The 121,896-nt window shown below is 46.3% G+C and overlaps 5 protein-coding genes and 1 long non-coding RNA gene across 7 annotated transcripts; 3 read left to right on the top strand and 3 right to left on the bottom strand.

Annotated features, from left to right (window-relative positions):
- Positions 1-264: 264 nt before the first annotated feature.
- Positions 265-22,928, bottom strand: LOC142594084 (C-type lectin domain family 6 member A-like). Its single transcript, XM_075714788.1, has 7 exons — positions 22,890-22,928; positions 7,285-7,419; positions 5,371-5,487; positions 2,353-2,445; positions 1,582-1,733; positions 1,236-1,357; positions 265-525 (listed from the first exon to the last, which is right to left on the bottom strand). Exons 2-7 carry the CDS (start codon positions 7,349-7,351, stop codon positions 378-380), a joined length of 699 nt encoding a protein of 232 aa, XP_075570903.1. The 5' UTR covers positions 7,352-7,419; positions 22,890-22,928; the 3' UTR covers positions 265-377.
- On the bottom strand, positions 20,857-28,928 carry NECAP1 (NECAP endocytosis associated 1). Its single transcript, XM_075714774.1, has 8 exons — positions 28,756-28,928; positions 26,888-26,988; positions 26,632-26,736; positions 26,140-26,221; positions 25,626-25,734; positions 25,357-25,543; positions 23,392-23,485; positions 20,857-23,271 (listed from the first exon to the last, which is right to left on the bottom strand). Exons 1-8 carry the CDS (start codon positions 28,851-28,853, stop codon positions 23,223-23,225), a joined length of 825 nt encoding a protein of 274 aa, XP_075570889.1. The 5' UTR covers positions 28,854-28,928; the 3' UTR covers positions 20,857-23,222.
- A 547-nt stretch (positions 28,929-29,475) lies between these two features.
- LOC142597171 (uncharacterized) lies at positions 29,476-31,199 on the top strand. Its single transcript, XR_012831993.1, has 3 exons — positions 29,476-29,732; positions 30,152-30,243; positions 31,028-31,199. It is a non-coding gene; the product is annotated as an uncharacterized LOC142597171 (long non-coding RNA).
- Positions 31,200-36,793: 5,594 nt separating this feature from the next.
- C3AR1 (complement C3a receptor 1) lies at positions 36,794-40,102 on the top strand. The gene is made up of 2 exons (XM_009490104.2): positions 36,794-36,816; positions 38,648-40,102. Exon 2 carries the CDS (start codon positions 38,655-38,657, stop codon positions 39,771-39,773), a length of 1,119 nt encoding a protein of 372 aa, XP_009488379.1. The 5' UTR covers positions 36,794-36,816; positions 38,648-38,654; the 3' UTR covers positions 39,774-40,102.
- Positions 40,103-42,641: 2,539 nt separating this feature from the next.
- Positions 42,642-68,786, bottom strand: FOXJ2 (forkhead box J2). Of its 2 annotated transcripts, none has more exons than XM_075710214.1 (11): positions 68,692-68,786; positions 53,572-53,924; positions 52,972-53,046; positions 50,911-50,979; positions 50,401-50,541; positions 49,771-49,969; positions 47,564-47,893; positions 47,063-47,164; positions 46,391-46,591; positions 45,533-45,631; positions 42,642-44,955 (listed from the first exon to the last, which is right to left on the bottom strand). In XM_075710214.1, the coding sequence occupies exons 2-11, from the start codon at positions 53,902-53,904 to the stop codon at positions 44,867-44,869; spliced, it is 1,638 nt and encodes a 545-aa protein (XP_075566329.1). In that variant the 5' UTR covers positions 53,905-53,924; positions 68,692-68,786; the 3' UTR covers positions 42,642-44,866. The 2 variants fall into 2 exon arrangements, with proteins under 2 accessions (XP_075566329.1, XP_009488367.2); XM_009490092.2 differs by having other exon boundaries at positions 49,771-49,966; positions 68,692-68,723.
- A 36,065-nt stretch (positions 68,787-104,851) lies between these two features.
- Positions 104,852-116,063, top strand: LOC104035422 (solute carrier family 2, facilitated glucose transporter member 3). Its single transcript, XM_075714135.1, has 10 exons — positions 104,852-104,885; positions 107,952-108,047; positions 109,442-109,602; positions 109,888-110,128; positions 110,300-110,462; positions 111,127-111,314; positions 111,660-111,764; positions 112,199-112,300; positions 112,555-112,758; positions 113,288-116,063. The coding sequence occupies exons 1-10, from the start codon at positions 104,871-104,873 to the stop codon at positions 113,501-113,503; spliced, it is 1,491 nt and encodes a 496-aa protein (XP_075570250.1). The 5' UTR covers positions 104,852-104,870; the 3' UTR covers positions 113,504-116,063.
- Positions 116,064-121,896: the final 5,833 nt, after the last annotated feature.

Below are 121,896 nucleotides of genomic sequence, written 5' to 3'. Positions count from 1 at the left end.
GTAAGGCTCTATCCTGGCACAGCAACAGGTTTGGATCCTGCTTATACAAACCACCTGCAGCTTAGAGGGGGAAAGAGAAAGAGAGACAGACACACACCCACACAGCACAGAACCTTTTTCATTGGTCTAATACTGTATTTTCCCTTCTATAGGAAATCAGTATTTATTAAGCAAAACCAATGCAAGAAGAGGACATTCTCTGTGTGCCCCAAGAAAAAGCAGAAAGCTCTGCTCAAGGAGACAAAGGAAATCACAGCTCTTCACAGTCTTCCATTCCTGTGTCTTCTTCTTGGAGAACTCAACCTCTTTTCAGCCAGTGCCTGCTGGACACATGCAGGGAGAAGAGAACACAAGAGCCCAGAATGAGGGTCGCTCCGTCACACACTTACTGCTGCAGCTTCACAAATTCGATAATGGTCCTCGCATCGGATATCATTCCAGTTGTGTATTTCTGAATTGATACTGGTATGGATTCCACTGCACATCTCAGCAGACACATTACTTGGTTCCCCTTTCCGCCAGAACCTGAGATAGAGACAGAGTGTTACTCCCCAGCGTACCCCGTAGAGCACTGCTGGAAAAGGTCCCAGCAGGATGCAAGGCTTGGAGGGGAGAGAGAAAAATTCCAGATGCCGATTCACGGACAGAAGCACTACCCTTCCTCCTGCTCCGCTATCCCACTGGCACCAGTCTCATGGGGAAACCTGCCTTCTTCCTACAGCCAACACAACAGGGACCTGCTCAGTCCTGGTCGGGGGAGCTGCTCACCACCGCTCACCCCATGCGCTTCACACCCAGCAGAGGCATGTGTCTGCCTCCAGGGCAAGCTTGTCCTCCAGACTGCGGCGCAACAAGGACAGCCCTGGTGATCTCCCCCTGTGCCCCACCTCTTCCATAGCATCACAGCACTGGCCTGTGCATACACGTGCACATGTGCATGGTGGAGGCAGTATGGAGGTCAGGCAAGGCTGGTCATCCTGCTGGCAAGATACAGCTGCTTCTGTGCCTGCAGCATTGATGGCCGTGTCACAGGTAGTCAACTAACAACCACTAGCCAGCATGGATGGGGCCGTGCAAACCTGGTGTCATACACAGCCCTCTCCTGCTCCATCATTGTCCTCTCACAGGGATTTGTCTCGCCTCCCTCTCATGCACCAACAGACACCCCCACATCTCTCCTACTCTCTTGCACTACCAGGAGCCGCACTAAACACTCTCCATCTGGGGATACTCACGCTGCCATCTCATTATACGGAGTCTTGTCCACCCACTGCCACTGGCCCAGAAGCTGTGCCCTCAGACCGATGTAGTAATTCACTGCTCTTGCGATTTTTTGTAGCTCCTTAGTGAGGAAATCCTGGAAATCAGGGAGAGTGCAATGTCCATGAGGTGCAGGACTGAGCAGAGGGAGGCGGCAGGGGTCCCTGTGGGGTGGGGCTGGTGGCAGAGGGGAGCTGGTGCTGAAGGCATGCAGAAAGGACATCCCCCTCCCCCGCAGGAGCAAGGGGGGACTCTGAGTCCCCTCCAGGGCCTGGCACCGTGTCTCTGGCTGCTGTGCCCCTCTCTCAGCCCTGCACGTACCTGCTCTGCTCTGGTGTTGATCACCACCAGGTGGGAGCCCATCCCAGTGCAGTTCTGCTCACTCTCAGGCCACCCCATCAGATCATCTGACAGGTAATAGCAGCTGTTTTGAAAGTGTTTCCAGCCCCTCGGGCAGCACACCCAGCCTCGCCCTGTGTGGGGAGAGACCACAGAGACGAATGCTAATAACAAGAGAGATGGTGAGTGCAAGGCTCCCAGTTCTCCAGGGACAATGCTCATGTTCTCCTCAGGTCAATTTCCTGACAGAAAGGGCTTGAAAAAACAAGGATAGTACAGATATTTCTTCCAATTGCTTTGGGGTATGACCAGTGACATCTTGTGTACAAAAATCCACGGTAATCCTTGAAAGATGATCTCAAGGTCTTGACACAGACAAAGTTATTTTGGTGGTCTGGTTTGGCTTCTCCTTGTACAGTCGCCTTGAGGCCTTTAGCCCCAGGGAACAGGGAATATTGCTTCTTTCCCTGACTAGAGCTGCACTTTTACTGTTGCTCCATTGTTAACCTCCCCTGTGTGGCTGTATGCTGTCCCTTTTGTTTTGCCAGTGTTCACAGCCACCCTGCCCTCCAGGACATCAGTAACATGGCCCTCTCCTCCCCCTAAGCTGTTAGCAGGAAAGCCTTGTTCTCCCCACCTCTCTCCTCTGGAGTCTCCAGAGTCTGCTCCCACTGCTGCCTGCTGTCATAGCAGACCCCCGCATTCATTGGCCCCATCCCAAAGACCCCCTGCACCCCTGCCAGCACTACTGACCTTTGCCTTGCGGCACCGCCAAGACGCACTGCCACTCCATGAATTTCTGCTGCAGGGCTGTGGGCTGGTCACCGCTACGGGAGCAGGGAACGACTGGACAGGGAGAGGAAAGGCGGCAGCGTTACCCTTCCCTCACGGCTCCTCACACACCATCTCTGGCCTTCACTCTTCTTTCCCCATTTCCCCACCAAGCACTGTCTCAGCATCGCCTCTCCTCGGGCTGTCTCTTTCCATTGCACAAGAGGTAACTGCCACCCTCTCAGCAAAGGCAGCAGGCATTTCTGCTCCCAGCATCCCACAGTTGCCCGCAAGGTCTCCTCCGCCCACTGACTGACAACATCTAGCCAGGATGACCTGGCCAACCAAGCCAGAGAAGCCAAGCAGTGCCTGGTGGCCATAGCCAGCCTGCGGTTTGTCAGCAGTCTGTCCCAGCACCCAGCAGCTACCATCAGGCCCCCTCGGGAGCTGTGGAGCTGAAGGTGTGGGGTTAGTGGATCCCTGGTCCAAGGCTCTGAGAAAACTGGCCCGAACAAGTGGTATGGCTGCCTTCCCAGGCAGAAAGAGACAATCTTCTGTGCCAGAGAGCAGAAGGACCACTGGAAGGACATCACACTGAGGACATGCCAGACGGGGTGGGATTGATTCCACCCAACCACAGGCATTTACCATGTAGATACCTACAGCCAAGCTGCCTGTCTAACTCTCTTTACCATCAGTGAATTAAAAGCAGCACTTCAGTGGCACAGTTTGTCTCTTCCTAAGACAGACATCAACAGTACTTTGGATGAGTAACACAGTACATGGGTCTACTTCAGCAGCAGCAAAAGTCAGTCCAGGCGAAGGCAATCACATACAGCTAGAGCTGCTGAAACCAGCGTGGAAGGCACACTCCTAGGACTTACTAGCCAGTTTATGGGGAATAATACAGTGGTGGTGACAGCTGTCAGCAGGCCACATCCACAACCGGAAGGACTTATCACTAACTCAAACACTCAGGGATATTGACTGGAAGCTGATCAGGGTCTGCTCAGTAATACAGATGCCTATGTTTATCAACCGTTTCATTTGGAAATATCGTTACTAGTGAGGAGGGCAGAGTAATCATAGTGGCCTCCGTGACTGATGAGTGAATTCCTATAATGGAAGAAGGCTCAGAGGTGATGGGCAAGGGCGATGCGTGGCTGAGCACACCTGTTGCAAAGAAAAGTGACCTTATCTCAACACAAAGGGGACCAGGGGGTGGCCTTTGTTCTAGTTCAGGTGAGTGAATTGACCAGCTGTGTAATTCTCCATCCCTCTAAAGATCAAAAAGAGGGCAATGTCTTCCTAAGATAGCCAGACGGGCATGGGGCGAGCGTGTACGTGGCTCAGCCCAAAATAGCATAAAAACCTGAATGTTTAAAAAAAACATGTCTGAAGAAAGCAATGGGCCTGAGCTGGCTTTAGCCCACGTATTCGTTCTGGGTCACTGGGGACTTGACATTGAGCGTATTGCAGAGACTGGTAATGAGAATCACATTTGGATTGTGATTCAAGCGTGCATTGCAATTGCTACCCTCTGCTATGTGCAGTTTGTACCTGTGTTTTTATTTAAATGCATTGGTGTATCACTCTGCTAAGTCAAAATCCTATGTAACATCAACTAACTCGGATAAGTAAATTTGCCATTAAAGATTAAACCTGCCATGTGTGGAATATCTAAAAGAACCTGGCCAGACAGTATTAGACTCTAACAGCCTAGCCTAAACCTCACCAACCATTTAACAGAGTATTGTGAAAAATTACACATTTGGGAACAAAGCAATACAAGCTTCTGGGACTTGGGAACTAATGACAGCAAAAGGAAGGGCAGCTATTTTGCCTGACAACATGCCTTCTTCCAGAATCCATCATCTTTATTGAAAATTTGTGCAAACATGCCATGAATGATCCTTAGCAGAAAATGAGAATGAAACAGTGATCACAATCTCCACAAACTGCATGTGCAAGAATCACTTTTAATGAATTAGTCTAGTAGAATGAGTTAACACTAAAAAGGTGTGAGAGTTTGCACTGCACAGTTAATCCTGGAGATGCCAGGACTAACTGTGAAAATCTGTTTTCTCCATTAGGACATGGAGTGCGTCAAAGCACCTTAGAGAGCTCAAGTGTAGGTCCAGTTGCCTGTATAGACACTTGTGCTGTCATCTCCAGGCTTCTTCCCTTCTGCTGAATGTAATTAAGTTCTTTTTGTGTTGTATGCAGGTAGAGAACTTTTCCGTGGTTCCAAAGAGGCTCTGCAAGATGGAGATGTACAATCTGGGAACACTGAAAAGGCCTCAGGGTAAACAGTGGAAGATTTGGGGGACGTATGCAGACATGTACAAAGTCAGGGCAGAAAAGCCTGAGACCTTACAGAAAGCCCAAGCAACCCTGAAATTCTGAAGATGGCCATGCTTCAAGTAGGGCGTTAGACTAGAGACCTCCAGAAGTCCCTTCCCACCTAACTCTTTCTGACACTCTAAGAAAAAGGATGTGTACAACAGAAACATCTGGCATAATGCTGTAGTAGTCCTAGCTTCTGCATACCAGCTGGCCAAAGCATCTGGTACGGCTGGCTTGCAAGAGACAAGTTTGTCTCATGTCACAACTGTACCCCTAAATCCCCAATGTTTAAGTAATCAGGAAAGACTTGGCTCCTAAACATACCTTTCAGATATTCAACATTCAGGTTTTCGGAGCCCAAATGTTGGCACTTGCATCCTTTCTCAAGACAAAACAGTTCCTGAGTAAAAGCCCCCTCCTGGTTGGAAGATCATAGAATGCTTTGGGTTGGAAGGGACCTTGAGAGATCATCGAGCCCAACCCCCCTGCAGTGAGCAGGGATTGAACCTGTGAACTTGGTGTTATTAGCACCATGTTCTAACCAACTGAGCTAACCTGGCTGGTCTGATGTTTCCCTCTGGGCTCTGATTTCTCTGCTTTTCTCCCAGCACTTCCCCCAGACCTCACTCCTGCAAGCAGCCTGCAGATACTCACCAAGGAGAGCAGGAATGAGGGCAATGCACACCAAGAGGAGCAGCAGTGAGATCAGCCACGGGAGCCAAGGCGGGTATTTCTGGGGATGGTGCTCATGCCTCTTCGTCTCAGGAGGTACTAAGAGGAACACACCAAAGACAACACCACAGTTAACTATGCTTCAGTCAGGCCGCATACCAAGGATGTACAACTCAAGGGAGAGATGCTCAAAAAAAATGCAGTTTAATTTCTGATGTGGAAGTTATACAGTTTGGGAGAGGGGCAGACTGGGACAGAGCAGAGGACCTCTGTGGTTTCTGGGGAAGGTCAGGTTCAGTGACACTGTTCACAGCCCCAGCCCCACTGGTGAGCTAGCAATGCTAATTGCTGGCATTTGCGGGTGAGGCCTTCACATGGCCTCAAAATCTGGAGTGAAACCATGTCTTTCTAAATTGAGCCCAGAGCTGCCAAATACAACATTGTTCTATCTGATACTTGAGCCATTCACACGAAGATTTAATGTTGACTTCTCCCTAGAAAACTTTTTATGCCTGTTTCAGTTCCTCCTTAGCTTTTTGGACTTTCTGTGTAGAAGAAGGTTGGTGTAAGCCGAATGAAGGCAGGAGACAAAAAATGTGCAAAGCAATGATGGCACAGAATCACTGGAAGAGAAAAAAAAATTTTTTTTTTTCCTTCCATCTCTGCTTTCCAAGCCAGGGTTCAGAGATTTGCTGTAGTAAAACTAGGCTGTGCTAGGCTGGGTGCCTGGGGAGAACAGAGGGCTGTGTCCAGCAGCCTGAGTAAAGTATACCAATCAGATTCAGACTTGCCAAGGCCTGATTTTTGTCTAGAGGGATACTGCCAGTCCTGAGGAGGTTTGGAAGCAGGCAGGAGAATGGGTCTCACAAAGCAGAAGCAAACATTTGTTAGGAGACTGTTCTAGGTTGTGGCAGGTACACAAGCCAGGGCAAACAGGAGGGTAAGGAGACAGCAGCAGTCACTACAGGACAGGAGTAAAGAAGTTTTGAGAGAGACTGACAATAGTAACAAGCTTTAGAGAGACCTCATTCATTGTTCAGCACAAAACTCCCAAGTCTGCCAGCAGTCATGTGTGCCTCCCAGTCATGCCTAGTGAGCAAGACTTCCACAAACCTGCTGTTTGGGGAAGCCCTCTGACTACTTCCCAAAAGTTTGGGGGAGGCTATTACAGCGGGGCAAAAAGCATCATCTTTCATTATCAGAAGAGAAAACATTCATAGACAGAAAAGATCCATATTTCCCTGGGCAAATCATGTTTTTCTAGACAGAGCTTCTGTCTGTAGTGAAAACAAGGACCTGGATCCTGATCTGGAGTCTGGCCACCTATTTCAGACAATAGATCTGACCAGTCCACATGATTTTTTGATGTGCTGCATGTCCACAGATTGACTGTTCAACCTGTTCCCAGCTAGATCTGTGTATCCCACACTCACACACAGGTGACACAGAGACCACTGCCGGTATGCATGCACCTCACCAACACAACTGAAGTGCAGTAGGTTTTGTGTGTACTCAGTGGGTTAATCTCCTTGCAAAATGCTTCCTACAGTTAGTCTGCATGCTTGCAATGTGTCATCATGTTTTGAAGTAAGAGTGTCAAGGAATGTCTACAAGAGGAGAGGTGGGAATCTTTAGGTGGCTGGAGTTGCAACATGAACAGAGATGACTACTGGGAGCACAAACAGTAGGTTTCAAGTGAGCGTTCAGTAAGGAACATATTTGAGCTCCCTTGGTCCCCTGGTTGCTCATGCAGTGGTAGACAACTCTTTTTTCTCACCAGTTTGTCAAGACCAGGTAGGAACCAGAGTCACAGAAAGAAAAGTCTCCATTCCCTGTTCTTCAGCCCCACCCGTGCTTCAAGGTCCCCTTCTCTTGAATAACCCACCCATTCCTTACCTTCGACCACTGCAGCCGGTGATGCATTCTTGAACTTCACCTCAGCATACGTGATTTCTGATGCCATTTAATCACAGTGTGATCACTGATTCCTGTCCTTTGTTTTGCTACATAAAAGGTGGTCCTTTTTGGTCCCTGGTTTCAGAGGGAGACACCAATAAGTTACTGAGCCTTTCCCATCTGCTCATTCACCCTCTGTCTGTCAGAGAAGGCTGTGCTGAACACTGGAAGCACTGACGATAACCTGAGAATTCCTAGGAGCTCTGAAATGCTCTGAACCAATCTTCAGTTTCTTAGCCCAGGAAATCAGCCCCAGCACTATGGAAACTTCTGAGAGAGAAAAGAAAAATGAGAACCTAACAACTGAAAAGGAAGTTGCACTCCTTCCCCATACCACATTCTTGGCTGATAGGTTTCCTTTTTAAGATCTCTTGTTTTTTTCTTTTTTCACCCTTTTTTTTTCTCTCTCTCTCCTTCCCTTATCTTCATGCCTTTCTTTGTCTATTAGTAATTCTGCCATTGCTCTTAGGTTTGCAGCTATCATGGGTCTTAGCCCGGTTTAACCTGCAGCACAGACCAACACAAAATGCATTCTGCCCTCACTTGTCTCTTGTGGTTAAGCTGCGTTTGCTACATCAAATATCCCATGCTGTGTCTCATCCTGGGAAGTCAGCCCCAGTTGGCAGCTAGCACTGGAAAAAATCTCAAATGAGGAACTGTTCCTGTAGAAGTGAGACTGGGGAGTTGCAGCCTTCCATAGGCAGAGGAATAGAAATAATCATAAGTTTGATATATCCAAGGAGAAACAGAGAAGGATGAGGCCAGGATCAGGAAGGAGAACAAGCAAACTGGAATAAAAAAAAATGGTGTTGATGGTTTGAGAGGTTATTGGGAAGAGCACACGCAGAGACATCTCTATCACAACCTGATTTACAGCCTGTGGAAGTTCAGAGCAGTGCTTGCTTCAGGGAGTCAGGCTCCATTTCTGAGGCTGAAAAGGGATGGTTTATATTTTTTGCTCCAAAACTGTCATTTATCTCCCTTTTCTGCTTTCTGGTAAAGGCCTCTGATATTACCTTGGGGAAAATGTCAGACTACTGTTCAGTCCGATTTCAAGCTGGGGCAGACGTTGAAAGGAGACAATTAAGGGAAATGACTGCTGAGATACATGCTGGATCAGAAAGACTTTTGAGAAGAAATGCCAATGAGCCAGGATACCCTGGAGAAAAAGGATGAGAAGGATTCAGTCAGCAGATAGAACTCAGGAATCACAGAATGGTTTGGGTTGGAAGGGACCTTCAAAGATAATCTAGTCCAACCCCCCTGCCATGGGCAGAGACATCTTCCACTAGATCAGGTTGCTCAAAGCCCTGTCCAACCTGACTTTGAACACTTCCAATGATGGTGCATTGACAACTTCTCTGGACAACCTGTTCCAGTGTCTCACCACCCCCATCGTAAAGAATTTCTTCCTTACATCTAATCTAGATTTAGCTTCTTTCAATTTAAAATCTTTGCCCCTTGTCCAGTCACTACAGGTACTGGTAAGAAGTCTCTCTCCATCTTTCTTATAAGCAACCCTCTAAGTATTGAAAAGCCACAATAAGGTCTCCAAAAGAACGAGAAGGAGGAAGCTTTGCTTGGTTAGTTTGGCTAGCTGGAATTTCCTCAAGGCAGACCAGAATGGCACACTAGCAGCATATCCAGGGAGCTAGCACAGAGCATACACAGGGCAGAGTTGGAGTCGAGATAGGACAGTGCAAGGAAGAACACACATTAGACAACAGAGGAGAACAATGTGGCAGAAGATAAAGGGCAGGGAGGGATGTGGTGGACATCTGAACGCAGATTATGGAGAACTGCCCCTAAACAGAATGGGGCATATGTAGCTGGATTTCTTTACCAAGGAGCCTCCTCATGTCTCGTGTGCACTGAGCTGGCTTCACTTCTCCTTTGTAAGTTGTGGGCAGAGGGTGACTTTTATACAAGAAGAGCAGCTGCAGGACAGAAGCCTGGTCCCTTGAGAAGATGCATGCTGCCTTTCTTTCCAACATCCTTCCAGCACTTCTCCTTTGTCTTCAGGCTTGGCCCTCTCACTGGAATTAAGGCTCCCTAAGTGTTTGCTGAAACCTAGTTATGCCATCAAATTTCATGCTGAGATTTCAGTCAGAGTAATCCTCTGCATGCTTCCCCCCTGTCCCCAGCCAATCAAGCCACAAGAGACTCACAGTCCCATGGGGAAAAAGCTTACTTCCTGGTAGGGTTTCAAACTTTCCACTGTGAGGAAATGGGAAATACAATCAGCAGAGAGAGAAGGAAGTCACAGTGTAGCTTCATGAGCTTTTTGCCATTGAAGGCCATCTCCAAACACAGCTAGGGATTTCAAATGCAAATTCAGGATCTAGCTGCTGATTTTTTTAGAATACACTAGATTGCGCTCAAACATCAGGAGACAGCTCAATTCTTCCTTCTCAGCCATCAGAGCTTGCAGTCAAAATTCAACCCTGAACCATACTTCCATACAATACTATGCTGCGCTCTTGTTCAACAACAGTGAGGTGATCCTCCTGAGGGTAAAATTTGTGCTTTGAATTTCATATGCACTGATGACATGTAAATGGGTGGGAGATAGGGAGAATTGAGCCCAGCAGTTAGCTGTTGGGCTGAAAATAGGAAAAAAGAAAACCTTGCTTAAAACAAAAAACCCCAAAAAACCAAACCCCAAACTTGCACTGTGTTTCCTTGCATTCCTGCTGCTGTTCCTCAGCCACTCCCTCCCTCCTCCACCTGTGTTCTGCCCACCCTATGCAGTACACACTCATCCTCCCACAATACCTGTGTTTCCCCACAGACATCTTTCATCTCAACCCCACTCAGCACTGCCAGGTACCTCCCATGCTCCTAACTCACACGTACCTCACAAGCCCTAGCTCCTTCCTAGGACTCGTATATTTGCTCACCACAACAGTCTTGCTTTCCCTCCTTACTCATGCTCCAGCTGCTGCCTTTAGGTGGTTGCTCTGCAAGCTGTGCAGGCACCATTTGGCTAGCTGACCCAAACAGAAGGCAGCAGAGGCACTAACGCTCTTTCTCCCCTACCTGTCAATGAAGTTTGAGTAAGGTAGTATCTGCAAGACTTTCATCTCACAGCCAGTTTCGCCCAATTTAGCAAGCAGGTCCATGTAACAGCAGAGGAGACAGCACGATTGCATGTGCTTTACTTCTTTTGAAAATCAAGCTGAACCAGTTGACTTAAAATTGAATCCACAAGCAAAGAGAAGGACTTGAATCCTAAAGTTGTGACCCCACACATTCCAAAAAATATCCCCTTTTGAAGTTGAGCACAGCTGTGGTGGAAGCTGCAGGGAAGTGAGACACTTGTAACAAGCCAGTCATAATGGAGAGGAGCAGCTGAGGGAATTCAGTCATCACAGGTGGCACGGAGGTTACACAGGGACATCACATTGTCAGCCCAAAGCCAATACCTAGCACCTCTTTAGAAGATTTGACAAAAGGCAAAAAGAAGCTGACATGGCTAAAATATCAAGCCAAAGAGATTATCAGTATGCATTCTTCAACAAGCTGACCTTGCATTCAAATGAGGAAAATTGAAATGATCATGACCTCAATTAAGTGTAAAACCACAATAAAGCAAAGGTAAGAAAGAGTCTAAAAAACAACTAGCAGAAGCCATCAGAACTAGTAATAAATCCTTTCCTACAGATACCAAAAGCAGGAACCTTTTCACAAGCTTTGAGGACAACTGAAGAGCAGAGTATAAAAGAAGCAGTCAGAGAGAACAAGGACATTGAAACAAAACTAAATTAACTATTTGTGAGCATGGAAGAAACTGGAGAAATTATCACAAAAGAACCCTGTTTTGTGGGGGACTAAACCAAAGGACCTGTCCAAAATAAAAGTGATTGTGTAAAAGGTATGGAATTAGCAAGTCTGGGCAAGATAGTCCCAGGGGTTCCCAAGAAACTCGGGGCTGAAACAGTTGCTAATAGCTGTGGGTGGCCTCTTGCCTTAAATTGCCTTTTAATCACCAAATCACAGGATGGCAAGGAATATAGCAAAGAAGGAGGAGGGGAGAAGTCCAGGGAGATTTAGGAACCTAAGGGTTTGACATCTGTAGTGACCAAGTTAATAGAAATTATAACAAAAGAATAAAATTAATGGACATGTGTATAAGTATGATGTACTTTGGGAGGAGTCACTATACCTCTTGTAGTTCTTAGGAGTCAATAATCATATGCATGAGAATAATCCAGCTACCTGTGAAGTTCCTCAGCAAACACTTCTAAGGTAAGTGGGCAGCCATAGGATAAGGCAGCAGATCTTTTCATGGTAAGCGGACAGGAAAGGTGGGTAGGAATTAATGGTCAGTTCCCTCAGCGGATGGAAAGCACCCACAGAACTCTACCATATCTGTAACAGGACCCTCACTGCCCGCTGATAGGACAGTCCTGCCATCACCTGCTCTTATGGCACCTCTAGCTAGCACAGTCCTCCAGGTCACTCAGATAAAGACAGCCTAAACCCATTCCTGGCTTTTTGTCCCTGCACCTGGGTGATGGGAGCATCAGAAGTGAATGCACTCCACCCTCTTGGTCTTCCTTCTCCACATCACCTTGCTCCTCTCCTAGGGATTAAGGCAGAATTGGCCATGGAGGTAATAAAGGGAGAGCAGAGTCCTCGCAGCCAACAGAAGAGCGTAACAAGGCACTGAAGCATGGGGAATGAGGCCCCAAGGCCTGGCACTGAGTGGTTAGTAAGGGATGGCAGATGTCTGATTGAAGGGATTCATGGAGCAAGAACTCCTTGGGAGCTCATGAGGGATTTGGCTGGTTAGAGGGAATCTAGCAATAAGTGATCCCACTGCATACCCTGCTGCAAGGAACTGGCTAGGGAAGCGGGGGCAGGATGCTGTAGTTTTCACTGCAGGAGCTGAGTTCCCTCAGCTCTAGGGAACAGTGTGAGAGCACTGCAGCCTTCTGGGACCTGAGAGAAAAGCATCCTGTGCCCTTCTCATGCATGGCTGACAACACTGGCCAGAGCTGCAGGAAGAAGAGACCTCTTTTGGAAGGCAGTCACCCCTGCTGATGACAGAAGTTGAACCAGAGTACCATACAGACTCACTAGGAGACCTAGGAAGAAATGGGTTATAGAGAGCTGTGAAAGCTCAGAGAAAAGGACATTTGAGTATCCAGGGGTGAAAGGGAAACAGAGAAAAACTGAACGGAGAGCGAGAAAGGGAGGTGAGAGCCAAGAGTAGGAGGGATAAAACAGGCTCTGGCACTACAAAGCCACACTAACTTCTGGCAGGTGGCAGCACATCACCAGAGGCAGGCCTGGGTCAGCAGCAACACTCTGTGTCCTGAACAAAACCACCTAGAGTGGCACTCTAGCACTTTGACAGAGCCCAGATGCCCAGAGCCCAAATGCTATGGTTACAGTACCATGCCAAACATGGTGGAAGGAAAGAAAAGTAGGAGAGATGAGAAAAAGATGTTCCTCCCCAAAAGGGTTTGTGCATTCCTCCCCCCTCATGTCTCTGCCAAGTTTTAGGAAGAGCTGAGGGTTTCAAGCAGAACGCACTATGTCCCAAAGCTATCTGAGCTGAGGGAGCTCAAACTCAGTTAGCTTCAGAAAGGGAAAGTCGTGTGCTCATCTGTGATTACAGGCTCCCAAAGTCCCTCAGGTATAAGAGAAGGAATAAGAGAAGTAAGAACAGTATGCAGGGAACCTTCAAAAAGACAAGAAACCCCAACCCGCCTCTTTACATATACCATTAACCTGGGATTGTTTCTTCAGAAGAGAATTAACAAATTATCCAACCAAAGCCAACAGAGGACACGTTCAGATGCATTATCTCACAGCTTTATTTTATGCCATTATTAGGAACACCACACCTTCACCCCCTTCCTCTTTTGGGTCTGAGCCACAAGTCTCAAGGCCAGAAATTGTTGGAGATCAGATCCAGATAATGCAGTTGATTGCCACAGCTGCACATCTGACTCCAAACCTGGGCCAGATCCAAGTCCTGGTCAGACCCAGTGGCCTGATTCAGAGGCAGGGCTGTGACGTTCAGCTTCTTGGAGTGGACACATGGGATTTGCATGAACAAGCTGTTCATAACACCTCCCCACAGAAGCAATCCTTCATGCTTCATTTTCAGTTCTGTCCAAGGATCGCACAGATCTCAACGGCCTTGAATTCAGTTTGGCTACACCTCTGCCCAGTGAGTGGTGAATGCACCTCATCTCCCTCTTTTGAAGGGTGAGTGGGCGGAGTGGAAAAAGCACAAAAATGGCAAAACAACCATAGTCACCAAGCAAGCATGGTGGCTATCAGGTAAGGTCACCCAAACCCATGCTATAACCTTAGGGCCACTCTTAGTTGATCTCAGGCTGTTTCCCTCCACATCCTCTCCACGCACACGTAGTAAAGCCTTCTTGGAGGTTTTGCGGAGAGCTGCACTGGTGAGGCGGTCCCGCCAGACGGCACTGGAACAGCAGCGCAAACCACCCAGGCCCCACGGCACTCCCCTCAGCGCAGGCATTGCCTGGCTCCCCCAGGCTGCTCCCAGCCTCAAGGGTGAATTTATCAGGAAGACTGCAAATCACCCTGTGCCCCACAGGCAAGGCGGCCCTGCATGCCATTCGGAGCCTCTGCGCCCATCACGTGCTACGCTCTCGTCGGCCGGCAGCGGGGAGAGGGATGCTGCCTGCCTCCAGAGCAGCGGAGCCGTCCTACACAAAAAGCCATTTGGAAACAGCCGTAGAAAGCTGAATTAAACCCAGGGAGTACAGCCACCTCAGCTGGACGCTCCCTGGCACCTCGTCACTGAAATACAGTGGGGAATTTGTAATGCCAGGCAGTGAGGGCTCTAGCACGCAGGAGCCTCCCCGTGACATAGATGTCAACATGGTCAGATGGGGAAAGACACTTGTGGTTCCTCTCCAGGTGCCTGCGTCAGCCACTTTTACCACACTAGGGCAGCAAAGTCAGCGTTGGCACCGTAAAGCGAAGGGCGGGCAAACGGCGCTCCCGGGTGCCAGCCTCCAGCACGGCGCCGGCACTGACTCAGAGGGCAAAGGGCCCCTGCTGCTGACTCCCTGCGGGCCCCGGAGCTGCCGTCAGGGACTGACGCAGAGGGCAAAGTGCTCCCTGCTGACACGCCAGCCTGCAGCACCATGGCCTGCATCTCTTAGACTCTGCTTCCAGTTCACATTTATTTGCGTATTTAGCATTTTAAGACCGAGCAGGCACAGCACAGCACACTGGTCCTTGCACAGCCTCTGCCCTTCCTGAGCCGAAGGATCACCATCAAACCTCAGCATTCCCCACCACCTACCAAACCCCCATGTCAGACATCTCACCAGATACTGCTGGCCCACTGCAGGACCCACCTCACCACAGCCGAGCACAGAAGTCATGCTAGGAAATTGTTCAGGCTGGAGGTATCCCGTTCAACCCTTGCTCAAAGCAGAGCTGCTTCTGAAGCTAGACCAGACTACTCGGGGCAGTTTCTCTGCTTAGAGAAATCCTGTTTCTGTATGGAATATATTGCTTAAGGACTTTTCCTGTTCTTCTACCAAAAAAAGTATCCAGTGGTCATTTCCAAGCATGCTTTGTACATGTACCCATGGTATTGACTTCAGCTTTAGGTACTAGTGACAGCAGCCCCTAACTCTGGGCCAGTCATGCAGTCTATGCTGCTGTATCTATAGCCCCTTAGCACATACTCTCCAGAGAAAATGCTCTTCTGACCCTCTCCTCTTGGCACTGCTGCTCACTGGAATCCAGTTCCTTGTCCCTACCAGGTAACCAAAGCAATGGTTTGTGTAGCACTAATGATGTAGCATCTCCATACATCTTTGAATGGTTTGCTTAACACCCTAAGCTCATGGACAAGTGCTTAGACTTCACTTCAAAAAAGACCAGGAGGAGTTCAGTTCCGACGGGCCAAACCTCAGACAACATGCATACACACACATATACGCACTGGTAGACCACAAGACTGGGACGTCTCGATTCCAAACCCTACACTACACTCTGCATGAGGGCACTGAAGTGCAGAGGGCATTAGGATAGCAGAACATGCCTGCATGTGGAAGCACCAGTTCCATTAGTGCCAAACTGTCAAAAAGAAGCAGCGGGGGGGGGGGGGGGCAGGGAAGGGGAAGGGGAAAAAAAAAACAAGACACCCCATCTTTAAACCATACATCTGTAAACTTGACCGGGGTCAGTTTTAAATCATACAGGAAAGCATTTGAATGACAAGTCATGATACCAGTGGACATGAAGGGAGAGCTGCTACTGGACTGAGGGAAGCATTCAGTAAAAGACAATAGAAACTCTGCTGTCACCCAAAGCTGTTCTGGTTTGTTTTAAACCAGACCCCCCAAAGCCCTTGTTCTGTTATCTTATAGTTGCCTAACTCTTTCTCCTTCGTGCCTCCTGTGTGCCAAAGTCAAGACACCCTTTCCTTTCCCCTCCAACTCAGATGCTCCTGAAGACATCTCCGGATGCTGCAGTTCTGCTTTATGGTTTGTTCCATACCCAGGTCCAGCCCTTGCCCGCATCCCACCCCCAGGCACAGGTCTCCCCTGCCCAGGGGAGGTCACTGCAGACAGCCAACCCAGGAGTCAGCATGCTCTCGCTGACATATGCAAACTGCGATTTCTTTTCGTATCATAGAATCATAGAATGCTTTGGGTTGGAAGGGACCTTTAGAGGCCATCTAGCCCAACCCCCCTGCAGTGAGCAGGGACAGCTTTAACCAGATCAGGTTGCTCAGAGCCCCATCCAACCTGACCTTGAATGTTTCTAGGGATGGGGCCTCCACTACCTCTCTGGGCAACCTGTTCCAGTGCTTGACCACCCTCATTGTAAAAAATTTCTTTCTAATGTCTAGTCTAAATCTATTCTTCTTTAGTTTAACTTCACCAGTGCTAGCCAGGTCCCAGGGGATGTTTGCCTGCATCCCCCGCTTCCCGACTGCTGGCGGCCCAGCCAGTCCCTGGAGATGGCGGCTGAGCCCAGGGATTGCCAGAAGCCCCGCAACAAGGGGATTCAGCAGCAGGTGGCAGCACATGGTCACGGGTGAGACTGAACGTGCAAGCCCTGGTTGCAGGTGTCACCAACCCAGCCAGGCTTGCAGACCAGGTGAGCACCACACCTCTTTACAGCCCTAAAGCACAGGACTCCACACAAAGGCTGCAAGTTACAGGCAGCTCCCTCCTTCAGGGAATGTCTCTTCAGACTGCTTCAAGGATTAAAAATCTGGTGTCCTTAGCAAGCCAGCTGCCTCTGCCCCAACATGCAGGAGTTGCCATCCTACAATGCCTGGGAAAGAAAAGGGAAAGCAGGCCATTGCAAGTTACCTGGCTGGCCTGTCTCAAACACAGGTGATGCAAGAAGTTCACCACAGGCTCCCAGCTGGCAAAACATGGCTCTGGTCAGGAGCCACTACAGGCACCAGCTGCTGCTGACTGATCTTCCTATGCTCAGAGGCAGCTTCAAGGAATGGCTATCAGAGCCCCAACTCTGGATGAGGACACACAGCTAATGGCAGCTGGCAAAATTAAGCTATCAGACTAGAAGGGCACTACATCCTGCAATGCGCTTTTTGTGACTATTAGCATGGACAAAGCTATTAACTTGGAAGAAAGAGACCTAAAATGGTCTCTAGACTGAGAATCTATTGCTCACAAAATGTAATGAGCACTCAATGGATTGCCTAGACCTTGAGGCATTACAACGTGTATTAACTACACAGACCCCAGTGCTCTGTTTTTATGCATTGGTTTAGTGTGGACTTGGTAATGTTAGGTTAATGGTTGGACTGGATGATCTTAAAGGTCTTTTCCAACCTAAATGATTCTATGATTCTATGATTAACAGCCCAGTTGTGCTCCCTCCTAGCACTTTGTAGGTTTATGCTGATTTAACAGGATGAGTTCAGGTTCAGATCCTTTTCCCTCATCACCAAAGCTCAGGAAGACTTGGGGGTTTTTCATTTCTTGTTTGGTTTATTATTTTGTTTGATTTCCTCCAATGGACATCTCTTCCTCTCCATTTCTTCAAGAGTCCACACAAAGCACCAAAGCTTTGTTAAAGCTAGCAAGTTTGTGTCTGCAATCCATATTGTGTGGCTGTAGTAGGACCAGTTACTGCATGGCTGCAAGACAGGAGTTTTAAGTCACAGAACGTAGAAGGGAATTATTGGAGGAGGCGGGGGGAAATGACCACATTCCACCTCAGCTACAGCTCTCCCAAAAGAAACAACCAACAACCAGACACTGGGTTCTTCCTTTTGACACTTGTTTCTTGACTCTTTCTACGTGCTACAGTCTCTTCCCATTTGGCACGAACTTTTCTCCCCCTTTGACCATTGTCCCTCTCAGACTGAGGGCAGCTCTTCCCAGCTGCCTAAGGAAACCAGTTGATCTACTATGCGGAACAATAAATTTTCAGGAGATACTGCTCAGTTTGATCTGCTGATCCACATTAAAGGCCTGGCCTTAATCCTTTACCTAGAGAATGCTATTGTCTGCAACATCTGAGACTGTAGGTCTCAAGCAGCCTGCATACTGGCTTCTGCTACATTAGAAGAAACCACTGCCAACAGAAAGCACAGAACAAGATGGAAGGATTCAGCCAGTCCAGTCAAAGGCTAAGTCATTTCACCAGTAACTTACTGTCACAGCCAACTTCTCCCACTGGGGTGGAAAGATTGTTCCCAATGGTCACCAAGGTGAAGGGGGAGGAGATTTACAGAAGACACATCAAGCTGTTGTGTTCTAGCAGGCCTCACTCTGAGGAAAGACATGGGGATCGGGAAGATCTCCAGAGAGGACTAAGCTCTCCCTCATGAACTGTTTCCCAATCCTCTATGGTTCTCTCTGCACAAGCAGGAGTATATCCCAGCACCTCCTTTAAATACACCCTCACCTGAAAATCCTCCTACTCTGGAGAAATAGCCTCTTAGGCTATTCAACCCTTTTTGCTGCAAGCACCTACTGAGAAGTCAGAGAAGCTTCACCATAGCTCACGGACAAGACCCTTCACCTTCTGCCTGGCCAGGACCTACACACATATCCACCCTATTCACCAGAACAGCGTAACAGCTTTGCTCCTAGACCTGAAGAAATGTAGAGTTTTGGTGGGGTTTTTTGGCCATCACATATGCTAGAATATTTGACAATGACACCAGCGTTTACTGGTGTCATTCAAACAGCTGACTTAAAAGGTTAAGACTTCTCATCTTTACCCAGGCCACAAGACTTCTGTTGTGCTTTCAACACAACCACATGCAGAGCTTTGCTGTCTGGCAGAGGAACACTGAGCAAACATGGCTGTGCAAGAACAGATGGCTGTAAGCAGGCTTGATAGAAGAATGTCAGGGCCCTGAGCATATTCTCCATCTTCTGGGGGGTTGGCTGCCCAGACTCATAGAATGCTTTGGGTTGGAAGGGTCCTTTAGAGATCATCTAGCCCAAAGCCCCTCCAGTGAGCAGGGACAGCTTTAAATAGAACAGGTTGCTCAGAGCCCCGTCCAACCTGACCTTGAATGTTTCCAGGGATGGGGCCTCCACTGCCTCCGTGGGCAACCTGTTCCAGTGCCTCACCACCCTCATTGTAAAAAATCTCTTCCTTATATCCAATCTAAATCTATCCTCCTTTAGTTTAAAACCATTATTCCTTGTCCTGTCACAACAGGCCTTGCTAAAAAGATTATCCCCATCTTTCCTACAGGCCCCCTTTAAGTACTGAAAGGCCACAACAAGGTCTCCCCATAGCCTTCTCTTCTCCAGGCTGAACAACCCCAACTCTCTCAGCCTGGCCTCGTAGGAGAGGTGCTCCAGCCCTTGGATCATTTTTGTGGCCCTCCTCTGGACACGCTCCAACAGGTCCATGTCCTTCTTGTGCTGAGGGCCCCAGAGCTGAACACAGTACTCCAGGTGAGGTCTCACCAGAGCAGAGTAGAGGGGCAGAATCACCTCCCTCAACCTGCTGGCCATGCTTCCTTTTGATGCAGCCCAGGATTTGGTTGGCTTTGTGGGCTGCAAGTGCACATTGTTGGCTCATGTCCAGCTTTTCATCCACCAGTACCCCCAAGTCCTTCTCTGCAGGGCTGCTCTCAATCCCTTCATCCCACAGCCTGTATTGATACTGGGGGTTGCTCCGTCCCAGGTGGAGGACCTTGCATTTGGCCTTGTTGAACCTCATGAGGTTCACACAGGCCCACCTCTCCAGCTTGTCTAGGTCCCTCTGGATGACATCTCATCCTCCTGGCGTGTCAACTGTACCACTCAGCTTGGTGTCATCTGCAAACTTGCTGAGGGTGCACTTGATCCCACTGTCTATGTCATTGATGAAGATGTTAAATAGCACTGGTCCCAGTATGGACCCCTGAGGGACCCCACTTGTCACCGGTCTCCATGTGGACATCGAGCCATTGACCACTACCCTCTGGATGCGACCATCCAACCAATTCCTTACCCATCAAACAGTCCACCCATCAAGCCCATATCTCTCCAATTTAGAGAGAAGGATGTTGTGGGGGACTGTGTCAAAGGCTTTACATAAGTCCAGATAGATGACATCTGTTGCTTTTCCCTTGTCTACTGATGCAGTCACTCCTTCATAGAAAGCCACTAGGTTGGTCAGGCAGGAGGACTTGCCCTTGGTGAATCCATGCTGGCTGTCTCAAATGACCTCCCTGTCTTCCATGTGCTTGAGCATAGCTTCTAGGAGGATCTGTTCCATGATCTTCCCATGCACAGAGGTGAGGCTGACAGGTTGGTAGTCCTGAGCTGGACTCTGGTCCAGCTTAAATAATATAGGTGTCTGGCTTTGAGAAACCTCAGCAAGGTTTGCCTGCAAGCTTATCTCAGCTAAGGTTCTCACCCTTGATCGCCTGGCCATGTAGCCTGCTCATCTAAATCCTCATCCTGACCTGCTCTGATCATCCCGCTTAGGTACCATGGGACTGTTCCTGTGTCAGCAAGGCCACTGCCCCTGTCTGCCTTGCTGTGACTCAGCTTCCAGCTTGCTCTCCCTTTCAGAGCAGCCTGCCCTTGCTGCTCCCTGACAAAGGGACCACTCAGCTCACCTTGCTCATCTCTGCCGCCAGGAGAGAGACTGCTTCCTATTTACAAGCAAGGCAAGAATCAATTCTTAAAACATCTACAGGGTGTAGAAGCCTCTAATGTCTGAAATGCTAAATGGCAGGGCAACAAGTTTTCCCACTTGCTAGTTTTATCCACATTCTTACCAAGCATCACACACACCCCTACAGTCAGGCCTGCTTCCATGTTGTTGTTTGGTTTCGGGACTTTCTTTTTTTTTGCTTTTGCTTTTTTTTCTAAACCCCATTTGGAACAGCCATAGATCATTTTTGTGGCCTTCTTCCATGCCTTCTTCCATGCTCCTACTTCTTTGCCCGGACAGACCCTGAACCCATTCACTCCTAAAGTTGCTCTTGTCCAGTCTGCAGGCCATAACACACTTGCAGAAGGATAAGTAGGCTACTAGGATCTTGCTGGAGACATAAAGACCTTCAATCTGCAGGGCTTCCAAAGCAACAACACTTCGACAACTTAGAAGACTCATGACATTCTTTTCCCCAATATTACTTGTTTAATTACCATTTGCACCAGTACATCTTATGCTTTATATACATATATCTTTAATTTTTGCTTCTTCAGCTTTTCAAATACATAATATATTATTTCCAGAATACTAACTAAGACAATACAGAAGAGGCTCCTAGTTAGTTGTTAATTGGTGCCATGAACTTCCTTGGTTTGGGGAACTGATACATAGTTGAAATGACAGGACTTTACAATGACTTGAGCAAAAAAAGAAAAAGAAAACAAAAAGCCAACCAGCAGAGTCCATGACTTTGCTAGCAGATTATAGCCACCCACAAACTCAGAGGAGGCAGGGAGTTTAAGTACAATGAGACTGCAGGAGTGACTACGAAGGCAGGGGAGGGGTGGCAGAGGGAACACCAAGAGAGCCAGGGTTTCAGGATTAAATGACTACTTAAAATACATCCAACAGCAGTCTGGTCCCCACTTCCACAAGTGGAACTGCAGCAGCTTTAGAGCCATTTTCAAGAATTTTGCTTCCCAGAGGGATGGTCTAAGTGAAACTTTGTCTCCAAATGCCCTCAGTGTAGTAAGAAGACAAAAAGGACAAGAGACCTTTGCAAGTACAAGGTGCATGCAGCTAACTACGCTCTTTTAAAAACCTCACCAGGAAATCTTTGCCCAAAGGGAAAAAATTTACTTGCACAGGTGTGCTAGCAGAGTGTACCCCAGTCACAAAAGTGTTGCTGCTGGCTGAGTGTTCAAAAAAGGAAGAAACCTTCCAGTGAAGTACCAAAACCCTAGTGTTCTAGTAACTGGTACAGCTGTAGAAGAGTCACCGAGACCACCTTCCCAGCAAGTGTTTTGGCTTATCAGCTAGCATGGAGGGTAGCTAGCATTGTGAGGTTTCCAGCCTGCCCACGGGCTTTGCCCAGAGTAATCAGCAGACTTACACCTCAGATCACATCCATAGCTGCTGAAGATAGTGTCCAGATCAAAGGGCCTTAGGAAGCTCTCACAAAGAGAACAGCGGAGAGTAAGGGCCTTCCACCTCTTTCTAACCCCCTAAACCACACAGGAAATAGAGGGGGTTTGGGGCACATTAAAAATAAAAATATATCCAAGTTACAAAATCCAGCTCACATCCCTAGAAAGTTAGCCTCAGAAGAAAAGCCACAAGAAGGAACACAGGTAGGAGAATTTCAGTTCTCAAGATTGGGCCTACTCTACATTTCTTGCCCAAATGATAAATATGAGCTGAAAAGGGGAAGGAGATTGTCCCTTCAGCAGAGAATAATCCACTGTCCCACCATAGTTCTTACTGCGGCATGGATATGTAATACTTTTAACACAGTGCCAAGTCACAACACAAGGCCAGGGCTCAGGATAGTGATGCAGGAACATGAAATGCTGAGTGATGGGATTACCTGGTTGTCATCTAGTGCAAATACCTACCAAATTATAAAAACAAGTTGTTTTTTTTTTTTTTTTTAAAGCTATTTCCAGTTAAAACAGCTCAATGACAATGAGGCCTTTGCATGGGGCAGGAGGAACAAAGGAGCAAAAATGAGAGAAGTTCCTCCAGTGAACCTGCAAGCCAAACAAGGAGCCTCAAGATGGGGTTCCCACCTGGAGCTACAGCACAATGGCAGCACATCTAACTCAAGGACTTGCATGACTCCTCCCACAAGAGCACAGGAACATCCAGGACGATCAAGAATTGCACCAATGAGAGGAAGAGTAGTGCGTGCATGGGGAGTTTCACTCCTCACCACAGACGTAATTAATCAAAGAGGGTTTTGTGTTGAGACAAGACCTATCTCCTTACAGCTTCCATTTACAAGGTGCAGCCAAATGCAGCTGCCCTTAGTACTGCAGGCCAAGCTGCAGAGACTTGAGCCACTATTGAAAGCAGCCACAAAAAGCAACAGTCTAACCAGAGAAAATTTAAAGGACAAGGAACCCAGAGGCACCTACCCAGCCTCTTCCTGTACCCACCTTCTTCAGGATTCTTGCTTTCCCTGTATGGAAAGACGGGGAAAGAGCTAGGATGTACCATGTAACGGCCAAGTGGGTGGAAGAGATGAGGCTACCTCTCTCCTTCTTGCCCACCTTGTGAGTAGTCAGTTATGTTCTCTTTAGGTTCAATGGTTTCACTGTGGGATCAAAAATAGTAAGTTTTGACTGAAGTGAAGATCTGGTTTAAAAAGGAAGGATTGTCCCGATTTGTTTTTGATTGAAGACTAGAGAGGTTCGTGCCCCCTCTGATCCCATTTGGTGCCTCTAGAGCCTCTTGGTCATCAGTTTGTCTCATTCCACTGCTTTGACCATTCAGAACTGGACCCAGTTGGACTGCTGAGGAGCCTGATTGGGAACAGCACTGAAATAAAGAAAGGACAATCAAAGGAGCAGATCTAATAAGACTTCTTAACTTATGGCTCTTCCAGTGCCCATCAGGAAACTACGCTTCTTGTGTGCAGCTCCCTTCACCACAGTTTACCTGGATGCAGTGCTGAAGTCTCCCCAGAGGTCTGTGGCAGCTGATGTTGGTGCGTTGGATGCAGATGCAGGAGCATCTAAGTCTAATAGAATATCTAAGCCAGGGGAAAAAAAAAAAAAAAGAAAGAAAAAAAATCAAGCTAATCAAGAAGAAAACCCAGAAAACCCCACAGGCACTTACACTGTCACCTTACACAAACTGCTGGATGCAGGGGCAGAGAATCTTTGAAGCGACTCCAGCTCTACCTCCAGAAGAAGAAAGTTAGACTTTTTAAGGATTTTGTTATAACAGCAGTTCCTCTTGCTGAATGTGCACTGAGCTTTCAGCTCCTACTACAGGGGTACATCATCTTCAAGAACTATTCAGTCTCTATCTAGCAGACCAACTGACAGATTTGTGACATATTACCTCTCCCCATAGAAATAAGGTTCAGACTCAGACCAAGCTCAGCAATCGTAACAATTGCCAAGCACGCATCACCTTAACAGTACAAATCATGCACTGGAGCCCAGCCTTATTCAGAAGCTCGTGGTTTCTTCTCACTCTGATCTTTGAACAGCACTGCTAACATCTCTGCCTTCACAAGAGTACCATCAGCCCTCCAGACACCTCTGTATGGTCACATACATATATGGGCAGTGACATCTTTCACTAGATCAGGTTGCTCAAAGCCCTGACCAATCTGGCCTTGAACACTTCCAGTGATGGGGTATCCACAACTTCTCTGGGCAACCTGTTCCAGTGTTTAATCACCCTCATTGTAAAGAACTTCTTCCTTACATCCAATGTAGATCTACCCTCTTTCAGTTTAAAACCATTGTCCCTTGTCTGTTCAATACAGGCCCTGGTAAAAAGTCTTCCTCCATCTTGCTTACAAGCCCCCTTTATATATTGAAAGGCTGCAGTAAGATCTCCCCGCAGCCTTCTCTTCTCCAAACTGAACAACCCCAACTCTCTCAGCCTTTCTTCATAGGAGAGGTGTTCCAGCCTTCTGATCATTTTTGTGGCCCTCCTCTGGACCCACTATAACAGGTCCATGTCTTTCTTATACTGGGGACCCCAGAGCTCGATGCAGTACTCCAGGTGGGGTCTCAGGAGAGCAGAGCAGATGGAGAGAACCACCTCCCTCGACCTGCTGGCCATGCTTCTTTTGGTTGCAGCCCCGGATATGACTGGCTTTCTGGACTGCAAGCACATGTTGCTGGCTCATACTCAATTTTCATCCACCAGTACCCCTAAGCCCTTGTCTGCAGGGCTGCTCTCAACCCATCTGTACTGATACTGGTGACTGCCCCACTGCAGGTGCAGGACCTTGAACTTGACCTTGTTGAATTTCATACATACATATAAACACACACACATATATATGAAGTTCAACATAAATATTTTTAATTTTTTATATATATAGTATATAATTATATACATATATTTTAAAAAACCCACTATACCCACAATCCCACTATACTTTGCACCTCTTTCTGCTGCTCATACTAAAGCTTCCTCTCTCCCTATTCAAAGCCACTCAAGAAGTGTTTTTCCTGCATCTTTCAACAACAACCACAAGTCTATCTATACTTTTCTGCAGAAAGCAAGTGACTGCAGTACTTTTCTGGACACCCTACAGAGGTCTGCCAGTGCCCCTAAAGCACCTACAAGTTCAGAAAAATCCAACTATTTAAATTTCATCCACCTCCCCCCACCCCCCCAGATCATTTTCATCAAGTCACTTGGTTTCTCCTTTTGCAAGGACAGGAGCTACAACGCTGTCCTCCTTGCAAGGACAACAAGCAGATACTATTAAACAAGCATGGAGATCCTCAGGTCAAAGAGAGCAAAGCCCTCAGGACACATCATGTCTCACAGGGCACTGTTGGCACTAGATTGAACACCAGTTGCCTGAAGCAGGCCTCAGTCCTCTCTATGCACCTACTAGTGTCTGACAGTTTGCTCTATGGTAATGTTTACCTGCACTGCTCACGTTACTGGATTTCAGCACGGGTGGTGGTGTGACATGGTTGGCAATGGCTGTGGAAGAAGGGGGAGGTATAGGAGGGACTGCAATTTTGCCTCCTGGTGGGGGTGGTAGCAGGCTTAGGCCCCCTGATCCAGACACACGGGGCTTGGCTACTCCTCCTTTCTTTGTCGTCATGTTCTGTATAAAAAGAAAGGACAAGTGAAGAATAGTCTCCAGTGGCATATCCAGAGAAAGAAGCAGGGTAAACTGGGCTGCTTACCCCAATGTTCAGTTTGATGGTCTGCCCCTCCTTAAACCCTAAGTCTAATTTGGGACGTGTGTCAGCTTCCTGGGACTCCTTGGAGATCTCAGTCTCCTGCTTCACCCACCTAAAAAGAAGAGAGGAAGACATAAGACGCTGTGGCAAAGGCAAACAGGGTTTCAGAGAAACACATGGTTCCTCTCCCCACCCTGCCAAAGAACTACCTTGTCTTAACAAACCAGCTACCTCCCTACTCCCAGTGTAGTACAGCAAAAAGCTGGGACCACCACAAACCCAGGAGACTAACTCTGCACCTGTAGCATCACAGAACCTAAGCTTAAGACTTACAGATCTGACCCTACAGGACTCTCAGCTTGCATGGCAGTTGGCAGCACACTCAAGTGTCCCTGATGAAGCCAGAGTAGGGCTTCATGACCATCCCAAGGAAGCCTGCACTAAATGAACATGCACCACCACCCGCCAAGTTCTACAGGCCAGAGGAAAAACAGCATTCCAGAAAAGCACAACTCACTTGAAGTGATCCTGCAAAGAGACGTTGAAGTCAAAGGCATCACCACGATCCGTGAAGCCAATGCCTATAAAAGCACTTCGTCCTAGCAAGGAGACAGGAGGAGTCATTGCAGGTGCCCTGCAAATGGGCCCTTGTGCTCATTCACTCCAAAATCCTTCTGTTTCTCCTAAACCACTCTGTGCTACCTCCCTCTGACACATCTGCAGCTGGACACTAGCAGCTCACAGAAGTTCATTGGTCCTAGTCTTCAGGATGCACCCTTTTTCCCATGCAGCACTCTCAGAAACTGAATGTTCCTTCCCAGCCCCCTGGACTCTGTGCAACATAGAGAACCCTCCTTTGTTAACCTTCCCTTCCTACCCCTCCAGGCACATCACCCAGACTTTTCAGCACTCCCAACACCATTTCAGTCCACCTGGCATACACCCAGCTCCAACAGGCTAAGTCTCCTCCACCCCTAACACTTGGCACATACATGACCCCTCAACTCACCAGTCCCATCCTGAATTCGAATGACAAAATAGCGGCTGGAATCTGTCACAGTCTCTACTGCAATGCCAGGGTATTGATCTATAGGAGCCTGGGCGAAGAGTTCTCCTGCAGACAGAGAACTGGGTGTTAAGGAGAGCAACCGCTTGCTAAAGCATGGCCAGGGCTGCCATGCACAGCTCTGAGCAGGCTTAGAAGCACAGGCTCATAAGCAGCAATCACAGGCGCAGTCTTTGCCAAGCCACAGCCTTTCCCTTACCTGAAACCTTATCCTCCAGTTTTATGTATGCAGTTTTGCCTTTGGAGGTGACACGAAGCCGCCCTGTCCAGTCAGGATGGTCCAGTTTCCAGTCAGATGCCCTGAAAAGAAAAGCAACAGTTCACTGACCAGACATCAACCCTTCCACTCCTGCCCAACCATCTCAGCAAAAGTCTATGCTCCCAAACTTTCAACACCTGCAGCTGCCTTATTCCACTTCTCTCCCCAAACAACGTATGACATCTCAGCTTCCCTCCATTGCTGCCAGTCGACACACATGGCTCTGACTGGCCTCTCTTTCCTCTGTGTAAAGGGAAATAGATACAGTCCACAGAACATCAACTCTGTCTTTCCCTTTATCAGCTTGCAGAAGAAGGGAGACTGAAGCCCAGAAACTCACTTTGAACAGTAAACCTAAAAACAACTAATAAGTGACTTATGAGCATCAGGAAAAATTAATTAATAGCATGCTGAAAAGCCACTCCATTATTCTACCCTGATGATCACAGAATCATAGAATCGTTTAGGTTGGAAAAGACCTTTAAGATCATCCAGTACAACCATTAACCTAACACTACCAAGTCCACCACTAAACAAATTAAGGGTAGAGTAATAATTTCATGTTTCCTGGCTTGGTGGCTGCATTATTTTTTAATGAAACTAAAAACTAGGAATCATTAAGATTGGAAAGGACCTCTAAGATCATCAGTCCAACCATCAACCCAACACCACCATGCCCACTAAACCATGTCCCAAACTGCCACGTCTACCTGTTTTTTGAACACTTCCAGGGATGGTGACTGCACCACCTCTCTGGGCAGCCTGTTCCAATGCTTGACCACTCTTTCTGTGAAAAAATTTTTCCTAATGTCCAGTCTAAACCTCTCCTGATGCAGAAGATGTAAAATATGATGTAAAATAATATCAAGTACCGCTGAACCTAGAGCCAGCTAGCTTATGCTAGGTAAAACATCATACACACAGCCATCTTGACTCTTTGCTAGAGACTGTTGTGAAGGTAAAAAAAGGGGAAGAAGAAAAAAAAAAAAAAAAAAAGAGAAAACAAACCCCAACCTACAGGATTCTACAGCCAGAAACAAACACCTGCGGCCAGGCACTGCATCCACAGCGGCAACAGTTTGCCAAGTTCAGTGAGTACCACGGACACTCATCAGTGCTTCAGAGCACAAAACCATTTCTCCTGGAAGCCTGCGGGCACAGCTTACAAAGTCAAACCCCACTGGTTTCAGGTAAAGAGAGAGAAGGCATTTCTACCTCCTTGTCCTGCAATCTCTTCTTAAGAATCTTGCTGAACTCCTCCTGGCTTCCTCGCTGCTACTGTGAGAGCCAACAGGCCAAATTCAAGATAGAATCATAGACTCATTTAGGTTGGAAAAGACCTTTAAGATCATCCAGTCCAGCCATTAACCTAACATTACCAAGTCCACCACTAAACCAATCGGCTATACCGCACCAGACTCACGTCCCAGGCAAATGAGGAGCAGAGGTCAGCTCTGCCTGGAAGAGCAAGTAGCTCAGGTGCCCTCACCTCCCGCACACGATTGACAGAGCAGCCCCTGCTCCTCCACAGCACGGAGCCAAGGCTCCCGCTTTTAGGCGCAGACCACCTACAAGAAGTGACTCAAGCCGGCATGTCCCCCAGAGCTGCAGCCGGCGCAGGGGGGGGACTAAGGCCTCAGAGCAGGCCACGGCGTCCCACGGCCACGCTCGGGGCAAGAACGCCCCTTCCCAGGCCCAGCCCATGGCTGCCCTGCCCGCGGGGCTGCGGCCGCAGCCCCGCGGGCAGGGCAGCCATGGGCTGTGCCGCGCCAAGCCAGGGCGATCCCGGGCGCCGCACGCTCCCTCACCTGTACCCGCGGTTGGAGGTGCGCGGCGGGATGCGGTAGACGTTGACATCGGGCTTCACGCAGAGGACGGACTCGTACTCCATCTCAGCCGCCGCCATCTCAGCCGCGAACCCCAACGAGCCGGCGAGGAGCGAAGGGTGGGAGCCTAATAAGCGGGGGCACTTCCGACCGCCATCTTTGATGAGGGCAGACACCGCCTAGGGGCGCTGGGAGCCGCCAGGCGGGAAGCAAAGCTACGTTGAAGGCGTGGAGGAAGGCATCTTGGATCCTGGCAGCGAAGCGCGGGGGCGGGGAAGCGGCCGTCTTGGAGCCGCTTGTGACACGGCAGCGGGAGCCGGCGCCATCTTGAACCCTGGCAGTTCCCCCACGGCGGGGGGAAGCACCTGGCGCGGCCATGTTTGGTTCGGGCTGATGAAGCGGTGCCGGGCGCCATCCTGGACCCGGGCGCAGCCGTGCCGGGAGCGGGCTGAGCAGGGCGGGCCAAGGTGGCGCTGGGGAGGCCGAGTCCCCGATCTGGGTGCTGGGGAGGCCCTGAGCTGCCGGTCTGCCTCCAGCCCGGGCTCCAGACCGCGGTGGCAACCGAGCAAAAGGCGCCGGTGTCACGCCGAGAGCTGGGAAGCCAGGGCTGGGCTGTGCCAAAACGTGGGGCTGGGTTTTATGCCGCCACACGAAAATATCGGGGTGGGCTGGGGTGGATCCCTTCGTGCCCTCGCCAGCGGACAGGGGCGCTTGGCTTCTTACCTGCGTGTTTTTCTTTCCTGCAGCCTTGGGTCAAAGCTTGGGTTTTAAGCGAAAATGGATTTTCGTTGTGGCTTGTGGTGCTGGGATCTGGACGCCTTTGGTAAAACAGCAAACCAAAGAGAAAACACGGCACAAACCATTTCAAGTTTTGCAGCTGGAAGTGGTGAAAATAGGCGCCTGCTACGTAAAGGTTGATTTCAGGAGTGCGACTTCCCAGAAATGTGGCCAAAATAAGTGTATGGATACTAGTTTATCAAATATGACAAAAGACTAGTAGCATTTAAACTGCTGGTTTTTTAATAGTCAGTGACTTCCCAGTGAAGACTGGTGTTGAAGTGTACTGCTATGCAGTAGCCTGTGCCTGAGTCTCTAAAAGTACTAAATGTTTATAGTCTGAAAACTGGAAGAAAAGGCATAAGAAAAGTTGCAAAGTTATACATCCACAGATCCAGGGGTGGGCGTAGCATGAGCAAATTGTGCTAGGAAGTAATTTAAGCTATCTGTGGAAGACAGAGTGAGCACAGTTTATTGCTGAGGGTAAAGCAAAAAGTGAGTGTAAGTTTGAGGAATTATTATTTTTCTGGTATGGAATAGTGTTAGTTAATGCAGTGAGGGATGAAATGGTTTCTAGAGATTTGTTTCTTGCTGTTTCCAGAAATACGTGGAACAGGATGGTAATGAACCTCAATCATAGCAGTCAAACAAGCTGGCCTTCTGTCAGGTCAAACGTCCAACTAGCCCAGCATTGTATCTCTGTGTTGTGGTTTAGCCCCAGCCAGCAACTAAGCACCACGCAGCCGCTCGCTCGCTCACTCCCCCTACCCCGATGGGATGGGGAGAGAATCGGAGGAGTAAGAGTGAGAAACACTCCTGGGTTGAGATAAGAACAGTTTAATAATTGAAATAAAGTAAAATAGTAATGCTAATAGTAACAGTATAATAATTATAATAATGATACGCGAAGCAAGTGATGCACAATGCAATTGCTCACCACGCGCCGACTGATACCCAGACAGTTCCCGAGCAGCGATCCCTGCTCCCTGGCCACCCCACCCCCCCCCCCCAGTTTATATACTGAGCATGACGTCATATGGTATGGAATAGCCCTTTGGTCAGTTTGGATCAACTATTCTGACTGTGCCCCCTCCCAGTTTCTTGTGCGCCTGGCAGAGCATGGGAAGCTGAAAAAGTCCTTGACTAGCATAAGCAGTACTCAGCAACAACTAAAAACATCAGCATGTTATCAACATTCTTCTCCTACTAAATCCAAAACACAGCACTATGCCTGCTGCTAGGAAGAAAATTAACTCTATCCCAGCCGAAACCAGGACAGTATCCACCCCTTATTCTATACCATCTATGTCATGCACAGGCCCTCCCCTTTCCAATGTGTTCCAATTAATCACCACCGCTTTCCCTATCTTGATATACACACAGATATCATTCCCTTCGTCTATGGCCCATCCCTCTAAAATGTCCATTGAGTTCATTTAGCTAGGAAGAAAATTAACTCTATCCCAGCCGAAACCAGGACACTCTGACAGTGCCCAGTGCAGAAAAACTTTGAAACAAAGAAAGGGGGTATGTGCTGCTGATTGCATAGATCTGGTAAGTAAAGCTATTTTGAAGCCAAGGACAGGAATAGTCCTGGGTTAAGAAGACTAACAAAGTAGGATACTTGTAATTTAACTAGCATATCTAAATGTTACTGGCCTAGTTTTCCCCAGAAATGATGTTGACAGCTGTATGAGTAGATACACAGGAAAGATGCATGACCTGTGCGAGCTAAGTACCTGAACAGATATGGAATGACACAAATGTGCAGGTTCCGTTTTCCCTTCCCCTCTGCCACCTTGCCTCAGCCTCCCTGCAGCAGGAGGGGCTGACATGCTCTGCTTGGTGGCAGGTCTTGATGCCCCAGGGAGCAGAGGCCCATGCTCTGCGGTGTGGGTGCCCTGCCAGGCTGCACACTGGAGTGGGCAGATACCTGCCCGGGAAGAGAGATTTGAACACTTTCATGCAGCCTGCGCAAGAAGGAGTCGGAATACACAGCGCCAATATTTAATGCAGATACGTGCCACAGTGTAAAAGATGGCTCTGCCTTCTGGCTTGCAGAACGTCAGTGTTACATTGCTGGCCAGACTGCCAGAGTTAAGGCAAAGAGGTTAACGAGAGGCAAACCTTGGAGAATAACAGAGCTGCTTAAAGAAAATCTATAGAACAGTACAGAATTACACTTTTCCTAGTATACTAGCCTAGCAGTCTCTAGTGTAAGGGCTTTGTGGGCCAGGGGTTTGGTGTGCATTTGTTAGCAATATTTTATCGATTTTCCTTCTATGGATTCATCTAATTGCTTTTTTTTAATCTTATTTATACTTTTGGTTACCCATATCATCCCTGAAGCCACAAATCTAATTGTGCAATATGGAAGAGTGTAATTTTTTGTTTTCAAACTTCTACGCGATCATTTCATTTCATACCTCCTAGTTCTTGTGCTATAAGAATTCATGTGTCACCTTCTCCATGTGTCTCTCATACTGCCACTTAGATGTCTCTTTCCCAAAGTGAAGCATTCTCATCTGTTTAGCTTGTCCACCAAAACAAGCCATTCTGAGCCATGGCTGTCTAGTCATCACTTTCTGTATCATTTCTGGTTCTATAATTGTTTTTAAGATCAAGGACCACCACAGCATTCAGTATTCAAGAAGCAACTGAATACTTCCCGTTATATTTACCTTTTGAATAGCATTACGTGTTGACATGATTTTTCATAGAACTTCCTGCGCTGACTGCTTTTTCTTTGAATGGTAATAACTTATCTAGAGTACATCACTGTGTGTGTATAGTTATGGTTTCTTTTCCAAATTCAATAGCTCACAACTAGCAATATTAAATTTCACCTGCCTCTTTATTGTGCTGTCATTCAGTGTGCCACAATCCTCCTACAATTCTTCTAAACGGAGAGCATCTATGATGAGAGAGTGGCAAACGGCCAACTTTTATAAGGTATGTGAGGAAAGATGCACAAGCAGCACCAGGACATCAGGAATACATTGCCCATTCAATTCCATTGAGACTTAAACAGCAGAGAACATAACATTCTTCTGTCTCTTTCAAATGAGTGTCTCTGGATGAAGAAAATACAAAGCATTGCCAATAATAGCTAACTTTTTTTTTTTTTTTTTTTTTTTTTTTTTTTTTTTTAGGGATTAAGCAGTGAGGTTGAAATATGAAGGAGGATGTATTTAAAATCGGACTATGAAAGCAATGGAGAATCCATATTCTTCCCACACAGAAATCTTCAATGAATGAAAACCGAGGAATAGCAGAAATCTTGGGTGGAACACCACAATGTTCAATCATATGAGGTGTACAAATAAAAAGGCCTATACAAGTAGGGTAAAATGCACAGTTCATGCCAATTCATAGGTAGCCTGATAATAAACCATGCAGAAGAATCATTTGGGCTTTTGCTTTGCTTTTTGCTTTGCTTTTTTAAGAAAAAAATAGGGCATTGTTCAGGAATGTACTTAATGGATGGACCCAACATTTGGAATTTCCCTTCTTTGTGCAGAAGGTACAGGGGAAACCAGTCTCACAAAACGACTCATTAGATAACTTAAAGGTTAATCCCAAGATAAGCATTTTTACAAAATAGTCCGAATACTACTCAAATGGTGCTTCCTTCACTGAAAATGCCCTGGCAAAACATCCGACCTGAACACTCACCCAGTACTGAGAACCTGTTAGTGTGAAGAGCTACTTTTTAATTATGCATGATCTATGCATGTAGCAGTTTTGCCAAGCTTTGTTCCCTGCTTGGTGTCCAAAGCTAGTGCTTACCTGAGCTTACTCAGCAATGTAGAAAAATGCCTTGGGGGTCATTCAGTGGATTTTCTGAAGAGGAGAGTCTGAGGAATACTGCTGCAGGGCAACCCTGCAGATACATAATGTCATTGGCGAGTCCCTATAAAACTAAGTGCACAGTTGTGACAATGAAAACAAGTGCATAGCAAAGACTGGCCACCAGACCACTGCTGTATGCTTTCTAGACAAACAGTTGTGCTAGTTATGGCTCAGCTTTATAGGGAGAGTTTTGGACAGGTTTTTTAGGAAGATGGGTTTGCCATATACACAAGAAACATTCAGGGTCTGTGAAAGATCATAGCTTTCTAGTCACTGCACCTACAGAGAAAGGAATGGGAGATCTGAGAGGAGCTGCAAAGCTTTGTAGAACTGCAGAAGAAGTAGGAGAAATATGAAATACAAGTGGAATTCTCAGTTCTTGCCGAAGTGTTTTGGAGACAACCTGCACAATTCTTGCAGGAGGGAGGCTTTTGTAAATACGCTGATCTCATTTTTAGAATTATATATGTGTGTAACTATTTAGTAACTGATAGACTGGTGCAGTTTTGTAATAACAAACCTGAAACAGCAATATAAATGGTAACTTGCATTCAGGTTTCAGCCAACTTCTTATTGTGGCCAGTTGAGTCTATACATCAAGATAAACTTCAATATGAACATCCTCATAGACAAGGTGATGGAGTATGGGCTAGATAAGTGGACAGTGAGGTGGATTGAATAGTGGCTGAACTGCTGGGCCCAGAGGGTGGTGATCAGAAGAACTAAGTCCAGCTGGAGACCAGTCACTAGTGGTGCCCGGCTGCGGTTGACATGGGTTCCAGTACTGTTTAACTCTTCATCAGTGACCTGGATGATGAAGCAACATGCACCCTCAACAAGTTTGCAGATGATACAAAACTGGTAGGAGTGGCTGATGCACCACGTGTCTGCGCTACCATTCAGGGGAATCTGGACATGCTGGGGAATTTGGCAGACTGGAACCTCATGAAGGTCAGCAAGAAGTGCAAAGTCCTGCACCTGGGGAGGAACAACCCTGTGCACTAATGCATGCTGGGGGCTGATCACCTGGGAAGCAGCTTTGCAGAGAATGATGATGTTGTGGTCCTGGTAGAGAAAAAGCTGAACATAAGCCAGCAATGTGCCCTTGCAGCAATGAATGCCAACAGCTGCTAGGGCTAGATTAGGAGGAGTGTTGGCAGCAGGTCAAGGGAGGGGATCTTTCCCCTCTACTCAGCACTGGTGAGGCCACATCTAGAGTGCTCGGTCCAGCTCTGGGCTCTCCAGTACTAGAGAGACATGGACATAGTGGAGTGAAACTTGTGGAGGAGCCACTAAGGTAATTAAGGGACTGGTACACCTGTCATGCAAGGATAGGCTGAGAGAGCTGGGACTGTTCAGCATGGAGAAGAGAAGGCTCAGGGGGATCTTATCATCTGTCTGACGGGAGGGTTTAATGGCAATGGAGCCAGACTTTTCTCAGTGGTGCCTGGTGACAGGACCAGAGGCAATGGGCACACACTGAAACACAGGAAGTTCCATCTGAACACAATAAAACAGTTTTTTACTGCAGGGGTGACTGAGCACAGGAACAGGTTGCCCAGAGAGTTTGTGGAGTCTCTTTCTGTGGAGATACTCAAACCCAACTGGACACAGTCCTGGGCAATCTTCTCTAGCTAACCCTGCTTTGAGCAGTGGTGTTGGGCTAGACAGTCTCCAGACAGTCTTCCAACTTCAACTATTCAGTCATTCTGTGACTGATATAATGTGATTTTATAATTCAGTTATTCTATTCAGTCATTCTGTGAATTACAACTTTTCTAAGCTAACTCAGTCTGTTTATCATGAAGGGAAGGGATAGATCCAGAAGAGAAGAAAAAAATGCAGTGTGGTGATTTGGGATTACCATCCAAGCTGCAAGTTAAAGGTCTGGTCTGATCTAAGCAACCGTTTTATGAAAGTAACAAAATGTCTTTTTTCCTCCTTGTGCCATCTCCTTGAGTGTCTGTATCATTAGGCCCTTTATGCTGAGGTGCAAAATGCTTCACTAGTCAAACTGCTTAAAAGGTTCATTGATCTGGAAGCCTGTACAGAGAAGTACCACATCATCTCATCACTGTCCAGGGTGAGCTGGCTGGACTAAAGACTACAGTGCTTGCTGTGTCAAGGTTGGCTGCAGGGGAGAGGTTTTAACTGGCAGGATTAGAGCTGGTGAAGAGGGACCTTCTTGCAAAGGAGAGTTTGACTAGAGCTAGTGAGTCATATGGTGGTGAAAAGGCTGCATGTCCCTTGGCCAAGAGGAGCCAATAGGAATACCCTCCTATCAACACTTTCTCTCTGGGTCTGAGGAGTCCCCCAGGAAAGATGGCAGCTGAGAATAAGATGCAGCTACAGGAATTTTCCTGGCAGGCTGCTGACAGTCCGTCCATCTTTGGGGGTGCAGCCCAGCCCTTCCTGTTCCTGGTTTCGTGGTTTTTTTTGTGTTGGAGGCAGCATTCGTGTGTTTCACGGAGACATGCTTAGGAGCAGAACTCTGCCCCATCCTGGTTCATTTTCCAGACCAAAAGCAAAATACCGAGGCTGATTCTTGTATGTCTGGGCTTTGTCATTTCTGCTAGCAGTCTTCATTTCCCAAATTGGGAGGGGTGAGTGGGCACCCTATTGTTGCACATTTTAAATGCCTTGCCCTAGATGTCTTGTCTTTTTGTAGTCTTGCCACATTTTGTGCTATCAGCATTTCAGTTAACCACTTCTAACTTTTCACCAAGTTCCTTCTTTTAAGAAAAAAAAAACAACAACATGACTTCGAATACCCTGAAAGGTCAAAAATCAGATTAAAATCTCTTTGACATGACCAATTATGGTTTGCTGAGTATAATGTTCCATATTTGGTGAACTAAGCTCTCTCAAGCTGGGATAGAAGCTGATCTGGATTGATAAGAGTCCCAGAAATGGGATTAGCTAGGTGAATGTGCTGTTCTGATAAACTGTGGAAGTGGCTACAAGATAACAGATCAGACACCTGATGGTGACATGGCATGGTTTGGAATTCTGAATTACATCAAGCAAAGCTCAGTGTTATGTCAACAGGCAAGACATCTGATTCAGTTGTCTTACAGAAGCTACAGTAAAGTATATGTCTGTGCCTATCATTCCCTTACTTTCTATTATTCTTTGACTCAGGGCACTATTTTTTTTTTTTATTTATTTGGTGTTGATACAGCTTCTTTTGGTTTGAATGTTTGTTTATTTTATTAGCAGATCATATATAAGATTTCAAATATGACTCATTCTAAGCCTTTCCATCAGGGTGAAAGAATACACTTAGCACACCCATGCACATACAGGAAAAAAGTAGTTCCTAAAATGTCATGTGAGTTTTCTTTTTTCAGTCACTCCAGAGACAGGGCTGATGGTACATGCTCCCTGACACACCAAAACATCTGCTTCACTCAGGTAGGTATAATAAGCTGCAGAATTCTGCTTTCCTCTTCAACTTGCAATTTCTTATTCTTCACTCCTGAAAACGTCTCTCTCCCCTCCAGTTCCGCCTTCCATCTTCATAACCACATGGCAGCCCTTAAAGCACTCTTGAAAACAATAGTGTGGGCAGTATCTTCTTATTAATTCTTCCCTCAGTTTGCTTTGGAGTAGGATTTGTATTACTGTCTTTACAGCATTCCTTGATTCTCTGTCCTCTTCATACCATCTTCTGTAGCTATATGGGGAGGCAGCAAGATTCAGCTCTTGCAGCCCTGTTCTCTAGTTGTCCCTGAAAAAGTTGTGTCTGCATATATCAGCAAGACCACAAGAAATGAAACAAACGTGTTAGAATTTTAAGTCCCCAGCTGCCTTCCAGTGACTTCTTTCCTAGCTTTCCTTGCAGATCATCCTCACCTAAAAGCCTCTTAGTAATTGTTACCAAAAAGTGGTGAAAAACAATGTTTCTTACAACTGTTTATCTCAGTTTCTTTGTGGTGAAGCGTTTCTAACACGCATTGCTCCACGTTTAGACTATATGTTATGCAAGAAAGAGATTGATGGTTTGGAATTTTTTTTTTAATAATATTGGTATTTAGTCATGCACACAACAGTCCCCAACTGGCATTTAAGTACTGGCATAATAGAGGCTAAAATAGAACCAGGCTGGGTTGTCTTATTCACGTCTCCCCAGTTGCTTCTGCAGGCTGTATTCATCTCTTATCTATGCACTTTCCTTGTGTGCTGGTAATGCTTTTAGGGACCTTTCAGCAACACAACTGTCTTCATTGATTCAACAAGGGTTTAGTTAACAATGATTTTATAAACAATTCTATTAATGCCTAGAGGATGAAGATCAGGCTCTTTTTCTGAGTTCTATCTTGACTTTGCTAGATTTCCTTTCCTTTCCTCTCTTTTCTGAATTTACTAATATCTAAGTCCAAGAATAATTGAGCAATTAAAGTTTTTCCACTCCTATTCTCATAGTTTTAAAACATCACTTAAGTATTCTGTAGCTCAGCTTCATTGTCTTGTGATAAGACAGCTTTTCTAGTATCTAAAACGGCTCAAGGACATTACTGCTGTTACTCTGTATTTTAATTTTTCTTTCTACAACTAAACCTCTGTCTGTTCTTCTTAAACCATTCATTTCTTGCCTTTCTCCTCCTCAAGACTAGCTTTCTAAGGAACCAGCAGAGAGCTTAGAGCAAAAGCAGGGGAAAGGAAGTCCTTACTGAGACTTCCCTAAAAATATGCCTTAGCAAAGAGTTGCTGTCCTGTCCTATTTATAATGTCCAGAAAGTGGAGTGGGGCTATTTCATTAAGACAAGCATTGCTTTCTCAACCTAAACCTATTGCACAGGTTATGCCAGAAGTCACTCGTTTTAAAGGAAAAAGTAAGTAAAATGCTGACTTACCTTTCTGAAGAAAAGTGTGTACAAAGCTGGAAGTCGATCAGGAAAGACACCTGGTGATAGTGTGGGCATGTGAATAGAGAGATCCACTTTAGTGTGGAGACTAAAAAGAACCAGACTGAAATCGAAGGGCATGACAGATAGGAGAACTTAAGTATATGCAACCCCCCTGTTTGAATAGTGTGGCTTCTTTAGCTTAGCCACCATGAGAATGAAAAAGGTGTATAATGGTCAGATTAGTAAGCCTTTAGCACAAACTTGTATAGACTGATGCCTTTGCACCCCAACAGCTCTGTATTTTCACCTGACTCAAAGGTGCTTCAGTACAGGTAAAGAGAAGAATTTGGGGAGGAGGGTGTGCATTGCCTACTAATTTGCTTTCTGTTTTATAGCTACAGAATGTCTCGACTCCTGGGTAACAGCAGTTCACATGAACAGGCTGGTGTATATTACACATCAGAATCCATTGTCTCCATTGCTATCTTCGCCATCGTTTTCATCATAGGTATCCCAGGCAATGGATTGGTGATCTGGGTAGCTGGTCTGAAAATGAAAAGGTCTGTGAACATTGTCTGGTTCCTAAACCTTGCTGTGGCTGATTTGATGTGCTGCTTGTCCTTGCCGTTTTCCATTGTTCACCTGGCCCTCCATGAACACTGGCCGTATGGTTGGTTCCTCTGCAAAGTAATTCCATCAGTCATAATCTTCACCATGTTTGCTAGCGTCTTCCTACTCGTGGCCATCAGCATTGACCGGTGTCTCCTTGTGATGAAACCTGTCTGGTGTCAAAATCATCGAACAGTGAAATTTGTATCATTAATATGCAGTGGCATTTGGATCCTGGCCTTCATTTTCTCTTGTCCTGTCTTTCACTACCGTGAGACTAGCATTCACGATGGCAAAACTGAGTGTGGGTACAATTTTGGAGATGACGAAGTTCCAGATTATAGGTACAATTCTGTAAACGAGCTCTTGGAAATGTACTCACCTTTAGCCTACAGTGGTAATGACTCATGGGAAAATTTCTATGAAACTGATTATTCTATATCCCTTGCCTTAGTGGTAATAAACGTCACTAGGGCTGTCTTTGGCTTTGTACTCCCCTTTGGTATAATGGCAGTTTGCTATGCCTGTATTGCTTTCAGAATGCATGCAAATCAGTTTCACAAGCCACGCAACAGGATGCTGCGAACAATTGTGCTCGTGGTAGCTGCATTCTTCATCTGCTGGTCTCCATACCACACAGTTGGGATTCTGTGCCTTGTACCTACTCTTGGAACAGGACTGAGGGAGTCATTGATCCTCTGGGATCACCTCTCTATAGCACTTGCATATGCCAACAGCTGCATCAACCCCCTGGTCTATGTTTTCGTGGGACGCGACTTCAGGGCAAAGGCACGGCAATCAGTGCAAGGAATCTTGGAGGGTGCCTTTACTGAGGAACCAACACGGTCGATCCCTTACTCCCTTGACAGAAGCAAGACTTCAACAGAGAAGGACATTAGCAGCACAGTGTGATGCAGGACTTCCACCACCACTGTAGAAAGAGTGAGCTATGGCCCTGCACATCACTCACTCTCCACTCAACAGCTTTTCTTGCTCCAACACATTTGACTAATCTGCAGATCCAGACACAGGGCACTGAGGTGATTCAGATCAGAACAACTAACCTCCTTTATATCCTACTCTAGAGAGATGGGAGGTTGGAAGTACCAAGAGTAATAATCTGAGGGAAGACTGGTGAAGCAGGAGACAGAGTACTTTAACCTTTAAAGAAGAAAGCAGGCTTGCAGAATGATTTGTTGTGAGATCATGTAGTCCAACCTCTGAAGTGCTAGATGAGAATGTCATTAGAGTTATTTGCATATGTCTTACGTTCTACATCTCCTGTCTCTGATAAACTGCAGATGAAAATAATTTTGATGTCTCTCCTTGGCATCTGCCACCCCATCTTTCCTCTCCTTTGACTATACTTGGGGTCTGAGGAGGGGGGCAGTTCTGAAGATTTCCGTAGAGGGTAGTGCTATATTTTCTTACAGCAGTACATTAGAACAGCACTTGCCCCAGTCAGCTGCACTGAACTGACTTTCATGCCCTCATAGATATTTCTTTGTCCCAGCAAATACATCACTGTGCAGTATTAACTGGTCTAATGCATGTGCTGTAGCTATGTTCATTAGCATGCACTCACTCACTGTCTCCCCAACACTCCCTCCACCACCAGAGTCCCCAATCTTCCTTTTAGGAAGTAGTCCAAGATTATCCAAATGTACCTACTGCATTTTAAGATGGCCCACAAGCAGAATTGGAACAACTGCAGTCATTGATGAACCAATTAGATGGCTGCTGGACTGCCAGCCATTTGGTAAAACCTTGGAACTGAGAAGTGATAACCTCTAGTCTGACCCCAAGAAAGCGGGGAATGAGCCTATTACAGCACAGTGATGTCCTGCTCTCTACAAGACAGATGTGCTTCTCATGTCTTTCCGGTGGAGAAAGATAAAAATTTCACCCAGTCAGGCTATTTGGGGGTGTTTCCCAAGCTTGAATGTTCCCTGTTCCTGAAAAGCTGGAGTAAGTTTACTAGGTACTCTAAGGAAGTGGTTTGAAATCTGCTTTTTGTGTTAGTCCTTCCATAAAGGAGTAAGGTCAACAAGTGGTATGACAGTCATTAACAATACATTTTCCTGTATGTCATGATAATTCACATCAATATTAATCATATTCTATAAAGCACCATTTATATTTTCCATGCCATATGTTATATTTAGGGCCTCTTGACTGCATCTGACATTTTTCATTACTTGCAGACTTTTCACAGGTGTGAAAGTCTAATCCTTATTAGAAACAGAGGCCACTGGGGGTCAAAGTTTCTCTTAAAAGCCACTACCACTTACAGCTCCACTAAGGGGATTGTGAGTTACAAGTGTATAAGAAGAGTAAAATAACAGAGAATATTTTTTTGCCAGAAAAAGGAAATATGGTATGTGATTCCTGTTTCTACCCATTTCCTTGTTTGGTCACCTCAAATCATGAGGAAAAATAAAACCAGAAAATAGCTCAAACACTGATTTCACATCCAAATAAATTTGAATAAGCAAATCAAGAGTGGAGAAATGGGCTGACAGGAACCTCATGAAGTTCAACAAGGGTAAGCACAAAGTCCTGCACCTGGGGAACAACAACCCCATGCACCAATATATGCTGGGGGCCACCCAGCTGGAAAGCACTTTGGCAGAAAACGACCTGTGAATCCTGGCAGACACCAGGTTGAACAGGACTCAGCAATGTGCCCTTGCTGCAAAGAAGGCTAATGGTATCCTCGGCTGCATTAGACAGAGTATTGCCAGCAGGTTGAGGAAAGTCATCCTTCCCCTTCATTGAGCACTGGGGAGACCACACCTGGAGTACTGTGTCCAACTGTGGGCTCCTCAGTACAGGACAGACATGGACATACTGGAGAGAGTCCAACAAAGGGCCACAAAGATGATTAAGGGACTGGAGCACCCCTCATGTGAGGAAAGGCTGGGACTGTTTAGCCTAGAGAAGAGAAGGCTCCAGGATATAATCAATGCATATAAATACATGGAGGGAGGATGCAAAGAGGACCGAGCCAGGCTTTTTTCAGTGGTGCCTAGTGACAGGACAAGAGGCAATGGGCACAAAATGAAACACAGGATGTTCCATGTGAGTATGAGGAAACACTTTCCTACTGTGAGGGTAACCAAGCACTGGCACGGATTGCCAAGGGAGGTTGTGGAGTCTCCCTCCTTGGAGATACTCAAAAGCCATCTGGACATAGCCCTGGGCAACTGGCCTGAGGTGGCCCTGTTTGAGCAGAGGGGTTGGACCAGATGACCTCCAGAGGTCCCTTCCAACTTCAACCATTCTGTGATTCTGTGGCAAACAGCCACTAGGCATTGGTATAGTTTTCACTTTGCCTTTCTGGCAAGCAGGAATGGAAAGATTCGCTGATCTCAGTGCCCTGAGAACAGCCAGCTGTGAGAACTTTAAACTCTTTCTCTTGACATCCTAAAAATTCTCAGTCGTAAAGTACATATATGTGTGGGCTGTTAATTTAGCCATGTCCACACCCAAATTCTGCTTCTAAGGTAAGTAGGTGGGAACCAAGTCCACCTGACGGGCGCCGCTGAGAAAAAATTCAATACTGGCACCGAGAGTTAAACCATAAACATTCACTTTTTCTTTTTATTAAGAAAGCATGCACAAAAATAAACTTGTGAGACCACGCGCCTCTCTCCCTGACCACTGACACAAAGCACGGGGGGGCCACACCGCACGCAGGGGCCTGCACGAACCCCTCCCCAGGGCAGGCTGGCATCCCTCCCCTCCCCGCGGGATCCACGCCACCCACCCGATGCCCTCCCACGCACTAACAACGCACATTTATTTCAGGGGCAGAGGAACGAGCCTAATTTGCACACTGACCGGCATGTATTTACATACGCAAATGAGGCGCAACTTAATACGCAAATGAGGCAAATATGCAAATGAGGAGCACTTGGATACGCAGAAAGAGCCATCTTGGTTTGTTTTCCTTCCAGTGGTGTTTTCAGACTTCCACAGGGCCGGCTCTCAGTAACATCCTCTGCAAAGCACTAACTGGCACCTACCAGAGGTTGTCTCTCATGGCTGTCTCTGGTGCCACTTTCCACAGAAACCCACCACACGTGCTTCCAAGATGTATCATTCCCATCCTCAGGCAGCAGGGATAACAGCTGACTCCATGTTGAAGTTGGCTCTGGGATTCCTCATTTATCTTGGAAACACTCAATGACGAACTCCCCCCCCAAACACACACTTAAAAAAAGAAAAAAAAAAAAAAAAAGAAACAAAAATGTTCCCCCCAATACAATGAGACTCTGTCCACTTCCCTGACAAAGATCCAATTGGTTTATCCCTACAGCAAATTTAAAAAGCGATGCTAGTTCCCCACCTTCCTGCAGTCAGAGTAGAGGTTACTACTGCCCTGCCCGAGGTCTGTCAAGCAGCCATCTTGGTTCCCTTCGCTGGTAAACAGGGAATAAAGGCTGGGGGGGAGGCTTTACAAAATATTAAGAGGAAACAAGAAGTTTGACAGAACAGAGCCATACCAGAAAAAAAGGGGAACACAGGACACAGCTTTGGGGAGGAAGCATCTCAACACTCACTCCTGCTCCTGCACCTTTTCCACCTTCCTGATTTGCAAGTGCTGACAAAACTCATCCTTCGGGATTTTACACTAGATTCCATCATCTCCCCAGCTGAACTGCAAGGTGTCTGACCCACCCTCCTCCCTTTTATACTATACTCTTTGGCTGTTCGGTTTAAAAATCTGCCCCACTTCATCCTCTCTCTTCTAATGCACCTCTTACGAAAACCACTTGTGAGGGCCTCCCAGTTACTTGACCAGAGGGTCCAGCCCCTTGACCAGAAGCTCCACTCCGAGCAGCAGCTTCCTCTCCCCACCATTAGCCCAGTCACAAAGTGGGAACTACTGACTGAGAATTTGCACCTACGCAGCAAGACTCCTGTTGCTGGCACTGTCCAACAGGCAAGGACAGTCTCCCAAGAAATACGAGGGGCAGAGGGCGAAATAACAACAGAACAAATACTGATGGGAGAAATCTTCCAAATTTGCATATTCAAGTAAGAGCCTCACTATGTATTTTGAAGAAGGGCTTGAGGGGTGGGGGGTGAAATTAAAAGCTCTGGGGAATAGAATTTGCTGAATCACATGTGACACCCCTGACCACTTCTTTTACCTGATGGGGTATGTAGGCTTCACCTGGAGGCTGCAAAAGGCAGTGTAGAAAATAGGTCAGGATTCCCTTGAAATCCCTCTCAGTCCTCACAAGATGGCACTGCATTCTGAAACCCAACTTCTCTGCTACATTCTCCTTTCTCCAAACTCAGGTCTACCCTCCCAGCTCAGCTCAGCTCTCCCTACCTCAGGGATTACCCTCTCTTTGTACTTGGGAACTCTACTTCTTTTCTTGCTTTTCATGCTGGTGCAAGAAAGTTCACAGAGCTAAGATCACCCCTCCAGTGTCCCTTTAGCCCCCTGACCTTTACAACATTTACGAAACAACATAACTACAGGCTCCCAGGGTCCACTAGGCTCTCTCACTCCAGTAGCCAATACAACAGATTCACCGGCCACCTTGAAGGGAAAGAGGGATTGTTAAAACGCAAAATGATGGAGGCAGAGAAAGATGCACTCGAGGATTCAGCCTTCCAAGGTCTTTTCATGGCACCAAGGACCCATCTTGCCACCCTCCACAGGGCACCACGCAACATGAAAGAGCCGATCTGATGCGTCCGAGGCCACCAGAGGAGGGGGAGGGCTGTGCTCAATTATTGGTAATAATAATAATAATAATAACAATAATAATAATAAACAAAAGAAGAAAAAGAAGATAAAACAGGACGCAAGGAAGGATTATCTTCGGCAGCATCTTGCGGTGGCTTCTCTGGCGGAGATAGAGAATATATATCTATATACAGGCAAGGCAGGGAGGCTGGGGAGGGTGGTGCTGGCACCATTCACCCCATGTCCCCCTCCCCTCCCGCGTCCTTCACAAAGGACGGGCTATCAAGTCTGTAACTCGCTAGGTGATCAAGTCCCAGTCGAAATCATCGGGGATTTCCTCATTGGCACCTGGAGGAGGCCCTGGAGGCCGAGGGACCAGATGGTGAGCTGAGCCAAAAACAAGAAAAAAGAAGAGAAAGGAAAGAGAACAGTTAGAATAAAAAATTTCATGCTTTTTCACAGTGGGCCCTTGGGCAAAAGAAAGCATAAGGGATTCAGGCCTTCCCCCTTCCAACAGTCTAAGAAGCAAGAACATTACTGGTATGAGTTTCTCCCTGTCAGACAGCACCTACCAATGTCTATAGGTGGTCTGCTGTGAAATTCTCCACAGCAGCTTCTACAGAGGTTAAGTTTCAGCCTCCTTAACCTTCCTTACAGCTGACTGCTGATAGAGCACAAAGGACTTCATCAACAGAAGCTTGTCATGTAAACTTGCCTTCAAGCAACCAACTAGGCTGAGCTAGAAGACTATTTATATGAAGTGAAAGAAATCAGGCCACTGAAATCCTAAACCTTGCCAGAGCTATGGCAGATCCCTAAATGGAGGGTCCCTTGCAGTCCAGGCTCCCTCCCTACCCTCAGTGCTCCATTTGATTAGTAAGTACTTTGAGAGAAATGCACAAAGGGCTTGGGAACCGCCTGTTTAATGTTTGTTGGTATAACATGCCTTAATATCACCCCTTACCTGGGCGATTATATCCTGGAGAGTCTTGGGTGGAAATCTGGTACATAGGAGATGGCCCGGAGAAGAGATGGGGAGGCTGGGGCTGACCATAGGAGTTCACTGTGAAAGGAAAGGAATCAAAAAAAACCAAAACCTGTCAACGTTCTGGTCAGCTGTCCTGGCCCTGACTGGGTGGCAGCTCAGCCACAGAGCAACTCACTCAGACCCACGGGATACTGAGGAGATGTTCAGCTGCTGGGTCCTAACTGCAAGCTATAGCTTGGTCAGGGATCTTGTTCTTGGAACCAGCAGGAGTTTCTCTATTATTGTAAAAGAAGAAAATTTTCATCCAGAAACGCCACAAGCTGGCTCAATATCATCCATTTAGTTCAGTACTAGATGACACACACCATCACAGTTGTATCAAGACCATGATAACCTCTGTGCTCTCCTCAGAGTGCATCCGCCTACTCCTTGTCCAGTCAGTATTTCTCCACCATGGGTTCAAGAGCTTTCTTCTTCATAGCTCCTACAGCTCCTGCCATCTGGAATAGCAATCTCTCTACCTTGCCATTCCTTTCTGTTGGTCACCTACAAAAACCAGCACCTCCTTCTCCTTTTATGGGTTTACCTTTTAATTGCATTTCTGCCTGGAGAGGTTGCCTGTCAATGGTATGCATCACATAATAATGGTCTGTCTGGGCCACAGACAACAGGACATCCTAATTTTTAAAGCCAGAGGAAGCTGAGTTGCTACGAACAGCTCTGACAGCCCAGCCTCAAGTTGCTCGGTGCTACCTTGCCTGGCAGCAAGTAGTTTAGGACATTCACAGAACTGGGCCTTCATTTACAGGTCATTTTAGTTTCCTTCCTAATTACCTTGGTTCATGGATTGCTCCTGTTTGCCACTGTTCAGGGCACAAGAATCAGAGATTCGGGGGGGCTGCTGTGGGCCAACCAGATGAGGGAGCTGACCAGTCTGCGTAAGGAAGTGATTAAGGGAGTCACAGAGGTTGGCAATATGGTGTTGATCCAGCGTCCAGTTCTTCCGCTCAGCCTGGCGCAGACTCTCCATCAGCTCTGCAGGGGACAAAGGACAATGTCAAAGACAGCACTCACACTGTGTTCTTCCCTGCAAAGAGTTTCTGCCTTCTACCCCTAAATCCTACCTTCTCCCCACAAACCCAACTTCATTGCTTCGAATCTGTCACCAAACTCCTGGAGAGCTTCATATCTAGGATACTGTCTCACTGACTCAGGTAGGGGAGGGAAGAGCAGGAGGGAAAAATCTCCGTTAGCTTTCTGATATACTTTAATGAATTTATTCCCCCCGCCCCAAATTCTTGCAGTTTTCAAGTGCTTCAGGGTCTTTAACAGAACCCATGAAGTAGGACACCTCATTTTACAAATCGAAGAGTTGAGTTACTGAGAAACCCATGGACTTGAAAAGGTTACATTGAAAAAAAAAAAATCTGGGCACAGCACTCACATACTCCAGACTACAGCCCTAGTCACTGAGTCACTACACCTAGTCACTAGGCCAGCACTGACCTGAGAATTGGGAGTGCTCAATGCTAGACCAGTTCAGCCGGTTTACCATCTTGAAGCTTTCCTTCAGGGAATCAATGTTGGAGCACCAATCAGGGGGAAATGCTGGAATAAAATGGGGACAAGATTATTCCAATACAGACTAACCCTTTCCCTCCAACCCTTAATATAAAATGATTGGCCCCTTTTCACCAAAGAGCCTGATGCAACAGTAGCTAGAAATCCTTTCTCCCTTGGAAGACTGGAGATGGTGCCTCCTTTTCCATTTAGCCCCTGACTTTATCCTGTGTCCCTAAACGGAATCCCAAACCCAGTGTGGATGTACCCTCCTTTCCTTCAGTAAGGAAGCTATTTCCCTCTCAGATTTCAATCATAACCAGCTTTCATCCTTTTTCCACACACAATGTAAGCACTACTTAGGGAAAGCTCACTTGTGGAATTTCTGTCTGGGGGCTCCTCTCTGCTCCCTTTCCCCAGCTGTTCTTTCCATCACCCCTGACTCACCAAAGCCAGCATTGTTGATTGAAGCCTGTGACTGCTGCTGCTGCTGCTGGTGCTGATGTGGCTGCTGCTGTGGGTGGGAGTGCGGGTGATGTTGTTGATGCTGGTGGTAGCCTCCATGCTGCATTGGGGGTGGGTGCATGGACATCACCGGTGGAGGGCCATAACCTTCACCACCCTGCTGCTTTCCCCCTTGGGACGGGCAACCCTCTGGGGTTGGAGTGTGGAGTGGGGGAGCAGCTCCCACTGATGAGGGGCCTTGCTGCTGCTGCTGCTGGTACATGTAGTAGTTGTGGTTGGAGGGCTGCATGTCACCAAGGAGAGAAGAGAAACCTGCCGAGTAAAAGAAAGAGGAGGGAGCTTTAAGAGCTGCCTGGATCAGACCTCTGCTTAAATTATCCATCTCTAATTTCACACTGCTCATTCTGCTATTTATGAAGCTTTTGGAGTGCCCTCTGCAGGCTGCCACCAACTATCACCTGCACAGTTATGACCTCACTGTGCTCCAGATTTGGTTCAAACCAAAAGGCTCTACAACAAAGCCCCAGCAGGGTTTAAACTTGTAGTACGGAGTTAAGCACTTAATTCCTCCCTGGATTTTTTTTCCTTTATTTACCAAAGTAACCCATGCTCTCCTGAAATTTCATTGTTTTCCTAGAAGTGACCATTAAGCAAACTTAAACAACAAAACATTTAGAAAACAGATAACTTGATAAATCTGACTTGCTGTTTCCAAAAGCTCCCTTCAGTTCTCATCTTACAAGCAGCTTGGTTGGGAACCTTCACAATTTTTCCTCACACAAATCATTAGAGGTAACACATTCTACTGCTTTTGTACACAGAGCACATTGCATGCATCAGGGCTCCTTTATTACTTTCATTTCTCCTGACTCATTGGGAGTGTCATTTCTATCCTCTTGTATTTCAAGTATCCCCTACATGCAAGGGCATCAGGTGTTCTCCATTCTTCCCCACATCAGGAGCTCAGCATATCTCTTATGTCTGTTTCCCTGGTTCATTCTCCCCTTACATTGTGGAACCTCCAGGCAAAATCACAGTGACGGGCATTACATGCCACTAACCTGAGCTACCCATTTCTTACTTTCAGTGCCCTTACTTGACCATCCACAAGCAAGCCTCAGTTTTTCACTAGATCCAAAATCAACCCTTACAGCATCCTACTACTGTGATGGGGCAAAAGGATGAATACTGCCATCCTGACTCAAAAGTTGCCCACAAAGTTTCCTCAAAACCTGCAAGTTTTCCTAGACTACTTTACAGCTGAAGACTTGGAGAAGAAAAAAAAACAGACCACTGCTAAGCTTTTACAAACAGAGGCACACACTGAGCCAAGGTTCTTCTCTACATTTTTGTAGCTTACTCATTCTACAACACCTCACACAACAGGCTCCTACTAGGAATCTCAAGTGCCAGCATGATGAAAGCAGTAAAAGTAATAAATTTTTATTTCACTGAATCTACAAGTTCAGGAGGCTCCTCCTAGAGTAGCAAACTTTGCCTCCACCGTATGATGGCTGACAGCATAGGTGAGAGGCTCATCTAATAATATATTCCTTTTTGCACCAGACTAATATTTAGAAGAGTGTTTAAAGGCAGGAACAACAACTGAAGATTTTTCCGAAGTGTTTTCCACGGACGTCTCCTCGCATCCCTGCAGCGATTCTGCCCTCTGGTGGCTGCTTCCTCAGTCCCAGAAATGGGAGCCATGAATGGAGCTGCAGGCTTGCTCTTCCACACTCAATTCTCCAAGGCCTTGTACAATCCTGGTTTTAACAGATCTTGAGCAATGACAACTTTCCACTCTCCTTCTGGAGAAACTCCACATTCAACAATTCCCTCCCTCTTACGGTTTCTAGCCTGACAGATTGTGAATACTTCTCCGACATGCTTTTCTTCAGGACTTCATTTCTCTAAGCTTCTGCCGGTTTAGTATTTGCTGTTGTATCAACACAAGGTATTTTTAAATTGTTATCCTCTATTCTGAGAGAACTAGAGGGAGCAATAGATAAAGGACATGCAGATTTCTTATATGCTCCTGGCAGAACTAATTACAGCATGCCAAAGAAGGAAAGTCTGTTTGCACAGGCTCCTAAACGAGGAAAGATCTGAGAGATACCAAGGATAGATCAGTGGACAAGACTGTGTGGGCAGATACCTGCCCACCCCACATGACGCATAGCGTTACTCACCGTGCTGAGAGGAAGATGATTTCTCCAGCATGGATTTGTAGAGATTTCGGAAGGACCAGCTAAGATCCTGGAAGTTGATCTCAGAGTAGGAGAACTTGAAGTCATGGTTGGCACTGTACAGTGGGGGTGGCACATCGGCCCCTTCACGGCCCTGCCCCCCTGCTACAGTAGAGGCAACATCCACAGGCCCTGCACCCTGCTAACGATGGCAGAAGTAAGGCCTTTAGCTTTTACTAGGTTTTGTAACTTGAGACAGGGATCCAGAGACTAGATACAGGTAGAACATGCACTGATATCCGATATCACTTAGCTCATCTCCCAAGAAATCTTTCCAAATGCCATTTTCCTTAAGGAAAATCAACCACCACCCTCCCTCTGCAGCATACTGTCTCCAGCCCTTTCTTCATCTATCTAATACCATTATGCCTTTATCCTTAAACCCATCCAGCCCTTTGCTAAAATTCACTCCCTCCTTATTTTCTGTCTCTGCAATTTCGGCTTCTTCCCTTTTTATTTTTGCCTCTGTATCACCATTTTCACAATTCCCTCTCTTCTCACCACTTCACTTTTCCGTTCACGTACTCCTCCCTCTCTCCTTTTCCCCCATCATAAGGGGGAAATGCTGCTCACCTGACTGTAGTTGGCAATAGGGGTGGTGCTCTGGAGTGACAGCTGAGGGGTGGCCTCAGGTGGCAAAGAGGCTTCTGTGCTGACTGGAACAGCCCCTCGGGGGCTTTTACTTGCCTCTTGCTCTGGGGAGTCTTGTGGTATCTGTGGGTGGGGAAGAAAGAGAAAAAGAAAGGAGCAGAAATCAAAAACAGATGGAGAAGTGAAACTGCAGATGGGAAGCCAGCTCCCCCGCTGTAGAAGTTCATGGCTTAGAAAAGAGGAGGACTGGGCCTTAGTCACTGAAGAGTCAGGATAAAGGTCTTTAAACAAGATTAACTTTGCTACTGAACAGTAGCAACAACAGCCAATCAGCAGGACATACATGCTAGTTCATTCAGTCCTAGCCTTTGTCTCCCCATCTGTACACCCTGCCCCCAAAACGATACCATGGTCTGGTACTGGAAGGACTCCTTGGAACAAGAAGGGAATTCCCCCTCCTGCTCCATGCTGTCTGGAAAGAACAACACTCACGTCATCATCTGGAGGATGCCGCCTCTTGCGAGATATATCTGGACACGTATCTATTGTCCAATAAGAGCCCTGGAAAGAAGACCCATTGGTGAATGCATGATTAAATCAGAGAGCTTCCTGAAGCAGGGGGTTACTGACTCAAAGAATGCAGCACCAACTAAACATTAGGAACACAAGGACCACCCTCCAGAACATCAGACAACCGAGACTTGGGTGTTGTAAAGAGACTCCTCTCTTGCATTGGGTTGTATTGAACAATGAGGCACGATGCTACTGGTGGAAGGCAGAATGCTCTACATTTGCACCACTCTGAGACAGGACACCTACCTGTCCAAGAAGAGTAAAGGATATTTTGATCCAAGCTAGGCCAACTCTTTTGGGCCCACACACCCCCTTCAGTACCTTCCTCACAACATGAATTTGTTATTGACTGATGAGGACCAACTCAATGTTCAGACTGGGCAGAGACAGCTAGGAGGATTGCCCTTTTTCCATGCTTGTGAGAGTCCACTTTGAGTGGGAACCCCCCAGATGGCAGGTTCCCAGTGCAAGACAGACACTGACATGCTAGAATGCATCCAAAGAGAGGCCACCACGATGGTTAAGAACTAAAATACATGATGTACAAGCAGTTCACACAGAGATATCTCTTTAAGCTAGACAAGAGAAGGCTAAGGGGATCCAGTCTTCAGCTGTGTAAGGAGATTATAAAGACGACAGAATCAAACTCTTCTCAGAAATGCACAGCACAAGAGGCAACAAACACAAGTTACAGCAAGGGAAATTACAATCAGATATAAAGAAAAATTTCTTCACAACGATGGCGGCACAGCACTGGAACAAGTGCCCAGTTGTGGTATCTCCATCATTGGAGATATTCAAAACTCAACAAAGACCTCAACAACCCAGTCTAACTGTCCCTGTCTGAGAGGAGGGTGGGGGTGCATGTTGACCTCCAGAGGTCCCTTTCAACATAAAACAGTCTGTAATTATGTCTGTTGTTTTCTGAATAAGTATAAAGAGAACTCTAGAGTGTGATTTAGCTCATTTTAACCTCCAGTTGAAATGTGAATAATCAGTGACAAGCACAGGACAGATTTTCATTATAAACCCAGCCCAACATGCCAATGAACACCTGTAAACATACACTGAAGTCAGTTAGGATTTCCTGGAATAAGCCATATAATCAATGGTATTTTTGAGCAGTGATCTTCAAAGATATACTACTTCCATTTATAGATGCCAACTGAGCACTACTTAGTCCTTTAAATATAACCTGAAATAAAAGGCCTGAGCAAGCGGCCCTTTCTGGTAACTTTAGGATGGGAGCAGGAGTCAATCCTTTTGTCTAAATACATAGCTTCCTGTCCCCACCATCTCCTTCTGATTGTTTTTTTGGTGTTTCTGTAACAGCAATAATATCTGCATGCCAAGATGCCAAGTCTTGGTTTTGCTAGCAATTCCCCTTTACAATCTCTATATGCTAACAGAGCTTTATTAGCCCTTACGTAGCCAACAAATTCCTAAATTCTTGAGTTTTACTTGTAAATGATTTCTACAGATTTGAACTATCTGATGGTGACCTTTTTTTCCCCAACACCAAACATGCTGCAGTCTAAATACACAGTAGTTCTGCTCTCAGTTCCATGGATCTTGCCTCCATGATGTCACATCATAGTCCTGCTGTTCACCAGCAGCCACTATGGTCTTTCATAATAGAACAGGTTGGACTAGATCCACATTTTACACATAAAGATCAAGAAGAAAAAGAAACAAAACTAATAAAGTACACTCAACCCTATTTTTTTCCTTCTTCCAGTATCTTTAACATCAACCGAAGATCACAGATAAGAAAAACAATTGCTAAAACCATTAAGGCCCCTTTACAGGTTCCCTTTAAGTGCATGCTTCTGTAGCTAAAGCACTGCAGTAAATCTTACTACTGCTTCCATTTTTGCCTACACTTTAGGTTTCAAATTCCAGCCATGAGTTAGAAAGGGCAACCCCGGCTTATTCCCTGCAGTTTTAAATTGCTTGCCCAGGAGCATGCAGATTTCTTACCTTCCCAGGATCATCTCTCGGTCGAGGCACCTTCCGAAAACATTTATTCAGAGAGAGGTTATGACGAATAGAGTTCTGATGAGAGAGTAAGAGATACAGGTAAGCGCTACAACAAAAACATACAGCCTTCTGAGTATGCCTGGGAACAGGCAGAGAAAAATAGGATGGTGCGTACTCAAAACCCAAAGTTCACTACATATACTCGGAATGCAGCAGAACAGAAGCTGTGGAAAGGAGAGGGATGGATTAGGATGAATAATACCGGGTGAATACCACCTATACATCTACAAAGGTGCAATGAAAATAGTATCAGTGTGATACAGAGGTTCGTAGTGATGTGGAGTTTGTGGGGTTTTTTTGTTTTGTTTTTCTTGGTTGTTGGTGGTGGGTTTTTTGCAGGCTCCTTCTTAAGGGGCCACCACATATGTACAACAAAATTCTCAGAGCAAATTGGACCTCTGGCTCTGCATTTTCTCCAGTTGGTCAACTTAGTTTCACATCTGTCTTTTTATTTTGCTCAGTGAGGATATTTTGCAGAGAATTGAGAAAATAAGTCTTGTAATTAGACAAAAAGCGTACTTTAGTGATGCAAGTCCTCACCTTCCAACCAATACCAGCATTTTTGTAGTAGGGAAAGTTGTCACAGATCCAACGGTAGATCTCACTAAGCGTCATCTTCTTGGCAGGTGATGAGTTGATGGCATATGTGATCAAAGTGGCATAGCTGTAACGTGGCTTCCCATCTTGGTGCACTGCAGCCTCATCCTTACTCAGGGTGGCATTGGGATCTGTCGGTGAGCCAGGGGGACACTTTCGGCCAGCCCCTGGAGGTCCTGCTTGTGAGGAACCCCCTAATTTTTCAATAGTAGCCCTTAAAGTAAGCTGCGGGAGCCAGTCTATGGAAGTGAGGCTGCTTTCCAGGTCAGAGGCCATGATGCTGGAAGCAGGAGTATCTGTGAGGAGAAAGGAGCAGAAAGGGAACTCCTGAAATATAAACAAGGTGAACCCTAAGAACAGAGACATCCACTTGAATTCCTCTGCTTCTCCCCCTATCACAAATACATGTGTGAAGATCATCCTACTTCATATACCTTATTCACAGCCCATCAATTATCCAAAAGGGCCTATGACTGTGTCCCTGGGAGGACCATCCTTGCTGATAGTAGCTGGGACAGTGCTGATAGTAACATTGCTAGGACAGTCTTGCCCAGAGCATCCCAACTGTTCCCAGGTAAAGAATTAAGATCTGTTCAAAGGAAGCGGAGCCTTTTCAGCAGCTATATCACATCCACTCCTTTACTACATCAGCAATATAACCTTGGGACCCTTCACCAAGATTACCTGTAATCCAGTAGGTTTACTGTGTCAGGTAAGAGCAAAATCATAGCTAAAAGGGAATACTCCTTCATGCCATATACAAATCACAATTTATTAGATCATCTGGAAAAGTCAGGACTGTGACTACCTTAATTTTGGGAGAAATTCACTTCTCTCTAAGGCCTAGCCTGTCTTTTTGCATCAGGTGACATTATAATGAATCTACTCCTTAGAGCTAGGATTACATATCTCATTTTAAAACACCAAGATCATGCATAATACTATATATAGATAATTACATCTACCATGTCGAGGTGGAACAGACTATATAAAGCTCATAATAGTTAAAGCTTTGCCTACCATAATCCATTTTTCCTAAATATACAATTCATTTTATTGAATTAAATCTTGCCTAATTCACAATATAACAGGCAAGTATTTTCCCCAAATCTGAGACACAAGAAAAACTTACTTGTCCAAAGTCACACAACAAGTTTGCCACCAGGTGGAAACAGACTAAGGATCTTTCCTCTCATAAATATTGTATATTCCCCTCATAAAAATAAAACACACCTGTCCAACATGGCTAGCACTTCTACCCAGGGTTTTCTACTTAACAATTATTTTATATGAAGAAAATATTTAGCAGCACGAACTTGTATGAACTTGTACACTTAGCACACAAACTTGTATGCTGTCTTTTGTAGTAGAAAGATCATAATTCTTATTCATAATTGGCTGCATCACTATACTAGGAGCAATCCCCTGAATTCTGGACTGAGGTAGCTAAATTTCCACAGCCACAACCTGCACTGCTCTGCACTTATTCTTTGCATGAAGAGAAGAATCATGTCTTGAAGGGCTGCAAGTTCTGCATCTTTCATTTTTTAAATTAATCTTTTTAGAGGATTAGATGACACTATCTTTGAGCATGCTAGTGCATCCAAAAGGTAAACACACAAACACGCATACACATACTTATGTACAGACTCATTTAACAGATTAAACACATGCATACATGTAAGAGAGAAGGGACCGACATGAACGCACTCTGCTTAGGAAAGATTCATCAGCAGACACCTCCCACCAAGTGCATCACTCAGATGAGTGGATCAGATGAGACAGGGAGACACCCATCTGCATGAATACCAATTAGATACTCATTCTAAAAATAGGTATTTGACAATAACACAGTGTGGATGCACAGATCCAGAGACAGATGCACCCAGCATTTTGTCAGAGAAGCTCCCCATTCTTCCCCCACAACCATATGCATTATACCTTGCACTTCTGCACTGGAGTGCTCTCACAGCACAAAAGCACTTAAGAGTCTACACTCCAACATGTTTGTATGCATTAAACCTTTCATTTTCATGCATGTGCTCATCACACCTCTTAGGGCTCAAACACCTACACAATACCCCAACAAAATCCATCCCTCAACCACCATAAGCAGTGGCTCCAAAGCCCTGGGCTCAGAAAACACATCCTAACTGCACAGCTAACATTATCACTCACACTCATATGCATGCACAGACTGAAAAGTAAAATTGCAGCACTACAGTATCTGTAGCGAGTGGAAACATTTTTCTGTCTGTGGAGGAAAGGAAAAGCCCAACTGCTACTAACTTATCTAGCTACTCATCTGCCACATATGATAGCGATGACTACTTGCTACACAGCTAACTAGACAATCAGAGCTGCAAAAGGCTTTCCATTATCCACCCTCCTCAAGCTGTTGTTTATTGAATATAGCTCTTTTTGGCTGAATTGATCTAATCTCAAACATTTTACATTTTAAAAAAAAGCAGCACTATTCCTTCCTAAATTATTCAAAGGTAAAGCAACAATGTATTTTTATCCAGAGGGGATGGACAGACCACTGACGTATCCATGTAACTGAAACACAGCTACATTTGCATGGTAACTTTACAGGTACAGCTCTCGCTAAAAGTAGTATTCAACTTGGGAAAAAACAAACATGAGCTAAGTATCAGTTGAATGCTTAATTTTGTAAGTATGCCTCATATAAATTTTAATTTCCACAGTGCAATCAGAGAACAAATTACTGCTGCTTATCATATGCATGTTAAACCATTATGAAATAGCAGTTGTGCTAACAATACAAATCCAAAGTAAAATAAATACAAATTTCCCAGCTCCCCCCCCCCCTTTTTTTTTTTTAAAGACAAGCACAGAAATCAAGAAAATTAGGTTATAAAAGCCTATGGCAGATTAAGATACCAATCCAAAACACCAGAAATTCAAGATGCAGAAGAAAACACTGCAGTTTTCAGAGTTTCAGATTTGCCCAGGTATGTCAGTAAAGTATTTGGGATGATTGGCTATGCAGTAGAATTTAAGGTTGATATGCAACATACCAATTGTCAAATACACAAGCTTTTGTGTATTTGTGTAAAATACACTTGTCAGAGAGACAAGTATGGTTAGAATTGGGTCACATTACACCCACGCTAAGAATCTGAGTATTTTCATTCCCTGGTTTATAAAAATCTTTGACAAGAAAACAAAATCCCAAAATCTTAAATTTCAAAAAAAAAAAGTGTGCATACATATACACTAATCAGCCAGTACTGAAACAACTACTTTTCAGTAAAATACAGCAGTGTTTTAAGAACACATATGCTAGACAGTAGTCTAGGACAGAAAGGGAAGACACAGACCCAATAACAATCACACAGGAAATTTCAAAGCAGTAGAGTAAGATTTTTTTTTTTTTTCCCCAAGTTTAAACTTGATCATGTTACTGATTTATAAGTCTGTATCCTGGCAATATGGGATCTGTAATAATCAGGCATAGTCAAAACTCAGATAAGGTGGCAATTCCAGAACACTGTCAGTGCAAAAATAATTTGGTGTTATTGGCTACTAAACTATTTGAAAGAATACTTACTATAACAGTAATACTTGCTATAATTTGTGCTGCGTATCTCATTCACCTGACCCAAGCAGTCCACCAGCTTGACACTACTTAACGGTACAATAAAAGAAGACTGCAGCCAAACCAGAGCAGCTGATGATTCTTCCAACTTTCCCTTCCCAGTTTATTGCCTGGCAAATCTTTCAAACTCCTATGATCCCACTCAAACAAAGGAAAAAAAAATCCCAAAACTCTAATGACTAACAAACACACTGAACTGAAATCAAGGATATTTAAAAAAAAAAAAAAGTCCTACCACATTAGCAAGCCAGACTTAACTTTGAAGAAGTAAAAAGAAAGTTGAAGACCAGAATTTATAATCTCCAAATTTACATGGTAAATAGTATCTGTTTATGTATTTGGCTGACTTTAAAAAACAAGGGCAAGGTAGCCAACTCATAACCACCATCAAGAGCTGGAAACTGACTGCAGTCTTCGTTTCTCAAGCACTAACTAGTTCCAGTACAACCCCAAGTCAAGACAGGTCAGAGAGATGCAAAAATGACAGCCAAGCACTGATCCAAAACTACAATTAAACAGATGAGAATCTGTCCAATTCATAAGGAAAATGTATTAATCATTAAAGAAAATCCTAGCATTGAATACCTTTTAATAACCACTAATTCACTTGGGACTAGTAATACTTCACTATAGCTTTCCAAGAAAGCTACTGCCGTAATTTGAATATTTGCAACTAGCAAATCAAACCTCAGGCTGAAAATTCAAGGCAGCCTTCTGTCTATCAGATTGTACTATCCCTGCCCCTGGACTGAAGAAATCTGTACTTTGCCTGCCCTGCTATTTTGCAAATACTTGCTCTAAGCCAGTCAGATCTTATCCAAGATCACTGCTACTTATATATCAGGACTGAAAAATGTATGAAATGTGGGGAACAGCACTCTAAGGGTCATATTGAATGCAGCTAATAAACATTTATAGCCTGAAACATTCTCTGATGCTGAACTCAAAGGCTGGCCTGTCAGAATCAGTTACAACTGAAGCAGAGAATCATACAATGGATGAAACTACGCTGTGCACAGCCTACAGAAGATGTATATTCTAGAATAAATCTCTACATTTACTTTTCTGTATTTACTTTCACTGTTGCTTTATTTGCTGCTATTCCAATCCAACTAAACACTAGTAGCAAAACATTCAAAGGAGACTCAACTCAGGTTTCTCAACATAAACTTTGAGAAGGAAGAAATGCACAACAGACCACCAAGCAGTAAGAGACACTGCTGTAGAACGCATACAAAAATAAGGCCACTTAGGTGTCTAAAACACAGATCCGGTGATCTAGCTAACAGTATCCATCTAATACGCTCAGAGATACACCTAGCTTCTGAGGTATTTAACAAACAAAAAACCTCAAACCCAACAAACTGGCAACGAAGAACCATTTGACTGCAACCTTTCTGAAACACAAAGGTGAGCAGGATGTCAATTGGAGGGAATGGCCTCAAAAAGTAAGGAAGAAAGTAACACACAAGAATACCACATGCATGGAGAAACGGACAGCTTCTACTTTGACAGAAAAAGGCAATTTTGACATACTTGTGTAAATTACACATGCAAGAAACCTGTAGTCTTATGCCAATACAGAAAGGGGAAAAGAATCAATTTTGCCAACTCTGGCAGGAAGAGAAATTTGCCATTTTAAGACGTGTGCTTTCCCTCAAAAATAAGGAGGTGTGAACTAAGAGGGCAGGAACAAAACACTTAAATATCTTATCTTCTCTGAGCAAACATCCTCACTGTGAGATATTTGTTTCATGGAATAAATCAGAAAAAAAGGATACTGATTACCTGCATAGTCTGAAATTGTTATCCATCATTTTGGTAACTACTTGTGAGAAGCCTTCAGGAAATGTTTACATTTCTGGAATGAAATCCAGAAGGAAGAGAGAGGCTGCTGGGTATTGTTCATAAAATGAAACTTAACCTGGAAAGAATGGTAGGTGTCACATTAGTATATCGGCAAACCAAAAGAAAAGCACCGCAGTTTGGAAGTACACTTCTGTCTGCAGTGCCATATGAAAGGAGGAAAACCAGTCCCTATGGTAAAGGGGCAAGAGAAATTGTCGTACCCTAGAACCATGCTTCCCTTTTTTGGGAGCAGTCGAACAAGCTGAAAAACATCTTCCCAATAAACTATAGGCTTGCAGATGTGGTAATAAGGGGCACGCAGTTCTCACTAGTCATGAACCACAAAGGAAAAAAGAATTCAACCAAAGGAAGTTACTGTCACCTAAGAGCACACAGTATGGCATCACCTATACAAATACGAACTGTCACAATCTGTGCCTGTCCATGTCACAGTGGTCTGACTCCACACCCCTACTTAAAACTACTTAGTGTGCAAGATGGAATGGTTCTGAATATTTGATGCTATTTTATATAAAAGAAGACAGGTGGTACAGTGAGTATGGCATCCTGAACTGGAAATTTGCTAAAAGTTACAACACACTAAGATGGTACCGAAAAATCAGAGTTAGATGAAAACTTTTAGACCATGTACAGCCTAATACGAATCACTGTTTTGTTATAATTAAATTGTTATACAGATATGGTTTTCCTTTAAGAAACAGAAATCTCAACAACATAAAATTCCTATTAAGTCTCGAGGAAAAATAAAAATAAAACAAATTTGTCTTCATAACAGTTACTGATTACATAAATATCACAACAGCACATTTTAACATAGGACCTTTCAATTCCCTCCATTTTGTGGAAGGTGCACAAGCAGGGTATAATTTTGTATTTTAAATTCAGTGAATGAATGGCGCTGACTATGTGTGCATTCTTGGTACTAATGAAGCATGAAGTCTTGTGGGGACTATAAAGTCACCAAAACTCCCATGTTGGAAGTGCATCAGGATCCAATTCCAAAAGCAATTCTGTACTAATCTTGTACAAAACTGACAAAATGGTATACTTTACAAAACCTGACCTGCTTATTTAAACTTATCAACAGATGGCATTACAGCCAAAGTCTAAAATATTCTCATGTCAAAGAGACAGTATCTTTACAGGCATAAAAAGCTAGAATCAAGCATAGCTAGCGCCTTGCCAGATTTTAATAAGACCAACTAATCAAGTATTTTTGTTGTCTACTATATAAACATGCAGCAAAAATGCAAAGAGAAATACTACACAAACATTGCAGAGACCCCTCAAGACAGTCTGAAAATATGTATTCAAAGTTAAGATTAGTTTGCTTATTTACGGTGCTGCGTAAGTGAAAGTGGGGAATACGTAACACCTGTCAAAAGAAACAGCAAATGATACTGAGAATACTGGTATGCCTAAAATACTTCTGAGCCAAAAATTATTTTCTTTGTAATAAGACTACTATAAAAGATTTATTCTAATAATAATCCAAATGTCCCATGACAACTTTCCCAATAACAGATCTGAAGTAGAAAGTAAACCAAGCACTTTGAAGAAGTACAATGAAAATCCATCACGACAGCAGAAATGTCTCTACAGCATCCCTCCACCCTCAGTACCATACACAATATTTTACCATTGGAAGCAGAAGCTGTAATTATAAACTTATGCCAAGGCAGGCAAGAGAAATCTTTGGCATTTGCTTTAAGAATATTAACAGAACAATTACTCTTACACTGAGAAAGGTACTGGGTATTGTTTTTGGAATAATTCAAATTTATGACCACATATCTGGAATGAAATTTTCCCTTGGAAACCAGGAAGTCTGTGGTAGAGAAACTGTATCTAAGAGAAGGTATTTCCCACAGCCTCGTGGGAGCACCCAGGTTGAAGAGAAGGATTTCAATTTTAGCTGCCTATCAGAATCACATCCAGTAGTAAACCTTCAGTACAGGATATGCAAACGCTGATATGATAGCCAGATTGTCTCTAAAATTAGAGACAACATCAGAAGTAGATCAGCATCCAGAGTATCTTGCTCAGAAGATCTTCACATCGTTGCAAAGATAGGTACAGAAACCCAGGTCAAAAGAATGCAACATGCACCTAAAAATGAAAACTGTATTCTTATTACCATTAAAAAATGGGTTTATCAGTGAAAAATGACTGTTAACCTTGCCATTTAATAACAGTAATACTACAAAGCTTCTAGGTAAGAGAGCTCCCAGGGCTAAATGAATGCCAGCCAGGCATAGTGAAAATGAAAATCTGACTGCAAGTGGTCAGAACCTGTTCACCAAAGGCTGAACCACTGAAAATAGATTAGTCAGTATGAACTCTGCAATAGTTGCTGAAACAAGCCACAACCCATTCCATCCCACTTGTGGAAATGGGTATCAAGCACTAGCAAGAACTATGTACTGAATTCATAGAAAATAAGGAAATTGGTATCAAGTGCAGATTAGCCGGATACCACGTGGCCAAAATGTACATACAGTAGATGCTCCCGGAGTTAAGATTACCAAAGCACTGCAGAAAAGCCTGTTAAAGAGCAGTTTGGAAGCAAAGTCCAGCTGCAATTGAAGTTGGAGAATGATCAGAAGAATCAAGTAATACTGTGTGAAGCTCATAAATTAGGTCTCAACCACTGTTTTAACATAATTCCTTTTCACTATTCTGTTAGCTGTTATTCTGAACTAAGCTGACTGAACTGTCTTCCAGTAGACAACACACCTGACAATCCCTAGCCAGGCTCACAACTTGTAAAGATTTGTACCAAGCTTGAAGTCAAGAGGATTCAGAACCATGCTAGCAAGGTAACACACACCCATTAACAGTTTCTTCTGGCTTAAGCTAGTATTGCTACTTGGCTTTCTGCATCCTACTCATAAAATGCTCCATTTTGTGCATCATCCTCAAAGTAAATCTCCTGTTAATTTCCTTACAGATACTGAAAGAAGCCCCTTTCTTCCACACACATACTTAGCACAGTTGCCACCTTGCAACTGCGAGGAAATATTATTCTGCTCCAACTCTGACCTTCCTAGTCTTTGAGATGTTGTGTCTTTGCTTATGATGATCTTCATTTACTTTTGTAACCATCCTTCTTCACAAAAGAAGCCAGGGAGAAGAGGATACATGTAATAAGACAGATACCTCTGAGTATCAGTTAGACCTTCTGAATAACTTTCAAATATGCAAATAAGTAGTTTCCAGTATGTCTGGCCTCTATTGGCTGGCAATTTTCCTATATGTATCAAGGTATGAGTCAGCTGAGGAAGAATGTGAAGAGATGCTCATGCAAGAAATGGAAAAGCACAATGTCATGCTTGTGTTGCTGGCAGAGCAAAGGACAGTAAGAGACAACGACAGATAGGGGAGACGTACATGTAAAGGCCCTTTAGAGTGAGTAAAAGAAGCTGGAACCTTATGTGGTGGATGATAGCCAATGAACTGGCTTGTCAAGGAGGAAATGGCAACATGTTGAGAAAACACGCCAGGAGGATAGCTTCGGTAATTGCATTTTTAGCAAGACAAGAAGGTAACACAATTGTCAGAGGCCAGCAAGAACAGCTAGCAGTAACAGAGATGGTAAATGAAGGAGAAAGCATAAGGGTTACCCAAAGAGACTAAGAAAGAAGCAGCAGGAGATTCAGGCCATGAAACTGGAAGATGAGCCCCCACCCTGTATGTGCAGAGCAAGAAGAGTGTGAGAAAACCCGTGTTATAGGCCCAACTGTGGAGGCTCGCAACAGAGGAAAGCAGGAAACAAAGGGAAATCTCAAAGGAGCTTTCTGGAGTTCCATCTTGGCCCCAGTGGTCTTAAACTTGCAGCAAATCATTCAAAAAAGATGTTAAGGTAGTATGCCAAGTTGCATAATTTAATATCACTGGCATGAAGGAGGTAAAGAAAAGCAAAGAGAGGATACCAGAGGTGGGTCTTTGTGTCTAACTTCCAGAAAAAAAAAAAAAAAAAACCAAGTGGAGGAAGGTAAATAGCTTAGTGCAGAAGCTACTGAATGAATGACTAGAACAGTAGGAGGGAAACCAGGAAAATACTGACACAAAAGTCAAGGGAGGACAAGATTTCAAGACTGGGCATGATCAAGTGTCAAAAACAGCAGGGAAGCCAAGAAGGATGAAGATGCAATAGAGACCCTGAGACCTGGCCAAGAAAAGGTCATTAGAGATCTTAGGAGAAGCTTCAAGGCAGTCAGAATATCTGTACTTAAGTCAACTTAAAAAACAGTTCTAGGCTGCAGATATGGTACAGGATCTTTCAGTTTTGGAGTCACAGGTCCTTCCATGAAACAAAAATTAATCATGCTTCCACTGTTTCTTAATGCTGCAAAAAGTGGCATATAAAGGTTTTGAGTTCAATATCACATTGTAATTAAGGTAATCAACAGCAAGAACAACAGGTAGCCTTCATGAAGTGTTTTTCATCCTCATACTTTGGAACCCTTATAAAGGATCAATAACTTATTCCAAGAAAAATGGGAAGCCATGCATGGAGAAGTGCGCAGCCCAAGGTCAGCCAGCAAAGGAGTAGCAGAACCATGCAGAGAACGCAGGTCTCCCAAATCCCAGACCAGTTCTCTACATTCAAAGTTTGTCTGCTTTGTTCAGGTAGAGATAAATGGAATTTCAGAGGTAACTATTTTAGCAGCTCGTTTATTGTTCTCTGCAAGTTCCTGATGGGGAGGGAGAATTGTTTTGGTTTTACTTAACAATAGTTTTTTTGGGGAAAATGAGAATTCAGAAACTTTGCTCCTTTAATTTGTGACCACAAAAAGTTCAGATTCCTTCCCAATTATTCAGATTTGAACTTTAAACAGTAATTACATATTTCTGCTACAATCAGCCACAGTCTTTATACAGCAGAGAGCATAAACAAAATTTGAATTGCTAATTGTAAAAAAACAAAAAAGCAAATATTTTTTTCCTCGAGGTATAAAAACTCTCACTCATCATCTCTCCTCTCCCTCATTACTCAGTCTCTCTTATACATAAAAAAAGGGCCAAAAAAGAACACACATTCCCTTATTTCTTGACTTCACATCATGTAAACTGACCAGCTTAGAAAGATGAGGAATGAGGTACTGGGCCTTGCACAAATTGTTCACCCCAATTCTCAAAACCAAGATCCTGAAGTGCTGGAAGGAACCAGAGAACGTAACGCAAGGGCTTTTCATTCTAACCAACTAAAATCCAGCTATTCATGAGGAAGGGAAGGGGGCAGGGGAGAAGTGAGGGTGGGAGAATGAGTGAGTTGGATTATGGAGACAAAGCACCATTCCCCAGCCTAGCAGAACTGGATATTTTCACAGAAACAAAACCATATTTATTATATAGCTGTAAAAAAGAACAGGCCTCTTGACATAACCTCAGACAAGAAACACTATGTGTCCACAAGCATATAATCTAATGAAAGCCAAACCATGAACAGGTCAAAAAGCAGGTGTGGAAGTAAGAGCAGAGCCTGTGAGATGTAGTAAGAAAGGATTCCTGCCAGTGAAGAATCCTAGAAAGGAGATGAGGGATGCTTGCTTGATGAAGAGAGAAACACCATTTTAGGCTTACAGGACCACAGGACAGAATGCCAAAGGGAGAGCATGGAAAATGAGATGCAAAGAGAAGTACAGAGAGAACTGGGAGGAGGAGTGGGGTGTAGGAGGAAATGAAAGTAAAGTAGGCGGGGTGGAAACATGCTGGGCCTTAAAGGTGCAGGAGAGGAACCTGACTGTGGCACGATGCTAGAAAGCCCAGGACAGGATTCAGGAAAGGGTTCACAAAGGTCAGGAACCAGCAAAATCTGTTCGTCATCCACCTGTAAGGTTCATAATAGGATGGGGTAGAGGATGGGGCAGGTTAAAGACAGAAGGATAAAATGACAGTCTAGTCCAAATCTTGGCAAAGCACCACAGGACACAACATTAAATCAGTCCTAAACTCTGTTGCAAGGTCTCCAAATTTTGAAACTTTCCCAATATTTTGTATTTACATTTCAAACTTAAAATGAAAATTTGCAATTAATTAATTGTGAAAACATATTGTGGCATGCTTGCTCTATCTCAGTAATACACATACACAGACGGCCTTTAAAAGTGAAAACATGAGTACAGGACAGAAATATGTTATAGATTTTTAAGTTCATCATACATCCCTTAGAATGAAGAAGGAAACAACAACAGCAGAACAGACAGCAAGCAGCAATACTGACTCCTACCAAGATGATGAACATTTGGAGGTTGAACGCATCAACTGGATATTCTTGCTAAAATAACATGATGTGCAACAGCCAACAATACAGATAATTAAATGCTTTTCTTTAGGCTTCAGTGTTAACACAACTGGTGAGTTCAAACATTTCAGAGATACCATTTTAGGCTGTCCATTAATCTGGGCACTACTCATATTTTCAAAGTTGTCTTCCAGACCGAAAACGCTAGAAACAGTATTTTTTAAAGTTTCAATTCTGAAGCATCACTCATCAACACATTCTGCAAATGGAGTACTACAAAACACAGACAGTTCTGTGTGAAAGTCACTGGTTACAATTCTACCCAAGGTTGGGAGAAGACAATGGAAAAATGAGTCCAAAGGCATTGCATCTTTTGGTTGCTAATGAGCAAGATGTAATTCCTGTCTGACAGCTGTGTAAAATGAGATAATCAGCTCAGTCCTGCTCTTGAGGGACAGCTGTCCATATCACAGTTGCCATTAACCATACCTCCTCTCTGACACTTGAAGTAAAGGGCCAAAGATGCAAACTGCGATGCAGACTGAATCTCCCACTATATGAAGGTCAGCTGAAGTTTAGGGGAGGAGGTAGTAAGCAAAGATACCTGTACCTGTGGAGTAAGAAAAAACTTCTCCAGAGACACCAGCATTCAGTTGTATTTTTATATAGAAAGAAGGGGGGGGGGGGGGGGGGGGGGGAAGTATTACAGTAGTCACAACCTCATCTTGGACTGGGAAATTATATCCAAACTCCTCAAACTGTTTATTGTTCATTCCAACTTTTGTGACTCCTTATTCTATCCTAGAAACTTGCCTACAGAACCAAATTTCAAGATAAAACCCAAGAACTTACAGAACACATACTTAAAACATTAATATAACCTCATGATCTTTCACTAACGTAATCCTTTTCCCATAACTCTCTAGACCTTCTCATTTCATTTTACTTAAGGGCTTGAGCTGAGAAATGCCACACACTCAGTTCTCAGATGGGAGCGGAGTACACGTAGGACAAGATCAGACTGCTTCAACTTTAAAAGTCAACTTTTGGAAGCATGAATGTCCAAATTTAAATTTACAAACCCATACACACACAACTAAGTGTCTCTTACTCAAATGTTGAAGACTTCATTGTTTCTGTTGAAGTGAACTCTACGTTCCTGGGCACTTACAAGAATTATGCTATTTACTTAGGTACCTAAATGTGGTTTTTAAAGTTTAATTTTAGGTGTTCAGGTTTAACATTCTTAAAGGTAAACTCTTAAAGACATAGCACTTTAATTTAAATGTGTCTATAAAGTACCTGGCACTTTCATGAAGATAAATAATACTCTCCCTTTTTCTTTTACGGATACTTTTGTACAAAATAAATGGTACAGAACAGATGCAGTATTCCACCTGAGAGGAAGCTGCATTTTCACCTGTAACAAACATTTGATGTAAATACCATGATCACACTGAAGAGCTACGCTTTCTAAAAATTATTCCATTCCTTAAATTTATCAGTATGTCCTAGCTTTTGTATAACTGCATTTTCAACTACGAGATCTTCAGAGCAGAGATTGTCTTAATTTTGTTTGTCCAAGTCAGCACTGAATGCCCTGTCAGCAATTAACAAATAAATAACAATTACTCTACAGCATACGACTTTCAGCCTTGTATGTCTGTCATGAATATTTAAAGCTCAGGCAGCAAATACAAAATCTTGATCTTTATCATTAATAATGAAGAAAAAAACGTTTCATATACAGAAAGATAATTGTTGTGGGAGAGCAGAATTTTGTAAGCCTGGCATATACATTCTGTAAAGTGCCCTGGCATCCATCAGACCAAAAGTACTTGAAAAATGTCAAGTCATTACTGCGAGGAAGGGGGCAGCGCGAGGTAAATTAACCTCAGAAGCATGAAAAGTCAGTTACCCCTTTGAATGTACAAAGGCCAAAATGCCTCAGTTATCTCTTCCCTTGTGCTAGATAACACAGCTGTACTCAAAACAGGCTGATTGCATAACTATAGGGCAACAGGTAGGAGGGCATCTAACAGTACCCCCAGAACATACGTATGCTTCATGGTTCAGCCTTCCCTTAGTGAGAAGCACCTTCCGAAGCTATGGATAACTGTCAGAATTCTCTGCCAAAATGGGGAATCACTTTGGAGGGACCTGGCATCTTTTGTCTGATCTTGCTAGCAAATTACACCAAGGAGTTCCTTCTTCAGGGACTCCCTGTTAACCATTGTGCTCCCAAATGGATTCCAGAAGGGTTCCTGTCCTGGCCAAGGTCCCTTTGATCTTGGATTTCCTCATTGCTATCTCACTGGAGAAGAGAAACAGGAATATCTCAGGTGAGATATCCTTAGGCATGATTCTCCTGCTACAGGAATCCGCTTCGGCTTCATTTGAGATGAAGTCTCCCTCAGACTTGATTTCTCAGGAAATCACTATGTTAGTGTCAGAATACTCATTTGTGACTGGAAATTAACTGCCTCATTTACAAAAAGCCGCCAGCTTGGCTCACCACGGCACTAGCATTAGGATTCACATTCCTAGCCCCTGAACACAGCATAAAACGCAGATGAAGACTGGTGGCAACAGAATGGCTTCTTTCGGCTTTCAGAGCAGGTTCCATCAGCACTGTCACTATTTTCATTCCCAGGCCCCTGAGCACCACAGAACCCACTCTCAAGGGCACTCTTTCCAGAATTCATCCCACAGCCCCTAGGTACGTTAGGACACACATCTCAGAGTACTAGCACTGGGATCTGTAGGTTCAGCTCCCAAGCACAGTGAGGTCTGCATCGCACAATGATTTTATTCCCACAGTTAACAAGCATAGTAGGACCCACATGGAGAACAACTGACACTCCAACCCCACCGGTGCATCCTTGGACACTAGCACTACAAATCACTGCTTCTGTCTTCTCAACGCTTTTTTATCCAGTATTATCCTTCTCAATGACCCCCAAATGACAGAAATTAATTTCACACTGGTGATGATAAAGGCTGAGCCTAGGATGAATACATCAGTGAAAGAAAGTACACAGGAAAGGGCAGAGAGGTTTCTTACAATTAAATAGGGCTAAGGTCTCCCATAAGCTAAATAGTGAGGGAAAGAATCAGGTTAATTCCATATAACATATAAGGGAGCTAAATGAGAGAGATGGAGAAAGGCATGCAGAAAAAGAAGGCTGGGGAGAGGTTCAGAAAGAGACAGAAAAGATTAAAAGGAAAACAGATACAGTGAGAGAAGAGACATGGAAAACAAGGACAGAAGGCAAAAGAGGACGACAGCTAGGAATAAGAGAAGTGATATAATGTGGACACTCACTCTGTCTGGAAGATTTTCTGGAGGGAGGTGGATTATCTTCAGTGCTGATTTCTGGGGTGCTGCCCTTCACACTCCTTCTGCGAGACCCATCCTCAGAGCGTTGCTGTCAGCTATTCCAAGAGCTTCTTCAAGAAATATTTTGAGGGCGAAGGGATTGTGGATGAAATCAGGATCTTGAGTATTAAAACAATCTGCTTGGGATTGTCAGTCCCCTAAAACTGCTGGTTTTATCCCAGGATGGAGATCCTCTCTCCCTTTTGGCAGCTAACTACTAAAGGGGTGTTTCCCTGGGAGACTGCCTTTACACTGATTGTCAGATTATTTCAGAGATCAATTTCCCCGATCTCCCTACCTGTAAATCTCCCTTCTCTTTCCTCTAGGTGCACCTTGTCCTTAAGGGTGGGCAAATCTCTTTCTCTGAAAAAATTCTTGCTATCTCTGTGGATATTATCAGCGAAATCTGCCTTTTCCTTTCCCTGTAGCTGGGAGGTGTGTCTTCTCTCCTTGCACACAATATTCGAAGAAAATGCTCTCGGGATTAGGGGATAAGGGATCTTCCTTGGGATGAAGGAAGATGAGGTCAGTATTGGAAATTACCTTTATCTTCAGTGGTTAACAGCAACTGGAAAAGGGAAGAATATTATCTAAATCTGCCTCAACTTTTCCTCCCGTTTTGCTTTCTCTGCTGCCTGCTGAGCAGATGTAAATAATTAAAATTACTAGGTAAGTATCTGGAGCTCCTGCTTATTTCTGTCTTGGGGACTGCCTCTCTTGGGCATATGGGGTTTCTTCTGTGAAGATTCCCCTGTGACTATCTGGTCTGGGGAAGAGCTGTCTCCTCTGCTTGCAGGAGGAATTTCCTCAGTAGCAGGGGGGAGTAGGTGATAAGGGTTATTCTCACAATCCTCAGAAACTGGGGTCTGAGGACACCTCTCCCCTGCACAGGTATCGAGGGAGCTCCAGGATGCTCTATTCCACAGCGAGGAAGAGCAGACCTGCTTCTAGGTAGTTATCAGGGTTTGGTGCCCGGGGCCTCTGCCCACCCTTGGCTCGTTAGCAGGGAAGGGGACAAGTGTTAAGCTCCCCAACCAGTTGCGGGGAAAGGGGCTGGCAGGCGGGTGCGCCCCGGCCTGCCAGCTAGGCGGGGGCGGCGAGGGGCCGCCGGGGCGTCCCCCCCGCCTGGAGCGGGGCTGCCTAACGGGGCGTCCCCTCACGGCTGCGGATGGGGCGGGGGGCGGCGGGCAGGGTCTCTCCCCCACCCCGGCAGGCTACGGGGGTGTCCCCCCACCCCGGCTGCCCGGAGGCTGTCCCTGGCTTCCCCCCAGGCCCCAGCTCCTCTTGCCCGGGCCCGGCTACCACGGGAGGCCGCGGCGGCTCACGGGCCTGCGCGGGGCTGAGCGGCCGCCTCCGCCGCCTTCCGCCGGGACTCGGCTTCGTCCCCGGGGGGCTCCCCGGGCTCCGGTGCGGGGGGCCCCGGCCGGGCGGCGCTGAGTCTCTCCAGGCCCCGCCGCTCCCGCGGCTGCTGCTCCGGCTGCTCCGGGCTGCGGCTCCACTGCAGGCCCCGGCTCCTCCCCGGCCTCCGCTCCGCCTCCCCCGGCTCCCCCCCGGCCGCGGCCGCCCCCGCCTCCCCGGGTTAAGGAGGCGCCGGTTTGGGGCAGCTGCGGCTGCCCAGCGGGGGCCGCGCCCGCCCTACCCGGTGGAGGGAGAGCCCGGCTCCGCCCGGGGAGCGTGGCCGCCCGTCGAGACCAGCCGGAGCCGCGGCCTTCCCCGGCAGCCCTGCCCCGGCCGGGGGGGCTCGATTCATCCCGGAGATGGCCGCCGGCCGGGGGGCCCTCGCCCCTCAGGCCGCTGCCGGCAGCAGCCTCTTGCCGCCCCCCAGCTGGCGGCGGCAGCTGCTGGGCCACCCCTGCAACAGCCGCTCACCCACCCGGCGGTCATCTCCTCCAGCCCGAGGGCGCTCCCCGCCCCAGCCGCGGGCGCCGCTCCCAAATGGCCGCCCGGGCCCGTGCCGGGGCCTGGGCCTGGGCCTGGGCCTGGCAGCCCGCGCCGCGGGCCGGGCTCGCCACCCTGGGTCACCCGTCCTGCTTCTGCCAACCGCGCAGTGCTTGTGCCCTGCTCCAGCCCGGGATGCTCACAGTCTTTTCCCACCCCTGGAAAATTCAAATCTCTGTTCCTGGTAATGTTCCCTCGCACCTTGTGTTTGTCAATAACCTATCGCAGTAACATCCCCAAATCTTAAGAGGTGTTCCTGCTGCAACACAGTTAAAAGTCTCATCGCGCTCTCTCTGACGTGTTACAACCAGCCAAAGCCATATAGAAAACCCCATGAATTACATACAGTGTTGTCCTGCTTTCACCCAGCTGGCCGAAAACCGGGAGTCTCGTGTCGGTCTGTTGCAAGGCTGGTCTTAGGGACGCAGGCCAAGGCAACCATCCATTATTTGACAACGTTAAAGGAGGACTGTGCAGTGAAGTCAACTAAATAGATCAAATACTCCAAAATGTGTGTGTGAGAAAGAACAGGCACTGCCTGGGATCCCCCTGCATCTGAGGCCAGTGTCGTAGGCAGGCCGCTTCTACACGGAAATCTGAAATGCACGACCATGAAACAGCCTCCCTTGGGGTCCCTAGCCTAGTTATCTGAAAGACTCCCGGCATTTAATAATTTCTTCTTTCTGAGGGTAGTTTCACAGTTGCATCCCTCCAAATGGTAACACTGCTGTAAGGCTTGGAGTAGAGGATAGGACACATGCTGGGAGAAAATGGCATTTTCTGAATAAATTTTTTTTTTTTTTTTTTTTTTCTTCTGGAAACTGTAATATAGAAATTGTTCTGATAGTATAGGGGGTGTTGTTCAACTTGCTGCTTTTGCAGGTCTTAGTTTACCGTTGCACTTGCAACGCCTCCTTGCATTCCTTCAACAGGCTGAAAGCTATGCCAAAGTCCCATGCCTTCATTTCAGGAAGTCACAAGAAAAAGCGCTCAACCTCCATCCTCTCAGGATGCTCTGTGTCCTCTTCTCCCACACCAAACTTTTCTGCTCCTATGCCAGCAGCTCTGGCCGTAGCTCTTCTCCCCATGCTACTACCTGTTCTTCTCTGTCAAGGAGGGTTTCCTGCCCCTTTCCCATATTATTAATACTATCTCATTACAGATCCCATTACAGTGTTCCTAATCATTACCAAGGGCCAACATCCATCTCTTTCCCTCCCACCTCCACAGGTCATGGCAGAGCTCTGTCCTATTCTGCCCTTTCCCCCAGCCTCGCTCCGGTCCTGGGTACACATTTTAGCTCCAGTTCCCTTGGCCTTCTGCCTCTCCTTGCACTTCTCTCTGGGCTAGGTGGTCTGTGGGTCTCCCTGCTATTCCCACACCAAGTTCTACAGTTCCCCTCTAGCTAGGATTTGTGTCCATACTGTGCACAGCCTCCTCTTAACTCTACTGAGAGACAAGGCAGAAGCATCGTTGTGCTGGGAGGCACTGATGGGTGGTATCTGCGAGTTGTTTGATCTGTCGCCAACTGCAGAGGTGTCAGAAAACTGCGGTTGGACTTGACACGTGCCAGGCATCCAGTGCGTGTTCCCCATTTATTTTTCCTTTTGGTTTTCAGGATCCTCTCCCAGAAATGAATGTCTGAAATAGTCTCTTCGTTTTAGACACAAAAAAAGATACGATGTAACTAACTTAACTCTGCTACTTGAAAGAACATAAATACAAAAATGCCATCCAACACAAAAAAAGCCCTTGGGAGGCAGGCCAAAGAATCAGTGTTGCAGAAACACACAGAAGTCAATGGATTGTGATCCTGTTATCATATTTAGCATTCAGAGAACAAAAAGACCTATTCCAAAGCCTTTGCAAGCTAAGTAGAAGATAGGGGCTAGCAGATGGAGACACGGGGGAAAAAAGTAAACTAGTCACCACATAACTTATTTTTACATTACATTCAATGTATTTTATCCTTGTCCCATTTTTTCAAGATGCCACTTGCTTTGTGCATGACTGAATTGTTAATATTTGTCTAGGGAAAGCTATAAATTTTGACAGATGGGTAGCGGGCAGTTGGGGCTTCTGGTATCCAGGAAGGTGTAGGAGGTGGCTTTGGTTTTTGGCAGTTGGGACACTGAAACTTGTGGTATTTAGGAAGGAATTCTCTTCCACATCCTGGCTGAAAGACTGTTCCTTCCATTTGCAGCTAGCAATAAACAGGCACCTCAGTGATCCAGTGTAACACACAGGTATCCTGATGTTATTTTTCTCCCTCAGTAGGGTTTGGTGGGTTCTTTTCAGAACCTTTTCTTAACCAGGAAAATCTTTTATGTACTTGTGTGCAAATGTATATATGAAAATTTACTTTAGCTGCTCATGTTATACCCTGAGTAATTTCTCACAGTACTATATGGAAATGACGTATCTGCCCACTTTTCAGGGTAGCCCCATGGAATGATGTGTTTTACACGACCAAGAGGCTAAAACTAGTGGTTTAAAACTGGGGGTGCTTTAAACACACGTTTAGGATCTCAACTACGAGAAAGGCTATGCGCCCAGTGCCTCTACCAGCGCCAACCGGACCCGCCGCCAGCTCGGGAGTTTTGGAAGCTGACCAAGCACCGAGCGATGCGTTTGCTAGCCCAGCCTTGGACACTGGCGAAGGCATAAACTTCGCCTCCAGCTGCCGTTCCCTCGGTGTCACGACCCCCCGTCTGCACAGCAGGAAGTCTCATCCCACGGGCCCGTACTTCCCGGTACATAAAGCCAGGAGCGGCCTCCTCCTCCTCCTCCTCCCGGTCCCCTCACCCTGACGGCAAAGCGGGTCATTCTCGCCCAGCCGCCCCCGCCCTGGAAGTCGGCCTGGGGCAGCGGAGCCGCCGGGCACCCCCGCACGCCGCCCCCGCACTAGGCAGCTCCCGCCTGACGCGATGTCGGCCGCCGCTACCGTGGGCAGACCGCACGCCCCGCTCCCGCCGGCGCTGCGGGGCGCGGCACAGCCGGCTCCCCCGCGCCGCCCCTGGGCAGGCAGGCGGGCGGGCAGGGCAGGGCAGGGCAGGGCCGGGCCGGGCCGGGCCGGGCAGGGCCGGGCCGGGCGGCGGGCCTGCGGCACCGGCCGCGGCGGGCCACCTTAAGAGCGCGAGGAGCCCCCGCACGCAGCGGCCAGGCGGCTCCTCCCCGCCCCGTGTCGCATCCAGCCTGGGAACGTGTGGCGGAGAGCGGAGCCGCTGCGGGAAGGCGCCGCCGGGGCTGCCCCGGCCAGGGGCGGCGGGAGGCCCCCGCGGCGGGGCGGCTCCCCCGGGCAGAGGCGCGCGGGCGGCGGCGGCGCGCTGGGGCGGGGGCGCCTGGCGCGGCCCTGCCTCCCCCCCGCCCCGGTCCCGCTAGCGCCTTCGTTCCGCAGCGCCCATTGGCGGGAGGCGGGGGCAGGGCTAGCCCGCAGCCCGCTGCCTGGTTGGCTCCTGCATCCATCCATCAAAGGGCGACAGCGACGAGAGGAGAACTTGCCCTTCCGATTGGCCGTGGCCCGGGAGAAGGCGGGCCAGACGGCAAGCGGGGAGAAAGCTGCCGTTGGTCACCCCCCGCGTGTCAGTCAAATGAGTCACAAAGGGCCGCGCGGCCGGCTGGAGCGGGGCGCAGGCAGCGGGCCCCGGCGGCGGGGCACTTTGTCACAGTGCGCAGGGGGTCACTTCCTGTCCGGGGCTGACAGCTTCCGGTTGACTCGGGGGGCCTGGGGCGGGTGTCGTCGTCCTTCGGCCGACGGCCGGCGCATGCGCGGCGGGGGCGGGGGCACCTGGCGGTGCTCCTGCCGCCGCGTACGTCACGTTACGTCACGTCGCGCTCCGCCCCGGCCCCGGCGCTCCCGCGGGAAGCCGTAGCCCCGGTCGCCGTGCGGTGACACCCGGGCTGCGGCCGGGCCTTCCCCTCCGCAGCCTCCCCGCAGCGGGGGCCGTGCGGGGGAGCCCCTTCCCCCGACTCCTACCACCCCCGCGCCTGCGGAGCGGCGCCTGCAAAATGGCAGAAAGGGGCTCCATATTGTCTCTCACGGCCGGCGCCCGCTCTGCTGGGTTTGGGAGTGGAGCGGGGCTGCTCCCCGTCCCAGCTGCCAGGCCGTCGGGCGCAGGCCGGGCGCCTCGTGCTTCGTGATCAATTCAAACATAGCGTGGAGCGCTTGGGTGGGTAACAGCGGTGATGACGTGGGGGAGTGCAGTAGCCCTCGTGCTCTCCCGGTAGTGCTCGTGCTGCTGTAGATGGGAGTAAAAGAAGCCATTAAATTTAATTAGTCGCTTGCTCAGCAGGTGTGACGATTCACAGGGTGAAGCGTATCCTTTTCTCCACTTAAACTCCTCTCGTGCTCAGCAATGGACCGTGTTCTGTCCATTACAACTGTGTCTGCTAAAGGAGTGTGCCAGTGTAACCCTGCCACGTTGCATGACAAAATCAAATTGGCCCCGCTCCAGAGGTTTTAGTCACCAGGAAAGATAACGAGTATTTCGGGTGGACAGAAGCGCTTCTGTCTCTCACCACCCACAAAAGTACAGTTTCTACATGGACTGTAGAATCTACATATCCTGTCTCTGCCGTGGGCATGCCCCTGCTTTCAAATACGACCCACAACTATATGAACCCTTCCTTGAAACCGTGAGAAGTCTAAGATGGGGACGTTGGCTGTGCTTTCAACACAGAAAGTCTCTTTCAAAAGAAGGAAACTCCCAGCCTTCATTTCTTAGTGACTGATGGTTTGCTCTGTTTCCTCCAAGCCTGACTTTGTGCAGGCTCCAAGCCATCGCACATGGCTGCGATGATAGCCATTTTTCAGGCTACAGCTGCACTTTAATGTGCTTTGAAGCAGGTAGTTCTGTGAATTTCAGAACTAACAAAGCCTGGTTCCTTATCAGTTTTGGTCTTGTAATTGGATTCTTTGACAACTGATAAAGGCACAAGCTCTAACTGAAGCTTTCCCCCAATTGGTGCATTTGTAATGTCTCTTTTCATTCTGGTTCTCTTATGCCTTTTAAATCTTTAGTTTGCACCATGACCTTTCCCTCTGCAAGGACAAAAATAAAGTCTTTCTCCTGTGTTTGGTCTCTTATTTTCATGAATGCTACAAGAGTTCTTGGGTTTTTAGATCTCTGCAAGGGACTTTTAATTCTTCTCACAGCTTTACAGCAAAGGTTTAAACCTGGGTCACCTGCTTGTCTCTCAATCTTTCAGACAGGCACAGTGGCTGTCGGTAGGTGCCAGAGCAGAGCAGGGCTCATTCCCAAGGATCACGAGCAGAAGGAGACTACTCCTTCTGTGTCTGCCCAAGGGAGAATGCCCTATTTGAAAGAGAGACGTGCCAGTGTATCTTAGGTAAATGCTCTTGTTACCCAGCTTTGGATCATTGGAGGCAGTTGCTTTTTTAAGGCTTTTTTTCTTGAAGCTGTTCCTCTTTCTGTGAATCATTAAATACTCACAGAGACAAAAGTAGTTGGATTATAAACCTGTCTTCAGGACATTCAGTCAGTATATGGGAGATACCAGGGAGATACAAAATGACAAATACTTACTGCAAAATACTTAATTGCGTGTTCAGACTGTGATACATCTGACAGAAGGCAATGCAGCGAGGCAGGAGTTGGGATCCAGATCTCCCACAAGCTGGGGAATATGTTTGAACCGTGACATGCTTGGTCTGCCCCAGCCTTTCCTACGGGTTCCCTGTGGCCGAGATGTGCTCTCAGTCGGCCTCCAGGAGCGACGTCTTCTAAACAGATTGGCGGGGGGAAATCGTACGTAAAAGTCTTGTTCTGGAGCTTCCATTCAAGTTGAAGAGCTTGGAGGGTGAAGTCAGAACTGACAGAGTCAGCAAGTGCTTACATGAGAGTAAGTAATACTTAAATGCAGACTCCTGTGTGGTTTCAGTGCTCATAAGGCTAGAGAGCAGGGGACCTCTGGGGATGAGATTCCTGGCCGTCATGGTCTGGCAGACCAGGGAGTCGAGGTCTGAAGTGTTTTCAGTGGCCTGGAGTCTGCTGTGTCTAGGGTCTCTCTATTCTAGGAGACAGGTGAGAAAAAGGAGCTTTCTTGGGAAGAGAAGGGGGTGTCAGTGAATGAAGTGAATTTGTTCTACGTACATTTTCAGTTCATGCTGTTTTTCCCTCAGTGTAAAACATCTAAAAAGTTTTGCATGAGAAAATTATTTCCGTGATAATTGCACTTTCCTGACTAGGAGGATTTATGTAGTGTTACTACATTAAGGATTATGAAATACTCACAAGTGAGACATTTCAGTAATTAGACAGACAGACAAACTGATAATGAATATCAGATTCTAGGGCCCAAAAGCTCACAGAGGTACAGTTACACACTGTGTTCCTATAGGCTCAGTGAATACAAAGCAAAGTGCAGCGAAGTTATATAGTGATTCTCTGCTAAAAAGCTGTACATTAAAAAGTACCTTCTTACTCAGCAGCAGAGATACTTAGGTGCGTTCTGACTAATCTTCTGACTTGACAGGCTGAAATAATTTTTACTGTTTTTCTTGCTTGTTAATCCTGCAGAATTAAAGTAGCTTTGAGAGAGGAAGCTGGATACTGCTCCTTCCGGTATTGAATTGACAAAATTGTATTCTAAGTTTCAGGTAGTTATAGTGAACAAACCAAAAGATCAATTAGTAGCTGTCCTTAAAGGAAAACCCTGTTTTGTTCATCAAAGTTTGGGTCTTCATATTAAGCAATGGTGCCAGGGAAGGAAAGCTGTGGTCACATCCCAGGACCGGCAGCTAGGAAAGCTCTGTCTGCCTGTAAGCGCGGACAGAAGTTGCTGTAGAACCACCTCATTTCACTTGCCAAAGAGCCACTACACTTCACAGACAGTGAAGCACAGTAAGCCTGATTAATAGGCTGTCTACCACTTCAAAAGCAGATGGTGTGAAAATGCAGACAGGATATAAAGTTTGATTGCAATAGCTCAAACTAATGAGCAGTTCATGCCATTGCATTCTGACTGAGAAGCAGATAGCAGATTTAATAGTAAAAGATTAAAATCCTTGGAAATGCTGCTGATACCTGTGATATCAGCAATAATAATAGTCTTGGATGACAAGCATTCCTGTGGATCAAAAAGAAAATAGGATACCCGTGTGACTTAAGTTATTATTTCTGAGAAACTGGGAGTCATGGAAGAGGTTCTTCAAAATTTACAGTAGGGAGAAGCTTGAATTTGCAGCATGTAATAATTAGGAGGGAAGCTAAGAACAGGGAGTTGCAGAGCAAACAATGAAATGAATGAAAAGTATAAACGAGAGTCTTCCAGGATGTGAGAACCAGGAAGCCTGTGAAAGAATTAGTGGATGTGTTGGATCAAGGGAGGTTAAAGAGAACAATCAAGAAAAACTTTGCTTTTTCATATCCACCTTCAGTTTTGAGGATGTAGGAGGCTTTTATATTCTTGTCTTGTATCCATTCTGTTTTTTACAATGAAGCAGCTTTCAGAGATTGAGATCTCATAAGGAGAAATGTGGACCAAACTAATATGTTTTAAAATAAATGTAATATGGCATACCTCCAAGAGTTCCAGAGAACTTCAAGTGAGAAGTAGTTGGGCACCTTGGCTTCTTGGGTTAGGAAAATACGTGGTCTCTCCTAGAAAGCTGCGATGGTACCAGAGCATCAGGGGAGACAATATGGATGGTACCCACAACTTAATAAAAGGTGCTAGGGATGAAGCAGGGAAGTAGAATAGTGAGACTTCTATCTGTTTCTTGAAAGCTGGTTGGAATGGTAATTAAAACTATGTCAAAACACCTGGAAGACTATGATAACCGAGAAGAATTCTTTAAGTAACGAGTATCTCATAAATCCCCTTCTCAGTTTTCTGGATGTATCAATAAAGAAGTTAATAAAAGAGAAACATTTAATCTGATATATTTAGATTTTTAAAAGGCCTTTGAGACTGCTCCACAAAGACAGAATCTTGATAGTGAAAAGGGATTACTAATCTAGGTCACTTTGGGGCCTTATCTTGTTTCATATTTGAATTCATGGCCTTGGCATAAATAAAAAGAGCTTTTGGATGAAATTTGCTGATGGCACAAGGACAGAATGATCAGGACATTATAAACAAATACTGAAAGACCTCTGAGATTTGGATGAAATGATGTCTTGGATGAGATTCAGGTATGCAAAATTTAGTGCCATGAATATAGGGACTAATAACTCCCCCCCCCCCCCCCCCCCGCCGCTCCCCACCCCCAGGGACTCACCAATTAGAAATGAGAGAGAAGGAGGAAAAGGATCTTTCAGTATGAGATGGTCACACACCATGCACTGCTAAAAGGTGAATGGGATCCCAGAAAGTATCAAGAGGATTTTCTATTTAAAAAAATCTCATATATAATATTGTGAATAATTCCGATCATTCATTCTCAATAAAGATTCATTCAAACTGAAACAGGTGTAAGAATGGCTTCTAGGATTTTCTGGAGAATGAAGAGCCTATCACCAGAACTTTGGCTTAAAAGTCTTGCCTAGTAAAATGGAGACTGGGAAGGGATCCGATGGCTGGCCAGAAACACTCCTGATGGTAAGCCACAGGTAGGGAAAGGAGCTTTTAATTGGAAGGATGCTACTAGTTTAAGAACAAATAGAGTGGTATAGAGTGGCCAAAGTTAGGCTGAACAGTAGGAAAAAAAATATTCCAGAATTACATAGGGACTTGCCAAAATGACCTTCCCTAAATTGTGCAAACAAGAAATGTTAAAAAATTTTAAGCATTACAGTGTAAGATGAGAAGAATTGTCTTTGAACAAGAACTGCCCTATAAGCAGCAAGGAAGGGGTGGAACTGAACACTTAATTTTCATCATGGCAAAAAGTTAAAAGCAAAATGTCTTAAGGATTTATCCTGTGTCCTGTGTTGTGTTTCTTTATTGTTCACCTGGAAAGAGGATGGAAAAGCAAACAGTGAAGCAACAACCTCTGCAGAAGACAAAGTAATTCAGAGTAGCCATATTAGAGAGGTCTCTGGAAGATTTCAGTCAGACTGAAACAGGGAAGGTGACTGGGCAACACAGCACTAATTGAAATTCAGTGTCAACAGTGCAATGGCAAGAGCTGATGTTACCCCTTCTGGGGTTTAAGTTAACTCTATAATAATCATAGGCATGAGATTTCAGCGCCAGTGTGGACAATCTTGTCTGAATGCTTTGGGGAGGACACAGAAGTCTGCCCTTAAAGAGGAGGCTTCAGGAAATGGTGACATGAATGATTAAGGCATGTAAAAACTCTGAGAGAGAGATTAGAAGAACTGAGGTTGCTATTTTGGAAAGGAGCAATATAAAAGTGGACAGATAGTTTATAGAATAATTGCTAGAGTAGGAAAAGTAGACTTGAAAGCTTCTGTTCTTCTTGTATCATAATATGAGAACAAAGGGACCATTCAATGAAACTGGGAAGTGAAAATGGGGAAACACTTTTCCATATCGTGAGATTACACTGGTGAATTCATTGCTGAAGGAAGTGGTTCAGCCAAATACTTCACTAGCTTTCATAAAGAACTGGACATTTATGTAGTCCTCACAAGTGTCTAGCACTGACATAAATGACAGTGAACTTGGGACAGGGGTATTTGTTAGGGTTATGTCCCCATGAGCTGTTGAGAGGCTGTGAGGGGGAACATCCTGGCTGAGGATGCTGAATTATCTGGTAGGTGACTGATGCCCAGGAGAGTCTGTAGCAAAGGATGTCCCAAAGATGTGTGAGTCACACTGAAACATAACTGAATTTAAAAAGGAGACACAGAGCTCGAGAAGGGGGCTGACTAACATTTCCTTTCACGGACAGGCATCTGCTGTCCTACTCTTTCACTCAGCCCGACATGGTAGAGTGGAAACAGGAAAAGGAAACAGCCATTTAACTTGAACTTTATTCAGTTTCTTCTCTGAGCTATTAAAGCTTTCTGATCAGTCCACACTTGAAAGCACAACATACTCCTTCATATGGTGTTACCATTGGCCAGACACGGTCCTAATTACATGCAGGACTTTTTGACAATATTGCTAATTATGTTCTGAAATTGTTGGTTTAGAGCGATAGTCAGCATCAGATGCCCTTCTGTCCAAGGAACGAGAAACTGGAATAACTGTGTTCCTGTGCATAATCAGAAGATTTTTGTCTCAAACATTTGAGGAGACACAGGATGAATAGAAGGGGAAAAAAAGTATTTACAAAGGCTTGTGTAAGGTTTTCAAAGGAATTTTTGAATGGCTGCTGTCCCAGAAATATTGCCCTCTGCTTAAGGAGTCTGTGTCAGGGAGAGAGATCACTTGATAACTTGGTGACAAATTGGTAGTAAACATTTGCAGAGTCCCTAAACACCAGTAGGCTTGGTTCAATCTGTGAGCTTTGAAATCTTAACGTGAATCATCCTTAGCCCTTCTTAAGAATTGGTATAAGCCAGCAGTTCTGCTCTGGGTGGCTTTAAATGGCATTGTTGCAGTTATGGCATGCACTTGGTCATGATGCAAAATATTCAGAGCTAAGTTAGCCTGCAGCCTCTGGAAGAATTACTGTCAGCAAGATGAGTAACCATATACCCAAAATTACCAGTTCTGGCCTGGAAGACTTATTTACCATTTGTTTCCTATTGAATTTAGAACGTCTATGCTTCCCCAGCTCTAGTTTTGTAGTGATTTTTGCCACATGAAAGCCAGTAGCTCAGGGATGCAATGAAAGAGATGCTGGTATTTCCCGGTACTCCTCTTCAGTTCTTGATAGGCAGCACGAGATTTAAGGAAGCTCTCCTTTCCAGCTCAGAAAGAACATGGAGATCTGTAGATGAAGCTCTGGGAACACATGAACCCTATGTTAAGTATTCAGAGTAATCTGGCTCTGTTTCAAAGCAGCATTGGCTTTGGCTCTGACAGGGAGTCTTCGTGTCTGGGATCAAATCAATGGGAGTCATGTGGTAAAGCACGACTCTGTGGTAGAGCAATGCACTTGACCTATTAACCAGTGTTTCCAGTAACCTCGATCCTGAAAACCAGCAACAAGCTCTAATTTTCTAAAGACAATGCAACTTAAAAAAAAAAAATCAATAAACTTGGCTCTGTCATCATAGTGAATCAAGCATTATATGTAGAGACATGCCAGTGAAAGATTACTTTGGACCTAAACTGCATTAGTCCCTTGCCCCAAATGATTTTGGTACCATGCAGAGAGCCTAAAGTAATTGGGAAGTATGAAAAGTGAAAAAAATGTCTATAAATTGGCTCAGTGCCCACCTAGTGAGAAAGGCTGACTGTGTGGTAGTAAACTAAACAAGACTCTTCTATGGCTCTGAGGCTAATGGGCTTGGAGTGGCCACACTGTTAAACTCTCTTACCCTCCATAACAGGCTGGCTGCATGCAAACTTCCTTCTGGACCATTTCTTGCCATGTGGTGACTCCTAAACCATGAACAGAACTGTTTGGAAGATTGCCAGTTGGCTCCTAACAAAACATTAAACATCAAATTTCAGTGCTGAGGAACACTCCCAACCACCATTTCATTTATGAGTGTGGTTGCGTAACCAAATAATCTGTCACAAAATACTCTGGAGTGAATGGAGATCCGCTCCTGGCCTAAGTTGTTTTTACAACTTATTACTATTCTTAATAAAATCTTGTGTCTATGAAGTTTCTAGAGACTCCTATGTCTTTCAGACCCATGTGACCCGGGTCCTTCCTGGGACCACACTGAGGGTCACAGTACTGCCAAATATCCCCACACAGTCCCTCTGCCTTTGCTTTAATGTTGTGAGTGCAGCTGCTGCTGACTGCCTTCTCCTGTGGTCTACATGAACCATTAAAAGAAATGCCTCACCTTCTGCAGTAGAGGGCTTGTTTGAGCCCTCATGACACCATCAACAGCACACACAGGCGACTGGGTCAAGAACAACCTATGACATAGGTGAATAGTTCCAAAACAACACTGGCAGTCTTCATTAGTTTTGTGTATCAATGAAAAGTTCAGCTCTGAGACGGGACTAGTGAAGGAGCTGCTGCACTTCCCCAGATAGTCTCACATGGGGCAGAAGCTGGTGCTGGAGCACCAACATCTGCACAGAGCTGGAGTGTGGCTGGCTGCTCCTGGGGTTTCATCAGCTGAGTTACTAGGAGTGACAAGATGTCATGAGTCATCCCTGCCTCTGGGAACGCTGGAGTGGGAAATTCACAAGGGTCTCTGTGCCTGACTGGCAAAGTCAGTTTGTTGGAGTTTAGGCAAGATGGTCATGAATGAGGTTGGGTCCTTCCAGCAAGCAGACATGGCTGGGCTGGAGCAGGGAACAGGGGCAAGCGTAAGGCTGGCATGGGGGGAGGCACAAAGGCAGAGCTCCAACAAGGAGCTAAGCATAAGTGGGAGCAAAAATCAAAGGAGGTCTACAATCAAATGCCATCAGGATGCCCTGCTTCTGAATTGTCCATGTAGTCTTTGGGTTTGTAGTCTTCCTTAAGACTACTTCCTTCCTTCCATGTAGTCTTCCTTAAATGTGAAGGGAATTATTCTCTACCAGGGAATAATGAGATGACAAGAGGGTGAATTTGTGGCTACTTGCAGAACCTCTTGTGCTGCAGTTTAAGCCAAGCTCTGACAGAAGCTGCAGTAGTGCCCATGAAAGCAACCTGTCAGGGCAAACCATGTGACGTGAGATCTCTGCCTTCCATGAGGCCTCTGCCTCTAAGCCAGTGATGGGGCCCTGGGCTAGATAGAGAGGGAGCCTGAGGCTGGCTGGTGGTTCCTACGTTCCTCAATAAGCAGGGGTGTGATCCTATGAGGAGGTTTCTGCAACAGGCAGATGGGGTTGGTAATTTTACGTTCATTAACTGACCCACTGTGGATGACTCATCCAGCAACTCTTGGGGCTAGAGTGACGATTTCTAATTTAGGGTGAGCTAAATCACAAGCTTCAGAGGTTAGGAGAGAGTCTTGACTACAGCACGTGGAGCAGTCGAGAAAATTGCCAGTGTTGAATTGAAAACTGTGGAGAAGGCTTGCAACGACAGGTATAACCTGGAATCTAGATGAGATTAAATAATAAATAAATAAATAATCTAATAGCATTAACGTGCCCCTCTGCTCCCTTCTAAAGTGAGGAAAATTGTGATGTGGCCAGAGTAAAGGCCTGTGGATGTGGAGTAAATGGAGGAGAAGAAGCCCTCGCTCAGAGAATTGGGGGTGGGGGGGGGTGGGGGTGGGGGTGTGGATCTTGGTATTTATTCTACAGTTCCAGGTCCTCTTCAGTTGCCACCAGATGGCAACAGAAATCTGTTTCAGGGCGGCAGGATTCTGCAGACACTGCTGATTTCCGGCTGCTTTCCGGGCTGAAAGGTTTGCAGAAGTCTGCAACGGCTGCCTGCCTACCAAAAAAAAAAAAAAAAAGAAAAAAAAAAGGAAAAAAAAAGAAACAAGCCGACGTGATTTTATCATCACTAGGCACGTACACGTTGGCTTTTTATGAAGTCGGATGCTTGGGGACAGTGAAGGAGCGGTGACTGGCGAGCTGTGGTGGGTTGGTGCAGTCGGCCTCGCGGGCTGCCGTGGGCAGCCCTCGCTCCTGAGGAAGAGGAGCGTGGATGTGCCAGCCCGCACTGCAATCCGCCTCTGCTCCCTGTGCAGATGTGCTCTCGGTGACCCAGAAACAGAAATAGCTAGGGGTGAGTTCAGGACAGGCGTTGAGGTAAGATGGTCAGGCTTTGGGAGAGCCCCGGGGAAGCACCGTAGCTGGGAGCAATGCAGTCCAGTTTGGGGGCGGGGGGGGGGGGGGGGTGCAGGGCTGCTGAGGCGCGCAGAGCTGGCAGACTGAGTCACACAGTCACTGCTGTGGGATTTGTCCTCGCATCGAAATTCATTTTCTCTGGCAGCCTCAGTCATCATTTTGACCTCAGATGACTTGAGCGTGGTTGCCATGGGAACCGGTTTGCTCTTCCCTCCATCCCATCCACTTATTGTCTCTGGCAAGCAGCTAGCTGTCAGTCAAACATTACAATAAATCAGCCGTCCCCTCTGTGGCCTCTGCTGCTAAGCGGCAGGTGGTCCTGCCTGTCCCTGCCCTGCTATTTTGCAACAGGTCACTCCTAAGAGAAGCGCTGCCAGATCTTAGCCCTGCTCCCCCCTACCCCGCCAAGCACAAGCGCATTGCGTAGCAACCCCTGCCTGAGATGAGTGGGAGAGCCAGTTTCCAGGGGCAACGGGCTCATTTTGACATCATAAATAACTGTTTGGGTACATCAATGCACACCTCATAGCCTGCCCTGGCTGGGCGCCAGAGCTTGATTTGGAAGCAAACAGCTAAATGACCGCAGGAAACTGAAACCCTAAAAATGGCCCTCTCGTGTCAAGGATTAGGAGAGGTGAGCTTGCAAAAGAGTTTCCCTGTAGCACACAGCTAATGTAGCTAGTATAGCTGATTTAGCTAATTCAGAGACAGGGGGTAGCTCATCTGCCAAGTCCTGGCAGCATTACAGCCATTCAGAGAAAGCAAAAAGTAAGAGAAAGGGAGGAAGGAAAGAGAGGGAAGGCGGGGGGGAGACTGGTGAGGGAAAGAGGGAAAGAAAAAGAGGGAGTGGGTGGGAGAGCTGGGGCAGGGAGAGGCAGCGGGGTGGAATGACTGGGAGGGCAGCTGGGAAGCTGCGTGATGGGTGCCAGAGGGGAAAGTGGGACGCAGCCACAGCTGGGAGGTTTGGGGAGTGAGCGTGTGTTGAAACGAATGCTTACCAAGATTTAAGTACCCCAGAAAACCCATCTGAAACCTGTAGCTAAAAGCAAGGTAAAGGAAATTTTAAGTTGCAAAAAGATCTAGAGCTGGGAACCTTAAGAAAATGGGACTTGGCTATAATTCTGCAGTTGTACAGCACAGGAAGGAAATCCGGGAACTCTCTTCAATACACATGCAACAGAAGTGACGTACATTGCCGATCTCCTGCAATAAAACAGCAAGAGCTCTGCTGTAGCCAAATAATAGTGCTTTCTATATTGCACTGTCAACAGAAAAGCTGTAGGAAATTTTACAGATCTGTGCACATCTGGGGAGCAGGCCAAGAAGCTCTTTATGCTGGTTAAACCAAGATCATGCATCAGTATTTCTTTAAGTACAAAAGGATATGGCAAAACAAATAACTCTTTTTCATGCTATTTAACATTATCCATAATACATTATGGATATGTGTGCGTACATGTTGTTTTGTAAATGATCTGGCCTTTTAGGGCTTCCTGTTTATCATTTTCTTGTAGCTTCTGCTCTCTTAACAGCAGCGAGGAAAGAAAATCCAGGCCACTGGAGGAAACGGTTAGGTGATGTAAGGAGGCAGGAGTGCTGCAGTATATTGCTGTGCATTTAAAAGGCAGAAAAGACTTACTAATCGACCTTACAGTTGGATGAGTAACACAAAATAAATAGCTGGAATTTCGCTGAAGGTCCCCCAATGATTCAGCAGCAATCCTCAGCCTCAAACAAGAACGCTGTGGTTCAGCTAACAGAGACCGTTTTGGCGCTCATTGGGGACCCGTTGTCTCGCAGGGCAAAGGGGAGCAATCCGGAGCACCCTGTCCCCAGCAGCCCTCTCCAGTGTCCCCAGGCACTGGGCAGCAGAGGGGAGTGCTGGAGCGCCTTGGCTCCTGTTAACGCAATCCGGTTTTTGCTACCACCTGCCCTCTCCTGGGTACCGGAGGCACCACTGGGAAGGTGGAATCCGGCTTCATTGTTCTTGATGTTAGCTGTTACTCGGTCCTATCAGTAACCTTTTGCCTTTGTGCTTTCACTCCAGCCTTGTTTTCTAGGCTCTGTTTTGTTTCCTCTCTGCCTTCCTGTATGATTAGCAAAAGTCCTCCCAGGTCCTGGCCTCACCTTATCCATATCTAGGATGGAAAATAAGTTCTTTGTTCTTCTGAAAAAAAATATCATCTTTGACTTCAAGGCAGGAGTGATAAACTTTTAATGAGAAGCAAGCACATATTAACATAAACACATATAAAGGGGAAGTATCTAAATGAGAAAAGCCATGTGATTAGCTTGAGAGTGGGTAAAAAAACACCTTGTGGGTAGCTGAGTCTGAAGGGGAAAGACAAGACTTGCATCCTGTTTAGGGTGATGAAGAAGTTGTGTAAAGTAGCCTCTTTGGGGCAGAAAGGGAGGAAAAAGAGACGGGTTCCAAAAGACAATGACCAGAACAAAAATGAAGAAAGACTCTTGCAAAGCACATCAGAAACTGATAAAAAGTGAGAGATACACAACGAAACACTGATTTCTTGCCTCAGTTAGGATTTAAAGTACACCTCTTAGATTCTGACTTGATCCATTTAACATGACTTAAAGCCAGCCTGCTGTGTCCATATTAGACTGGTTAAATGACCAGATTATCCTTTGTGGCTAACATCACACCTTAAACTCAGCCTAGATTAAGCCTGAGAAAGAGAGGAGGAGGTAGATACTGGAAAAAATTAGGCTGGAGAGGAGAAAGATGATGGCGAAGAGATGATGTGGAAGATAACTGTTGCAAAGGCAAGGGGGACATGTGATGTGCAAGACAGGGAATGCAGGAGATGGGCAGTGATGGGTACAGAGCACAGCACAGAAGCTTGGGGGTGAAAGGGGACCTGTCCTAGAGAGCGAGTACGGGGCAGATGCATGAGCACGTGGTGAGAAGGGCAGGCTGGGGGATCCAGTTGCACATTCCCATCACGTTACCCTTCTTGGAGCTTTGGCTGCAGAGATGCTAAGGTGGAAGAGAATGGAAGAAGGGCCAGGAATTCCAATTGCTGTGGAGATGGGGAACAGAGGATAATGGGACTACAAACTTAGAAGGCTTGAAGTCTATTTCCAGGTCTGGCATGACTGACCCTTGTCATATGGCAAGGGCATTAAATAACTCTGACCTTTGTAAACTGTTGGGAATATTAGTTGCTACTGTTGTGGTAGTTTCTCTGCGCAGTCCTTAACATGGTGTTCTGAGTAAATGACTTAATGACAAATCAAGGCTGACTTTGTCTGCAGAGATATTAATGTGCCCAAGAAGATCCTAAGGCCTTACTGACTACAATGGCTCATGTTGTCCTTGAAACTAGCTGTACTTATTTATGAGGGGAAATAAACTGATGTTTATCTCAGTGGGATGATTATTCTGCTATGGCTATCCCTACATCCATTTTTATAGAAAATAAAAACTACCTCAATCAGTAATAAGTAATTCCAAAGCCATTTTTAGTCTGGAAAAAAGCATAGAACTTTGAAACAACATGCACATCAGAAACAGGTCATATAACTATCAAAATAACCATTCATTGTGAAACAGGCTGATAAGAGATTTTTATAACAGATCTAAGACAAGATGACTTACAGGAAAAACTACAAGAGGAATTTGTTTACACTTCTCAAAAGCTGCCCATTTATGACCTACACTTTAACAAATGCAGATAAAAAGCCTAAAATGATCCAATGCACAACAGAAGAATCACAAATATTTTCTGTGCTTATTTGGCCCGTGATGGGGTCGAAGGAAGCAGCAGTGGGAGAACTCAGAATGTTTTAGCATGGTCACAGATACCAACACTCCTTGTCTGAAAGAAGGAAAACTGTCAGCCTTTTACAAAATTCATGAGCCAGAGTAATTCTGAAGTAGTCATAATTGTTGTATACCTAAAGGCAGAGTCCTTGTCCCAGGTGGAGCAAGTGAGGACACTTGGTTGCTTCAGCTGTGAAGGCAACCAGCAAGCTTTAAAGGGGAGGAAGTGCCCTGTACTGCTTCCAGGTTTTTGTAGAAACAGATGAGCTGATGAGGTGAGATGGATTGCACCGTGCCCTGTGGCAAGCCCAGAGGCACCCGGGAACTGCTGCAGCCTGCTCACATGTCAAGAGCCAGCCTAGCCCTGCAGGGTCTTTGTCCCTCCAGCCCCTCTGTGGGAGCAGGGAAAGGACAGCAAAGCCAAGGGACCTTGCAGAGCTTGCAGACCCCATGTCTGTCTGGGATTGCTGGTCTCGGGTCAGTGCTGGCATGCTGGGTCTGTCATTGTGATAGTGAGATCCCCTCGGCAACACCTCTGCCCCAGCCTTTTGGAGGTGAGAGCGGGAGGAGGAGCACATAGGTGAGGGTAAAGGAAGTAAGGAACTAGTGGAAGGGGTCCTGAGGAGGTCCTGAAGGTCTGATCTTGGATTGGATCTGAGACCCAGCAATGCTGGAGGCTGGTTTACTGTCTCCAGTGCAGCTATATCCTGGTTCCCTTGGCCTTCTAGTCACCAGGCCAAGCAGTCCTGTTTGGTCAGTGCTTGTGGCTGGGCAGCAAACAGTGGCTTTCTTAGGGGACATGTAAAAAGAGATCAGCCCTTCTGTTCTTCAGAATGGGAGAAGATCCTCTGGAAGCAGAGGGTTGCAAAGTCCTGCAGATGGCACAGCTAACATGCTGACCCAGATGTAGCTCCTCCTTTTGCTGTGGTGCCTTTCACCTTCCTGTTTTCCTTGGTGAAGGTAGGTGAGACTGGTAGGCTATGTGGAGGCTGGAAGCCTGGGGGGACACCAGTATCACAGTCTCCAGAGCAGGAGGTGTTGCCCTGAGGAAAGTGCTTAGAAAGTGGGAGGGTGATTGCGTGTCAGGGAATTAGGAAGGCAGCTGAAGAAAATATCGTAGGGCAGGTGGTGAGGGCAAAGCTTTCAAATGGTAACAGAGCTCCTCCACGAGGACTACCTGGGTGCATAACAGAGGGATGCTGCAGGCAGAGGGGGCCCCAAGGGAAAGAGGCTTGTGGGAGAGCTGTTGTAAGGTAGGAATGACAGAGGTGGTATCTGGGGTGAGCAGACACAGGCTTGTCTGTGTGGGACTGCTGTGTTTAGTCTCCATCCAGTTTTTCAGGTTGTAATAACTTGTGTTCACACGATTTGTGCAGTGGGTGGGATAGGTGACATAGATTCTCCTGTTCTCTTTAAAAGGGAGTTAAATTTATTGTCAAACTGCTGTGGGTCCATCTTAATTTCACATTGGTGGATGTTGACAGATTCCCAGTGGTGGGTCACAGAGTGGGGCAGCTCTGGTGGGGCTCCAAAGCTGCAGGGAAGGTGGGGATACAGGGAACACAGAGTGGGGGGAACATAATACTTGAATGCCATTGATTGCTGCCAGATGTTGCAGCATCTTTCCAGCGGGGGAAGAGCCACAGTGAAGTCAGGGCAATTGTAAGATCCTCCCTGCCATGGATAAAATCCATATCTGCTCCATATGTCCTACTCTTACTGCTTAACATGCCCCCAACTCTTGTGTATGTATGCACTTACTCTTATTCTGATCGTGCCTCCCTGCTTAAAGGATGGTGGAAAGGGCTACAGAGGCAACAGAAGAGGAGGGTAAACTATTTAATTATGGAAACTTGCAGTGGAGCATAGGGAGTAGCTTATTCGCCTTACAAGTCAGCCTCAAATGGGAATTTGGAAGAGAAATGTCCCCATATCAGGGATTCTGCCTGTAGAGCTACCCCGCTGAGGTATCTCAGACACTTTCATTGGTTTGGTGGCAGTTGAAACATGACTGCCCACCAGCTGAGCATATGACAAGGGAGGAAAAGCAGAGTATAACCGGAAAGGCTGGTGTCTGCTGGGGAATGTGGGCACAGTTTATTGCCCGAGAGCCGTGCATGCTTGTCAACCACATCTCTCTCTTGATCTCTGTAGCCTTTTTTGTACTAGAAAACAGAGGACCCAAACTGACCTCCCTGCTGACTTCTGGGCACCTTGAAAACTGACCAACAGAAGGGGCTGGGCACATTCAACATCCATGCCTGGCTGCCTAGCAGGAAATAGAGATGGCTGATCTATGCAGAGCCTACTGAACTCATATAAACCTGCTTCAGCACAGCAGTTTACATCAGGTCCAGAAATTAGGCGATTAGGGAGCCAAAATTAGAGACAGAAAAAGATGTACGGTATTCAAGCATGTCACGTCAATTCTCTGTGACTGGGGTCAAGGCAGGTCTTTACTGCACTACAAGCCACCAAGGTTTTGTTTAGCCTTTTGAAGGTCCCTGTGGGGAGAATAGGCCATAGGGCTGCAAGAGTAGGTTGCATTTTTGGTATGTATTCTTCAGTGTTAGTTTGGTCCTCTCTTTGACCAGGTTGTCTCCTGCCAACAACAGTTTAGGAACACTGTCACAGTACTGAGCAGCGCTTATTCCTCTCAGTAAGAGGATGCTTGGGCTCATAGGGGCAGTCATGACAATATTTTCATGTTCTGTGCAGCGATATCCCAAGGGCTGTACCCCAGCTTCTTTTGGTGCATAATGTGACGCAGTGAGTGGCTTTGGTTTAAGGTGGCTTCCCAGTTTAGGGTGAGTGTCCTACTGGAACATTGGTTTCCCAGTCATCTAGGCACAAACATTTGGAGTGCAACTGTAAAGGTCATTTTCTTGTTTCTGGTCTGGGCTAGTTGGACAGAATCTGACATGGGTAGGTTCCCCTGATAGCATCAGCTGTGCACATTCCCACCAGGCAAGTGAGGGTTTATGATCCATAACTACACTTTCTTGCTTCCCAGAAAATTATTCTTTGGTGCCAGAGGCTTGAAAGCATGAAATCTAGGAAGAACACAAACCACATTGAAAACACAGTATTTGTAGTGGTTCTGTTTAGTGGACCTTAGCAGCCACCTGTGTCATAGTGTCTGGTTTTAGTCTAGAGGAAGATTGTGGATTGCCTAGCTGGTGAAGGACTGGTCTGGGGCTCTGGATATTAGGTTTGGTTTATGGCTCCATCACAGATTTTCTCTTGGGTCAAACCATGTAATCACTACATGCCTTATTCCTGTATCAGCAAAACAGAGTTAATACTAATACTTTTCCCTTATGTATGTAGGCATTGAGACAGATCTTCAGGACATGGCTATCTCTTACTGTTTCTATACAGTGCTTTTTACAGTGTCATGCTGATTTAAGATGGACCCTTTAGGAGGACTAATTAGTCCTATTAATAATCCATCCTGTATTGGGTTTGCGTGGCAAGGTTTTGGTAGTGGGGGGGCTACAAAGGTTGGCTTCTGTGAGAAGTAACCACACATCCCTAGCTGCCTCCAGGGTCTGAAGATCATCATCAGTAGTTTCATTTGTTGGTTTCTGCAATATTCTGAGCTCAGTGGGGTAAACTCTGGAAGAATTGAGGAAGTGGCTGCCATGGGGAAGTAATTCCAGATCTTACACTGAGCCTGGCACAGAATGGGATGGGATTCAGGGAGGCTTGGGTCTGCTGTATGAACATCTGTTTGTCTCAGATAATGGCAACAGTGGTCAGACATGTATTTTACTGCTATATTTCACCCCACTGTTTAAGGTGTTACCAGAAATCTTGCATCAACACTTGATTAGGAATCAGTTGCAGATAAACATGTTATTTATGGAGTTTTGAGCTTCAATGCATTTTTAGGTCAGTTCAGGATTTAGGGTTTCATGTGACTAGCACATTGTCCTCTCTATCTCTGATCCAGTGATTCTTCTGAAAGGCTGAAGAATGTGTTATCTGATAAGTCTTTGGACCTGTTAAAGGTGGTTTGGCTCAGTGTCCCAAATTCCCAGGGAAACCTGAACTCTTGGCACAGGTTAGGCTGAATGGTTGTGGTGCCCTGCACCTTTGTGACAGAAAGCTGCACAGAGCCTGCACCTAACATCAAAGATAGTGCAGGAGATATTTCTTGACCAAGAGAAACTTTGAAGACCTGAGAATTACTGAGTTGCTGAAGTAGTGGGCTTTCAACTGAAAAGAAAATCTTTCTGCAGGCAGTGGAGGAATCCTGCACATGTTCTGTCCCCATTGCTCAGTGCTGCACTTAATTGCTTCACACAAAAATGCTGCAAGAACATCCTTCCCTTATACTGTCATGCAATTTGTACCCAGTCACTTTCTGAAAGTTGGAAGAATGTTGCCTACTAGAAAGAGATATTTCTATATCACCTGTCTCTGTTTCTGTTTCTCCTTTTCTTCATTTTAATTATGGTCTTGTCCTTTCTTTCACAAATATATTTCTTTTGCGCAGCTATTCCTTTCTTACATTGTCTTAACCTGCATCTTGTTTTTCTCACACTTTTTTTTTCTGTCCTTCCTTCATTTTCTGTAAGACAGATATTTCCTTCCCTTATTTTTTGCTTCAATTCTTTTTCATCCCTTTTCCCGTTTCTCTGTCTCAGTCACTGTGCTACCACGAGAAGAACTAGAATAACAGATGAGAGTTAAAGTTGGAGAAAAGGAGTGCTACAGTGGCTGCAGTGCCAGGATGCTGGCTGGAGTTAAGAAGTAGGTCTAAGCAGGCTGTACCCCACCACCACCTATGCACACACAACATCCTGCCTTAAGAGAGGTTCCCAGGCCCACATCAATGTCTGTTGTAGTTCACACCCCCATTGTTCAGCTGCTTGTTCTATAAACAGGTAGTGTAGTGCTTGTTATTTCAGACAGACTTCAATACAGGGGCTTGTGAATCCGAAGGGGGATATAGGCAGTATTTAGGCAACTACACCTTGAAAAACATGTTCCCCCCAAAAAACACTCGGTGGCTGTCATATAGTGGAGGCAAATTTCTGTCATTGCTTTATTTCTGAAAATACTGTTTGCATCCCTACTAGATCAGACACGACATAAAATGCAGTGCTGATTTGTGTGTTTTTGTAAAAAAGCTTCTTTGGGAAGCCCTTCTCACCACTGGAGGCAACTGGAGTGGTGGAGGCCCTGTGAAGTTAGCAATTGCAACTTCTGGGTCAGGACATATCCCCATACAAAGAATAATTAAGGATGCATTTGGTGTGAGGCACGAGGCAGCCTGATTCCTACCTTACCTGGCATAGATACAGAGAGCAGGTGATCCTGGCTTCTAGCCTTTGCTCCAGTCATTTTTTCACTGTAAGCATGTTTGAATTTATTAGGCAGAGCATATGTATATTTTAAGGACTACCACAAGTAGTTATGAGACCTAATCAGGCATTCAGAGCAGCATGGTGACTGGGTTTGTCCTCCAATAGCAACTTGTAGATCCATGAACACCATGTCTAGGAGCATAGAAAAAGGGTCCCTTAATGGAGAAGCTGAACATGGGTCTCATGTTCTGGGGTATTGCACTAACCATAGAGCTACTCTGTCAATGGAGAGAAAGAGCAGGTTCTTTAGTAGCTGCTTTTTTAGAAGTAAAGAGAGAGGGGTGAGTGCAGGTTCAGAAGGGCATAGGTCACAGGTCCCCTCTGAAGGGAGACACCTCCCAGCAGTGCTGAGTACAGCAACATAGCCTGAGGAGTGCTGGGCTTTACTGTTTTCCTCTGTACCATTTTGCATTACAACTCCCCTGGGTGCTGGCTTTTTGGATCCATAGTAGCAATATTCATCTCTCCTTCTGGGCTTTTTGTTTCCATTCAAGGGACTGAGAAAGTGCTTATGCTGCAGTGCTCAGCATTGTGGCATCTCAGTCTGGGATCTACTTTTAGTCTCTCTTTGCCTCAGTTCTGCATCTGAAAAAGGCTCTTTCCTCCTTTCAGTGGGATGCTGTGAAAAATCAAGGCTGTGAGGTGTCCAGATCCTACAGTGCTGCAGATGTGGTGTATATGCATACATGCCTCATGGATGGGGGGCACGGGCGCAATTAGCGACATATTTTGAAGCACTTGACATTGTTCTGCGACCCACTGAAGACTGAGGATCTGGCAAGATACTGCTCTATTCTGTGTCTGGTCCCGACTAGCTGTACCAGAAGCAGGAATAACCCAGCAGTCCTTCAGCTGGGGACACTTGGCTGAAAGGCACAGTCCCTGACATCACACCTAAATTCCCATGCTCAGTCGTGCTCAGCCAGGTCCTCTTTGGTTTTGGCATTTCTGTTATTTCTACCAGCTAAATTATCCTACTGTATTTCTGAGTGGAGGGTGCATGGATGTCTCAACAGGAGATGTCTGCTCCTTGCTCTTACATCTGAAAAATCTCATTCTGTTACGTTTGTCCCTTTGCTCTCTCCATTGCCAAGGAGATTCCCAGGGAGGATGTCTGTCAGACTGACTGCTGTGAGGTATTAATTTCTTTAGAAATTCAACTGCTTGGGGATCGCAGGGCTGGGATATGCACATATGGATGTGTGAGTGTGCATGTGCACACCTAGGTGGGTGAGAAGTGAGAATTACTGAGGGACTCCATGGTTCACAGGCACAGACAAGGAGCCTCACTGCAGCATAGAGAAACACAAGCAGCATGCAAGACTGAAGGGCCTCTGCAGAGTGGGTGAGCACAAGGATAATGACACTGAATATGCTCCAGCTGTCTAAAAAAGCAGCAGTCGCTCACCATATCAATCCCCTTCAATCCTCATGTTTCTGGGGCTTCCACATGGGGTACTGGCTGTGTCTGCCAAAAAGCCTGCTTTACCTGGCCTCCCCCCTGCCTGGCACTGGCGCAGCTGATAGCAGAACTGCGGCACTCATGCACTCGCCCTGCGTGCTGAGGACGTGAGAGACCACACGAGGATGCAGCCCAGCTCCCTCCAGCCACCTCCTGTCTCCCAAAAGGCTGATGGCACTAATCAAGGACAGAGAAGGGCAGCTCCCCACCCCCACTCATGCTATTAACCCTGTGGTGACCATAGCATCCTTTCCCAAGGGACTTTGGAAGTGAGGGAAGTACAGCTGCAGAGGCTGCGAGAGAAGAATGGGGAGGCACAGGCAGTGAAAAATGATGAGGGAAGGAGTGATGAGAGGAAGCGCAGCTGAGAAAAGGAGGGGCCACTGATGAGCAGCAGGGCAAAGAGGCAATACATGCCAAGAGGGGAGTGTACAGAAAGACGTACATTGCTCGGAAACAGATGCAGCAATAGGGAAAAGGACAGACAGAGAAACCACAAAGGGGTGGAAGGAGACTTGAAGAAAGAAGGGAAAGAGAGATGGCCTGACCGGGAGAAGGCACGAATGCAGGAGGTGCCAAGAGCTGGCTAGAGGAGGGTTATGTGACACGCTGAAACCAAGGCACCCAGCCAGTGGGCTCAAACATAGCACCTGGCCCTGCCTAGGGCAGAGTTTTGTAGAAGGGGAACTACTGATGTTTAAAAATGCTGCTTAGTGGGGAGAAGACCACTGGCTGAAGAGACCAGGTTTAAAGACTGGATGGATCCCTTGGTCTTTCCCTGCGTGTGGTTTCCCTTTTGTATGTCCCCTCATTAGCACTCTTGTACCTTTGTCAGTAGCCAGGGTTAATGGACTGGCCAGCATGTAGTCCCTGCACTATGGCTCCTTGCAATCCTAGACCTACCATCTTATTTCTTTAGTTTAACTTCTGGGCTGGGGAATGGCCAGCTCTACTTATCTGTGTCATCAATAGAGGAATCTACGCTCTTCCTCATGCATCCATTCTCTGCTTTCCCAGGTCCATTTCCCCATACTCACATTGTTTGCAGAGCGATAACAGACTTGGCAGGAGAGCTAATTCAGGAGTATAATCTCTTTTGAACAAAGTGCACCCTGTTCCCACCTGGTCAATTAAACTGGAACAAATCTGTGCAGAAGCACTGACCTGAGGCCAAGCACTTTCCCTCCTGGAAAGATGTGTGATGGCTTCCCCTGTGAACACCACCTCAGCCCTACCTGGAGTTGTGGGATGGACAGCTACTCATCCCCACTGTCCACTGCCTGTCTGCTTAGGCAGACCATAGCAGGGTCAGAGCCAACTGTGATGGTGTTTTCTGTGCGATACGTACAGTCCGCCCCAATCCCTTGAAGGAATGACTCCAAGAGTGAAGTCCTTATCAGAACAAGTGGCATAGATGCTTTATGAAGCTGTTGCTATTATAGACCAAAAGCCACAGAGCAGTGCTGAGCCTGTTTCTTCCCAGCTGTCCCACAACGTGTGTTATCTCCAGGGAACTCAGATTTGAAGTGTTTCAGTACAGAAGATATTAAAACCATCTCTGCCTCTAGGCCTATTCCTGAAGGAGTCCCTGACCTCTCAGCAGCTGGTCTGTTCCTTACTGAGAAACAGGGCCACAGTGAGAGCTGTTTTGGAGCAAACAAAATATTTTTGCAGGGAGGACTCTGACTGGAGTAACATGGATTGGAAGGAGGGAGCCATGCAGCCAGGACTGTGACTTCTCCAGTTCCAGAGCTTTCTCTGGGAGAGGCCTGGGACAGAGCAGCCATGGCTCCTGTGCAATTCCCACAGCAACCTCTGCTAGGAGTTGCCACTGGGGAGTAAGGACCTCTCCTTACACCTAAGTGTAAAGCAAAGGGTAGCTGTGCAGAACAGCAGTTGTGGCCTACCCTGTAGCAAATTGTGATGTAAAATATTAAAAGTATTGCCCTTCACATCTTGTTGGAAAAGTACAGATTTCTTTTAGGGATTTGGTCAGTAGTGTTAAGTTTCTCAATGCTTTCAACAAAACTCTTATCTCTACTGTTCAAGCTCTCTTTTTCTGGGTTTTGAGACCTTATCACTGTAAAGAGTAGTATTTTTTCACAACAAAATACTAAGAAAAACCCTCCTTCATTACCTACAGAAGTTTCCGTGTAGTATTTTATTTTGCTTTGAGTTTTGTTAATGTGAATGCTAATGTGAAAGTTAATGTTTGGTTTTGGACAAACTGTGCCCAGTAGAAATAAACAGTAAAAATATAGGCTTTCAAATAGGGAACAGGTGAATACTGGTACACAGAAATGCATTAATATAAACAAATATAGTAGATACATGAATCCTGGCTTGCTGGCACCCTGTTTCCAGGTGAGGCAGAACTGCCAGGATGGGATGATGAGGCTGCATGCTGGGATCCCTCCCGCCTCCTTTCTGCCAGCTGACGCTGCTGGTGATGCAGAGCAGAGTGGAACTGGCTGCATAAGGCAGCTCTTCCTAAAGATGGGTTTAATCTCATCTTTCCTCGTCTGCTCCTCCTGGATCCCAGCAGGAGTGGTGTGGGGCATTTTGGAGCGCTCTTCACATTGTCATCTTTCTCATCCTGTGTGGGCTGGTCCTTGCGCTCCTTGCTACTCAGCCTCAAGTGTGGGGTGCTGTTCATGGAGGGGGAGAGGGAAGCACTGCCACAGGGCAGCTCAGAGCATCTGCTGCTGGGAGAGGAGTGATAAACCCCAGTGCACTAGGCTGGCTTAGCTGTTGTTGGCCCACGAGGTGAAACAAGCCTGCATAGGGAGAGGCTGAAGTCCTGAGTGTTTCCAGCTCTACAGCAGCTAATTTTAGATTACAGCAGTAAGAGGAGATGGGTCAGCCAGGGGCTTTGTTTATTTCCTGTGAATCCTGCTGCTGTGATCACATGTGATCTCAGTGAGCCATTTTCACAGTCTCTGCTGCCTCCCCCACCCCAGGCTATAACCGTTTGTGCCACTTACTGGAAAATGTAGTCTGATTTGGGATGGGTACGTGGGAGCAGAATGTGGCTCGATGAGAAATGCCTCCAGAAGGGGTGTTTGTGAATCCACAGCTCTGCTTGTGCTCAGTTATGTGTCAGTGTGTTTCTGTGTCTGAGCTGCGGCATCAATATATGTATGTCTAGTGTGCGTATTTGCTGGGGAGAGTGTGTGTATAGTGGGTGGGTTCGACTCTGCATACTGTATGTATATGTGCTGGCTCTGTGTGTAGTTTTCTCTTATTAATTGTGGGGTGTGAGACGTATGCCTAAACAGGGATGTGAGATAAGGTAGCTTACACTGGTGAAACACCTCCACCCTGTACCATGGTGTGCAGGCCCAGACTGGCTCCGTGTGCCAGCAGGCAGCATGCCCCAGCACCTATTGCACGGGTGCTGGATTGACCAGGCTAGGCATAAAATGCTGCTGTGAGGAAGCCTGTGCTTTCTGATCGGTATCTGTGTGACTAAAACACTGCAGCTGGTTAAGCAGCTAGAGAACATTGTCTAGCTGAATTTGTCAAACTTCCCGTCATCCTTTTGTGAGGCTGGCACGGTGCCCCGCACGTACGAAAGAGCGATTCTTTTTGTGTCTTCCAGAGAAAAATTCTTTTCCCTGCTTAAGAAATAACATTTTTTCCATCTGAATGTAGTATTTTCTTGAGAAATATGAAGTAAAGATTAGTTTTGTCAAAAACAGCCCACTCCATATGCATGTGATGTTCAGCCCTTGGGAAAAGTAAGGAAGGGTCATCTGAGGTCTCAGCTGAACAGCAACCCTAATTCCCTTTATCCCATACCTCCTGTTCCTCTCCAGGCCTCTTCATGAACCGACCCCGAGCCCAACCAGTTTCGTGAACCGGGTTGCCATGCTGCTGCTCAGGACTTTGCTAGGAAATTCTCTTTGTAATTTTACTCCTCGGTACAACTTTTTTTCTCTACTTATGCTGATGGTTTTTAATTGAACTTCATTAGCCAAGTTGTTTTCTTACATTGCCCTTCAAATTCAGTTTCTTGCTCGGGGTGAAGAAAACCACGGTGAGATGCAGTGGCTGATACATAAAAAAAACCCTCACCACAGGTATTTTGGCCAAAGCCTCTAGCTCCTGCCCTGCAGCCTCCTGCTAGCTCAGTCCTGATCTCCCAACACAGCTCTGCTGGTGCCTCCACCTCCCCAGCTGCTGCAGCATCCCAGTCCGGGACTGGGATGTGGGCCTGGGGGCGGTTTTGGATGTACTTCACCTGTTGCCTGTATGTTCCAGAGAAAAGGAGACAGAAACTGAGAGAGATCATAAGAAGGGCAGTTGCTTATTGAAACAATATATTTACAGCATTCTCTGTGAGTCACATCATGTACTTCATTATTGCTATTCTTAGATGTGGACCAATGTTAGAATAAAACAAGATAAATAGATAGCAAAAGAAAAAGGCAGATGCACACACATATAGCTACCGTCTTTGCTAGAAAGCCTGGTTGCCCAGGCAACATCAATCAGAAAAAAGTAGGCTTGTGGCCTAGATGCTGGGCAGGAATCTTTTTCCAATCAGAGCAAAAGAAGAGGACAAGGCCTGAAGTGTTGTAGGAAGTGGGATTAGAAAACCTCAGACGACTTTCTGGGGCTGTCACGTCTCTCGCGTAGCACTGAGATAGGTACAGGAAACAGAATTTTCAGTATGATGCTACTGCTGGTGGTTTACTCGCCAGCATGTTGGTTTCTGCAGAACTGCTTACTTTTTTTAAGATTACTTCCCCTTTGCGAGTGATTCTTAAAGTATTAAAAACTTTTTACTTCAGTGATTTGATTAATCAACTAGGTTACTTGGGAAAGTTTTCAGAGACGTTAGCTGCTCCAACCTACATTTCACTGTGGTAGAGGACAGGTTAAAGGTGACTTTGGTTTAATGCCGTGATCTCTCTGGTGCTGTGTCTGTGCTCTCCTAGTTGGGTAATTCTGCAATTTCCCCCTGTACCTCTCCTAGTGTGTGTTCATCTTTTCTATCTGTTCACCTGTCATCCCTTTTCCTCTGGTACTTTGCTGCTGCCTTTTCCTTCCTTTTCTCTTTTATTCCTCTGCCTTGCCCTTCTAATCTGTTTTAGTGCTTTCTTTCTTCGCCTCATTATGCCTTTTCTTTTCTTTTTGTTTTTGCCTTCTGTCTCTCCATTGGTTCTCTTCTCACTCTCTTAGCCTCCTGTTGTCTATGGGCTAATCTACTCCCCACCCATCATCTTGTTTCTCTCTTTTATCTTTCCTCCTTTTTCCCACTCCTCCTTAGCTCCTCTCAACAATGGAAGTTACTCATGGCTTGTGGGGGAAGCATCTGGCCCATGCTGGTCCTCATTCTCTCTCCTTTGTTCTGAATGCTCTTTTGTTATAAACACAACAAATAGAAAAGCACAAAATCGTCTCTCAAGGCAAACACTGCATAATAATCCTCCTTGTCCCTGCTCCTCTTATCTCTGAAGAATTTGTTCTCCAGGAAAAATAAAAAGAAACATGAAAAAGGATTCACTAAACTTGGAGGGGAAAGAGAGAGACTGGAAAGAGCTTTGTGGTATGGGGCAGCACCACCGAACTGAAAGTTGGACAGATATGACAAAGCAGCTGGTGTAAAGTGAAATGTAGCTTGCCAGGAGCTTGGACAGCAGAGTGATGAACCTGTGGGTTGATCAGTCCCTGCTGATCCGTCCCTGTTCCCATTCAGTCGTGGAGGCATGGACAAGATAAAAAAAATTTTTTTTTTTTTTTAGTACCCAGGTTCTTGTGCCTTCTCCCCATTTGTCCCTTGAGCCAAGGCCTTGCATATATGAAATGTGTTTTCCAGAGAACTATACCTGTCAGCTCCACTGACGTTCTCAAAAAGCCACAGTAATGTGTTTCTGTGGGGTCACTTGCAAGCTCCAGCCTCTGCGATAAATTAATACAAGAACAGGCTTGCCTGTTGTTGGGGCTCTTGCTTAATGCTGAATAGGCATTCTCTGATTAAAACAGCTTTCCTCTGAAAATGTTAAGTCCCCTGCAAATGAAATGTTAGTTGGCATGCACTAGTTTAGACATGCAAGTGTTCTCAAAGCTAAAAAGAAAAGAGCTTGTTAAGCAAAAGGTGAGCCTTTCCCAATCCCCATAGTTCCATGGTTAGGATACTGGCGTGTAATGTGGGGTAGCCAGCATCAAGTTCTACCTGGGGCTAGTTCTGCCTGGTCCTTCCCTTAGAAATCTTATGTCTGGCTGGCCACTGGCAACGTGCAGTGGGCCTCCATCCTAGTGCAGTCAATGCGCTTTGCATAATACACAAGTATTATATTCATAAAAGGATAGTTGGTGGATAGTTTTAGTTGGTGCACTATGAGATAGCTCTGCTAAAGAGGTATTAAGGTACTTCCCCCAAAAGCTGATCTTCAGAAGAATTATCCTTGATGTGGGAGGTAGGTGTGTCTCCTAGGACAGAAACAAAACTGATATTTAGGAGCAACAGGCTGTGATGCAAACTTCAAAGTTAAATACTTGAGCACCAGCAGATGAATTCAGACTGGGACAAAACTAACTGAAATGGGAGGGTGGGGTATTTTCCCCAACTTCCTTAGGGAAATTTGGTTTTTGGTGATGTGTTTTGAACTTGTGTCTCTTCCTTACTGCTGTTTACTCCACCAGCTCTGTAAAGATAAGGCAGAGTGACCCACTGTGTTCTGCATCATGTGTTAGAGATTTAGTTTTCAGCTAAACTCTATTGCTTCTAAGTAGGACTGGTAGCTATGTATGTGTTTAATCTAATCTTGAAGTTTGGATTGCTCAACACTTACAACAGAGTCATGTGGGTCAAGAATAAACTAGGAATGAGGCCATTTCAGGAGGATGCTTTTCGCAGTCTAGAGATTTCCTCTGAAATTCGGATATGCTTAGAGCCTCCCCAAGTATGGCAACTTCCCACACTCACCAGTAAATGCATATATTTCCAGAGCTAATGCCAGGGTTTGAGACAGCTGGGTGATCAGATTCAAGGTGGAGTTTGCTATGCTTGCAAACAAATGGAAAATAAGGTAGGAAAAAGAAAAATAAATGTGAGCCAAGTCAAACAAAGAGTGTTAGGGAATTAGGGCTGGAACTGGCAGCCTGATAGGGGCAAGGCTGCCGCAGCTCCTTGCTCCCAGGTGCAACCAGTAGCAAGGCTGAGCATGTATTCGCAGTAGTCACATGCCCACAAACACACATATATACCACATATATACACGGCTGCCACACAGATCTACACAGAGCACACAAACGCAAACAGCACCAATGGCTTCATCCTGTTCCCCTCCCAGACTGAGCGGGATGGCGGTCCACTATATATACATATATACACGTGCGTAAGGTAGATCCTTCTAGGAGCTGGGCCCAGACACTCAGTCTGTCCCTAGATCCCAGTCTCCCCTGTTGCTGGCACCTGGGCATATGAGTCCCCAAGGCTGTAGCCCCACTCCTGATGCTGGTACAGACGCCATCACTCTCTCTCTCACACACACGTGTGCACATGCATGTGCACGGCTGGCCAGGACTCCCCTGGTCCCTCTAGTAGCCAACCTGTCATGGCCTCACCCTTGGAGACACAGACACAAGTGGGTCTCACCCCTATAAGACCCCCAGACCCCACAGTCTCTCTGGCAGCTGGCTGGGACTGTCCTGGTCCCTCTGATGGGCAGCTCCTCCCTTACAGGCACCCCCAGGCTCCCAGGCCACTTCACCTGCTTGCTGGCTGGTCCAGCTGGATCTTTACTAGTGCTCACAGCCTCACCTGCACACCTGCAACTCGCTGCACCACGGGCACATGGGCCCCTGTGACCTGGCACTCAGAGCCCCATACACACCATGTCACCCCACCTCCAAATAGAGAGTATCTCACTCAGGAAAAGAATTAGAATTTAATAACAAGATAGGACAGACTGTGCTGATCACATGCAGGGCAAAGCTGGATATGCGTGCTGGCCAGCCAACAGTTTACATGGAACTGGCCCTTTTTCCTCCTTATCCCCTTTGATTCCTCGCCTAAACATCCCACAGTAAGTCCTGTGCAATCCCAAAATGCTCTTCCCCTGCCCCCCGTAACGTGTCCGGTGCCCCTGTAGGCAGCACACCCCCCGCCGCCAAAGCCTGCAAGCTGCCTGTGACTCCTCCTGATGGGTTTCACACCTGGACAATGGGGCTGATGGCTCCCCCGGGACAGCCCTGGCAGGGGCGGGCCCAGGCAGGGTGTCCCTTCCTCTCAGTCCTTAATTTGGGTTGCCACCTGGCATTGTGCCCCTGCGCTCCTCTGAGTGGGTGAAAAGGGGGCCTTTGATGTGTTGATGGCTCCTGTGATGGGCCTGGGAGTGGCTGGGGCAGGGTGTTGTTCTTGGTCTCCTCCTCCTGCCATTATCCCTCGGTGCTCCTTTGTGGGAGTGCGGGCCAGCTTTTATCACGCAGCCTAAGGAAGAGGGCTGTGCAGGCTTCCCTCGCCCCTTTCACGCAACTGTTTTAGTTGGTAATAGTATTTTCACACTGCCACATACATGCCCGTGAAGGGTCACCCCATCTGACCTGTTGATTTCCAGTTACGTTTGGTCAGCTGGCCATGCCAAATAAACAGCAGAAGTGAAATCGGAACGTGATCGTTCCAGTTCCTCAGAATCTGGCGATGAAAGTCATGGCTGGTATCAAGACAATTTTTCTAGCAATGAAAAAAACGGCGTAAGCCAGCTTTCTTCCCTGGCCCTTGCGCCCAGCCCCAGCTCTGAGCTGTTGCCGTTTCCTGGAGTCAAAATGGTTGGCGGATTCCTAATTCAGTGAAGACTGGTATTGTTTGACAGTGGTTTTGCCAGAGATTCAAAGCACGGCTTTTCATTACTCTCCTGGAAGAGTTTGGCAATTGTTTGACCTGAAGGATGGACAACAAATAAATATGGAGCACAGCAGCGCAGTTTGGTTGAAAGGGTACAAGTTTGGGACCAAATGCAACCGCAGAGTTGCAACTCAAGCTTTGCCACCATGGATTCTAGCTTTGCAGGAAAAAAAAAAAAAGTATTTAAAAAAAAAAACAAACCCAAACCAAACCAAACAACCAACCAAAAAAACCCCCCAAACCCAGTTATCCAGAACTGTGCCTCGTCCACAGCTTTGGGAGGTGGGAAGAGCACCCGTGGAGCATGGCGTTTGACTGCAGGCTGCTGTGCGCGCCATTCGTGCATCTCTCTGCGCCCGTCGCTGCCTGCCTCGCTCTTTAAACTATAGGTTGGGAACAGCTAAACTATAGGTTGAGAGCAGCTAAAGTATAGATAGATTGAAAGCAGCTTTATGCCATGCAGCTCCTTTCATGCAAGTCGCCAGAGCTCCGTCGCTCGCTAACGTTTGCGTGGCATCCCAAGCGCGGCAAACGCTTCTCCTCCGCGCCTGCGACTGCTGCCAGATGCCCTCCCCGGAGCTCGCCGGCCGGAGCCGCGGGCTGCCCGCCGCGCACCATGGCAGCCCGGCGGCTCAGCACGCACGCTGGCGGAAAGGCGGCTGATGTCAGTTTTAAGTCATAAAAGCGTCGTGAGTTGACTGTTTCGCTTTTTTTTTTTTTTTTTTTTTCCCCTTTTCTTGTAGCTAGGGGATGCGGGGGAGCTCCTCCCCGGCCCCTCCCACCGGCCCCCTCCCCTGACAGAGCCCATAAACCCGCCGAGCGGAGGCGTGGGCTCCTGCAGGGCTCGGGGCGCTCGCGCTGCTGTCGGTGGGCGGAGCAGCCGCCGCCTCCTCGCGGGTTCCGTTAGGCGGGGGAGCCGTTCGCCGGTCAGCCGTTCGCCGGCAGCCGTTCGCCGGCAGTCGTTCGCCGCCGCCGCCGCCGATGGACGCCGAAAAGGTAGGGAAGGAGCGCGGATTTCTCCTTCGCCCCTGCCGCCGGCAGCGCTGCGGCCGGTGCGAGGTGGTCGCCGGCGGGGCAGCCGCCGCTCGGGTCCCCGGGCGCTTCTTCGGCGGAGGGCCGGGGAGGCGGTGGCGACTTGGCGGGGGTGGTCGGGATTCGTCGCCGCCGCGTTGTCCGCCGCCGCTGGGTGCCTGCTGGCCGTGGTGACGGTGGGTGCGGTGCGGCAGGCCGCAGCTGCCGTCCCTTTGCGGGTGACTCAGGAAGAGCCCCGTCGGCGGGAGCGGGGGGACACGGCGCCCTGTTTGAGAGGGGGTGTTGCAGGTCGTAAGGTTGATTTGTTTCCGTGCGTGTGGCCTGATGAGCCACATGATGCTCTCCGTATATTACTGTATTGATCACGAGGTTTAATTTTGCTGGCAGGGCAGCACTCGTTTGTCCCAGGATTCATGATGCTAAAAGGGGGATTGCTCTTAAAGGCATTTTTTTGGTGGTGATGGTATGGCTTATAATAAAGGCATTTCTAAATTTTAAGAAGGCAAAGCATATCCTTTCCCCCTTTCCCCTTTGGAGAGCAGGGGACAGAGCCTTCGTCGGTATCACAGTTCACCTGTGGTTACGAGCGAGTCGTGCGCCAGTGGAGTGAGCTAATGACTGCCTGTGTTTGAGCGCAGCAAGGGAGAAAAGCAGGCAGGCATGAGGAAAGAGAGAGGCAGCAAATATCCAGCTGAACCCGGTGCAGGATGCCAGGGGATTACAGTTTCACAGGAAGAGCAGAATCTGGGAAGTCCCGGGCTCTCACCGCCATATTGATGGGTGATGTGGGTAGTGTGAGAAGATGAGGCAGAGGAGAATGTCTGGTTGAGGTTGCTCGGAGGAGGGCTGAGAGGCCGCTTTAGCTGGGTTCAACAAGTTGTACTGCTCTGAGGTTCCAGTCACTGAAGGAGAGGGGGGCTGGTGAGAAGCATCTCTTGGATAATGAACGCTGCTGATGCCTGTGGTCGGGGGGGGGGTGGTGGTGGTTTGAATTCCTTGCCGGTGTACAGACCTCAGCCTTGAGCCCTTTGGATGGGGAACGTGTAGCGGTACTATTTCTGAGCTCCCTGTTTGCCTTTTGGGAGGTGAGGCACTTCCAGCAGTAACAAATGATGCATACATTAGATCACAGTCTGGCTCACTGGAGGGGATGGATCAGGCCATGTGATGTCTAGCTGGTATGAGACTGGGTAGGAGACGAATAGCAGGCAACAGCCAGGAGAAGAGAGTATGAAAGAGGATAGAACTAACATCCTTATAGCTTATGTATGAACCATGTAGGTAAGGGGCACGCACAAAGCAGGTACCCTCTGGTCCCTGCTGCACCCAGAAGAAGAAGGTCAGCTGTGACCACTGCAAGCCATGACAAAGCAGAGCCCTGGGGAGAAAGATGCTGTTGTGTCGAGTCACTGTGAAAATGTGGAGAGCTGGGTTTTGTCCTTAGCTTTGCTATACCTGCTGACTAGGGATGACCTGGCCTGGAGTCCTGAAAGTACTTAGATATCTTAATGCCCTTTTACAGGCATCCATGTGCTTTGAAAAGGCTGTGTCCTTGTGGTTCTGTACCAAATTTCTTTGTGGCAAAAATGAAGGGAATGGTCACAGGGTGGCAGGGGGAAGAAGGCCTAGACCTCCCTCGGGTGTGCTCAGGTGTGAATGCTACCTCGGGAATCATCTGCCCCCTGAAAGAAAAGGATCTTGTCCCCTTTGTCTCCATCACTAACCTCAGCAGGAAGAGTTCAGCCTGAGACATTTATGTGATGTAGGTGGGGGAAACCAGGCTTGAAAGTAATTTCCCCAGTTTCTGCTTACTGGGGCCTAACTTGTAGCTGTGTGAGGGTTGTGCAGGCCAGACGCTTGGCTTGAAAGATTGGTAAAGGCGATTGTGAGCACTGGCAGAAGGTTATATTGGTAAAAATTTTGGGCACCCTTGGGAGCCCTTGCTCCTGGAGCTGAGCCGGAAAATGAGAGACTGGAAGGGCTGTGACAGCAGGCCTCACGGTGTACTTTTCTCTCCCCTGCCAGCCATAGGACAACAATTGGAAAGCCTTGGAAAAGGGACTGTTAATATTTTTGGAAAAGCTTCCAATCCCTCCTGAGACCGAAACATGATTTTTCCCAATTGTGCCAACTCGAGCTCAGGCCATCTAAGTGCCAACTCCTGAGTCACCTGCTCCCTGCTGCCTCCCTAACACAGAGCTGGCTTAAATGCCACAAGCTTTAAAAATGTCAAAAATGTCAGATGCTTTTCATTGACACTTAAATTTCTCTCTGAGACTTCTGAGGCTGGACCTTCAAGCTTCTTCTATGGCTCTGAGGGCTCAGCAGTTTTTTATTTTAATAAATAGAGATTCACATATACTCATTCCACGGACAGTGCTTCATTTCAAATACTAATTATTGCCACAGCATCAAGAAAAATAAATAAGAAGGTTGGCAGCACTGCCACTGCCTCTGTGAGGCAGGCTGCCATGCCAGGTGCCCGGGGGCAGGGTTGGGAAGCTCTAGCCTGGGAAAAGCAGGCCTGTTGCTGAAGAGTGCATGTTTAGCTGTTGGGAGTGACTGCCAGTATAGCTCATGGGCAGATCTGATGCTCAGTTTATGGGAACTTGTCAGTTGGCATTGGGGAAGAGTCAGACCCTTGTTTCATGACATGCCAGAGATCAGCAAAAGCTTTTCTGTAAAGCAGATCAACCCAAAATAACAGCCACTAATGCAGCCAGTGTATTCATTACTAATGAGCTGAGAATAGTCAATGAAGGTCAGGAGATAATAAAGGGGAGGTCCTGACAGCCCCCCCTACTTCTAGTCACAGAAATTTTTCCTGCTGTACAGTTGCATCTCCCTTTTCAGGGTCTCTGCTATGGGTACCCACCCTTGCTGGATAAAAGCCCATTCCCTGCCCTTGGCATGCTTGCACATGGCACCTATGAGCTGCAGCTGATGTTTATGCTGAAGAGAAACTCAATTTGTGTAGAAAGCATGAATGACCACACTAACTAAACAATTGTTTTCTCTATCTTTCCACAGAAAATCACAGCACCCCTTCTCTGTGCTGTTTCCATTGCTGCCATTGGTTCTCTCCAATTTGGGTACAACACTGGTGTTATCAATGCTCCCGAGAAGGTAAGAGGAAGAATGAGTTTGGGAGATGGTATGAGTGAGGGGCTGATGAGAAAACAAAGGTATAGAAAGGAGAGGAGCTGTCTCCCAAGCAGCTAACAATTTGGTTCTGGTTTATGAAGTCAAGGAAAGAAGACATTCAAAACCCCCTCTCCACTGCAACAATGAACATGAAGGGCAAAGTTTTGGGGAGGAGAGTGAGAGAGTGAGCAGAGAGGTTAATTCTCTTAATTAGGAGTACAGAGGGTTGGCTAGGGCAGGAGGGGTCCATCTGTCATTTCCTGGTAGGTCTATATTGGGTGCATGGAGGAATGTGAGCCACTTTAGTTCTGAGTCAGAATAAACCAGCCATGGTAGAAGGAATGTAAAGAGCAGTGTGCAGAAAATAGTTGAGGGTTGCTAGGGATTGCAGTTGCTCTAGTCTAGTTTATCTCAGGGACCATCTCAGACTTGTTTATTTTATTTGTTTATTAATTTCTTGTGTTAAGTCTAGGTTCAGTACTTGTAAAAGAGTTGTGACTGGGGCACTCTGACCAAATTATCTTGTGACTGTAGCCTAAGAAAGAAGAGGGGAGATGAAGAAAACAAGAAATGTGGTTTTCTTGTAACTATAAGATGGTTCCTCTCTCTCAGGAACTGAGTCACCAATACCACATCCACCCTGTCTCCGGGAATAGATGTCACATCATGCAATGGGGGGGGGGGGAGCGGGAGGTGGGAGGGTCCTCCCTAGCTAATGTCCTGCTGCCATCTGCTGGGGGCAGACACTCTGAGGCCATGTCCCCCTCAGCCCTTGCAGAATTTCCCTCGTTATCAAAGAGGATGCCTTGGAAATCATCAACACAGCCCTGTCACATCCCCGTGGGACAATGAAGGATTGTTTTACATAATGCTGCAGTCTTTCAGGCTTGCCTCAGTGAAACTTTCTGTCTCTCTCAAACTATTTCTGTCCCAGAAAGCCTGTCCCTGCTGCCAGAGTTCTGGTATTGCCAGAAATGTTCCCTTCCATCCTCTGGTCACTTTTCTTGCTCCCTCTCACTCCCAACAGTCTTGCACCTGCCCCTGAAGGACCACCAGTGCTCACATCATCCAGAAACATTCAGAAGATAAGCCTGTTTTCCTTAATCATCACTGGCCCACTCCCCCATGTTCAGTGAAGCAATCTCGCCCTCGTCATACTGCTACCCATCTACTGAACTTCTCAATGACTGTTCCTCTTTCTGCACCCTCATATTCCTCTTGTATGACTTGTTGCTGCCTGCTGAATCTTTAGGGTCTATACTTGCTTCTTGCCTTCATGAAAACAGAAGGAAGACCTCAGAAGTAATTTCCCCTCTCCCCAGGCAAAATGCCTCCTGCTGGTTTGTAACTCTGTCCCCACCTGGTTTCTCTTGCAGATTATCCAGAGGTTCTTCAACAGAACCTTGTCAGAACGGAGTGGGCAGGTTGTCTCCTCAGAGCTCCTCACCTCTCTGTGGTCCCTTTCTGTGGCCATCTTCTCTGTAGGAGGTATGATTGGCTCCTTCTCAGTCAGCCTGTTCGTCAACAGATTTGGCAGGTAAGTTGGGAAGAGGGATCCAAGCCATTAGGGAATCTTTCCGTTCTACAATGGAGTGTTGAGAGGAAGAGGGCAGAGGTGTGAGGAAGGGGGGAGGCTGGGGACGAAGCAAGAATGTGTGGGCTGCAAAAAGAAAGGGTTGCAGGCCAAGGCAGGAGCTGAATGGGAATTAGTCTGTTCTCCCAACCCTGAGATGGGGGATCATGGGTAGGCTTACCCCTCTCCCAATGATTTTCCAAATGTATTGCCAATTTAAGATCAGTCTTGACATCTTTACCCTGGCAGGAGGAACTCCATGCTACTGGTGAACATCTTGGCCTTTGTGGGTGGCACTCTCATGGCCTTCTCTAAAATGGCAAAGGCAGTGGAGATGCTGATCATTGGTCGCTTCATTATTGGCCTCTTCTGTGGTCTCTGCACTGGCTTTGTGCCCATGTACATCAGTGAGGTCTCACCCACCAGCCTCCGTGGAGCCTTTGGCACTCTCAACCAGCTGGGCATTGTTGTTGGCATCCTGGTGGCCCAGGTAGGCTTGACACCACCTGATCCTGCCCTCAGGGGAAAGGGGGGCTGGGGGAGGGCAAGGTGGGCTGCACTTGCTATCAGGTGCAGTATGTGGTCCTGTCCTACTCACTGGTGTGGTGGTAAGGAATCGGAGTATTTAAATCACTCTGTTTCTCTCCAATTCTTGGTGTAGATCTTTGGCCTGGAGGGAATCATGGGGACTGAAGCACTTTGGCCACTGCTTTTGGGGTTCACTGTCCTCCCAGCAATCCTGCAGTGCGTGGCTCTTCTTTTCTGCCCTGAGAGCCCCCGTTTCCTATTGATCAACAAGATGGAGGAAGAGAAAGCGCAAGCAGGTAAGAACTCATCTCTGATGGGGCAGGGCTGTATTTGGGCTGCCAGCCTGCACTGAAATTGAGTGGGAAGCCAGGACTGACTCTGGAGCCTGTGATGGATCAGGGTGTGACTCCTGGAGGGCACCAGGCCTACCCTCCCATCCTTTAGCTTGCACCAGTGCCAGGAAGTATGAGAAACCTGGCATCCTGACAGAGACTCTGGGTAGGATTAAGATGTGAGGAGTGGCACCTGGCCTTGTGGGACGTAGCAGGGCCAGCTGCTGCAGCTCTGTCAGCTCCTCCTGAAAGGCAGGAAATAGGCCGGCATTTAACAGGGGGCTTGGACAGTGTTTCCCTCTCCTGCTGCAGAGGGCTGGAGTCAGCTCTGGCAAATGTGTGAACAGAATTGGGGATCAAATGTAAGTTTGGATATCAAGCAATATGAGCAGGACCTGGGCCTGGTTTCCATGCTGATCACAGCACCCTGACCTCTGGGTTGAAAGGATGAGCAAGGCTGCTTGTAGAGGCTTGGTCTTCCTCATGCAGCAGGCCCAAACACTGATTGGCAGGTAGTCCAGTTGTCCCAGTGTGCCCTCCCTGAAAGAGAAGAGCAGGCTAGGGGGAACCCACTGGCTGCTGTGTGCGTATTATACCTGGCATTTTTTTTTATTATTCCTCCCTCCAGTTCTTCAGAAGCTCCGTGGTACACAAGATGTGTCTCAAGACATCCTGGAGATGAAAGAAGAGAGTGCTAAAATGTCCCAGGAAAAGAAAACAACTGTGCCAGAGCTCTTCCGTTCTCCAAACTACCGTCAAGCCATTATCATTGCCATCATGCTGCAGCTCTCCCAACAGCTCTCAGGCATCAATGCTGTGAGTTACCTTCCTGTCCCATCTGCTGGGCCTCCCTTATCTCTGGCTACACTTGCACTTGCCACTAATGTTGAGAGAACTGTGCTTCCAAAAACCCCTTATTGTGCCTTGACTGGAGGTCACTGTTTTGTGATGACTGCAGAGATTGCTAAAGTGGAGATTACATCGGCTTTCACTTTTCCCACACACACGGTTCAAGTGAACAAACCTTGACTGGAAGCATGCTGTTTTATACTGCTTCTTAGAAACTCCCTGATGGGCCTGCAAGCCATTAGGCAGGGAACAAGAGGCATGCTCTCAAACACTGGAATTGTGACTGTGTCCAACTTTTGCTTCTCTTCCCAGGTATTCTATTATTCTACAGGGATTTTTGAAAGAGCTGGTATTACACAGCCTGTGTATGCCACCATTGGAGCTGGTGTGGTAAACACAATCTTCACTGTTGTGTCGGTAAGTGGAACAGGGCCTTATGGTGAGAGGTGACTTGTCTGCCTGGCCTTTTTTGGTAAATGTGGCTGAAGACAAGTAGCCAGGCTGTGGCAAAGTGTTGGGCTAGGCAACGACCTGTAAGAGCAAAGAAAAGAATGCATTAAAAGCATTGTGGGAGGAGAGGAGGGAAGAAAGAGGTATTATCCTTTTAGAAGGGATGGTGAAAAGGAGTGCATGGGGGAAAAGAATGATGAGAGAAGGCAGTAGCAAGAACCAGAGAGCAAAAACTTGTGCGAAGGATGGAGCAGCCTGGTGACCTGCAATGAGATCACCACTGGCACTGAGGGCTATAGGCAGAGAAAATAAAGAGGTGCAGGGCACACTTGAGCAAGGGAGCCTCTTCTGCTCTTGCTTGCAAAGTCATGGATTTTTTTCTCCTTCTGCCATGTTTCCAGCTGTTCCTGGTGGAGCGTGCAGGGCGCAGGACCCTCCATTTAGTTGGTTTGGGTGGCATGGCTGTGTGTGCTGTTCTTATGACCATCGCTTTAGCTCTGAAGGTGAGTAATTAGTGTTCTTGTCCAGGCTGACCCCAGCAGGGGACCTATAAGACTATACATCTGCCTTGTCCTGCAATTCTACCCTGTAGGCAGGTACGGCTGGGGCTAGAGCTGAGTGTGCAGTGGAGAGCGCAACTTCCTAACTGCAGAATCTGTGCCACAGTGTGGCTGAGAAAGTTGTGACACTGGAGATGGCATTATGCTGTGCCATGTTTGCCTCAAATTGCAGCTGATCATGTTTTGTTCCCTTGCAGGACACTGTGGAGTGGATCAGATACATCAGCATTGTTGCCACTTTTGGCTTTGTGGCTCTTTTTGAGATTGGCCCCGGCCCTATCCCCTGGTTCATCGTGGCAGAACTCTTCAGCCAGGGCCCACGGCCTGCAGCCATGGCAGTAGCTGGTTGTTCCAACTGGACCTCTAATTTCTTGGTGGGAATGCTCTTCCCCTATGCAGAGGTAAGGACCAAGTTTGCAAAGCACTGTGAGAGTGCTGCAGCATTGGAATAGGTGTCCAGAGTGGTTGTAGAATCTCCATCCTTGGAGACTTCAAAACATGACCCTTAACAACCTGATCTCTCCTTAAAGTTGCCCCTGCTTTGAGCAGAGGGCCGGTCAGTCTTCCAGAGGTCTCAGAATCTGTGTTCTGATTATTCATGAAGGTTAAGAGTCTTGTGGCTCACCTTGTACTCTTCTGTTTTAACTGCTTGTAGCTTACAAATAGTTGTAGGAGTCATCTTAAAGGGAAAGCCTTGATGTGCTAATTAAAAGCCTCAATTTTGGTCACCCCCAGGAACATTAAAACATTTCAGAAGCCCACAGGAACCTGATTTCTTTTTAAAAAAGTGGCTGTGTTGAGGAAAAAAAAGTCAGTAAGGGCGTTGTTGGAGAAAGGTGTTGGAATTTTGACCTGTCAACAGCAAATGACCTTGCATTTATGTTTATAAGCTTTTCAAATTAAAACTTCCTGCTTTTGTCCTCCCTGCAGAAACTATGTGGCTCCTATGTCTTCCTCATCTTCCTTGTTTTCCTGGTCATCTTCTTTGTCTTCACATTCTTCAAAGTGCCAGAGACCAAGGGCAGGACTTTTGAAGACATCTCCAGGGGCTTTGAAGGACGAGCAGAAGCCAGCCCCTCATCACCTGTGGAGAAGAACCCCATGGTGGAGCTGAACAGCATACAGCCTGACAAAGAAGTTGCCTAAGATTCATGACACACCCCTTCTTCGACTCTGACATGCTTAAAGAGTCATTAAAGGAATGAGCAAAGAAAACCATGAGAACTGGGACATTTTTTCCCCCCGCCTCAATTGCTGCTATTTTCTTCTTTGCACCCACATACTTGCCCATTCTGCCAGGCTTACCAGTATTAAGCAAATCTGATATGGGTGATCCTGTTTTCAAGTACTGGAAAGCACCTGGCACTTCCAAAAGTAATCTCATCTTCCTTGTCACAAACATCAGGAGAACAGAGAAGAGCTGGCAATATTTTTGCTTTTCTCACCTATAATTGCTATTTGGGGTTAACATACTTATGCACACAGTGACCGTTACATATTTGAATCTAATATTTTTGTAGCGAGTTGAAGTGACCCACTAAACAAGTCCCCAGCCCTTTGAGTCTACTCTGTGTGCGTGTGTGCAGTGTTACACTGGGATTTAACAAGCCTAACAAAAAGCCATCTCCTTGCTTTTTCCTATCCAGTGTGCACTATTTTCAGCCTCAGGAAAAAGGGGACCAAGTTACATGCATATTTTTTCCTGCTCTTTTATTTTTTTTGTATAGACAGACTTGAAAGCATACTTTTACTTTATTTATTTGTATGTCACTTTGTAAATATTTATTTTTTTAATGGTGTACAGATAATGAAATTGAAGATGTTTAAGAGAAATAGCTAATCTAACAAAAGATGCTGTAGACTGGAGGTGCAATAAGACTGTAAAGGAGAAATGCCGTACTAAACGGGAGACTGGGTATTTTGGATGGTATGTACGACAGAGCCAATTGTGCACATCACCTTTAAGTTATTTGTGCCCTCTGGAAAGAAATTCAAAGAATTGCATACTAGTGAGAAGAAGTATGTTTGTTTGTCCACCAAAATCTCTGTTATTTGGGATTTTTTGGGTGGCAATTTTAAATATTGTTCCCAAGTGCTGATTGGAAAGTGTGGTATTGCAGCAAATGGGTGGTGTTAGTTTATATTTTCTGTCATGGTTAAGCATTGTATGGGATGATTGAGGGTGCTGATTGCAAACCAGAAAGTAACTTTTCCTGTCTTATCTTGATTTTTTTTTTTTCCCTTCTCTGCTGTATTCTAGTAGGTCAGGAAGTCTGCAATTTGTAGATTGTTACTTAAAGTTGTGTGAGGATAAAAATTTTTTTCCAAAGCTGTATTTTTCCTAGCAGTTATAAATATTAGGCAGAGGTATGTAGCATGACCCTTCTGGACACAGGCATGGTCAGTTATGGCATGTGTAAGCTCGTAAAGGTAGAGATGCAGAACTAGAGACCAGAGCTGCTGGAACTTGCTGGCTTAGCTGTGTGAAAGGTCTGTAGTGCTCAGCCCACTGCTTGGTTGCAGGCCAAATGTTTTTGCCCCATGTGTCCTCTCTGGAAGATCTGCATGATGTTGTTGTGATGCTCACCAGCACGCAGGATGCTGTGTAGATGTGTACAGCTCTGTAATAGTGCCTCTGTTTAAAAGTGATATGGCAGACAGTAGCTGTACATCAGTAAACACCGGTCTTCCTTGCTTGTCATACTGCTAGGCAATGGAGAGTATGTATACACCTACCCTTGTTGCCCAGCTAGCACAGTTCAGGAAGGCAAAAAGTAGCACAGATGGTATACTTGCAATCGAGGGGTGGGAGCTTTGCTTCACTGACTGCTCTGTCAAGAGAGATTCCAGGCCTGTGTCTGTCCAGACCTGCACAAGCTATCTAAAGGTAGCACAGAGGTAGGTCTGATTTAAACTCCTGCTCTAAGATCTGCATCTTCGGACTTGATCAAACTCAGGTCTACCTGCAAAGTCATGCTGGAGTTCCTCGCTGGATATCTTAGAAGAGAGGCAGGCCCACAGATTCCTAGTTGTGTAAAAGGAAGAAAGGCTCAGAAAGGCAGGAATGACAACAAAATTGTCATAGCGTGGATAGCCCAAGCTTTCTTGACAATATACTGCTTCAGAGCAGCTCAGAGAATTTCCCATTGATATATATTCTGGGGGTGTGCATTTGGCATTTTCAGTAACTAGAGTGATGACATTCCTACCTTCCCTAATGAGAAACGGTTGCAAAGATCAGTAAAATTTGCTGCTGTGAAATACTTCTTGTGACTTCATTTGAAATACTGCAGCTTTGCACAATGCAATCTGATTACATCCAGTTTTCCCTAGCTTTCTATTGGGCTTCCATGCCAGATACTTATTCTCAGAAGTATTATATATGACTTCTTTCCCAACTTTCACAATTTGTCTCGGTTATAGAGATTTTTGTGCCCTTCCTTTGACCCTCCAGCACTTCCAGACATGATATTTCTATGTGGGTATCTATATGTTAGGAAATTCCCCTTACAGCTGTGCATAAGAGCATTCCATACTTTGCATCAGAGATGTGTGTTGGCTTGGCCTGAAATGTGTAGGTCTTTCTCACATGGCATCTCTCTGTATTTTCCTTTTCTGTAACAGCGTTGTGAATATTTTGGATTGGTTTTATATGCCTATTAATGTGGTTGTTTCCTGTTTTTAAAATAAAGACTATAGAACTAAGTATCTGGTTTGGATTTTACCTTTACCCTGCAGGTTTTCTGTTTCTTACTCTGTCACAGCCTCAGACTACATCCTGGAAGGTCCCCAACTTCTGACCTGCAACCTTTCTGGCTAGCCTGGCACCCATGATTTTCTCTCTTATTTGAGTGGAAATGACCATTTCTCTCAGCCTCCATGCATATTGCCTTAGTAAGTTCCCTTACTACTATTCCTTAGGAGTTTTTCAACTAAAAAGATGTGCTGCTTTGGCTCTTGTTTGCCCAAATCCTTTCCCAGTATTTCTCAGGAGGGGAGGGGGAAGTGGTTGGTTTGGAATCCTGCCCGGAGCTAAAACACCTGAGACTTCTGCCCCTGCCCTCTTCTGAGAGTGGTCCTCAACTTCTATGCTGTGAAGGTGAAGAGGGAGCCCTTCCCCTCCTCAATGATGCTTTGCTCCCTCTGCCTGGCAAGTGACCTTAACATTCTCCTTGGAAATCTTGCCTGTGTATACTCGGTGCTGGGTGCCTGAAAGGAGCAGGGTGGTGAGGAGGAAACCCCACTGCCTGGAGGGAGGCCAGTCCACAGGAGCTGCTCCCTTACGCCAGGGGCTGTGGCATTCCTGACCCACTGGCAGGTCTCTAGGGTGCTCTCATCTATGGCTCTCTTGCCTAGGGAGTACTGAGCACCCACCTATTGCCATGAGGCAACAAGCTTTTGTTCTAGTGCACTCCTTTCCCTGTCCTACAACCATCTTTCAAGCCCAAGGAGTCTGTAGCTGTGTTTCACAGGCAGAAACTATGAGAACACTTCATCAAAAAGTAAAGAGGTGAAGTATCCTTCAAAGTAAGAGGATGGAGGGAAGTGAGAGGAAGGAAAAGATGACATAACCCAAAGTACCCTAGAGGAAGAATCAGGTTAATACAACTCCAGAGTCAGCAGAGTGCACAAACTAACCAGGAACCAGTAGGGCATAATGCAAAGTCTGAAAAAGCTCAGCAGAACACAGAGCTGGTACAGGCTTCCTGAAACCTGGCATTACCCACTGCTGCATGTTCCTACCTCATGGCTGTGTTTTGCAAAGTTTGTTATGCAATCAGCCTCAGAGCTGGGGAGTGCTCTGGGCTAAGCTGTGTATGACTGTTTTTCAACCTGGTGGCTGAGCTGAAAGAAATAAAACCCAGCCATCCAAACTCATAAGTATATCTAGGTCAAACTTAACCAACATTTCTGTTTTCTTATCAAAACGGGAACTGGAGAGCAAAATCATTCAAGGCTGAAACACACAATTCACTGAGCCCTAAATTGATGTTTTATGTAGTTTTGTGATAAACTTTTGGTTGGGGAATGAGTCTTTGTTTTAGATGTGGTTATTTTATTTCTGAAATTGTAAGGAAACTTCAAAAGGAAAAGCTGTTTGCAATGAAATGCTTTGAATGCTTGAAGATGGGTTGTTTTCAGTTGAAACTGTTCATCACATTCAAGTGACCATGTAGGCAGTTCTTATGGCCACCACAATTCCACTCCCTTCTGCCCCCCTGCCCCGAGATCATTCAACTCTGAGAGGTGTGGCAGGAGTAGCAGAGCTAGCTTGGACAGGTATGTCTTTGAGACTACCCACAGAACTTTGTTTTGGCTTGCTGTGTGCAAGTGGCACTGCGGAGATCTTCAAAGCATTGCACAGGCCTCTGAAAATCAAGCTAGCCCCCAGAGCAGTGTGTGAGATTAAGGTTTAGCTGTGGCAGGCTTTTTTCCTGCTAATATTTACCCCTCGGGTATACTCGGAGCTGGTGAAGTATCACCTCTGGTGTGAAGCAGAACATCCCAAGTCTCTGCATCCCATTCCTAACTGGACCTGAAATGGAAGAGAGGAAGGCAGCAAGGGAGTACAAAAGGAGAATGTGATAAGGAAGTGAAAATTTAATCAGCAAATAAGTCTTGGAGGAATCCCCTCCCCTTTGCCACTTCCCCTGCCTTTGCCCACCAACCTACATTACAAAACCTGTGACCTTCTCAGATCTCACACTATTGGCAGAGATAGAGTTCATGCCAGGTCAGGACCACTCTGGATTCCATCTCTGTTCCAGCGTGTTCCCATCTGAGCAGTGGTTGGCGGTTGGTGTTACCACCAGAAAAATCCCAAATGGCATGGAAAGTCTTGATGTGTCCATGGAACCAGAAGGCCCTGGGTTGTGTATGAGTAACTAGATCACTTGAGAACACTTCTAGGAGAGAAACCGCTGCTGAGTGGACAAGAGAAGATCCCCAGGGGTCACAAGTGACATCAACCACATCAACATTTTCAGTGCCATTTAACAGGCTGGAGCATGATGAAGAGTGTCACATCACTGCCAACATTTGTTGCTTTTTGCATGTGTTATTTCTGATGAACGTATTCGTGTACCAGACAAGAAAAGCAGTTAATTACTGTTAGAAGAAATGTGAAAAAACTTTTTATTGGAGGTAAATTTCACTGCATGCCCTGTACTCAAATCTTTATATCTGGTTTTGTGTTCTTTTTAAGTTCCAGATATCTCAGTAGCTGGGGAGATCATGGGGATGCTTCTCCTTTGGGAAGGTACCTGGGTGAGAGTCCAAGCAGTACTGCAGTCTTACCTCCAAGCAAAGCTGCTAAGTAGCCCTCAAAGAGTAGCCCTCAAAGAAGGGGCATTTGCTAGTTTGGTGAGGGCACTGCGCCATCATTGGTTTCACTTGAGAGGAAGGAAGGTGTGGATACTCTGCTGATGTCATTGTGGTGGGACTATGATGGAGCAGCAGCAGGAGGTCACTCACTAAAACCTTTTCTCCTGCTGTACACATAATGAGAAAGGTCCTGCCAGCAGGTAGATCAAACACACATCGAGTTGCACAGACAGTTTCCACTGCTCTGACCCTTTTTTTCAAGCTTTCTACAGGCCAGACCAAGGACACAGTTCCAAGGTTTTCTTCACTTTGAGAAGGACTCTTTGAAGACATGTGAGATGCTTACTGGAAAACCTGGGGTACATGGCTCTGGTCTGTCATATTTATGCTTTAGCCTGGCCCTGTCTTTACAATGTGAGATACCAGACAAGAGACAGTTGTCTTCATAGTATGTTGCTGGGAGGAGACAGCACTCAGGGAAATTAGCCTTGCTTAGACTAGGAAATAAAATTATTTTATTTCCTAAAATATATTGCTAACACAGTTTAATTGGCGCTACTTAAAAGTATGCCATACCTAGTGGAGGCAGGTTGTGTAACTTTTAAAACAATTAACTTGTTGTGGTAAACCTTGTTTCTTTGCTATACCCCACTGAAATACACAGTGTTTACAAGAATTGTCTTTTCCTTATCCACGAGACACAGCTTCAGCATGTTTGATAGACACATGACTGACCTGCTAAGTCTGTTTTCTGCTTGTGTTGCACAACCATTTTTTGTTTAGCAAATGGTCACATGGGTTTGTGTTAGTCAGTTATATTGGTGCACTAGTCACTGTGGCATGCAGTGTGGGACTGTTGCAGATCATGTACTGAACAAGTAACCAGTCATCCATGCAATGATCAACCTGATCAAACATCACCCAGTCTTTCGTCACCGCTCTGGTCCCCATTTCATCCTGTTTTCTTCTCCATCATGAACAAATTCACCATCAAGTACTCCCATGTTTATTCCTTCCTTTACGTTCCTGACACCAAATGCTATTGTCACCCAGACTGGATATTATCTTGTTTTTAACTTGTATTCATACGTTAAATACTTTGGGGTCTGGACTATCTTTGTTCCCCTCTGCTTTTCTCATTTCTTTCAAAGTGCCCTCTCTGATATGGATCAAAGCTCTCAGTGACATGTCTTAACCTCATAGCTGTGCTTTGAGTCTAGTCTATGACACAAGTCTATGACCTAAAGAGTCCACAAGGTTTAGAACGGAGTCACCAGAATCATTTTCCACTGAGGAAAGCATAGGGGTGCAGAGCCAGGAGAGGATGAAAGCTGGGAGCAGTGGTGAAGATGTGCAGTGATATGTATGCAGCAGCATGGCTGGAGAAGTTTATAATGTATGGATCAGCCCATGGGAGGCTGAATACAGAAGGGAAACTGTGAAGATTATGAGGATGTACTGAAGCAATCAGTAAACAGAGAACGGTGGATTGCTGACCTCCAAGGAAAGGAGGAATGAGATGCAAGCTAAAAAAGCCCCAAGATCTGGAAGGAAGGTGAGGCATTCAGAAGTGTGAGAAGGTAGAACAGGGCCTGAGAGAGAGGAGTATGAACTTTGGCAGAAGCGGGTGAGAGTGAGGAAGAGAAAGACCAAAGATAATGTACGTTAGAAAGGTGACAGCCACAGCACCAAGTACAGGCCCTTGAGCTGCATGCAAAATAACCTGAAGCCTCACAGGACACTGGTAGCTTATGACTCACAGGCAAGAGGTTATCAGTTCCTGAGGGAAAGGGAAAGGTGTCCTCTCCACCATGAATGCCCATAAGAACCTTTGCAGCTGAAACAAATAGCTATTTCAGAGCCACAGCCTTCCTAGCAGTGGGACCTCACCTCTTTGTCCACAAATTTGGGGTTCTGCTAGCTCAAAGGAGGTCATTAAACATGCCTATTAAATGCCACAGCCAGGGAAAAATGATGGGCAAGAAAATACAGCTGGCTCAGCTAGACTAAAGTTAGTAGAGTAGCATATCAGAAGCGGCCTTTCCATAACAGCATATTTCTGAATGCATTAGGTAATAAAAGACAAGGTCCTGACAAACAGCACTGGCCAAGACAAATGTCAGCAAAGCCCAGTCTGGACAGATACCACCACTGCACTGAAATCTGCAGGGGCTTATGCATCTCAGAAAAGCTGTCAGTGCAGAAGCATTGAAAGAAATGCTTTGCAGCTTCCTTCTTTCATGCCACAGACAAAACTTTTTGGGAGTGATGGAGTGGCATCACACCACCTTTACTGTTTGAATTTTTCTCATTCTGGCACAAGAATAATATTCACATTGATCATACATAGCTCATAGGTAACTGTACATTGTAATGTTTTGGTGACAACAACAATAAGAAGTTAAAAGCATTGTATTAGTGGAAGTCTTCAGTGTTTCTAAACATATCATCTAGAGCAATTTTGCTGTGCGAGCGAGCAAGTCTGATTTCTTTTTCCAAGTGTAATTGAAGCCAAAAACAAAAAAAAAAGAAAAAAAAAAGAAAAAAAAGAAAAAAAAGGAAAAAAAAAGAAAAAAAAGAAGGGGAAAAAAAGAAGTAGAAGTAAAGGGAGAGATACATTTTTCCTTGGGTATGGAAAGTCCAGCTCCTGACTGGCTGTGTGTGTGAGGGCAGAGCAGCCAAAGCACAGATGCTAGAGCCGGCTAGAAATTAAGGTTTCGCAAAGATTCAGTGCACAGTGGTGGCTCATGAAAAGATAATTTTGTTTTTTTTCCTTTGCTGGGACTTAACCTTTTGTTAACTAAACTGAGCTGAGAGAGCACATTTTCTCCTGCTGAAGGAAGGGTCAGGCTGAATTAGTAACCATTTGAAAGTAGAGACTGAGAAAATCTAAAGCTTGTGGGAAGCCTTAAAGGATTGAACTCCACTGAGGGGGTTGGGAGGGAGGGAAAGGTGCGACTCATGCCTGGAAATGCCAACAGCTCTTGGGAGCCAGAACCAGCCACTGCAACCCAAACTGGTGCAGGAGAGCAGGCAGGACACACCTCAATTCCCTGGAAGCCCTCGCTGGACTGGAGGCCAAAAGGAACACAGGAAAGGTCATACCCAAGTGCACTCAACTTGGCACCAGATGTACAGACATCCGTTGTAGAGTCATAGCTAGAGTCATAGCATGGCTTATGTTGCCTGGCACAGAAGGGCAAGGTGGTGCCAGA

Source organism: Pelecanus crispus, chromosome 1 (assembly GCF_030463565.1).
Source record: "Pelecanus crispus isolate bPelCri1 chromosome 1, bPelCri1.pri, whole genome shotgun sequence".
Classification (NCBI taxonomy): domain Eukaryota; kingdom Metazoa; phylum Chordata; class Aves; order Pelecaniformes; family Pelecanidae; genus Pelecanus; species Pelecanus crispus.
Note: the sequence above shows the minus strand (reverse complement) of the source record. Positions and strands in the feature narration are given on the sequence as shown.

What these genes read in the sequence shown, in the direction of transcription:
- LOC142594084 (XM_075714788.1), bottom strand. Translation starts at nt 7,351, where the DNA reads ATGGCATCAGAAATCACGTATGCTGAGGTGAAGTTCAAGAATGCATCA. An exon ending in CCTCATTCCTGCTCTCCTTG is followed by an intron (nt 2,446 to 5,370) that starts GTGAGTATCTGC and finishes CTCCCTGTCCAG; the next exon opens with TCGTTCCCTGCTCCCGTAGC. An exon ending in GGCGGTGCCGCAAGGCAAAG is followed by an intron (nt 1,734 to 2,352) that starts GTCAGTAGTGCT and finishes CTCCCCACACAG; the next exon opens with GGCGAGGCTGGGTGTGCTGC.
- NECAP1 (XM_075714774.1), bottom strand. Translation starts at nt 28,853, where the DNA reads ATGGCGGCGGCTGAGATGGAGTACGAGTCCGTCCTCTGCGTGAAGCCC. An exon ending in ACCTCCAACCGCGGGTACAG is followed by an intron (nt 26,989 to 28,755) that starts GTGAGGGAGCGT and finishes TTTTCTTTTCAG; the next exon opens with GGCATCTGACTGGAAACTGG. An exon ending in CCATCAAACTGAACATTGGG is followed by an intron (nt 25,544 to 25,625) that starts GTAAGCAGCCCA and finishes CTTTTTATACAG; the next exon opens with AACATGACGACAAAGAAAGG.
- C3AR1 (XM_009490104.2), top strand. Translation starts at nt 38,655, where the DNA reads ATGTCTCGACTCCTGGGTAACAGCAGTTCACATGAACAGGCTGGTGTA.
- FOXJ2 (XM_075710214.1), bottom strand. Translation starts at nt 53,904, where the DNA reads ATGGCCTCTGACCTGGAAAGCAGCCTCACTTCCATAGACTGGCTCCCG. An exon ending in ATGCTGGTATTGGTTGGAAG is followed by an intron (nt 53,047 to 53,571) that starts GTGAGGACTTGC and finishes CTCTCTCATCAG; the next exon opens with AACTCTATTCGTCATAACCT. An exon ending in CTATTGCCAACTACAGTCAG is followed by an intron (nt 49,970 to 50,400) that starts GTGAGCAGCATT and finishes TGCCATCGTTAG; the next exon opens with CAGGGTGCAGGGCCTGTGGA.
- LOC104035422 (XM_075714135.1), top strand. An exon ending in TTGGCATCCTGGTGGCCCAG is followed by an intron (nt 110,129 to 110,299) that starts GTAGGCTTGACA and finishes TTCTTGGTGTAG; the next exon opens with ATCTTTGGCCTGGAGGGAAT. An exon ending in CCATCGCTTTAGCTCTGAAG is followed by an intron (nt 112,301 to 112,554) that starts GTGAGTAATTAG and finishes GTTCCCTTGCAG; the next exon opens with GACACTGTGGAGTGGATCAG.